A 115,635-nucleotide genomic window follows, 5' to 3' on the forward strand; every position below is an offset into this window, starting at 1 on the left:
AAATGAGTTATCCAAAATTTTCGGTAAACATCAAAGAGAATCTGAGCTATATGTAGTTCAGAGTAGAGTGAATTTGACTGGAATAGAGACAAAATTATCCAATATCTTCTTTCTCTTCTCTGTGCTGAAAATATCCCAGTGCAGCGAAAGCAGCGGCTGCTGCAAGAACTACCTTCTTCTTCGGCATCTGGCTGGGAACTGAGCAGTGAATACTGGTTCATTCCAAACTACAGGGGTGCCCAGCCCCCCCAAGGGCAATGGCGCAAGCCCCCCCCCCAATCTAAGTGTGATGCCCCCCCCAATCCAAGTGTAATGCCACCCCCCCCCAATCCAAATGTAATGCCCCCCAAAGTACCCCAATTCAAATTCTACATTATAATCTTCCAAAGGACATTATTTACCTTTGTTCTTGTGAGGAATTCTTTCTGTTTTCATAATATTGTAAAAATATATACCATTGACTCTTATCTTTTCAAAATAGAAATGGAGTATCTTTTTGGTATTATTTTTGAGACTAGCAGTGCACCCGTTCTTGTTCGGGAGGACTAAAAAGTACTACATTACATCAGGAAAAACTACATGACAAATATTTTATAGGATATTAAAAGATAAGTAAGGGAGGCTTTGCTTTTTAAATGTGAAGGTTACTTATAAAAAGTTGAATAATAATATAATTATTGATATTCTTTTATTGCAAAAGAATATTGCATAGCAATTTTGATGAACATTCATACAAATTTGGAACGATTTTATTCATACAATATATAATGTCGGCAAGTTTAGGTATTCTAAATCCTATACTATTAAACGAGCAATTTCTGTTTAAATGTTTATATGTTTGTATTTCACCGGATCTCGAAAACGGCTCTAAAAATTCTCACGAAATTCAGAACATAGTAGGTTAATAATATAAAAATTCGATTGCACTGGTTCTCTTCGCTGGGGAAACTCGCTGAAGAACATTAAAAGAATTTATTCATCCTTGGTAAAACAGCTGATAAATTTGTCGTCTGTTGATAATGGAAGTGAGTGAGCGACAAAATTATGACTCAGCTGTTGAACTTTTTCACCTAATTCAATCAGGTACTCAGTGGTAGTTGTACAAAAGCCGGTCAGGTACTCAGTGGTAGTTGTACAAAAGCCGGTTAAATTTTAATCCTGATTAATTCCAGTAGAACCAATCAGATAAGCTATCTTTTTGAGATGGTCTTCTGTGATTTGGTTCACGTGGAATTAATCAGGATTGAAATTTAACATGCTTTTGTGAGAGACATTTTTGCATTCCTCTGAGAATTAATCTCAATCCACTGTGATTAGATAGAACCTTTCTGTATGAACTATGAATATTCATTATAATTTATTCTTTCGTAATAATTTTTATATGCTTTTGTAGGTACTCCAGAGCGGAGCTCGGTGCCCCGATATTAATCATAAATTGGAACAGGTTGTCACTGATGTTGTGTTGTTGGTAGTATTTACTTTTTAACATTACAGGAGTAAATAACACAAGTCGAACAAAATGTATCTTTAAATGGTTCGGTTTTTGGAATAAAGATATCATCTGAACAAGTGCATTTTGTAAATTCTATCTATTAATACCAAATATCGGGGCACCAAGCTTTGCTCGTTATTTATTCATTGATAAACAGAACTCAATTCTTTGAAATGATTGGGGAAGGACTAACAGGCACAGCTCAAAACTTTTTCTTCCCCGAATTTTGATTTATACACTATAAAATTTATAGTTGGAATATTTAATATTCCAAAAAGTAGGTTATGTTTCATACACTTGAGTTCAAGTGAAATTTTCAGTCCAAATATTTGAAAACATAAAAGTTCTAATTTAGATTGTTTACATACCAAATTGAATAACAAAATAACACTCACTAATCACTTAAAACCGTAAAATAATAATTAACTTTGAATATTATGATATATACCATCTCATGTCAACAAATCAGATTACTGTATTTTGATCGATTCAATTAAAATATTTCTAGATTTCTCGCGAGATATGATAAGCTAATTGATTACACAGCTGATCTCCCACAATGGCACACGCATCTTCTGTTATCGACAGACGACGGAATCATCATCTGTTTTTCCAAGGATTAATTATCCTTTTCATGTCCTTCAGGGAGTTTTCTCAGGGATGAGACCTAGTGCAATCGAAGTTTGATATCATAAACCTACTATATTCCAAATTTCGTGAAAATCGTTAGAGCCGTTTCCGAGATCCGTTGATCATAAATAACCAGATAGCCAGATATAAAAATAGAAAAATATAAACAGAAATTGCTCGCTTAATATAATAGGATAACAACTTGTCCAGTAGTAGTCCAATAGTCCAGTCAAATGGTCGTTTTTCAGGAAACAGCCCCGAAAGAATTTTTTTCGATGGTTCTATCTGTATTTTGGGGCGCTAAATTCTAATCTGAAATTTGCTGACACGCCAGAGGGCGACTTCACCCCCAACATTTTTGACTTTTTTTAAGTTTACCATTTAATCTCGAGAACCTTGAATTTATCGAAAAAAAGCATTCTCTATATAATATCAAAGATAATAAAATTTCCAATGATTTGACTGGTCGCGCAGGACTACTTTTTGGATTTTTTATCTGAAGTGTTCCACAAGATACACAACTTTGAATGTGCGAGAAATTTGTGATATTTCCCCTATTTTCACAGTTCCGCATGTGCAACGTTGCGTATCTTGTGGAACACTTCAGATAAAAAATCCAAAAAGTAGTCGAGTTTGTGATGAATTTTCTCCTCTTTTCACTCCCATGAATTATACTTCTGTTTTCAATACCGTTGAAAAGTTACCGCCAATTGAATGATGCTTTCTATTTTCTCACTCTTCTTGCAATTTTACTGTTATTAAAGAGTCTCTAGAATGAGTACAATACATGATAGAAACCTGCGATTGGTCTTAAATGAGAGAAAATTTCATGCTCTATAAGCTGAGTTGACTTAATTGATCTTGCATCACTGTTTATATCGAAAAACTGTCGAGACTGTGAAAATGGAAAAAAATATCGCAAATTTCTTAGTTTTTTGAATCAAACGTATCTTACTTCACGATTATATTTTTACAAAAATCATTCACCTCACATAAAAGAGGAGATAATTTTCTTTAAATCAAGACCAAGTATCATTCTGAGTTACCGAGACACACAGTTTTGAATATAGAAATCGGTCATTTTTCTATGCATTGAAATATGGGCTAAAATACACTAAAGGAGGAATTTCCTATGTTTTAAACAAATTTTAGTGAAATGATACATGATTTTCAACCGCCTTGACGAGCTGATATGAACGAGCTGTAGTACGAGGAGATGTGATCATTCAGTCAAAAGTTATAAGTGTTTGAAGTTTCGATCCTGGACGTATCCTTATGTGTGCCCCCCACTAGGAAATACTGAAATCTAACTAGTGATTCTCATAGAACATAACCCTCGTAAGGTGATTTCAACCGAAATATGTTTCTTTTTTGTTAGGAAGGCCATGAAAAGGTATTATAATGAAAATTTGAATTTTGGCTGTAGGACAAGATTTTCTATTTTTTTGGGTGTATTCCCCCTCCCACCACTACTAAAATTAAAAAATAGGTACCTAAGGAATTCTGTTCAGAATTAATATTGTTAATTCACTTGATGTGTGGCTTTCTATCATTACTAGAAAAAGATCCTAGTTGTATAGGGTAGAAGTTGTAGGTTTGCATAATTTTGAAAACCCCTTAAAAAATACCCCTTTTTTGAAAACTCTTAGCTCCAGAATCAAAAATCGTAGTCCTGCACGACCACTCAATTTATTGGAAATTCTATTATCTTTAATATTTTATTCATTTATTTATCTATGAAAAACATGCTTTTTATGAATGCCTTTTCTCGAAAAGTTAAAGGTTCCCAAGATTAAATGGAAAACTTGAAAAAAGTCCGAAATTTTTGGTTTTTTTGAGAGTTTTGGGGTTGAAGCCGCCCTCTGGCGTGTCAGCAAATTTCAGATTAGCATTCAGCGCCCCAAAATACATATAGAACCGTCGCGAAAAATTCTTTCGGCCTGTTTCCTGAAAAACGACCGGACTATACGAATTTGACTGGACTATACGAAACAGAAAAAAGTAATGAAGCATTACAATAATTACTTGGTCACTGTGTGCTAAATAGGGTGTAAATTTGAAAGATTGAAATTGGCTTCATTTGATATTTTTTTTAGTTATTTCATCTTAAGTTTTTTCTTCTGTCAAATTCACTAGAGTTTGCGATGTTGATTCATTCCCATTTCAGAGACATTAATATCATCATGAAACGCCTTCGAAATTAAAATAATTATTAGAATAAAATGTACATTACAATTTAACTTATCAGTGTGCTTTTAAGAAAATTAGGTTGCAACAGCAAGGAAACTCCATTAAAAATGGACCATTAAAAATTAAAATTAAGCAAAGGAAATCAGAATAATAGTGGATGTTGAAGTTATAATTTATTTTTGTCAAAGATTTACCTTCAAACTCATAGGCTTAAAATTACTAAAATTCCTGCATACAACATATTATCAATTGCATTTTTTATGCTTCATATTGAGTTAAACTTTGCAAAATATAACATTGTAAAGGTGGGAAAAAGTATTAAAATTATCTACATTGGGATATCTCTATTTAATACCTTGATTTTTCAGCCATGATTCAAAATTTTGACATAAAATATAAAAAAATCATGCCCCCCCCCAAAAATGTTGATGGCGCAAATTGCGCCATGCCCCCCCCTTGTGGGCACCCCTGCCAAACTATATAATTATGTAGCTCTACTACAAGTAATGGCAACACAGAGAAGACAAATAGGATATTGGATAATATTTGTCTATATTCCAGTCAAATTCACTCTCCATCATTGAACAATAATATAAATCAAAAATTAATGCTCGCAATGCGCAGTAACCTACTAGCACTCAAACAGACAACAAATGAGTACAGTATATCGTGTAAACCCAGCAGGCACTAAACAGCTGCAGCAGCCTTCCTCCAAGGACAGAGCAGCTACATCTAGCTCTGTTATAAACAAAAATCTGGTGTGGTACACTTGCACAACTTTCCTTGCTCATTGATCTCCGAGCCTCATTCTTAAACGAGGATAATTTAGGTGAATAACATAATGCCGATTGGCGGCTAAATAATTAAAACTAAGATTATACTATTGTTATTGTTTTCAGAGTACATTTTCCTTTGTTTGAATTATGAAATTTGAGGATTTTTTAAAAGTTGTCAAAACAGCTGTTCTATAAATAAAATATCGACATGTTCTTTTGAAGAAACTGCTCTACCTACCTACCTCACGCACGAGAAGGACGTTACAAAGTGAATTTCTCAAGGATGGGGTAGACCCCCTGTTAGTTTCTCAGGAAGGAGACTCATGCCAGTTAATAGAGCTGATATATAACTATACAGGGTATGAATTTGAAAAAAATCGGTCAAGTCATTTTTGAGAAAATCGTGATAGAAATTTAACAAAATTCATTCTCAGGAATATTACGGAGCTCCTGGAATTTTCCCAGAAATGAGACTCATGTCAGTTGATAGGGCTTATAAATAGCTATCCATGATATAAATTTGAAGAAAATCGTTAGAGCCGTTTTCGAGAAAACCGTGAAAAACATGGTTTTCAGCTATTATCCGCCATTTTGAATTGAATTTTATTGAATTTCTTATTGTCGGATCCTCATGGTATAAGGACCTTAAAATGTCGAAGTCAATCGGTTAGTTAGGAATGGAGTTATCGTGTTCACAGACACACTCACACACACTGACCAACACCCAAAGTCTGGTGTGACGCACTCACACAACTTTCCTTGCCGTTATGAAAATTGATCACCTGACGCTAGTGTTCTCGCGCATCTCATGTCTACTTATAAACAAAGATCTTAGCCAGCTGGTGACAGGACAATAACGCTGGAGACATACGAGGTCTGCTATCTCTTCATAGTGAATCATTTGATAGAATCATCAACAGTTGCCAACAGTTTGCAATTGGATGATCACATTTTCTCGAATTTCGAGTTTATTTTCAATTTTAGGTGAAAATGTTACTAAACATTAATTGTAGAGATTTTCATGCTCAATCCTTTCCACTCAATTTTTTTTTGTTTAAATTGTGTCTGAAGCCTGATAATTGAGAATCTAAAATCAAACTTTGCATAGATGGGAATCAAACTTTGCCTGATAATTGAGAATCTAAAATCAAACTTTGCATAGATGGGGCGGAGCTCCTGAAATTTTTACAGATATGAGACTTGTGGCAGTTGATAGAGCTCATTAATGACTATTTCAGGTATGAATTTAATCAAAATCGTTGGAGCCATTTTCGAGAAAATCGCGAAAAACCCTGTTTTTGACAACATTTTTACCATTTTAGCCGCCATCTTGAATCGCATTTAATCGAAATTGTTCGTGTCGGATCCTTATAGTGTAAGGACCTTAAGTTCCAAATTTCAAGTCATTCCGTTAATTGGGAGATGAGATCTGATATCGTGTACACATACGCACATACACTCATACACACACATACAGACCAATACCCAAAAACCACTTTTTTGGACTCAGGGGACCTTGAAACGTATCGTAATTTAGAAATTGGGGTACATTAATTTTTTTCGGAAAGCAATACTTTCCTTTCCTATGGTAATAGGACAAGGAAAGTAATGATACGTACAGAAAACATGAAATTAGGGTACCTTACATTTTTTTGGAAAGCAATACTTTCCTTTCCTTACCTATGGTAATAGGACAAGGAAAGTAAAAATCATGTTTTCGGACTCAGGGGACCTTGAAACCTATGGGAATTTTGAAATTGGGGTACCTTAATTTTTTTCGGAAAGCAATACTTTCCTTGCCTGTGGTAATAGGGCAAGGAAAGTAAAAATTGCCATGTAGCAAAGCTACATATAGCTCTGCTACATAAAATAGCGTTAAACCTAGTTATAGCAGAGCTATATGTAGCTGACAGAGATAAATGTAGCTCAAATTTTATATTTTATGTAGCTCACCAGCTACATAGTGTAAACGTAGCTTAATAATGCTTGAAACAGTTTCATTTTTAAAGAGTAAAGCTTTCCAAGATGCTTATAAAATATCTAAAAGACGTTTCCTGAGAACTAAGTCAGCTTTGTTGATTATGCAACCAATCTGAACAACAGTATGTATTCTAGTACTGTACTATTCTAGTTCTGTACTGTATTCTAGTACTATTAACAGTACTGTATTCTAGTAGATGGCTGCTATAGAGAGATTCACTTTCAACAGGCAGCATTGGGTGAATGGGAGTATTTATGTTATTCATCAGGTATATGCTGACAGTAAATCTCACTGTAGTCAATTACAACTCATAGTTTAGCTTATTCTAAAAAAGAAGAGAAAAGATTGATGAAAAATCTTGTATAATTGAAAATTTGTATTATTACATATTTTACAATAAATGAAAATGTATTCCAACACACTTTTAATTTGAAAAATAAAAATACAAAATTGTAAGTTGGATGGTTAGTAGTACATCATTTAATTACACACCTCAAACCAAATAATTTGCTAAATAAATCATCAATGACTGAGATCCAACAATTTAGTAGTTAAATTCTTAGAGATTGTTTCATAACACAAAATAAAATTACTATAATTTGAGGGCCAGTAGAAAAGAAATAATTTATTGAAGATAAATTGTCAGTAATGAATGTTTTTGAGAATTAAAATTTTAGAATATCAAGCGTTTTACATCAAATGGGTTTCTCATCAAAGTAGAATACTAGTAAGTACGTTAATATAATTAATCACAGGCTATTAACTTAGATATAAATGATTTATTGCTTCAGTATTAGAACATTTATTTATCAAGCAGCACAGCACACTATTTTGAACTTTCTTCATCATAGCATTTGAATCAATCATTGTCTAGATAATTAATTTATTTCAAAAAGATGCATGATTATAGTAGAGTTTTCATCACATAAATATGAAAATCAGGTAATCATACTGAGGATATAAAACCGTCATTATCAAAATTGATAATTAGATTGCAAGCAAATCATCAAAGCTTTATATTGATTTCATAACTAGTAGCACAGAATACAATGTGCACTGAATACAATACCTACAATATTATAGGAGTTTTCTCTGCTAGTAGTTTCAGTTTCAATGGATGAAAATTTCCAGCTACAAAATTCGAAACTTGAATGTGAAACTCGCACCACCCATAAATCAATTTGAGTAAATCCTACGAACGCTACATTGTAAATCTTTTTGTAATTTTCTGATAATACAATAATTAACAATGTTGAGGATAAATGTCCCGTCAAAATTTATTTCGAATGTCTCGTTTTTTGGGCCGTAGCTTTTGTTTACCCCATAGATCAGATATCATGCAATGAGATAATTTAAATGTTGTTATAATAATTTACAGAATAATGCATAATTTAGTAAGATTCTCGTAGTACTGCTAGCACATCCTATAGATGGAATAATGTTGACAGTTCAAAGTTAATTAATCTCAGTACAGCATCAAATTATAAGGGCACTGAGGTACAAGTACAGTAAAATTCGGTTACAATAAATTAGAATCATTGAAGAAATGCAATGTGCTTATCACTAAACATATAATGATGTCACTTTCCTCTAATATATCAACAGACAATTGCATACACTCAGTAAAATGATTAAGGCAAGTCCTAATAGTAAACACATTAGAGGAGAGAATCTATAAATTGTTCAAGGCAAGATCCTTACACGTAGTTGACACACATCTTTTACCTTCAAACTATCAATTTCAAGATTCACTAATTATTGTAATTATTGCTTAAAAATCACTGGAAATGATATTCTGTCAATAGTTTAATATTGTGAGATCCACTTTCAAGATATTAGCATAACATCTACGGTTTCATTAAACTAATGCAGACAGTTTTAAAGTGAATCACATCTATTTGGAGTAATGATGGTTGACAGGTGGATTACCGTATACTTATTTTATTTTCCAATCAATACCTATCTGTAACTGGTCCCCTACTATCTCCTAACTTACATCCAACTTTCATGACGTATTTGAAAGTAATTATACTACTCATAACACAAACATATTCATGATAAGAAAACAAAGATATTGTCGAATTTCACTAGAAATTTATTAAAAACTCTAAAACAGAACCATGGTTTCACGTAGTTAACCCATGACGATTTACTACGTGAAACCATGGTTCTGTTTTAAAGTTTTTAATAAATTTCTAGTGAAATTCGACAATATCTTTGTTTTCTTATTATGGAGAGATTTCACAACATCACCATCGCTTCTACTAATTTTATATTCATGATATTTTAGTATCCATCACACAAACATATTTTTTGGCTTTACATTGTAAAATATATTGTAAACTAACACGCTCCAGCGAAAATTATTCAATCTACTGGCCCAAAATAGACAATTAAGGAACAACTATTGCTATGTGTACCAGTACTTAAGTTAATATCAAGTAGGATTTAGAGAATAAATAACAATTTTCGCAAGGTTTTAGTTTTCAAGGAGTATCATCACGGAAAAGTAATCAATCATCACTCTGCTAATCAGATCCTGGAGATTATTTTAATAAGTGAAACTCTTATTGATAAACTAAACATAGGTCTTACAAATAACATTTACAGGCTAAATAAATCAAGAAACTTTGTTGAAACTGACTCAAGTTATTTCTACATTTACAGACTAAATAAATGAAGAAACTTTGTTGAACTGTCTCAAGTAGTTTCGAAACTTTATTGACTGATCACCAAGTTTTGAGGTTAAGACAAGACATCATTGTTCACTCAAAAAAGATATGAGGTAAATTTATTTTATAAATCACAATATTATCACTAGATATGATGTTCCAACTCATCTTAAAAAGTTTAGATAAAACCGACCTTAATTTAATCATTCATTATGGGTTCAGCTTCAAGATCAAATTTATTTGGACGATTTTAGTCATCTCATCTTAAAATCTTAGATAAAAAAGAACCTTAATTTAATCATTCATTATGGGTTCAGCTTCAAGATCGAATTTATTTGGACGATTTTAGTATTCTGAAAAAATACCAATCAATTTGAAACGATCGTTTTGACAATGGCTAGTCTACTTTTCATTACTTTATTCATCAAATTTAATATTCTACTAAGGGAGAGAAAGAGAGAGATAGATTTTATTTTTCAATTGTTACTAGAGAGAGAGAGAGAGAGAGAGAGAGAGAGAGAGAGAAAACAGAACAAAAATCTTCATTTTTCTTGAATGCAATCAGTTTTGTCGAAACTAATATTTTACGATCAAACTAGTTTTTATATCGACAGCTTCACTTTCACTTTCAACGAGTTAATTGAATAGACATGGTATTGAAACATATCAACTAGATTAGACTTTTGAGATGTTAACTTCATTATTGATAGTTTTTAATCATAATTATAATGAAATGCGATTAGTAGTCTTCAATCTTTACTCAAACTCTAAATAAAACAAGTTGAGACTTTTCAAATATACGCGTTGCAAATGATGCAGAGTTGATTCATTATTTTATCAAAATTACGTGGATACATTTATTTGAAGTTGCAATTTCTCAGTAAAAAAGGAACCTAAAACTTTTCATTCACAAGTCACACTCACTAACCCAAGACCAAAAGATCCAGTCTGTAATGAAACTATTTGATTGGGCTTTCGTTGTTACGTAAACTTTAAATCACAAATTGAATAAATAATCCATTGAATTGAAATTGATTAATAAGAATAGAAAGAGGGTTATAACCATCCTTGATAAACTCAGAATATCTATGTAAAATTCTAAGTTGATCAATTCAGTAGTTTAGGAGTGATGATGCAACAAACTTGTACTTACAGTACACTTTCCGTAGCTTTGTCTCCGTGACTTTGAAACGGCATATAGGCAGGGTATGGTTCGCGGGGTATATTTAGGCAGGGTATGGTTCGCGGGGTATATTTACGGCTTTGCAAAAACATCAGGCTTCAGAGACCCTAGATCCCTAGATGGAGGAAGCTCCCTACACCATACACACAGATATTCTTCATGGATGAGAGAATTGCAACGTATCACTAACAATGGAAAGAGCATGTTGAACAAAAATGTCAGCTGATAGACTCTGTTGCGCTAAAAGGACGTAACTTCAAAAAGCTCCTTGTGTATCTTTTCGGATGCAACACGTTGCTTTTGTCAGCTGATATACTCTGTTGCGCTAAAGGGACGTAACTTCAAAAAGCTCCTTGTGTATCTTTTCGGATGCAACACGTTGCTTTTGAGAAGATACAAAAGAGCATCTGTTGCTTATGGAAAGATATTTTCAAAAATGTTGGATGTTTTTGAACGGATAGTATTGTAGTCTAGTGGCCATCCGCCGATAGGCAAAGCTACACGACCCGGACTGTACACTATGAACAGACATATTGTGGTATTTTTCCATATTAAGGTAAAATTTAAGAGATGTTCAGTCGCACATAGCTCATCGCACAAGCCAAACTATAGTTTCAATGCACTCAAGACTTCATCATCAGTGGTATTTTTGGTTAGACTGATGATGATTTATCAACCACTCGAGTGCATTGGATTGCTTGAGTTTGGCTTAAGGTGCGTACAGATTTACGAACAAGAGAAATTCACTTTTCATCAGCTAATTATATCTGTATTTGTACAGAAACGGTAAGATACAGATATAAAAAGCTTGGCATCAGCTGATTAAAACTGAATTGCTCGTGTTCGCGCACTACCTCTGTTTACGGAGGTAGTGGTTCGCGGCGCGTAAATCTGTACGCATCTTTGTATGAATTATGTAGAGCTGACAACATATCTTTTATTGCACCTCAAACATGTATTTCCTATCCCCTACATGATAGTTTCAATCCTTTATTTCATTACTAGTATAGAAGATGGATATAGATATTCAGTCATATGACTTGTATGAAGAGTTCGTAATTTCGTACAATTTGACAACGCGGATATTTTACCCAAGTCTAGAATTGTTTGTTTAGAGTACTGTAAGTTGCATTTTTGCATGCCACTAACTACTTGAATAAGTAAGTAAGTAGTTAGTTGCATTTTTATTTCAGTTGCAGATCGATAATGTAAATGAAGATACAAGCCTACTTATGGTTGAATGAGGATAGAATTAACTTACGAAACAGAATCTTTAGTTTTCAGATATTGAGTAATTTATTAAACGGAATCTTTAGTCTTCAGATGGAGATTACAAAATTGCAGATCGATAAATGTAAAGTAAATGAGCTAACAAGCCTACTTATCGTTGGATAAGGATTGCATTGAGTAACTTACGAAATTGAATCTTTAGTCTTTAGATGGAAATGCAAAGTTGCGTTCGATGAGTTAACTTTTCCGTGATGTGTTGGTGACTCGTTGGCCCCAGCCAGGGGGCCAACTGCGATTGGAGGGCCTGCCCTTCTACAGCGCGTATTCCCCTGGGGACATTCACTTCTTTGCCCCAGGGGGGAGCAGTGGTTTCCCCATGTCCTTTCCTCTTAGCTTAATACCTGCGGCACAGCAACAGATACATTACAAAATTGGTTGAAGCCCAGATTCTCTCAAATTGATTACTCAACTCAAAAATGTGTCTAGAAATAGTATATTTCGCACCTAGAGCAGAAAATGAGATTTTTCCAGCTCGAAATCGGTTTTCAAGTCCGAGGCCAAGGACTAGAAAAGATTGAGAGCTGGAAAAACATTTTTGCCCGTGGTGCGAACGATATTTTTCGCCACACTACAGGTATTGCTGACAAAATAAATAAAGAATACTCGTTAAGCTATCGTACCTATCTCTTGATTTTAGTGGTAGAAGATTTGCAGTCAGGATTTCAGATTCTTTTAAAATTTCACTTGGAATACCACAGTCATCTTCAAGCATTTTTGAAAATTCGGAATGCACTAATCAACAATAAATAATTGAATAAAACTGGTTGCGAAGCGAATTAGTTGATTTGAAACTGGAACTGAAATCATGGCGACTTCAGCTGATGATGAAAGTGGACACTCGCCCGATCTAGCGGATGACTTATTAACTACTTCCATGAGCGGCTGGAAAGAGACAACTTTCTGGCCTAGACCGGAAAAGAAACCCTTTTCTGACGTCGTCTGCAAACAAGGTCTTTCAGATCTACGTAGAGACTGGAAAACAGCTGCTTTCTGTGCAGTGTGGCGAAAAATGATTTATTCCTAAGTGTCCCACGCCATATAGATGTGAATCTTGAGCCCCGCACACATACATCGATTTTTGTTCGAACGATATTTTGCCGTCCTTATAAATTCTATTAGATTAAACAGATGATTTCAAACAGATGATGTTTGTCAAGTTCCGTTTGATCTAATAGAAATCATAAGGACGGCAAAATATCGTACGATCAAAATTCTATGTGTGTGTGCGGGGCTTAAGGGTCTCTTCTACACTTTCCTACACTATGCTGAAATAATTCTACGGAAGACGTAGCAATCTTAAGTTGCGTACAGATATAGGCGCCGCGAACATGAGCAATTCACTTTCAATTAGCTGATTATATCTGTATTTTTACAGAAACGGTAAGATACAGATATAAAAAGCTTGGCATCAGCTGATTAAAAGTGAATTGCTCATGTTCGCGGCGCGTATATCAGTACGCACCTTTACAGCCCAATATTGTAAGCTAAGCTGAGCTGATGCGAACGGGACAGATTCCTAGTTTGGATTCAACATTGAAAGATACGATTTATTTCAGCGTAGCGTATCTAAGTGTGAAGATATATACCCTCATGTTTACATGAGTGTAAACTCGAGTGAATTTAGTTTTGTTTTTGGTTTCTAAATTTCTAAATAATTCAATGTTTTCAAGTTTTGAAAACTTTACAGTTTACAGTTTGTTTTTTACAAACATGAAACTTTACAGTTTGTTTTTTGTTTTTTTTACAGTTTGTTTTTGGTTTCTAAATAATTCAATGTTTTCAAGTTTTGAAAACTTTACAGTTTACAGTTTGGTGCAATATTTCAATTCTTTTCTGTTTTCAATCTAATTAAATTATAAATTTTGGTTTGTATATTTCTGGACTCAGAATTTGATTCAAAGTGAAACAACATAACCTACCTTTTAGACATTGACTTATTACTATCAAAATTCGGAAAGGGAACAGTTTCGGGCTAGGCCTGTTGGTCCTTTTCTAATCATGTATTTGATTTGTGCATTGGTTAATGTAAATGAATATAGATGTCTATAAATGTTTAAATGTAAGTAGTAGAGATTTTAATGTGATACAAATTTAAAAGTTGAGGGATTCAGCTCATAGAATTTTGTATGATTTGTAATTTAATCTCAATATTTCACAACGTGTAAGCGCATACATGTTTATCTGATGTTGCTTTTTATATGAATCCCTCATACTTCTATAAGTCTAATGCTCGCCGCACAGTAGACCCACGCTAATCCACGAAAAGCAACCCACGCCATGGGATGTTTTGTAAACCATTAAATTATTATAATCAATCAATTATTATTAATATCGGGGCACCGAGCTTTGCTCGTTATTTATTTATTGACTTTTGATAAACCGAACACAATTCTTTAAAATCATTGGGGAAGTCATTTACAAACAGGCACAGCCCAAACGGTTTCTTTTCCGAATTTTGATTTATACACTATAAATAATCGAGAAAGTAGGTTATGTTCCATACACTTTAATTCAGGTTCAATTTTCTGTTCAAACATTTGAAAGCAAAAAATTATAATTTTATACAAACCAAATTGAATAACAAAATAACACTCACTAATCACTTGAAATTGTCAAATAATGATCAACTTTGAAAATTATGATATACTCTAGTTTAGGAGGATTATCATGTCGTGTCAACAAATCAGATTATGTTGATCAAATCGATTAAATTATTTAGCTAGATAAAATTTCTCGCTGATTGATTATGATTACACAGCTAGAAATAATTCTGTCTCTCTCCCACACAGGCACACGCATCTTCTGCTATCGAGAGACGACGAAATTATCATCTGTTTTCCAAAGAATGAGACATAGTGCAATCGAATCTTCATATCATAAACCTACTTTGTTCCAAATTTCGTGAAAATCGTTTACGATTTTACGACTTAATCGTTTACGACATAAACGTCTCGAGCCGTTTACGAGATCCGTAAAACATAAATAACCAGATATATAAATACAGAAATTGCTCGCTTAATATAATAGGATAATCAATTATTATAATTATTCATAATCAATCAGCTTACAAGTGGATTATTCATTGCATGTATTAGTATCTTTACACAGATGTCTGAAGAAGCCTAGCAATAGTTTACAAAACATCCCACGGCGTGGGTTGCTTTTTGTGGATTAGCGTGAGTCTACTTTGCGGCGGGCCTAAAGACTACTTCTTACTTGGGCCGGCCAATGTATGCCGAACATATGTTCAAGTTGTGCCATCAACGGAAGAATTCGAACAAAATTTATGATGTTAGGATTTTGTATCATCGATTCTCTGTTGTTTATTTTTGTTGCTGCTTTATTTGAGGTTACACTATTTTTGTATCATTATAATTGGTAATTTTCAGTGGTTTTATTGTGATTAATTGTTTATTTCATGCTATAAACTGCTGTTTTTTGTTTGAAGTCATACTTATGTGTATTCGTTTCATGAATTTCTCCGGCCGGCTACTAACGACAGGACAAGTGTCCCGAGCATGTCATGTAAATGTCCGTTCAAATTTGCTCGTTGGTGGCTGGCATTATAAGAGAAATGCATGTAACGAGGGTATTCAATTGCTAAAGGAAAATTTGTGAAAATCCAAATCCACTCACCAAGCGCCCTCTCGATTTTTCCGAGAACTATCTGGTTTGGAATCGCTCGGCATGCTTCATAATCGTTGATAACTTGTTGCTTTTCATTCACTTTCTGGAAAAAAACGGTAAAATAGGAATTCACAACAGAAACAAAATACAGAGACAGCTCAAATAGAAGGATACTTCAACAAATCATAAGTACTTAGTCATACATACAAATCATAAGAGTTGTAAATTAAGTACTTAATTTTTCAATGTATAGTTGGAGAAAATAATGATAATTTAAGTCACTTTTTGCTATTAAAAGAACGACTAGCAGTCAGATTTGTTCCAATAAATGAATTAATCACTCACTGTGACAACGAATCAAGATGGCGAACCTGCCGAAAGATCTCGTCACAGTGAGTGATTAATTCATTTATTGTACAACGTCTGACTGCTAGTCGTTCTTTTTAATAGTAAAATGTGATTTAATAATAAGCAGTTCGTGATGGAAAATAGCACTGAAGGATAATTTAAGGTCTATTTCTCTCTAGTACTTTTAGGAGATTTAGGACGAGACCACATTAGGCTGGCCACTAAATGAAATGAATGAATGTTTTCATTGATAATGTTATGTTGGAATTAGTAAACAGTACACGATTCCTGGGATTAGAAATCGACAGTAATAATTTATCCTGGAATAGTCATGTTTGTCAGGTAGTGAAAAAATCTCCCCTGGGCTGTATGTTTCAAGACAAATGTCGAATAAATGCAGTCTTATAACTATGAAAACTCTTTATCACTCATTAATACACTCCCATCTGGCCTATGGTCTACGCATTTACGGAGCCACGACCAAGAGCAATCTTGATAGAATTCTCATTCAACAGAAAAAAGCACTAAGAATAATGATGAATCTAAAAAGACTGGACTCTGTAGAACTGTTTTTTTCGCAGCTTGGCATTCTTACAGTTTACGGGCAATATGTATTTGATGTTATTACGTATGTTAGGAATTACCCTGTAGAAGAACTACGAAATGAGAAGAAAAATGAGACAACATGGCTACTATACTAGATTTGGAAGGATAACGGAAAGGCACAGGTTAGAATTTTTCAAGAAAAAGACGCACTACATGGGAAGGAAATTGATCACAAAGCTACCCTTAGAATTACAGGCAATAGAGAACATAAAAAAATTAAGTACTGTATAAAACTCAAGGAGTATTTAATATCATTGTGTCTGTACTCCCTACAGGAGTTTACAGATCACACTGTAGTTTTATGATTGTTGTTTATCACTGTTACTGTATTTCTGTAGGAGGTTAAGTCTGTTTTATACTACTTTTTATGTGGTGTTTGTTTGTTATGTTCATGTTATGTTTTATTGATGCTGTTCCTAATGTACCTGTACATGATTATGAATTACTTTTCAAATCAAATCAAAACTAACGGTAGGAATAGTTATTTGTGCAACTAGTGCGCAAAGTGACAGTTTGCTGCACCGAAAGAAACGTTTACGCCCGAGCCGTAGGCGAGGGCGGAATGGTTTCTTGAGTGCAGCAGAGGAACTTTTCGCACGTATTTCACATTAAGTTTTTCCTACAGTTACCATTGAATATGAAAAGTGGGTAATTATGGGTAAAATTGCCTGAAATGCATCAAATGTTTTTCTGTGTAATTTTATTATTGATAAAAACCTTAATCCTAAAATCCTAAAGTCCTCGTTGTCGTTGGTTATAATATATAATAGTAATAATTAGCGCGTTGTGCTTGGTTGCACCTCTGCTCACTATAGCAGCCACAGCAGTCACTGTTACCAACTTCATTTTGATTTTGCTGCACTGTTGCTCCATATAACCTACTAAGTATTTTGCGTTGCCATGTTGCAAATCTGGAGTGCAGAAAAATTTTTCCCGCACTAGAGCGGAAAAGTGATTCTTTGCATTCTGTAATCAGTGCAGCAATGGACACTTTTCAACGTAACTGTAGGAAAATGCATGTTTGTCATGCACACACACACACATGTTCATCATGCAAATTTTGTCATGTCATCAGCAAGAGGCTGATTACAATTTATGACGAAATTCGAGTATCATGCAAGTTCTACCGATAGTGGCCAGACTAGGCGTTTTCTCAGCCGAGTCGGCAGGGCAGGAAGCTCTCAGCATCAGCTGATCATCAGCTGATTGCTGAACGCCAACCTAATCAACCAATAAAGAGAGCTTTCTGCCTGCCGACTCGTATGAAACGCTTCATTTGATCTCGCCCTTATAACGGTTGAACAACTGAAACCAATTTTTAGAGACTTTCTGTCTTTCTATGATGGTGTGATATAGTGATATTTAAATTCATATTTTAATCTATAAAAAGTGAAAAATGGTACTGTTTTTTTTTTCATTCACTCACTCATTCATAATCAACAGAACTAAAAATCTACTGAATACGTTCAAATTTGGCATGTATGTTCAGTTGCCCTTCTACACCTTTCCCAACTGTATTTGAGAAAGTATCAATTGTAATTGAGAATAGTCATTTGTATTTGAGAAAACGTCAGATGTAAATGAGAATAGTCAATTGGATTTGAGAAGTCATCACTTGTAATTGAGAATAGTGAATTTTATTTGAGAAAGTATCATTTCAATTTGAGAACATACGATTTGAAATCGAGAAGTTGTCAGTTGTAATTGGGAAATAGTTTTAGAAAACCTGTACTTATATCAGTTCCAGTACTTATATTTTTCATAACTGTACTCATATGATCATATATTTACTACTCCAATAAAACGTTTAGTTTTTGAATAAAACATTATTTTCAAGCCCCAAAATCCATTGAAGAATTGCCAAATTGTTTGATCAAGAGATTCAATTGATTGATGATAAAGTTCAATTGCGCCATAAACATAGAGAATTTGATCTTCATCAAGTGCAATGTTTCACAAAATGTTTGGAGACAAAAGTCGCGTTGCCAATACATACATAGAAATAATTCTCATTAATCATTCGTGAACAGTACAGGGGAAATACTTTCACCATTGAAAATATTAATTTCCCCCATGCAAAGCCTATGATAGTAATTGGAATACTGTGTAAGTAGTAGGTATAGTATCCTTTCCTACTCAAATCAAACCTGTACTGTAGGCTACAGAAGAGTTACGACATGTCAATTGGAAAATTTCTCATTTTCTATTGATATCTTCTAATTTTCATTTGACGATTTCTCAAATACAATTCACTACTCTCAATTACATGTGATGACTTCGCAAATACAATTCACTCTTCTCATCTACATCTGACATTCTCTCAATTACAAGTGACTATTTTCAAATACAATTGATACTTTCTCAAATAAAATTGGAAAAGGTGTAGAGGCGCAGTAAGAACGGGGTTGAGAAAATTTCCAAAGATACACCCAAGATCTGCGTTTTTTCAGCAAAAAATGTTCAAATTTGGTACAAAAATTCAACTAGGGTCTAGAAATTGTGTCTCGAGACTCCAGAATCATACCAAAGCTAGGCGGTTTTACTGCGGTTTCCTGACGTTCCCTAGCGTTTTTTCAAGAACTTAAGTAGAGAAAATGTTCAAATTTGGTACAGAAGTTCAGCTACGATCAAGAAATTTCATCTCAAGAGGACTTCAAAATAACACCAAAGATACACCCGATATAGGCGGTTTTACAGAGCTTTTTCTGCGTTTTCTCAGGTTTTTCAAGAATTAATTGTGGGAAAATGTTCAAATTTGGAACGTAGGTTCAGCTAAGGTGTACACAGTTGAATAAGATGTTGTTAAAGGACTTGAAAATTATGCCAAAGATACGCCCAAAATCGGCGTTTTCTCTCAGCTTTATCAAGAGCAAATGACCAGAAAGTGTTCAAATTCTGTACATGCTTTCAGCTAAGTTCTAGAAATTTTATGCTAGAGGGGCTTCAAGATTTTTCAGGAGATACGACCAAAATCGACGTTTTGCATCGTTTTCCTGCGTGATCTCTGTCAACTGGTGATTGAAATGATCCTAAAAAATTTTATGCTAGAGGGGCTTCAAAATTTTTTAGAAGATACGACCAAAATCGAAGTTTTGCATGGTTTTCCTGCGTGATCTCTATCAACTGGTGATTGCAAGCTCAGATGAGTAATGCAGACGAGCGAAGTGAGTCTGCTGTTCTCATCGCTGGATGATTCAGCCGGGGGTCCAGGTGGCGGAGCCCCCTTGCTAGACGGATAAGGCGAGCCTGCCAGAATTATTAAGTTTTAGTAAGTACCGACAGTAAGTTGTTTAATAATAAATTCAATAATTTATTGCGAATTCAATGAATAATTAGTTGTGATAACATGTTATTTATACAAGAAATATCTGTTACACTAGAATGTTATTTGAATAATGCATAGGTTATTTTATTTCATTTCATTTATTCATAGACAATAGATGCAATGCAGGTAAAAACAACAGGCATTCGCCCAAAACTGCTTTAAACCTTAATTTGGAATACACAGTCTAGAGGTTATGTAAATATGATAACTTAACACACTATTTTGAGTCCAAAAAATGTATTTACTACAAGAATTTTGAATTTTTAGATCAATTAATTTCGAAATAGAAATTCAAACAAAAATCGTCCTTCACAATCACGAAAAATATTAAGAATTTCACTTAAACCCACAAATTATACTAATATTAAAATTCGAAACGTGAAAATGTTCAAATTTGGTACAGAAGTTCAGCTAGGATCAAGAAATTTCATCTCAAGAGGACTTCAAAATAACACCAAAGATACACCCGATATAAGCGGTTTAGAGTGTTTTCTTCTGAGTTTTTCAGGTTTTTCGAGAATTAATTGTGAGAAAATGTTCAAATTGGAATGTAGGTTCAGCTAAGGTGTACACAGTTGAATAAAGTGTTGTTAAAAGACTTGAAAATTATGCCAAATATAGGCCAGAAAGGTTACTGTGGCTAGACCCTTTCAGGTCCATCCTTTGCCTTATAAAATGTGACAGCCATCTGATGCTTCTCCGTTCCTACCTGGAGGGACGTGAGCAGATGGTGCTGGCGAATGGTGTAAGGTCTCAAGTTAGATCAGTGAGCTGTGGGGTACCCCAGGGCTCTGTACTGGGGCCTCTCCTGTTTCTCATTATGATAAATGATGTTGCCCTTTTCAGAGACAGGACTGTGTCTTTTGTACTCTTTATTTATTTTGTATTTTTGTGTATTTAAACTATGTAAAATGTGCAAAGAATGAATAAATTGAATTGAATTGAATTGTGGTGTGACACCTCAATGCTGGATATCAGTGGTGAAATAACTGACCTGGGCAGGATGATGTGTGCTTCTGAGAGGGCTGTTGCGGACTGATTTCGGGCAAATCTTTCACTTCTCAATAGCGAGAAGACCCAAAAATTGTGTTTGGCCTCAGGAATGGAGTGCTTTATGATTTCCCTCCAGTGAAGCTCCTTTGCTTCACTTTGGACCGTAAGCTTTCCTGAGGCGGGCACATTCAGGTGGTCTGCGGCAGGTTCAACAGGGTGCTGTTTTTGCTCAGGAGCCTGAGAAGATGTGTAACAGAGGCCCATCTCTCGTGTTACTTTGCCTTCTTTCAAAGTGTGATGGCATAGGGTATCACCATAGAAAAACAATAGCGTAAGTAGATATCCCATGGTATAGGGCGTTTTTGTCGCAACTTTTACTGTTATCTCAAGCCGATTACTGTTGATTGTCAATTTTTACTGTTTTGACCGGGTAAGAGTGTATGAACGGCACAATATAAGAGACTACCAGCGTCATTAAGCTTCACAGGAAACAACTACGTGGACTATCAGCTTGAGATAACAGTAAAAGTTGCGACATAAACGCCCTATACCATGGGATATCTACTTATGCTATTGTTTCTCTATGGTATCACCTTGTGGGGTGGTGCCTCTGAGGTAAAATATATACTGCTGGTGCAGAAGAAGGCAATCCGGATTCTTTGTTTGGCCGAATTTTTAGCACATTGTACAGGCCTCTCTTTGTGAGTGAGAAGATTCTCACTGTTTTAAATCTTTTCATTTACAGGTCAGCTATAAAGGCCTTCCACAGTGTTCATACTTTGCCTACCAGGGGTGATGTGCATGGCCATGGCACCAGAAGCAGACTGAGGCTGGACCTGCCATATTATAGATTGGGAGGACCCAGAGCAGCCTTATCTACCAGCCAGTTCGAATTTTGGACAAGCTGCCAGTTTCAGCCAGGACTCTGCCAGAGACGGTTTTAAAGAGGAGACTGTGGGCTTTCCTTCAGGAGAACCCCTTTTATTCTCTGAGGGAGTTCTATGATTGTGATCAATAGGTACATACCGTGGCAAGATCCTTTTGTGTCCATCCTTTGCCTTGTCTTCCTTGCATAATTAGTTTTCCAACGTCGGGTGAGATTTTGTCGTGTTTCAGTTCTTCTGTTTCTCTATCTAGTTTGGCGGTATTTTTTGTCGTGACATGCTGTTTGTTCTGACCTCCTCCCCCTGGAAATTATTATTTGTTTATATTACATCATTAAGTTAATCTAAAAAAATAAAAATAAAGTTTATAACGATTAAAATGAAACAAAACATTAAATGATAGTAAAAATAATATTATGATACTTACATTTTTGCTGAGTTTCAATGGGAGCACCTTCTCTTCTTGCTTTATTCACTGCCTGTTGAAAAACAAATTAGCTTTAATTAGTTATTCTACACATCATTGTCATAAATATGAAAGAGTTGATGACATTTTTACAGAAGCAGTATCATTAAATGATTAATAATTACAGTAAAACTTTTAAATCCAAAAGTTATTGAATTTAGAACAAGGTATTTTTAACGCAACTCTTTCAACGCTACTCAAGGTCGAATCAGTAGCTACTAAATTTTTAGTTGAAGAATTTAATTAGAAAGCAACACATTTGTTGGTCCAATATGTTTTGTTAGTTAATCATAACAAGCCTTATTGTTTTTTGAAAATACATGAGTTCATAACGATGCAACGATAAACATGGCTGCATGGTTGAAAGACTTAGAAATAGATAACAAAAATGACTGAAACAAGAAACATACAAGCAATATTTTACAAGAACGATTACACCCAAGCAAATTAAAATTATATATTACCTGCTCCGTTTTCATTGCCGAAGCTTTTTGAGGTTTCTTCTTGAGTATCGTCGTTTCCCAAGCAGCAGCAGACATTTTGAGATAGTGTCTACTATTCAGTTATCAATGAATAAAGAAGATCTAAAGCGTTAACTCAAAAATTGATAATACAGTAATGCAATTTAAGTGACAATTTATGTTTAAAATGTTTACAGAAAATAGGTTTTTATCAAAACTTTACGAAATGCAGTGGCCGTCTTGCAGGTTGCAGGTGAGTTGGTGGATCGTGTTTCGTGTTTCTCTTTCAGAATTTCAGGTTATCAGCTGGTAAATTTCTAATTTTCAATCAGCTGACTGAGAAGAAAACTGTATAATTTATATCAATATAATTACTGTGATTACTAGTACACACAAATCCATAAACTATTTTGTTGTAATTAATTATATCTTTTAAAAAATATTTGTTTGAGAAAATTTCAATTTTCACAGAACATTTTTGAAGGGAAAAAATATCAAGTCAGCGTTGCAAACAACAGACAGACGAATCTTTATTTTGAGGTTAGAGAGCAGATAATTTGTTTATTTTCAACATAGAAAAAATACTGATCATTTTCTCATTCATTTTCAAGTTAACCCGTTGATAACATAGTACATAGTTGAAATCCAATAGCTAGTGTTTATTTCTGATTTTATCGAGAGTCTAAAGTTTATTCAAGTATGGAAGGTGAAGCAGGCTCAGGAAATGTTCACGGACAAATGTTAGCCGATGGTAGTCAACTTTATTTTGAAGAACTTTTGCGTCGGCGACTCATGGAATGTGGATGGTGTGATCAAATGAGGATGATTTGTAAGGAGGTGATTAATGAGAAGGGCAAGAAGATATCGGTTGACGAGTTATTGGCTGAAGTATCACTGCGTGCAAGAACTTTGGTACCCATGTCTGTAAAAAAGGAACTCCTTCAAAAAGTAAAGAATCATCTTCTTAATCAAGCTGGCTATTACAATCGCACATCAAATAAAACTCAGGATGTTGATTAAGCTTATAAATTTTTGAATTCATGTAATATTCTTGTGACAAGTATCCGGGTGATGATTGAACTTGAACTAAATCTAATAACTTCACAAACATTTTTGTTCTTATCTTGTAAAATTCAATAAATGAATTGTATAATTACTTTTCCATCTTCTTAGATTATTTTACGCCTATGAACATTTGGATGATTTCCATTTCATAGCCCAATAAGGTACATCAAGCAAAGCCATCAATTCTGTGTTATTGGTTCGTTTACAGTCCCCGTATACAGTCTTTCCCTATCTTATGCACAGTGCGACTTATGCACTATCGCGACTAAATGGCACCTGAAGACTGAACCATTGCTCGCTTGATACTACAACTCAGTGGAGTGATGGGGGGAAAGTTTTGGAATGCATAGGTGACTCATTCACTGACACCACCCCATTCAGTAGTTTTGTGCAGCAAAAAACTGACACTGTTGTATTTTTCACAACAGCGCGACTGCCGGAAGGTTAAATTTAATATAAATCTAATATAATTTGTTAGAGTCAAATTGGTCAAAATCGGCCAAATTAGCCAAGATGACTAATGCCTAGTCCAGTTTCTGGCCAAGCAGGTTGGTTTTGCAATCTACATTACAACGTGAACAGTGCCTCATCAAGGCCAGCGTTATCAAGCGAGACAATCAATGATAGAAACTAAAAGTATTAACTAGAAGTCACATTATAAAAAAGAAAAAACGTAATAACAATTAGACGTATAGCAGTTTAATCACATAGAAAAACCAGCAGAGCAGATGCCAAAACAGAGAACAGCACCTATACAGGTTGACAAGTGATGTGCATGGATAGTTTGCCATCGCTTACCTTCATTGGTCTTTCTTCTTCTTCTTTGGCTGTGCCTTATCCCATTTAAATGGGGTCGGTATTCCTTTCTCTTAGTCTGCCTCTCCACAAAGCCCTATCCAATGCTTCCTCTCTCCTCCAACCACTCTCCCGCAAGTCAGCCGCTATTTTATCTCCTCATCTCATCCTAGGTCTACCTCGTCCTCTCACACCATCCAAAACCAAATCCTGCACTCTTCGTCCAACATAATCCTTCTCCCGTCGCTGTACATGCCCAAACCACCTCATCCTTGTCTCCTGCATTTTCTTTCCCAGTAATCCAACTTTTACAGTACCTCTGATTGGCCTTTGCTCGACAAAAATCGGAGCGAAGGCCAATGAAAACAAGCGCTGGCAAACCACCTATCCACACTTTGACGCTCGTCAAAATTGGCCCATAGTGTGGATGCGGCATGAAGATTGGTTTTGGTTTGTGCGTAAACTGCTGACGACGTCAACGATAGAGGCATTGCTGTTGGGTGACATATTGTCCAAATCTCAACAGCTGATCAACAGTTATTTGTTTATCCTTCCCCTGTCGTGGTCGACGATATTTATGCACGAACCAAAACCCACCTTAATGTCTAGTGCACACTATTGCCCAGTGGCTTGCCATGTCGCTGGAAAGCTTGGTTTCGTTGGTCTTGTCAGCCACACTGCAATGTGAACAGTGCCATAGGGTATCCCTGATAGAGTTCACGGAAACTCTTCATTTTTATGAAACTGATATTAACAAAATAAAAACCATGCATCATTCCTGGACCGAAAATCAAGTGACGAAGCAGTGTGTGATTACATTAAACCTTGACTTTTGGACAACATAAACATTTAATCAAAATTTTGGAGAGAAATAGAACAGGCTCAGCCTAGTTTTTCCTCCAATGTCATAATTGTATTATGATTATAGTGGTTTTATACAATAAATAAATGTATGAATGAATGACAAAGTAACGCAATGACAATTCACATTACTGTATTACCGCAAAAAAATCTGATGTAGCGCACTCACACAACTTTCCTTGCCGTTATGAAAATTGATCACCTGACGCTAGTGTTCCCGCGCATCTCAAGTCTACTATTCAAAGATTTGAGCCAGCTGGTGACAGGGCAATAACGCTGGAGACACACGAGGTCTGCTATCTCTTCATAGTGAATCATTTAATAGAATCAACAGTTTGCAATTGGATAATCACATTTTCTCGAATTTCGAGCTTATTTTTAATTTTAGGTGAAAATGTTACTGAACATTAATTGTAGAGATTCTCATTCTCAATCTTCTCCACTAGAATTTGTTTGTTTAAATTGTATCTGAAGCCTGATAATTGAGAATCTGATATCAAACTTTGTATAGATGGGGCGGAGCTCCTTAAATTTTTACAGATATGGGACTTGTGGCACTTGATAGAGCTTATCAATTACTTTTTTAGGCATAAATTTGATCAAAATCGTTGGAGCCGTTTTCGAGAAAATCGCGAAAACCCCTGTTTCTGACATTTTCGCCATTTTATCCGCCATCTTGAATCGCATTTGATCGAAATTGTTCGTGTCGGATCCTTATATTGTAAGGACCTAACGTTCCAAATTTCAAGTCATTCCGTTAATTGGGAGATGAGATATCGTGTACACAGACGCACATACACTCATACACACACACACACACACACATACAGACCAGTACCCAAAAACCACTTTTTTGGACTCAGGGGACCTTGAAACGTTTAGAAATTGGGGTAGCTTAATTTTTTTCGGAAAGCAATACTTTCCTTACCTATGGTAATAGGGCAAGGAAAATAAAAACAGACATGTCCACAAAACAAAAACTAAAATACAGAACAAATTAAAAATGTGAAAAAGTACCTTTCACAAAATTAATTATCTACCAACCATTTATGTTGAATGAAAAAGACTAAGAAATTGTCAAAAAACCACTGATTTATTGATAATATTAGAAAGACCATTGACAATGATATTACACCTTTGACGATGGTGTAATAACCGAAACCGGTCTTTCTAACTATCAATAAATCAGTGTTTTTTTGACAATTTCTTAGTCTTTTTCATTCAATATGAATAATTACCACAATATCAACTTCTCAACTACAAAAAAAGTGAAACCATTTCTGTCATATTTTCAAAGAATAAATGTGCTTAACAAGAAAAATATTTTTTTGTCTCTCCTGAAAAGTGAGAGACATGTTTGGTTTCTGCAGTGGACCATTCAATTAGGCCTATAGTAACTCAATTAAACAGCATAGCAGACAGCATAACTGGAAACAGCACGCATTAGTTGACAAGAGTGTGGAAGGGCGGTTCGTCAGCGCTCGCCTTGACTGGCCTCCGCTCTGAGTTTTGTCGAGCGAAGACCAATGAAGGTGATCGCTGGCTAAGCAGCCACCCACAATCTAGCGCTCGTCATTTGTAAAAATTGGTCCATAGTGTGGATGCGGCATAAGACGTGCACCCTTCCGTCTGCTAGCACTATCTGGGTTCGAATCCCCCCGGCGGGAATGGACGTTTAGTCATCAAATCACCCTCGCACTTTCCATTACCCAAGCAAAGCTCATGTGGGCATTATTCGCAATACAAAAATAAAGGAATTCAAAGTGATTTCGGTGTTAAGCGCATTACATCCAGGATCCAGGAATCCCTGGGTATTCATCGAGAAGTTGCTCTCGATTTAACTAGACATCAAGAATCAGGAGATTAATGAATAAATTCATCTATCTAAACAATCTGAAAGTCAAATTTAGTTCACATTCAGAGTACATGGCAATTTCAATCAAAGCACATGGCAAAGTCACATTTCGATGTTTTAATTGACATGAATTCAGAAGATTTTGAGCTTATTTGTGATTTTATTGACCAAGCAAAGTGAGTTCTATAGCTGCGTACACATATTCGCGCTTCCAACCAGCACCGAGCACGCTCTTCCCTCGTACCACCATCGAACCACAGTCGCACCGCCCACGCACCCATCATGAACGTTATGGAAGATGTTAGATCTTCTCGCGTTCCCCGGTCGAACCATTGTTGCTCCCCGGTCGATCATCAATCGCTCTGCCGGAGTGACGTTCGGTTGCGGAGCAGAGCGAAAGTCTGTACGCACCTTATGATTAAAGTCGACGGTTTGGCATTTCTCTTAATGTTTAAATGTTTATATGTTGCGCATTTACGGCGAAACGCGGTAATAAATCTTCATAAAATTTGACAGGTATGTTCCTTTTTTAATTGCGCCTCGACGTATATACAAGGTTTTTGTAAATTTGCATTTCAAGGATAATATAAAAGGAAAAAGGAGCCTCCTTCATACGCCAATATTAGAGTAACAATCAGACTATAGAATTATTTGAGAGCAAATGAGAGCAGTTCACTCAGAGACATGCTACTATCACATAATTTAAGTTTATGCATTCATAGCTTTACTAGAGAAACAATACACTCTGAAACAATTATTGATAATATTGCAACCGATTTGAATGAAGATTTTTATAGGGCTGAAGTTGTAAAAACATATATATCTGATCATCACTCCCAAATAATAGAAATATTTAGAGAGGAAGTTGATAGGTCTCAGGGTAAACCCCAAACACCCTTCACGTATTTCAGAGATTATAATGAACATAATGTAAATGCTTTTCATGAACTACTGAAAAAAGAATCTGGGATGATGTATATCGGTCTTGTAATGTTGATGAAATGTATGAATCATTCTTAAAAATATTACCTCTCACAAAATCAGGCTTTCCCGCTAAAAAGAAAGAAAGTATCACAGCTTAAACAGAATAAATGGATGAATAATGATGTGAAAAGAGCTAGGGAGAATATAGAGATGCTGCTCTTTTCTATAGGCAATACAAAACTAATACTCTCAAAAACTTATTAAAGCAAAAAAAACAACAATACAAGAACATTTTAAACACATGCAAAACACAATTCATCACTAGGCAAATATCACATTCAGACAACTTAAGTAGGACTACATGGAATATTATAAATAATGAGGTGGGTAATAGAACTAATAATAGAAGAAGTAAATCTATAATCAAAATCAAAACAGAGGATTCAGAAGTTGAAGACCCAGTGAAAATAGCCAACGTCTTCAATGATCATTATGTATCTGTGGCTGAAAAAATACGGAAAGGCAGGGGAAAGCAGAGGTTTGAATATTGTAGGAACACATCAACTAATTCATTAAATTCAATATACTTGACATCAGTATCCGCAGATGAGATTCTGCAGGTTATAAGAACACTCAAAAACAAAAAGTCAGAAGGTCATGATGGATTCTCTAACTGGTTGGTAAAGAATGTGACACTTTTATTTGTACACCTCTTGCCTTTATCATAAACAAATCTTTCGAGGTGGGTGTATTCCCAAGAAACTTGAAGATTGTGAAAGTTATTCCACTGTTTAAAAGTAAGGAGAGGGATAACATAGAGAACTATAGACCTGTGTCAATTATATCCACATTCTCAAAATATTTGAAAAAGTATTAGAAAATAGAATAGTGTCTTTCTTTAATAAGTACAAACTTCTTTGTGTTGACCAGCATGGTTCATAAAAGGAAAATCCACAGAAACAGCAGTTGTTACCTTTGTGAATAGAATTATTGATAATTTAGATAAGAAGAAACATTCAGCAGCCACTTTTGTTGACCTCAGCAAGGCATTTGATACAGTTGAACTTACAATTCTACTAAATAAATTAGAAAATATTGGCGTTAGAGGGCTTGCACTGAAATTACTTGCGTCATACTTACTTAACAGAGTACAATATGTTGAAATAAAAAACAGCAATGGCAATTTTAAATCTAAGTTAAGAGAAGTCAAATTTGGAGTCCCCCAAGGATCGGTGCTAGGTCCGCTTCTTTTTAACATCTACATAAATGATATAAAGGGCAGTGGATTAGGAGCTGATATTACTTTATATGCGGATGACACTAGCATCCTAAATGCTGAGAATGACTGTGAGCGGCTGGAGTTGAATGCTTATGTATCAGTCAATAACATTTGTCAGTGGTTCAACAGCATCAATCTGCATCTTAATGTTAGTAAAACTGTTAGAATGACCTTTTCAAATAGTGTATGTTGTATTGGTTTATTGCTGGATGATGAGTTCGTTTCAGAGGTTGAAGTGTGTAAATTTTTAGGTATTCATCTGGATTCTAGTCTTAACTGGCAATCTCATGTGGATCATACTTGTTCTAAACTAAGTTCAGTGATTTTTATTTTAAGAACACTATCCCGCTATTGTACTTTCAATATACTTAAATGCATATATTTTGCTTTATTTGAATGTCATCTGAGATATGGAGTAACAGTTTGGGGCAATTCTTCTGAAAGAAATGTAAGAAAAATATTCACTTTACAAAAAAAGCCATTAGATGTATGTGTAAACTGACGAGATATCAGTCCTGCCGAGATTATTTTAAAATTGAGAGTATTCTCACATTTCCATCTTTGTTCATATATAAGACTATCCTTAGCACCGTTGATAATAATTTTCTACCCACTAATAGCAATATCCACAGTCATAGAACAAGAACAGCTAATAACTATCATTTACCTAATGTTAATTTAGCAATAGCAAAGAAAATCCATTTTATCAAGGAATATTTTTTACAATAGGCTCCCAAATGAAATAAAATCTGTTAAAACAAATAAAAATGTATTTAAAGCCCACTTGAAGAAATATTTATTGAATGGTGGCTTCTATTCCATAAAGGAATACATGGATAACTAGTGGATACATTTCAATAATAGTGTGTACTTATCAATTAATAGCTGTGATAACTTATTGTACTTTTGTGTTTTGTACTTTGTGACATTGATCATTTTCATGTATTTTATTTGTTATTTTAATAATTTGACGTTTGCCATATCTGTAATGTACAGTTTTTATGCAATAAAAATATTTATTATTATTATTATTTATTCATCATAAATCAGCTGACAAGTGATTACACAGATGTGTGGAGAAGCCAGTCTATTGCTGTATTTACATAAGGTCTTTAGTTTCAATCAGGTACTTGTGGATGAGAATACTGCGTGAGGTCTACTGTTCACAGAACTACTAGTACTCAATTACTTACAATATTATTTTTGTCATAGTCATTAAATCTCAGCTGTTTTACATGCATGAAATCAAGCCGGTAAACAGCTGTTTGGAGAACAAATGAACATATGATTCTCATTACAGCATACTCTACTGTAATGAAACCATATGTATTCTTTACAGTCGAGTATGTTTCCTAGTTCCGAAATAGGAACAGCAAAACTGCTACAAAAAGCCCACCTTCAGCGCTTCAGGTCGAAGTTTTGTCAGCTTCCACAAAACTCCTGATTTGGAATTTGTAAACTAGGTTATGTTTATAGAATGCATGTAGTAACTTCAGCACAAGCAGGTAATTTTTTCTATTTCTCAATTATTCTTCTTTAGATTATTATGACAAAAAATAGTGTACGTTACTTGGACGTGAATGTCTTTTGCAGTGCTCGAATGAAATTCTAGTCTCGGCTAATGCCTCGACTAGAAACATCATTCTCGCATGCAAAAGGCCCCTTCCCCGTCCTTGTGACGTAAGATACTATATTGTTAAGGTGATGGTCAATAATCATTGTAAAATTTAAAACTTATACAGAAAAACATTTATTACAACAAATTGTAGAAATATACAACTATCACAACAAAACAGAATTTGAAATATTTTGCAATTTTCCAACTGGGAATTAAAACCAGCAACCATTAAAAATTAATTATCCACCACACTAAATAATCTCCATCAATACTGATAAAATATGTCAACTTGATTGACTGATAAGCTCTATTTAAATAATATAAGACTATAAATATATATTGATAAGCATCAATTGAATAAACCAACATTATTTATGCACATAATTATAAAATATTGAATAAATTACTAAAGCTCTTCTTTAGAAGATAGTGTGGTCACTGCTTGAAAATTGAAGGAGAATAAGAATGTTTTCATAAAACATCTCTAGTTCATCCCTGTTTTTTTAAACTAGGAGTTATAAATTATGTATCATCATTGGAGGATATTCAGACTATTGGTTGAAAGTTTCTGATTAGTAAATCTGCAATTGAAAAATAATAGTAACATTAATTACAGAGCAATAATTGTGATCTAATTATAATAGGTCTCACAGAAGAGTCGAAAGGTTCTTATGACCTTCAGACAAAGTTCTTGTCTCATAAACATAATTCTTCCAAAGCAAGAGATTCTCAAATATCTATGGGTTATCTCCTCCAAGATGCAAAAAAATTGACATTTTCAAGGAGTATAATTTCTATGTTGGTACATTGCAACTAATTGAAAACCATAATATTGAATGATGTAATAATAATTATTGTTATTCACTAGCAAATATTAATAGTTTCTCACCATCAGATGGTTATTTTTATAGAATAATGGAATCAACCCATTTTTTCATATTATTTATTCACTTAATAATTTGTCTATAATTCTAATGTCCTATCCAATTTCAGCCAGGTTTGGTGTTTTTCTCTTATTAACCGAATATTCTAGTTGATTAACTTATTTTCTAAATCTAATATATTCCAATTTTGTCACTGAGAATAACTGCAAGGTGCTATTCAACTGTTAGGAAATTTATGACGACCAGTGATAAGAAAAATTGTTCCATAAATGAGAAATTTTTCTTCAAATAAGGAAATATTACTTGAAATGAAGAATCATTATCGTTGAATATTTTTTCAAATGAAGAAGCATTTTCTCAACTGTGGAACAATTTCCTAAATGACATTTTTTCATCAAATGAGGAAACTTTTCCTCAAATGAGGAATCACAATAATTGAGGGATTTGGAATGAGCTTTCGGGCAATTGTGTGCAGTGGGTTGAGTTGAAGTCTTTCATGTACTCATTGGCCTGAAACAGACAAAATAGATTAAAATCCCCACAAGAAAATGATTATAACAAGGAGATTTTCAAATTCTTCAGATGCAGATACAGTGACACATTGGGCCCGTTCTGTGTACATAGAATGTGGTAAATTGTCCGATTCACAATTTACCAGGTAAAAAGTTCCGCGTCCCATGGGAAGAATTTTGACAGATTCTGTACCAGAAACCAGTTCCAGTTCCAAGTTCCTGCCCCACAGTCGAAGCGTGGTAAATTGTTACAGATCCAACTATCCGAGCTCTCATTGGTCAATTGAATTGTAGTCTGCTTGCTAATCTGCGCATGCGCTGATAGCTTGTTTACCATAGCATAGCCATAGAATATACATAACAAACAAAACTATGTTTGATAACCATTCGTTAAATTAATTTTTCTCCATAGAAAATTTGAGAGTAATGGAATGAAATAAATACACACTTTTCTAAACGGTAAGTTTGTAAAACAGCCTTTCTTCATTCACGCAGCTAGTAAACGACACATTTTGGTGTGAATCAACTTTATAAGTGTGCGTCAAAAGCTTGAACCAACGATTTTGAAATGGCGTTCCGTGGGAACATTTTGCACTAATCACAATAATTCAAGTAACTTGTTACATGTAATTCAAGTAACTAATGTTACTTCAGTAATTCAATTCAATTTTCAATTTATTTGCCATATATACAAGATTTTTACAATAATTACAAATTCACATAATAATTGGGTACATCCTACAGAAATTCAGACTCTATTCTCTATTCTATACTACTCTAGAAATAATAAAAATAAATTAGATATAACATAACTGAAATCCCAGTTGTACTCATTTTACCGGCAGTAATTGCTAGCAGAGACACGTGTCTGATCGCTAGCAATGAGTTCAGTTCAAATCATTGAAAGATTTTTTCTTATTTTTTCTTCTTGATTGAAACACAAAAAAAGAACTTTGATGAAATTCACAAAATCACAATTTTATTTTAGGTATTCACCAAACCAATCTATTATGTGTAATTTTATGATTAAAAGTCGATTTTAAAAAATATTCTAGCTTTTACCCATTCATCAATATCTTTTGTAAGTTTTTTGTTTATTTTATGGGTGAATAAGTTTAAGGGAATCATATTAATCAGCATATTGCAGTTGTGTTCATACTGTCTTCTACTTACTGAAAGTCTGGAGAATCTGACCATGAATTTCATTGTAATCGATGGACGAGTGTTGTAATTGAGAGCACGGATTGTTGGTAAATGTTTAGTTTTATTAATAGAAAGGATCAAGTTTTTTATATATTGCTGTCTTATGGTGAGAACATTCATTTCTTGGAAAACGTCCCTACTAGGATAGATCCTTGGTTTGCCCAAGGCTGCTTTCACTAAAAATTTCTGCAAAATGAAAACTTTCTTTAAATGAGTATCATATGCGCCACCCCACACCTCCAAACAATTACAGAAGTAAAGTCAGTAATTCAATTACAAAAGTAATTACAGCTGAAGTGTAATTCATTTACGTTGAATTACTTGTTACTTGTCTGAACTGTAACAAGTTACTAGTCACAGTAGTTCAAACTAATCTGTTTTACTATCCATGACGAAATGCTAGTAATAATCCGTTTTTGAACTATTTTTAACTACTGTATTTTTAACGACGTTTTTGAAATTAGACTGTAATGACTAGAAAATCAACTTATAAAGTTGATTTACACCAAAATGTGTCGTTTACTAGCTGCGTGAATGAAGAAAGGCTGTTTTACAAACTTACCGTCTAGAAAAATAGTTCAAAAACGAATTCAAACTTGTTAAATTTGAAATTCTTGCCAATTCTAATATTTGTCAATGTAATGCTTTACATGTACGATACAACTGTACAGACGAAAAACTGAATGGTAGTGGCAGTCACTTCCGACACAAGTAAGCTCGTTTGTATGCAAGTAAGTAGGTAAGTTAGTTTGTGAGCTCTTGCAGGCATTCATATAGAACACTACACCTGTTGGTCGACAATTTCCGATGATACGTTACGTAAAGCCCCGCACACACACATCGATTTTTGTTCGTACGGTATTTTGCCGTCCTTATAAATTCTATTAGATTAAACAAATGATTTCAAACAGATGATGCTTGTCAAGTTCAGTTTAATCTAATAGAATTCATAAGTACGGCAAAATATAGTACGAACAAATATCGATGTGTGTGTGTGTGTGTGTGTGTGCGGGGCTTAAGGCTGGCTACTATAGTGAGGTCCACGTTATAATGGCAGTGGAGAAAGATAAAAGAACAACGTTGCCGATCCTCTGTCTTGTCAATGACTTCTATAGACGGTAGCTGATACAGGTTTATTTATGTAATATTAACTGTTCATTCTCGTTTAAAATAATTAGTTATATTTCATTAAGCAAGAAATTTTATTCTTCAATAATTTGATAATGATTTTTCATAATTAAGATGAAATATTTTTCAATTAATTATAAATTCTACATTGTGTTATAAAAAAACTACAACCTGAATTAAATTTAATAAATCATACAACTGAAAAAGACTGCACTATAATTATTATTAATTACTAAAATTTGTAGGCTAATCTCCACTCAATTTGGTAAACAAAACTTGTGGTTTCGGAATCTAGTTGGATTTTCTAGGTTAGGTTTTACATGTTAACCTTAGACCATTTATAGAGTAGACACGGCCAATTGTATATTCATACTAAAAGTCGTTGAAGCCAACATCTCTACTGCCAAATTCGCCCACGTTGACGTCACAACAGTTTGTTGTGTAAGTGTTTGTGGTGTTTAACTTACATTGTTGTTGAACAATGCATTGTTCTTAGCTTGGTTGTGACGTCAATATGGGTGGATTTGGTAGTAGATGTTGGCTTCAGAGGCTAGACTTCCCAGCGTGTCTACTCTATAAATGGTCTAAGATGCTAACAATGTGAAACAAGTGTCATGGCGGCGCACTGCCACCCTGATCCACTCTAATCTGTCGTTTCGTAACGTAACATTAGTTATCGTTGGTGAAATCAAATTTCTTAATCTTCCGTTAAAGTCATCAGTCAGTGTTAATTGGAGATTACTAAGCGAAGCGTTAACGTGAATTTGGTGAAACTCGCCCACTTAACTACTTGATAAGACAGTAATTTATGGAAATTCTCTTCATCATAATAGACAGTTGTGAGGAATTCGTCAATTTATAAAAAATATTCTAATAACTCACCAGAAATAGAAGCATTTTGGTCTTTCTAGTAGAGTCGTAGTCACCTCCCAATGAGGAGGGGAACGTTCTATTGTCATGAGATCCATGGTAAGCAGCTAGGTCAACTCTACACCTCGGCTCATCAACAGTGTGAATACTCATTATTTGTCCTGAAACAATGCATTACTCAATAAAAATTACCCATTAATTAGAAAAAATACAATTAGGTAAAATAGGTAAAAAAATATTAATCTGAGTACCCTTATACATTATTTTGGCACTACATGTTTCGGCTACTAATGCCATTTTCATTTTCCGTGATAACCTTTCCATCTGATAAAAATAATTCTCAAATATTTGAATAGTTATTTGTGCAACTAGTGCGCAAAGTGACAGTTTGCTGCACCGAAAGAAACGTTTACGCACGAGCCGTAGGCGAGGGCGGAATGGTTTCTTGAGTGCAGCAGAGGAAATTGCTCACGTATTTCACATTAAATTCTTCCTACAGTTACCATTGAACATGAGAAGTGGTTGATTATGGGTAAAATGATGGCTGAAATCCATCAAATGTTTGTCTGTATAATTTTGTTATTAATAACAACTTTAATTTATTTTAAACTTGATAATCCATTGAAAATTAATAATTGATAATTTATTCAAATAAAAAATTAATTAAACCATTAATTTGAAAATTTGAATAATTTTGAGTAAATCTTAATTTCTAATCATTTTTCATCCAATCGATTTATGAATGAGAAAAATATTATTTGAAATAATGAATAATTAATAATATTCAAAATGTATAATTCAATGAGTTCTCATTTTTATTTATTTGAAAATCATAAAAAATATAGATAGAACAAATTCGAATTCAAAATACACGCCACAATGTCAACAGCTGATAATATATACTTTGCGCACTTGAGTGGAAAAGTGATTCTTTGCGTTTTGTAATCAGTGCAGGAATGGTCACTTTTCAAGATAACTGTAGGAAAAATTAACTTTTCCTACAGTTACGTTGAAAAGTGGCCATTGCTGCACTGATTACAGAACGCAAAGAATCACTTTTCCGCTCTAGTGCGAGAAAAATTTTTCTGCACTCCAGATTTGCAACATGGCAACGCAAAATACTTAGTAGGTTATATGGAGCAACAGTGCAGCAAAATCAAAATGAAGTTGGTAACAGTGACTGCTGTGGCTGCTATAGTGAGCAGAGGTGCAACGAAGCACAACGCGCTAATTATTATTCATTATATTATTACCAAGGACAACGAGGACTTTAGGATTTTAGGATTAAGGTTTTATCAATAATAAAATTACACAGAGAAACATTTGATGGATTTCAGGCATTTTACCCATAATTACCCACTTTTCATATTCAATGGTAACTGTAGAAAAACTTAATGTGAAATACGTGCGCAAAGTTCCTCTGCTGCACTCAAGAAACCATTCCGCCCTCGCCTACGGCTCGGGCGTAAACGTTTCTTTCGGTGCAGCAAACTGTCACTTTGCGCACTAGTTGCACAATAACTATTTTCATTCAAAAATATCAAATATCTCATTCTTTCAGCATTATTTAGTTCATTTAATTATTTCTTATTATATTTTTAATGGCATTAGTAGCCGAAACATGTAGTGACAAAATAATTTATAAGGGTACGTACTCAGATTAATATTTTTATTTATATTAAAAGTAGCCCTAAAGAAAAACGACATAACATAGGCATATATACTTCATACAATGTTGTAGTATAAAGAGTGTTCTGAAAAAAATGCCCATAAGTCAGGGCGTGATTCCTCTCATCAAAAGAAGGAAAAACGTACAAATTAACATAGTCTGAAAATGCTTAGTTCCCAAGTTATACAGAGTGGAAGATTTCGTCTGAATTTCAGTTCCCCTGCCGAAAAGAAGCCCTACGGGTATTTGTTGGCTGTTAATCAACATGTAGAGCTGAGCGTAGTTTATTTAAAATGATGTGAAAAATTGAATAAAGCCGTTTCCAGACCGTTAGCTACAGTAATTTCTAAGATATGTGACGAAATACGCGAAACTTGGTCCCGAAAAATAAGTTCCTTCAAGGTTTGAAGCAGATTTACTATGTTAAATGTACAATACACGCAAAATATTTTCTACAGAACTTATAGAAAATTTAATTTCAAAGGGAAAGATGTAGAATAAGGCTATAATAGACAAATGCAACCGTAAAAAAATAATCCTTAATTACATACAAAACGCATGAAAAATGAGAGTTTAACAGATTTTGTCTAAACGAAAAAAACTGGAAACGGTTTAATTAAATTTCTCAGTTCGTTTCAAATAAAGTACGATAAATTGTACATCTTAATCAACAGCAAACAAATACCCGTAAGGCTTCATTACAGCCGGGGCACAGAAATTCAGACGAAATCTTCCACTCTGTATAACTTGGTAACTAAGCATTTTCGGACCTATGTTAATTAGAACTTTTTTCTTCTTTTGATGTGAGGAATCACGCAATTATTTGTCCTGAACCAATATATTATTCAATAAAAAATTACCCATTAATTGGAGAAAATACAATTATTTGTCCTAAAACAGTATATTATTCAATAAAAATTACCCATTAATTGGAACAAAATGACAATTATTTGTCCTAAAGCAGTATATAATTCAATAAAAATTACCCATTAATCAGAGAAAATTACAATTATTTGTCCTGATTCAGTATATTATTCAATAAAAATTACCCATTCATTAGAAAAAATTACAATTATTGTCCTGAAACGTACATTATTCAATCAAAATTACTCATTAATTGGAAAAAATACATTATTTGTCCTATTATTCAATAAAAATTACCCATTAATAAGAAAAAAATTACAATTATTTGTTCTGAACAGTATATTATTCAATAAAAAATTACCCATTAACTAGAAAAAATTACAATTATTTGTCCTGATACAATATAATTTATTATTCAATAAAAAATTACACATTGATTAAAAGAAAAAATTATAGTGATCCACTTCCTTCAGTGAATATCTTGACAGCATTTTTTGACCGAGAAGCACTGAATTAACGTGAATCACCTTCTTGAATGAAAAAGACTAAGAAATTGTCAAAAAACCACTGATTTATTGATAATAGAAAGACCGGTTTCGGTTATTACACCATTGTCAATCTCTGATAAACAATCTGTTTATCTAAACTACACAGTTGAATGAAAAAGACTAAGAAATTGACAAAAAACCACTGATTTATTGATAATTAGAAAGACCGGTTTCGGTTATTACACCATTGTCAATCCCTGATAAACAGAGTTTAACCGGTCTTTCTAATTATCAATAAATCAGTGGTTTTTGACAATTTCTTAGTCTTTTTCATTCAATATGAATAATTACCACAATATCAACTTCTCAACTACACAACAAATGAATCACCTTCCTCTTCACCAATACCAGCAAGGCTGGATGGGTTGCGTCAAAAGTTTATAATAATTATTATTTTTCACATTTCAACTATTGAGAATGTTATTAATAAGGAATTCTGACAATTAGAGTGAGTGTTACTATACATAATAATAGAGAATAACCGAAAACATGAAATTTACATACTTGAAAAGTGCTGAAGACATAAATACATAGAAGTTCTAAAACTGATATTAAAATGATATATTTATCTCAAAGTCCTAGCCTATTCTAGGGACAGGTTTCTGAGACACTTATTAAATGTAATTGACTATTAAATAAGGTTCAATGGTACATTATATTTGATAAGTGACCTAGAATCCAGGCCTAAGACTAAGTAGATACTAAGGTTTGAATTACGTTGCATCAACATTTGAACAATGGATTGAAAAATGAATTATTCACTTTTTACTTTCCTTGCCCTAATACCATAGGTAAGGAAAGTATTGCTTTCCAAAAAAAATTAAGGTACCCCAATTTCATGTTTTCTATACGTTTCAAGGTCCCCTGAGTCCAAAAACATGATTTTTGGGTGTTGGTCTGTGCGTGTGTATGTGTGTGTGTGTATGTATGTGTGTGTGTATGTGTGTGTGTGTGTATGTCTGTGAACACGATAGCTCCATTCCTAATTAACCGATTGACTTGACATTTTAAACTTAAGGTCCTTATACCATGAGGATCCGACAATAAGAAATTCAATAAAATTCAATTCAAGATGGCGGAAAAAATGGCGGATAATTACTAAAAAACCATGTTTTTCACGTTTTTCTCGAAAACGGCTCTAACGATTTTCTTCAAATTTATACCATGGATAGCTATTTATAGCCCTATCAATTGGCATGAGTCTCATTTCTGGAAAAATTTCAGGAGCTCCGTAATATTCTTGAGAAAAATAGTGGATAATGACTAAAAATCCATGTTTTTCACGGTTTTCTCGAAAACGGCTCTAACGATTTTCTTCAAATTCATACCATGGATAGATATTTATCAGCTCTATCAACTGGCATGAGTCTCCTTTCTGGGAAACCAATGGGGTCCACCCCATCCTTGGGAAATGGACTTAGTAACCTCCTTCTCGTGCATGAGGTAGGTAGGTAGCGCAGTTCATAAAAAGAACACATAGTCGAGATATTTCATCTGTAGAACAGCTGTTTTGACGACTTTAAAAAAATGACGACTAAAAAAATCATCGAATTTCACAATTCACACAAAGAAAAAGTACTCTAAAAACAATTATATATACACATATACAGAAGTCTGATCGTAGTTTCAAATATAAGCAAGGAAAGTTGTGTGAGTGTACCACACCAGATTTTTCACATTATTGAGGGTAACATTGTGATAAAAATTCATGAATATTGAATAAAAAATACTTGAACATGTCACCACTGCACTGATTTGATGAAACCACCGATTTTCTCCTCATTTTATTAAATTAGTGTTTGTACCAATTTCAAATATTTTCATTTCAATTATTTATAGTGTATACTGTAAAGCCGTGCACACACACATCGGTTTTTGTTCGTACAATATTTTGCCGCCCTTATGAATTCTACCAGATTAAACGGAACTTGACAAACATCATCTGTTTGAAATCATCCGTTTAATCTAATAGAATTTATAAGGACGGCAAAATATCGTACCAACAAAAATCGATGTGTGTGTGGGGGGCTTGACTGTGTCAAGAATATTTTTCATTGATAAACTTGTCTTGAAAACAATGCATTCAGATAATTGCACCAACTATAATCAACACAGCATATTCCTATACTGAGATTCACTTTAAACTGTCAGCATTTCTAACTAATAACATCAACGCCTCCCATTCAACCAATACTGACAATTTAAGTTATGATAGTTGAGTGGTAGAGTGGACATTACTGTCCAAACTTCTCCACGTCAACAAATAGAAAAGTCATACAAATAAATTAATTATATTTTAACTATAAATAAATAGATGCCTCCCATAAAACCAATGTATAACTACTGTATAAATAAAGATATATATATATATATATATATATATATATATATATATATATATAAAACACTTCACTTGAATGGGCTACTTTTTTAAATTAATAAAAACAATATGAAAACTTGTAGTACCGTAACCTAAGTTATGGTCGAAACTAGTCGTTGTAATATTTTTAAATAAAAAAGGGTACTTCAAGTATTGTTCATATTGACCGAGCGAAGTGAGGCCTAAGATTCAAGTCGACGGTTTGGAATTTCTCTTAATGTTTAAATGTTTTTATGTTGCGCATTCACGGCGAAACGCGGTAATAGATTTTCATGAAATTAGACAGGTATGTTCTTTTTTAAATTGCGCGTCGACGTATATACAAGGTTTTTGGAAATTTCGCATTTCAAGGATAATATGAAAGGAAAAAGGAGCCTCCTTCATACGCCAATATTACCGTAAAAATCTGGTGTGGCGCACTCACACAACTTTCCTTGCCGTTATGAAAATTGATCAACTGAAGTTAGTGTTCCCGCGCATATCAAATCTACTATTCTAAGATCTGAGACAGCTGGTGACAGAACAATAGCGCTGCAGACACCCGAAGTCTGCTATCTCTCCATAGTGAACAACAATTTGCAATTGAATAATCTTTTTTTCTCGCATTTCGAGCTTATTTTCTATTTTAGGTGAAGATGTTACTGAACATAAATTGTAGAGATTTTTATGCTGAATCTTTTCCACTTGATTTTTTTTTTGTTTAAATTGTATCTGAAGCCTGATAATTGGGAATCTAAAATCAAACTTTGCATAGATGGGGTGGAGCTCCTGGAATTTTTACAGATATGAGACGTGTGGCAGTTGATAGAGCTCATCAATTATTATTTTAGGTATAAATTCGATCAAAACCGTTGGAGCTGTTTTCGAGAAAATTGCAAAAAACCCTGTTTTTGACAACATTTTCGCCATTTTAGCCGCCATCTTGAATTGCATTTGATCGAAATTGTTCGTGTCGGATCCTTACAGTGTAAGGACCTTAAGTTCCAAATTTCGCTGATAACAGCGCTCACACTCACATCCCGGGAGGACACGTCACGGTACGATATAGGACAGAAAGCTCTATGTTTATTTAGGATTTTTCTAGACATTTCTAATTGATAAATTATTTATTAATTTTTGAGAAAACATAACAACAGGTCAATGTAACTCACTGAGCGCGAGGTCTACTGTTCACAGAACTACTAGTAAATAAAGATATATATTGAGCAACATGCCAGTTATACTGTCACTCACTCTATTAAGAAAGAAACAAAACATAGTTGTAAGCTATGATTACTTTCTAAAGCACTTGACATACTAGTAAGGATTGTATGCATATTGAGGTAAGAAGAGGCCTGAAGTGGTGAGTGGGCTATGATCAAGCGTTTTTCGAGATTATTCGCTTCAGATGCAACAGTTTAGTTGTGAAGGAAGGAATGTTAGTTGAGAAGAATGCCAGTGCTACTTCGGCCAAAACTGATTCCACTTCTCGTCATTCTATTTCTGCTTTCAAGCTCTGTGTTGACGATGCCGCATTCACGGGAATATACGGGTAAATATATCTTATAGGATATGTATTTTGTACACATTTAGGTATATTATATTGTACACAATAACTCCGGTTGACCTGTGGGGTTCTTTGAACCTTTGGATCCTTGAATCCGTCCCTTCAAACATAACATAACATAGGTAACAAAATATTAAACTGAGTACCTTTATAAATTATTTTGTCACTACATGTTTCGGCTACTAATGTCATTTTCATTTTCCGTGATAATCTTTCCATCTGATAGAAATAATTCTCAAATATTTGAAAATTAATTTTTTTCAATAAAAATTTCATAATTCTTTCAGCATTATTCAGTTAATTTAATTATTTTTTATTCTATTCTTAATGGCATTAATAGCCGGAACATGAAGAGACAAAATAATTTATAAGGGTAATAATAATAATATCGAGTGACCTGGCTGGCTCAGGTCTGGTGTCAGAGTTTTCAGGTCGCAACTGATCAATTTCAGGGCCTCTGACATGACCTAACGACTGATTTTTAGGCAGCCGGGACAGACGGCTTAACGTGTCCATCCGAAACACGGGAGTGGCCCGAGATAAATATGTTGCCCGGGCCGGGATTTGAACCCGGGCCTCTGAAGTCTGAATCATAAAGCCAGCATCTGATCCACTCGACTACGGCCACTCCATTTATTTATAAGGGTACTCAGATTAATATTTTAATTTATATTAAAAGTAGCCCTAAAAAAGACATAACATAGGTATATATTTCATACATTGTTGTAGTATATATCCACCAACATTTATTAAATGTATAAACACAGTAGGGCTTTAAACTAAAAAAATTGAATAGGTAAGTTAATGTAATATTGATAAACTGGAGCTATAAGTACTAAGTACCAACAAAAGGTATCTGGAATATGTCAATTATACAATTGTTTTTATTTATTATGAATTGGAAAAAGTTATTTGCTTAAAATATTATCTTGAGATTCACGTTGAACTGCCATTATTTTATTCAAATAAAATCAATGAATTATTCACAATTCAAAAATTAATTTACTTCGCAAAAATAATAAATTATTACAAAACATTGTACCTAGAGCTCAAAATACAAAAAATAGTAATGAAATACCACTTCTAAATATAACATATTTTAACATTATTTGTTTGCTTTAAAATAGCTTTTTTGAGGTTGAGTGTTAGAGAGGACTTGAAAGTCCTAACTCCGCCTAATAAAGATTTTCAATTTCAAAAGACATAAACGAGAAGTAAAGATGGGTACACCTAGGCATGAGCCCTATTGGAGTGTGTTTAAATATCTTAATAAATTCACTTCTCTTCATAAAAGTTGAAAGCGGACCTCACTATTATAGAGTTGATGAATAATTTTGGAATCTTAGTTGGATTGAATTGCTAAAGGAAATGTCAATTCACTGTATTACGCCAGTGAAAAATGAAGCTAAACAATTGTACAAATGACAAATACAAATTTTGACAGGGATAAAAATAATATTGTTTCAACATTTTATTCAAGTGATGTTAAGCTTTTAATGTCGAAGTACTTTTGTAATATAACATAAATCACCTTTTATCTTTAGGGCTACTTTTAATATATCTTTAGGCTACTTTTTGTGACAAAATAATTATATAAATTACCAAAATTTTACATAAATTACCTATATGATGTGCGTGAAATACGAGATAACAGGATAAGACCTTTGCTTAATTTTGAAGAGAAAACTGCACGTACCAAATCGATATGACTCTTAATTTCAGATAGACATAATGATTTATTTATTTATTATTATTTCATCCACCGACCACCAGTAAAAGGGTATAAGAATATGCCAAATTGTTAATCAAACAGCACATGTTATCTATCTTCTCAAACCTCCATCTTGAGGTTTGTAATAGTATATTTAGCACCTAGGGCCGAAAATGAGACTTTTCTGGCTCGAAATCGGTTTTCAAGTCCGAGGCCGTAGGCCGAGGACTAGAAAAGATTGAGAGCCAGAAACACATTTTTGCCCATGGTGAGAACGTTATTTTTCGCCACACAGAAAATAAACAATATAAATATGAGAATAATTTATTGTTTATTAGGCACTTCCAAAAGCAAAGGAAGGTCATAGCTCCTGCAAATCTGAGGTAATCTGAATATCAGGAAATTGTCCAAGTATTTTTATTTTTTATTCTGATTTGTCTAAATAACCTAAAAGATTATGTTCAATTATGTAAGAGGTTGAGTTTATATTTTTATTCTTCCAGTTGACAATAAGATGATTTTATTATAAATGTTTTGATTCTTGAATAATAAACACAAATAATGAAAAAATTTTGATCAGCTGTTTTAGCACTGAAATTTGGCCAATCTGAATGTCAACGTCAACAATGCTTGTTGTCGTTGACTTCGGAAGTTTAGGTTAGAAGTTCTATCCTACTCTGAAAATCGATTTGAATAATTTATAATATATAAATCATTCATCCAAATAAAATGATATTATCTTATTGCAGAATACTTATTCAACTCTAGAAGCATAAACTGATTCCGTTTCATAAACATTTTGTAAACACGTTCACATCAAATCAGAATCAGCTGACTTCAAGGTTATTTTACAGCCCTAGGGCCGTAAACTTTTACCGGCTTGGTCAGAAAACAGTCATTTTCGGCCTCCATATGACGCACGAAAACCAGCTCATTACATCCAAGTGGGGCGAAAAAATCTTTATATTCCTCCACTGAGTAGGCACACATGGATAGCTCTTTTTTCAATAAAAATCTGAAATCTTTACCTCACTTTATTATTTGAAATGATGTTTTCTATTAAATGGATGTGACCTACCATATTGTTCTTGTTTGAAGTAAATACAGTATGAATGAATTATCTATACATTGAGACGCGAAATTAATCTCTCAGGAAACTTGAACATCGAATCGTAAACAGCATATTGATGGCTTGTAAAAGTCATTGGTATCCTAGTCTTCAAATTATTATTTAATGATAAGCATTTCTTAATATATTTACAGACTCATGTTCTCAAACTGAGTTTTGCCACTACCTCCGTAAACAAAGTCATAGTGCATGACAGGTGATTGATGGTAACGTCAGCACAGGTAGGGCACCATTAAAAACACTAGCTGATATAGATCAGCTGAAATCAACAAATTGTTATTGGTGTAGTTGCCCTACCAGTGATGACGTCACCAGAATTCACTATGGCTTTGTTTACGGAGGTAGTGGTAAAACTCAGTTTGAGAACATAAGTCTGTAAATATATTGAGAAATGCTTATCATTAGTTAATAATTTGAAGAACGGAGGTAGTGGTTTTGCTCCCTATTGTTTCAATTATTATTTCGATGAAATCTTTACTATTAGCATAGATAGCATAATATATATCCTACGGTATGGTGCGTTCATGTTCCAAATTTCACTGTTATCTCAAGCCGATAGTCCAAGGCCCGGTTGCACAACAGCCGGTTAAATTTTAACCGTGATTAATTTCACGAGAACCAATCACGGTTAAAATTTGACCGGCTTTTGTGCAACCGGCACCTAGTATTTGTATTTCGTGAAGGTATGTGACGCTGGTAGATGAGAGACTGTGATGTTCTTACACTCTCACCCGGTCAAAACAGTAATAATAGACAGTGATCGACAATAATCGGCTTGTGTTAACAAAACATCAGCAAGAAATTTGGAAAATAAACGACCTATACCATAGGATATCTTCTTATTATATATTTTCTCTACTAAAAGTATTAAAACAAGAAGCCTATAGCCTATGCTACTGCCGACATTTCATCACAAATTTTAACTAATATAATTTCAATATAAATCGTTATATTTTGTAAACGATATTGTATTTTTAATATTTCAGAATATCGGAGAGGAAAACTGTTCACTCTAACACCTGTGATGGCGTCAATCACGTTTGTTCCACTTATCTCGATTCTCGCTTCAGCAGGCCATGAACTCACAAACAAATTCAACAATGCCACTCAATCTTTATTAGGCTAAAAATATTTTTACTCGTCATTCTTACTGTTAATGAAACATTTACGGAATAAAATGTTGGAAAACACAGAGCACTTCTATCTTTGTTTACCAGTAACTTCATTCGTAGCTACCTACCAAACTTCTAAATTTAAAATTCTGACATCTGAATTTTCTAAAGAGAGAATAGTTGTTCAACACATACGCCTGGTTTTCACTAAAGTGCGAGATAAATTACTTTTAACACGGCTCTTTCTCGAAGACGGAGAGGTCCGATGCTCTATCCTCCACTAATCACTCCCACTACATAGCAGCATTCTCTTTCTTTTGTGTCTGAGTGAGAGAGCTTTGTAACGAGACGCGGCAACACTCCCCTCCATCTATTGCTGGCAATGTTCCAAGTAGTGTACTGGTCAGCAGGTATATTGGTTTGTGTATGTTACAGAGATGTTTTCATCACAAGAACATGAAGCAAAATGACACGGCGCATCCAATTGTGCGCAGGATGTCCATCTGTGTCTATGCTGCAAACTGTGGAGGGAGAAATGGGTTTCTCCTCTTCATGTTAAAAGTAATTTATCTCGGACTTTAGTAGAGTTAGTATGCCAGTTACTCAACCACTAACTCTACTAGTGAAAACCAGGCGTATGTGTTGAACAACTATTCTCTCTTTAGAAAATTTAGAAGTCAGAATTTTAAAGTTAGAAGTTAACTCTACTCTAACTCTACTTTACTTACTTGGTCGAGTAGCTGTTTTCACTACAATTGAGAATTGTAGAGTGTGTTGTCTAGTGAACATAACTAACCTTAAATGTCGATACTTTTTAATAGATAACAATACTTCTTAAACTCCACTAAAAACTAGTACTCGACACACAGAATTGTCCTCCGATTGGCTAATTCTCACAAATAGATGATTCTCTGCCAATCAGAGGACAAAATTCTTAGTGTTGGCCGACAATTTGTACATGTGGAAACGATCATTCGCTTCGAACAGTATTCCTTAAGGAGGGCACTAACGACGGGACAAGTGTGTTGAACATGTATGTGCACACATGCTGGTCATGCTTGTTGTGTCATCAGCGAGAGGCTTCGAACAATAAACAGCTGTTTGACATAAAATAAACAACCTATAACAATAAATAAACCACTGGGAAATTACAATTTTTTCGAATAGCTGGTTTGAGAGAGCAGTCTAGTCAATATTTTAGTTGAATTATGTTATGTTCCGTTGCTCTATTCACCTGCGTGCCGCCCACAATAATTTCATTCTTTCTGATCTCTCCTTTCTCAGCTGTTCGATGTTGTGGGGTTCATGTCTCCTTCTTTTCTCCTCCTCCCCGAATATCAAACTCTACACTTTTTTCAAAGATATTTTGGATGATCTCCTCAGTGATACCAGCCTTCTCACATTACATTACAAATTATAATTGATCGAGCGAAGTGAGGTCTAAGATTCAAGTCGACGGTTTGGCATTTCTCTTAATGTTTAAATGTTTGAATGTTTATATGTTTTTATGTTGCGCATTTACGGCGAAACACGGTAATAGATTTTCATGAAATTTGACAGGTATATTCCTTTTTTAATTGCGCGTCGACGTATATACAAGGTTTTTGGAATTCTCTGCCAATCAGAGGACAAAATTCTTAGTGTTGGCCGACAATTTGTACGTGTGGAAACGATCATTCGCTTCGAACAGTATTCCTTAAGGTGGCCACTAACGACGGGACAAGTGTGTTGAACATGTATGTGCACACATGCTGGTCATGCTTGTTGTGTCATCAGCGAGAGGCTTCGAACAATAAACAGCTTTTGACATAAAATAAACAACCTATAACAATAAATAAACCACTGGGAAATTACAATTTTTTCGAATAGCTGGTTTGAGAGAGCAGTGTAGTCAATATTTTAGTTGAATTATGTTATGTTCCGTTGCTCTATTCACCTGCGTGCCGCCCACAATAATTTCATTCTTTCTGATCTCTCCTTTCTCAGCTGTTCGATGTTGTGGGGTTCACGTCTCTTCTTTTCTCCTCCTCCCCTCCTCCCCGAATATCAAACTGCACTTTTTTTCAAAGATTTCTCTATTTTAGATGATCTCCTCAGTGATACCAGCCTTCTCACATTACATTACAAATTATAATTAATCGAGCGAAGTGAGGTCTAAAGCTGCGTACACATATTCGCGCTTCCAACCCGCACCGAGCACGCTCCTCCCTCGTACCGCCCTCGTACCACCATCGAACCACAGTCGCTCCTCCCACGCACCCATCATGAACGTTACGGAAGATGTTAGATCTTCTCGCGTTCCCCGGTCGAACCACTGTTGCTCCCCGGTCGATCATCAATCGCTCTGCTGGAGTGACGTTCGGTTGCGGAGCAGAGCGAAAGTCTGTACGCACCTTAAGATTCAAGTCGACAGTTTGGCATTTCTCTTAATGTTTAAATGTTTGAATGTTTATATGTTTTTATGTTGCGCATTTACGGCGAAACACGGTAATAGATTTTCATGAAATTTGACAGGTATATTCCTTTTTTAATTGCGCGTCGACGTATATACAAGGTTTTTGGAAATTTTGCATTTCAAGGATAATATAAAAGGAAAAAGAGCCTCCTTCATACGCCAATATTGGAGTAAAAATCAGACTATAGAATTATTCATCATAAATCAACTGACAAGTGATTACACAGATGTGTGGAGAAGCCAGTCTATTGCTGTATTTCCATAAGGTCTATAGTTTCAATCAGGTACTTGTAGATGAGAATACTGCGTGAGGTCTACTGTTCACAGAACTACTAGTGATAGAAAAGTAATTTAACCTTAAATAGAGAAGCGAAGAAAAAATAAACAGCAAAATATCGAAGATACAAAACCCAACCCCAAAATATTTTGTTCGAAGCCTTCCGCTGTGATGACACAACAATGTATGATGACATGTGTGTACACACATGTTCAACACACTTGTCCTGTCGTTAGTGGCCAGCCTGATGAATAACGCCAATGCTTTCCATTCATTCAATCAATGGAACACAATCAACTACAGTGTATAAAGTATAGACAAAATCTGAGTATACACCTACAACATAAATTGAATAGCCTAATTGAAAAATTACCACTGACGTAAAACTAATAATTCATTAATAAGCAATTAAAAACTTTTGGTAATATCAGCTGTTCTCAATTTAATTGATACCTCCCTCGCGTTCGCTACCTTTCAGCCTGCGCTCTGCTCTGCTCCCCCGCCCGCATCAACCAAATGAGTGGTTGACCCACCCGCCACCAGGGTGCGCCTCAGTCGCGCCACCCGTTCCTGCGTTCTATTGGCCGAGCACCGCCGGCCAATAGCAGCGCAGGTGAACTCGGGGACTGTGAATAAAAGGGGGCTACTCAGCTACCCTCGATAGCACTTGCTCACTAGCAGCCTTCCACTGAAGAGCCAGAAGAGACCACTACCAGAGACCACTACCAGCCGAGACCACTACCGAGACCAAGAGCAGAGCAGCGAGCAGGCCATGAGGGAACCACGGCGAGACTAACCGCAACCTGAGGTGTCTTCCTTGTCTACTACCCAGCCGATGCCTAGGAGGAACCGAGCCGGCCGCCGAATCCAGAAGAGAGGGGCCCTACGTCGCTTCGCCAGGTGGAGGAGAGGCTGAGGCTGTACACCGCCGCGCCAGCTGCGCCCCAAGACTTGCGCCCCAGCCTAACAACTGGCGCGCGGTTCTGGATGCGCGGGTTGGGTGCCGAACCGACATCGGAGTGTGTTGCAGCGGAAGCCTACGACCCTGCCTGCCCGGGTTTGACCGAAGGCCCCTTCTAAACGAGGAAGTGGTCGAGGAGGTCCTCCCGGCGGAGATTCGGCACGACCTCTGACTAGTAGATCACCCGGTCAGCCCTCTCCGTAGCCCGGGTAAACCAGAGTGGAGACTGCGAACCATTGACTTGAGCCCTGCCGGCCTGCTCTCGCACCAGACGGACCTGCCCGGGACCCTCGCGCGCGTGGTATCGCGCCAGTCGACGCTACTAACATCTAGCCTATCTTGGTCCCTTTTCAGGCCACCAGCAACAAACTTGGTCCCTTTTCAGGGCCACCAGCAACAAACTTGGTCCCTTTTCAGGGCCACACAATTTGAGTGTATTCGAACGAAAGGTGCTTAGAAAAGTTTACGGTCCTGTTAAAGAAGGAGAAGAGTGGAGAAGGAGAACCAATGCTGAACTTGATTTATTGATAAAAGGCCGTAGTAAAGTACGCTTCATAAAGGCACAGAGACTAAGATGGTTCGGACATATTTATAGGATAGATGAAACCAGAATGCCAGAAATAGTGTTTAAAGAGAAGCTTCACTCGAGAAGAAAACAAGGAAGACCAAGAATACGATGGGAAGATGAGATAAGGGATGATTTGATAAGGATGGGTTATAGAGGATGGAGAGGATTTGTAATAAATAGAAATGTTTGGAGGAATGTTGTGGAGGAGGACAAAGCCCACAATGGGCTGTAGTGCTATAGAAAAAAAGTTGAATAATAATGTCTTAGAATAGTACCATAGAGAAACAATAGCATAAGTAGATATTCCATGGTATAGGACGTTTATGTCGCAACTCTTACTGTTATGTAAAGCCCATAGCTTATGTTATTCTTTCCCGTGAAGCTGTGTGACACTGGTAGTCTCTCATATTGTGCCATTCATACACTCTCACCCCAACAAAACAGTAAAATTCGACAATAATCAACAATAATCGGCTTGAGATAACAGTAAAAGTTGCGACATAAACGCCCTATACCATGGGATATCTACTTACGCTATTGTTTCTCTATGATAGTACCTACTGAAAAGCCTACGGATTTAGCAGGATCCAACATTGTACTTTTGTTTTCAATGAATTAATTGATTGATGACTGATTGATAATTAATTGACTCACTCTGTTTATTGCCGGAAGCGGCTAGCCACTGTTCAAGAACGTCTTCGCTCTCCTCAGTGAACAAATTCGGATACCTGTGACGTAGTATCTGCGACAGTAACGGATTGGCACGGTTGCTTGAGACGTCACCAGGCCTAGAACAAAAAATAAATATTGAAAAATGTATAAATAATTATCAGGTGTTAGCCGTGCTCCATAAGGGTCTGTTAAAAGCACAATAATTATTAGAAAGCAAAGAGATTTTATAATCTACAGATGGAAATAAATTAGAAGTTGCATTTGTTCAAATGCTAATTAATGAATGATTATTATTGAACGAAAATCCCAATTAAATGCTGTACATCACCCCGAAGACTTCTGCTACTTCAAATATTGACAACAGGGTAAACAGCTAGATGGAAATTCGATGAGCGCTACTATAACTTACAAACATTATTTGTCAGCCCGGGAATCGAACCCAGTACCTGCTAATTGCCGGTCAGGAATGCTTATCCTTACACCAAACTGACAATCTCTGGATAGCAGCGCTCATTTCATACAAAGCCATAGCGGCCAGCAAGTCTACAGATGGAAGATAAGGAAGTTCGAAGCATAAATATTGAATTTAGTTTTATAATTCCATGCTGATATAAAAAGTATCAAGAACTGTAGGCCTAATAATTTACATATAAAAATATAAGATGTATTTTTTCTTTAGTATAAATATATAATATATTTATACTATAAATATATTATATATTATAATACATATTTATATTATAAATAAAAATTAGAAATCTGAGTACCTTTTCAAAATTGTTTCAAAATATAAGACTGTTTCAATAGCACACTGAATACTCACACAAGACAGATGATCTCATCAGCAGACCGCCGGATGAGGAGAACGGGTCCCGGGTATTGGCACATCTGATTGGCCACGTCCAGATTGCAGTGTTGCCGCACTGTCTCCCTCACGATTGGCTCCATAGACTGCGGCATTCTGGGAATGGCCAATGGCAGCAGGTCGTCGAAGGTCGCGTCCAGAATCTACAACCAAACATTCAAACATTGATACAAAAATTTTTTGATAAAAAATTGATACAAATACCTATTTTTGGACAATTTCTATTTAAATTTGGGAAAGGAACAGTTGTGGGCTTCAAGCCTGTTGTTCCTTCCCCAATCATTCATAGTTGAGAATTATATTGTATGTATATATATATATATATATATATAATATATATATATATATATATATAATATATATATATATATATAAGCGAAATGGCACACACTGACTGACTGACTGACTGACTCACTCACTCACTCGCAGTACTAAAAATCTACCGGACCAAAAAAGTTCAAATTTGGTAGGTAAGTTCAGTTGGCCCTTTAGAGGCGCACTAAGAAATCTTTTGGCAATATTTTAACTCTAAGGGTTGTTTTTAAGGTTTTAAAGTTCGTCTTTTAGCATGTATATTCTTCTTCTCCCAATCTCTTAATTATAATTGAAATTTCCATATCATATGTTACTATAGAACTATAGTCTAGAGTACCTCTTCGAAACAGTTGTTAACTGGCAACTAAATTAATAATTTTGTCAGGTTGGCATTAAGTTGAGTTGACTTTGTTAGGTTGGCACCAAGTTGAAGATTAAAATGCATTTATTGCGGAAAAATTGATTGGGCACTGCTACTTTAATCCTGGGAGTATTATATTACTAGCCGTCAGGCTCGCTTCGCTCGCCATATCCGTTTAGCCAGACGTTTAGTCTGGCCCCCGACTGGATTGTCCTAACATATGATAAAAATGCCCAAATGAAAAATGCAGGCGTGCGAAGCGATCCTGCTGATTTTATTCTTGGTCGATTCAGTCGGGGGTCCAGGGGGCGGAGCCCCCTGGCTAGACGGATATGGCGAGCGAAGCGAGCCTGCTGATTTTATTCTTGGTCGATCCAGTCGGGGGTCCAGGGGGCGGAGCCCCCTGGCTAGACGGATATGGCGAGCGAAGCGAGCCTGACGGCTAGTCAATGTATAAATGAATGAATGAATGTATAAAAAGGGTTTGGTATCGAGAGCACACTGTAAGGGTGACATTTGCAACCAATCATTTTTAGAATAGAATAGAATGACTTGTTCATCTTTGTTTACGTGGCGACGTTTGCCCAATAATGTCCACTCTACCACTTAACCACGTCGTTAGCAAACAATACAAAACAAAATATGCAGAGATAACAAAAAAATGGAAGCAAGAAATGACAATAAAATGTAATAAAAATATGAGAGATCAATATTGAATAATAAAAGTCTTTGAAAAATAAGTGTTTTTCAATAAACTCTCTGCTTCAATATCACTTTATAAACTCAATATCACTTCACTGCTGAAAGAAAAAGCAAAAAATAAATTGAAACAAAACAATAGACAAGCTACTGAAGAAAATTTTACGGAAGGAGTTTGAAACGTTCAAGTGCCAATAGCCACCAGCTCCGTAAACAAAGCCATAGTGCATTCTGGTGACGTCAGCACAGGTAGGATTCCTACACCAATAAAACTAGTTGATTTCAGTTGAGCAGCTAATGTTTTTATTTGTGTAGGAGCCCTATAGTGAGGTCCACGTTATAATGACAGTGGATGAAGATAGGAGAACATCGGTGCCGATTCTCTGCCTTAATTAATTGTATTTCTACATTGTCAAAAACAGATTTGGCATCTTTGCGGAGTTAGAAAAGGATAGTACTACCTGCTTTGTTGAATGATAGACAAGGATAGCAACATCAAAGTTTATCAAATACTGTCATTATAACGTGGACCTCACTATACCTGTGTTGACGTCACCAGAATGCACTATGGCCTTGTTTACGGAGGTAGTGCAGTAGCACACTAGGGGGGTTTTACACCGAAGCCGGGCCAAGCCGAGCGGAATCCGCTTGCGCGCTAACTATGCAGGATTTAGTGGGGAGCATTCAAATCAACGCCGGGCGAAGCCGAGCGGATTTGTGCAGTCGTCTTGACGGCCGACTCGAGCGTTTTCGACCAAGCGGATTCTGCCTTCTTTCAGTTTAGTTCGATGTTCCCACGTAGTGAGTTGCGCAGTTTTTTTTTTGTATTTTCAACTAAAAATGCCTTGAAAAGCGAATCGGCATTTGGTTTCAGTGTGAACGCATGCAGATTCCGCTCGGCTCGGTTCGGCCCGGCCCGGTCCAGCTTTGGTGTGAAACCCCACTTATAGTGTGTTCTTGGCACTTGAACTTTTCAAACTCCTTCCGTAAAAATGATTGCTATAGATTTCACCACTAATGGTTAAGGGTGACCACTAATTACAGGACAATAGTATTGAGTACTTGTGTCATCAGCGAAGGCTTAGAGCAAATTCATTTTTGAGGTTAGGTTTCCATTTGTTGTTGTGTATTACTTCGCTACTCTCATGTTAAATTATTCTTGTATCACTATCATTTATTATTTCCAGTAGTTTATATTTATTGTATTGGTTAGAAGTCTCTCGCTTATGACAAAATATGGGTGCATGTTCATCATGCATGTCCTACCGTTAGTGGCCAGCCTTAGACGCTGCTATCAAACAACAGTTTTGTTTGAAGCTTTTCGATGATGACAGAACATGCATGACGAGCATGTGTGTACACACTTGTCCTATCGTTAGTGGCTACCCTAATGCCACATCCACATGTTGGGCCAATGAAGGCCAATGACGACCAGCGCCAGTGTGTGGATGGGTGGTTTGCCACGCTGGCTAACGCTGTCCTTCATTGGGCACTGTTAAAATTGCAGGCTGGGCCAGCTTACTGGGCCAACTTGTGTGCTAGGCATTACGGCTTGTTCATATTCATATAAGAGATTATATTCATAATTTATAAAATAGAATTATAGTACCCTAGTGAGTAGCCCTGAATTCATACATTTAAAGAAATGGATCATAGTCGTATATTAGATCATATTCATATACAGTATTAGGTCAAAACATTTCAATATTGTATAGAGGGAACAGGCACTAGCCCAAAACTCTTCTCTTCCTAAATTTAGTTCATTTACATTGATACATACAATATAATTCTCAACTATGGATGATGGGAAAGGAACAACAGGCTTGAAGCCCAAAACTGTTCCTTTCCCAAATAAGAAACAAGCGAAAAATGCAAGGAAAAAAATTATAAAATGTTTTTATCACCTTAATATTCTTGGGAATAGGAATTTATAGTATAGCACTTAATCTGATCATTATTTAGTTTTTTTCAAGACTAAATAACTGATAACAATTTATTTATTTATTCGTGGATACAATTACATATCATATGGATATGATTGGGATAGAGCAACAGGCTTGGCCCAAAGCTCTATTCTACCAATCACTTTTTGTGTAGTTGAAAAGTTGATATTGTGGTAATTATTCATATTAAATAAAAGTACTAAGAAATTGTCAAAAACCACAGATTTATTGATACTTAGAAAGACCGGTTTCGGTTTCACCATTGTAAATCTCTGATAAACTAAAAACTCTAAGGGCCGGTTTCCGAGCTCGGGATTCAGCTAAGTCCTAGACTTTAAACAGCTGGAGTCAGAAAATTGGCTTTCCGAAACGGGGCGTAGTCGCAGCTTTTATAACAGTAGTCGTAGTTTTTATTTTCTCATTTCTATAATTGCAAACGTTTTTTTTTTACGAAATTAGACATTCCTAAATAATTCAAAATAGCTGAAACTTTACACTATTTTCTCTTTATTTTATTTTGTGTTCAATTTTCTAGTTTTTCGAAATTTAATTCAAACATGACGATGACAATCGCTGCAACTACGTTTTGGAAAACAAATTTTCTGACTCCAACTGTTCAAAGTCTAGGACTAAGCTAAATCCCGAGCTCGGAAACCGGCCCTAAACATTGTAAACGGAGTTTATAGTTTATCAGAAATTGACAATGGTGTAACAACCAAAACCGGTTTTTCCAAGTATCAATAAATACTGTGGTTTTTGACAATGTCTTAGTACTTTTATTCAATATTCTACTAATATTCAGAGTTATAGCTTTCAATTTTGATAGACTGATCAATTTCTAAAACTATAATAACGAATGTAGACTACTGACCACACACTTGACTTCAGGATAAGTCATAGCAGCCCAAGATGTGGCATAGCCTCCTATACTCCATCCGAATAGAACAATGTTTTCAACCGGGAAGCCGAGGCGATGTATTGCGAACTGCATCACTGTATCAATTGCATTCTGCTCTTGGTCGGGGAAAGGCATGCCCTAGAATAACACAGAAATCGTTGAATTCAGACATTATTAAAAATGAAATGAAAATTAAATTTATTCTCCTTTTGAATAACAAGATTTTTTTACAAAGAATCTCTATATTAGAATTAAAATGGCAGCAATTGTGTATCTAGGCGCTGCCAGTTTCATGAATCTTAGTTACATATTAAATACTATATAGTTGCTATTTTAAAAACTTAAGCAAAGTATTATCATAGAGAGAAACAATAGGGTAAGTAGATATCGCATGGCATAGGGCGTTTATGTCGCAACTTTTACTGTTATCTCAAGCCGATTACTGTCGATTATTGTCAATTTTTACTGTTGTGTTGGGGTGAAAGTGTGTGAACGGCACGATTTGAGAGACTACCAGCGTCACACAGCTGCATGGGAAAGAACTACGTGAACTATCGGCTTGATATAACAGTAAAAGTTGCGACATAAACGCTATCGTTTCTCTATGGTATTATACGGCCATTGCGGTACAAGTGTATCTTCATGTGTGAACAATGATAAAACATAATTTAGAAAAACAAAACAAAATCGCATTGATATTAAGTTTGATAATAATGAGATAATACTATATTGATTAAGTATGAACTAAGGTGAAAAATGTAAATAACTAATTGGAAAATTTAGAAATTGACCGAAACATACATAAATTTTATTGTAGCCGAGTTATGTGATAAGTTCTCAGGAAATAATTTTAAAAAGTTATCTAGTTAAAAAGAAATTAAAAGAAGTTAAAAGTTAAAAAGTTTTTTCTGGCTCTAAATTTTGTAAAATTACTCAAAAATTTTCCAATTAATGGTGATTTGAGTGTGATATTTTTGTTTTTCATTCTGTCTTCAACCGTCAAAATTTAAAAATCTTAGTTTTCGTTGTTTTTGGGTGAAAATGGACTAAATATTAGTAAAGTGAAATCATAACACTATTTTGGACTTTTAAAATGTTTAAATTTGGGAGAGAAATAGTACAAGGAGTATTCTTAGTTTTTCTCTCCCAATCAGTGTTTCTTTGTAAAAGATATAAATAAATAAATATTTCTTGGTTCTGGAATAGCCAGTCATTTACTATGGATAAAAATTCTTTCAAAGTTCTACTTCTTCAACCAGCATGTGGGATGGTGTTGAAAAGTTTTAAACCTAGGTATAAGAAAGGTTTTGAAAAAAAAATGAAATTTATTCTAGGTAGTCTTGATACTAGCTCCAATCTTCTTCTTTCGGAAAGGCTGGGCCTGAAAAACCCATCGTTTCCACTTCACAAAAAAAAAAATTCTCAAGACTATGAACACAAAAAGGTGGCGAAGTGAGAGAATACGTAGTCTCTTGTACAAAGGAAACGAAGGCTCTCTTCGACTTTTAAATAATATTAGTCTGATAAAAAGTTTTTGTAGTTTGTGCAGTGGACTGAAATGCACTTTTGCAGCTCCTCCCCAACATACAATACCGTATTCTAGTTTTGAATTTATTGAACCATAGTATACTGTCATAGCCACCTCTAATACAAGGCCCCGGCCTACGATATGCAACGTCGCAGTGTAGGCCTAGAATCTAATACATGATTGGTGAAAAAGATTTTAAAAAATACCAGCTGATCTTTTTCACCAATCATGTATTAGATTCTAGGCCTACACTGCGACGTTGCAACACCGTAGGCCGGGGCCTTGTATTAGAGGTGGCTATGATACTGTACGTAGTGTATTAGTATCATACAAATCCCTCAAGTGATATAATTTACAAATATATTTATTGATATCTTTCTTTATGCGTTTTCCAGTTTAGGGTTGAATTAATGATTAATGATTAATGATCTTTATTGCCTTTAAGCCATCAAATACAGCAATTGGTTAGTCAAAGTTTACAAGGTACTAAAATTGGTTTTTAATAAATATAGAGTTCAGTCTATCAAAATACAGAAATATCACAGAAAGATTCAGGTACTTTTGTAAAACACATTGATAGTCCTTTCAGGAACACTGAAAAACTCATTCATTTCATACATAGGAGTTTGTATCAGAAAATTATAAGTGCCCCGGAGAAACTCCTTGGTTGGTAGAGACCTAGCTACTGCCGGAAGCCTGTTGAAAAGTCTGGCATTTAGGTTGCTAGGGCTATTCCTCACTCTGCTCAGCCTTGTGAATGGAATGTCGACCTGGTACCTGCCCCTGGTGTCAAAGTTGTGGATGTCACTACGCAGTCGCATACTCTCCACAGAAATCTTAAATTTTTTCAGTGATACGAAGATGTAGAGGCATATCACTGTCATGATGGATTCGGCACAGAAGAGAGGACGACAGTGGTCAATAATTCCTGAGCCAGTAATAATTCGTATGGCCTTTTTTTGAAGCAGGAGAATTCTATTAACTCCACTAGCTGCACCCCAATGTTCAAGGCCATACAACATGATTCCTTGGAAGAATGAGAAATAGGCTGTCTTGACATAGTTCTTTGGCACTGTGCCGGGCACTGTCTTTAATTCAGGCCTTTTCCCACGTTATAATAGTAAATTTAATACGCAATAGACTAGAGCCATTATTGTAAGTGAGTTAGCGAAATAAATTATTTTCTCTCTCTATTATGAACGGCCATGACTTCGAGTTTCCCATGATAGATATTTAAAAATTGTGGCTCCGAGTCGTCGAGGAATGTAGATTATGGAATTATCTCTAAAACTTAGCCTTCTTGTCGCGACATAAAATGCGATAAGTTGGAAAACAGCAAGCATTGAAATTATAACAAACTACCGATTTTGCAGTTACTATTTCGTCCAAAGGCTGTAGAAGCCACGCGACGATTGGTCAAATTGATTCCATTCGCCCAATAGGAGACCTGTTTCTAAATACAGTAGTGGGGATTCCCTAGTCGAGAGACCAGATTACGTTCCGGAGGACACTTTGCTAGGAGCACTACGAGAGTAAAGATGTAGTCACTATGTTTCCCCCTTTTTGGGCAGGTTTATAAGTTTATTTCAGTAGTTAATGTAGGAGCTAGTTTTATTGTTTATTAATGTCTAAATTTTACTAGTAGTGCCATGTCCTGAAAGGTTTAATTGTGTTTCTTCACCATGTACGAATAATTGTTTCTTCAAATAACCGCTAAGCGGTTCATGTGTGTCCCCAAACCAACTTCTTGTACTACCACCCCTTTGGTTCCGCAACTTTATGTAAAACCGCTTCAAGACACCCGTTCAGACGACAGGTCTAGGGACGTAAGAGGACGTCGCCGTCAAGCCAAATTCAACCGGTAAAAGCTCACCGCCAAAAACAAGGTACTGTAACTCCGACGATAAAGCAACGTACAAACCAACGAAAGTGCAGTGTAGTGAAACAAAGGTTCATTCGAGAATGTCAATAAAAAGTGGGGATTCAAAATTATTATGAAATGGGTTATATGGGTTACTATCGACGAAATTTGGGTTCAACGGTTTTTTTCTTTCTTGAGTAATTTCATGTTGAAATTGATTGGTTATTTTATGACTGATCTTGTTTGGTTTTGTGACGTATTGCTATCTAAACGGGGATAGTAATGCGCCCCCGAATCAGATGAAGAATGTCAACAAAGTAACATGATATTGTTGTTTCTGTTGTTCGATTTTAGCTGCCAATGTTTATTGAAACTGTTTGTATTTTTCTATTATTTCAAATTGTGGTGTTATTCTATAGTATAAACCTATTAAATCAGGTATGGCAAGATTAATTGAAGTTTTCTTGACTCTAGCCCGTTCACCTGCATGAATTAGGTATAGACTCAGGTATTTTCTAGATGTGCCGGCCTATTTCTAAATTCTAAATTTTATTCAAAATTATCTTCTTAGGCACACAACTGCGCCGACTCTGCTGTCTAGAGATATTTAAATCTCTGGAATTCAAATTTTCTAAAAAATTAAATTTTTCATAACTTACTCTAATAATACTAGATCAATTTTTCTGAGTCTATACTTAATAATTCATTCTGTGAACGTGTTAACTGTCAATATTTTGGGTTTGGAGTTGAATGAATAATTTATTGTTGCTACTCCAATTTTTCTGAAGTTTAAATAATTGTAGATGAAACAGGAAAGTTATTCAGTTATGTTAAACCATTAAAATGATAATCTTTTGAAGTGCTTAAAGATAAAGTTAGGTATCATTGAAGCTTAAGTTGAAAGTATTCTGAAACTTCATATTGAAATTGATCATTGATATTGAAAGGTTTAACGTTAGAATAAAAATGAGTAGAAGAAACTAGGACATGTGAGAAAAAACTGATTCTAAGTGCTGAATAAATTTTTTGTATTCTGTAATTCCGTGAATGGTGATAGAAATTATTGTGATGTCAACGTACGTATTCTGGTCTCACGCATCGGGTACTTGAGTATCATCATAGTATAGTAGAAAGGAAAGTGAATATTGAGAGATTTTAGTTTAAAACCTGAATAATAATTTATTAGTTGGAGAAATTAGAAAACGTGAAACTGATTCCAAATTAATGCTAAATTTGTGATAAGGTTAATCTTTTGTAAGTTTGTGCGAAGGGATTGAAATCGTAACACTATGGCTTCCAGCCCGCGTTCCCCGGCCATCAGCCCGGTTAAGGTTAATTTTTGGGATGTCAAAGAGGACATAGAGAAAAATTTCGATCTTGGTCTTTTGTATTCGCGTAGTATCAATCCAAACTATCTGCTAAAAGGGGAATTACTTTTCGAACTCAATTCATTCGGTTGGTCTAGTAATGTTGATTGTGATGTCGCTAATTTGAGACAACAATACCGTCAAATACGCGGTGAGGGTAGTGGTAGAATCCATCGCGCGGTGTATGATGAAGACAGGTCCCGACTCGAATTAAAGAGTATCAATGAAATTACTGCTAAAATTGATGAGTGGTTACCTCAACTGAAAACTGGTTCCGATGCTGAAAAGAAAGAATCGTTCAATCGAATAGTGAACCAATTCTTACACGTATTGAATAGAATTATTCACCTGTCTCATTATGCTCAGGAGAGGTCTGATTCCGAACTGATTAACGAAATCCAGAAACGCCTTGCAACCCTGGAGGCGGCTTACCCCGTTATGTTGCAAGTACAAAAGGAGGTCAAAAGTCGCGCCCCGTCCCCAGCTCCGGTAGTATTCACCACCCCTGTCTTAAGTCCATCGCTTTTTGATTTCCCGGGGACAAGTGGTGTAGATAAAGTAGATGTAGGAAAAGTAGAGGTCCCCGCCCCACCACCAGTTTCTAATGAACACGGCGACACAGAGCACATTCCACCTGCATTGGTTATCGCACCGAAAGAAACTCAAACTTTTGATTCATGCTTGGGACTGAACCCTAACAGTATACGCATTGAATGCCCCCGTCAATTTGTTCCGATTAGGCAATCAGTCAGTAATATCACGTCTACTAGGGCGCTACCTCAAAGTGTACCTCAATCAGGTTATACACCGGTGTTCAATACGATTTATAATCGTCTCCCTAACCCGATCGAACATTTATTGCGTGATTTGCCACACACTGATGGTTTAGTCGTGGACAAATTGTTGAAATTCATCGCTCTGTCATTAAAAATTTCAACTCAGTTCGATTTGCCGGATGTACAATTGTTCCAGATCCTTCAACCTTTCTCTCTAGGACCTCTAGCCGATCGCATAAATTTTGCTATTAATTCTAATTATACATTTGATCAGTTTCATGCTGAGGTTCTAAAATATTTTGTGCCGCAAAGATTATTGGCCGTCATTGAAAGGGAGGAATTCTACCGACTCCAGAGAACAGGCGAACCGTTGTCCGCCTACATAGTATCAATTAAAGAGGCCGCGAAATTATTACGTTTAAATTTAATCGAATGTGAAATTGTGAATACCATTTGTTCGGGACTTAATCCTGCCGAAAGATCCAGACTTATCTTCCATAGTCGTCCTCAGACATATAAAGAATTGATTGATATGAGCGTACAAGCTCAAAACTTGAGTTTCGCCGATGAAGAAAGAAACCGAGTTGAACGGCCTAGGAACGATAATTATAGGTCAGGTCCTAACCCGCCTAGTAGGAGTAATGAACAACTTGAACAAAGGTGTTTCTATTGTAAGAAAGTTGGTCATATTGCTCGATTCTGTCATTCTAATCCCAACAACTCACGTTTTCGAAATAACAATAATGCCCAAGGTCAAACACAAGTTTCCTTTACTAAGCGTGACAATGAGGTGAAATGTTATACTTGTAATAAGATCGGTCATTATTCGCGCGATTGTAGAAACCGGAAAATATGACTAGGACAAACAAAAGAAAAACGTACCGCTTCCATGATAGTTAACCAGTCTGACAAAAATTCCACCTATTCGCCTCAGTGTTATATCCAACGGGCTAGACGACATGGTGTTAAGAAAAGCACTAAGAAAAGGGTTAGTAGGTCAAGAAAAAAAAGACACCCTTCCCACGGAAAGATTAGAGGTTTGTGCAATAATGTAATTCCTTTTATTTCCTGTTATTTAGGGTCTCCTAAAATACGGTCTGTTGCTTTAATTGATTCTGGAGCCATACGCTCGATTATTTCAAGAAAGGTTTATGATAGCCTAGTGTCGAAAATTCCGAATCTCATTACTCAGAAAGAAAACATTAGTTGTACAACTGCCAACAACACGCAGCTATTGCTTCATGAGTCGGTAATACTAAAAATCAAGGTAGAAAATTTCAGCTGGTATTTCAAATTCTTCATTACCAATGATGTACCTTTTCCAATGATTTTAGGTTGTGATTTCATAAGTTATTCCAAATTAATACTTGACTTGTTTAATAGAAGATATTTCTTTGGTTTCAAACCCAATTACAAATTCAAATTCGAAGAAGATTGGAAAGCAAAGTGTTCTGAACCTGTAAGCTCTATCGCCGTGACAGAAGTTGCTGATAACTTATCGCATCTTGAACAATCCCAGTTGGAAGGAGTTCTTAATGAATTTAAAGATGTGTTATCCAAAAAATTAGGCAAAACTAATCTTACAGAATACAAGATTCGGTTAACTTCCACCGAACCCGTAAGAAGACCCCCATATCAATTAAATCCAATGAAGATGGAAATTGTTGAAGAAAAAATTAAGAAGATGTTAGCTGAGGGTGTTATTGAGCCAGGGATCTCAAATTATTCATCCCCCTGTTTCCTAGTAAGTAAATCCAGTAAAGACAATTTGAATAGTGATTCATGGCGACTTGTCGTTGATTATCGTTTCTTAAACAAAAAGGTGTCGTTAGATTCAGTCCCATTACCAAACATCGAAAATTGCTTCCACTTTTTCAATGGTGCTAAATACTTCTCAGTACTGGATTTGAATCAAGCGTATTATCAAATCCCCCTTGCTAAAGAAAGTAGACACTTAACTACGTTTTGTACTATGCGAAATACTTATCAATTCAAGCGTATTCCGTTCGGGCTGGCTACCGGTGCACAAGCACTCTCTTCGGTATTAGACCGACTGTTTGGAGACGTGAAATATAAGTTTGTTTTTCATTATTTGGACGATATAGTTATCTACTCTAAAGATTTTGATTCACACCTGGCACATATTGAGGCCGTACTGCTCCGCTTACGTGAAGCTGGTTTCACCGTCAATCCGGAAAAGGCTCTATTTGCAAAAAAACAGATTTCGTTTTTGGGTCACCTGATCAACCAAGATGGTATTTCCATTGATCCTTCTCGCACCAAGAATATTCGTGAATTTCCTACTCCCAAAAATCAAAAAGCTATCGCTCGTTTCATCGGGATGGTGGGCTACTTTCATAAATTTATCCCTAGATACGCTGAGATCGCCGCACCGCTCAATGATCTTCGAAAAAAAATTGTAAATTTATTTGGGATGAAACTCATGAGCAAGCCTTTCAAGGGTTGAAAAAGGCCATATCTTGTCCTCCTATTTTGAAGACGGCCGATTTCTCTAAGCAATTTGTTCTCCAAACGGATGCCTCTTCAACGGCCATATCTGCTGTACTTTCTCAGGAATTTGACGGTATTTTTCACCCTATTGCTTATGCCTCAAAGAAACTGAGTCAACAGGAGTGCAAATATTCAACCTACGAGCTTGAATGTCTAGCGGCGATTTACGGCATGGAAAAATTTAGATTGTACCTTCAACATTCCAAATTTAAATTATTGACTGATAATTCTGCTCTAACTTGGATGCTCAATAACCCCAAAAATACGGGAAGAATTGGCAGATGGATTTTGAAATTGTTAACCTACCAATTCGAAGTCACCCACATACCCGGGCGATTAAATGTAGTGGCCGATTGCCTTTCAAGAATGTATCAGGATGAAATTAGTACCGAAGAAACTCCAGAAAGTTCAAAATTTGAAATCGAACCTCTGTTTAGTATGGTGAATTCGTTGAAGTTGTCTGATTTCCCTCTAGTCTTCACCGATATTAGAGTTCATCAAGACAATGACCCCTTTTGTAAAGATATTCTCGAAAAGATTGATAGGAATGAAGAACAATTCCCGTACAGTTTACGGAAAGGTGTTCTAGTTACTGAAGTTAGGACTAGCGATCAGCTGAAGATAGTAGTTCCTAGAATTCTCATCCCCCTTGTATTCAAGTATTATCATGAGACCTCCATTGGTGGACACTTGGGCCTTGCAAAGACCACACATAAGATTCTAGAACATTTTTATTGGCCCGGACTTAGAAAGGATATTGCCCAACTTGTAAAGTCATGTGATATTTGTGGACGTAGCAAACCTTCCACTAAACAAAATTATGGTTTTCTTGCTTCTAGAGTTGACAATGAACCATTAGCTCGTTTCTATTGTGATTTAGTAGGCCCGTTAGTCAAAACTACTGAGGGATATACTCAGATTCTATCTTGCGTTGATTCGTTTACTAAGTTTTGTTGGTTAATACCACTTAGAAAAGGAAATACTGCAGCCGTAATTAGAGCACTGAAATCAATCTTTGTTAATTTTTCTGTGCCTAGAAGACTGGTGACAGATAATGCGACCATCTTCACTTCGACGTTGTTTAGAAATTTTTGTTTCCAATTAGGAATCCAACATATCACAACGCCCCCTTATTACCCCTGCCCCAATGTAGCTGAACGCGTGAACCGAAACTTGAAAAGCGCTCTGATTGCTTTTCACGCAGAATCGCAAACCAGATGGCATGACTGCCTAAGCTGGCTGCCATTGGCCTTCAACCTGGCTTCACATGATAGCACAGGGTGTACCCCTTTTTCACTTATGTTTAGGTATAGTCCCAATCACCCATTGCTTAATGCATGGAAGTTTGATGAGATTTTCCCCGAACGACTAAATTCGGGAACAGTTCAGATTTGGAGGAAGGCTCGAAATAATCTACTTCGAGCACATACGAGAGTGAAGGAGAGATATGATCGGCGTCGTGTCGATGTACCTTTCAAAACGGGTGATTTGGTATTATTACAAGCACATGTACAATCCAGCGCCGTTAATAAGATTTCTAGCAAACTCAGTTACAGGTGGAAGGGACCGTTCGTTATTAAGGACTGGTTTTCCCCGGTTACCGTATCGTTACACGACCCCGCCACCCAAAATTTTGTACAAAAAGCTCATGTCTCTCAAATAAAAATGTTCAACGGTTGAAACCACCATAAACAGCAATTTGAAAGATGACTACTTGAGTTATGTTGAAAAAAGATCCGACCAGGATACAGATCAGTCTATTGAAGGCAAGATTTTTTGTCGTGAGTTATAATTGGATAGGTTTTTGTGAGTATGGCGCCACTCTATAGCCTTGTCTCTATACACTCAACGAGATGATTCCTAATGAATGAGAAGGAGAAAAGAGAAAAACGAGTTATGATAAAAGGATATTTACCGTATTTGTTAGAAGGATTCATTACGGGTTCATGAAGGGTTTAGTCAAAGATTTTGTTACGTGACAATATAATGTATATAGAAGAAATTCCGGAATGTAAATAACTTGCGCAACTAGATTAGTCATTAAATTATGTTATTAACTTCGTAATATTAAATATATTTAGGTAGGTGAATTAGGTTTAATTTTATTTCATTGATCGGCTGCATACTCGTGGTAAATGATTGTACAGTTTTCCCACGGTAGTAGATAATTGATTGTTTGGTAAATCGGGTGATGATCAATTTTTGAAGTCATCAACAGTCATAATACTATGTATGTAAATGATGTCTCTAATAATAATAATAATAAGTTATTTAGCATAAGACGATTTATCATAATATTCTATACTATACCCATTTTCAATAGCTTAATACTCATCCATTCATAGTTAAGAATTATACATTCACATAGTTAGGAGTTAGTACATATAGATAATATATATTCCAATTCATAAAATAATAAGAATAATGTCTAAGGCCTCATATTTTATATTCTATTCGCTTTATATTTCATCTTATTTTGTTGATATCCCTATTCTTTATTAGTTTACCTTCCGTGATTAATACAATTATAATCTTATCTTAGGTTTATTCAGTTCAACTGAATCCATTTTAGTTCACTAATATAATTCAGTGGTAGAGATTTCCGGCTGGAATACAATAATGGATAGAAAAGTTTCATAGCTACGGAATGTACATCAAGCGTGTGTCATTGCTCTCCGATGACTCGCTAGCGTTGCAGTTTCAACCATTATTATCTTTGAATCGTAGTCTATGTAGAATAGTATTGCCTACTGAATTGCTTTATATTGTTAAAAATATATTGCACTCTCAACTCTATAGTAATGATAGTTAGATTTCAATACATTCAGCTGAGTGAAAAAGTTTCATCCTTTACTATTATGATCAAACGTACTTCATATTTTACAACAGCAGAGTAACATAGAACCAAGTAAAACTATGATGTCTTTTAAACGTTTTCCCTTGTTAGAGTTTGCCAAGAAAATAACCAGGGACTCAATAAAGTGATTGAAGTATTCAAGATTATTATACTCGGTCCGTCTTTAGTGTCTACTTACAAGGTGGACACGCCCATATTGTTTTGTCCTGACTCTTGCCACAGTTTTAAAGACTCTTGCCACAAATCTCAATTAGTTATCCATTTTGCTGAATTTCGGAATGATTAAAGAGATTTCTTTTGAAGAGGGCCCGCTTCAAATTGGATCCTACTATCAATCCAGAAATTCGACTCTCCAAATCATACAGAATGCCTCTATGGTAACATATCCTGATTAGATTTCTTTTTGCGTGTTTCACACCGGAAGGAAGGGGAGTGTGCCGGGCACTGTCTTTAATTCAGGCCTTTTCCCACGTTATAATAGTAAATTTAATACGCAATAGACTAGAGCCATTATTGTAAGTGAGTTAGCGAAATAAATTATTTTCTCTCTCTATTATGAACGGCCATGACTTCGAGTTTCCCATGATAGATATTTAAAAATTGTGGCTCCGAGTCGTCGAGGAATGTAGATTATGGAATTATCTCTAAAACTTAGCCTTCTTGTCGCGACATAAAATGCGATAAGTTGGAAAACAGCAAGCATTGAAATTATAACAAACTACCGATTTTGCAGTTACTATTTGGTCCAAAGGCTGTAGAAGCCACGCGACGATTGGTCAAATTGATTCCATTCGCCCAATAGGAGACCTGTTTCTAAATACAGTAGTGGGGATTCCCTAGTCGAGAGACCAGATTACGTTCCGGAGGACACTTTGCTAGGAGCACTACGAGAGTAAAGATGTAGTCACTATGTTTCCCCCTTTTTGGGCAGGTTTATAAGTTTATTTCAGTAGTTAATGTAGGAGCTAGTTTTATTGTTTATTAATGTCTAAATTTTACTAGTAGTGCCATGTCCTGAAAGGTTTAATTGTGTTTCTTCATCATGTACGAATAATTGTTTCTTCAAATAACCGCTAAGCGGTTCATGTGTGTCCCCAAACCAACTTCTTGTACTACCACCCCTTTGGTTCCGCAACTTTATGTAAAACCGCTTCAAGACACCCGTTCAGACGACAGGTCTAGGGACGTAAGAGGACGTCGCCGTCAAGCCAAATTCAACCGGTAAAAGCTCACCGCCAAAAACAAGGTACTGTAACTCCGACGATAAAGCAACGTACAAACCAACGAAAGTGCAGTGTAGTGAAACAAAGGTTCATTCGAGAATGTCAATAAAAAGTGGGGATTCAAAATTATTATGAAACGGGTTATATGGGTTACTATCGACGAAATTTGGGTTCAACGGTTTTTTTCTTTCTTGAGTAATTTCATGTTGAAATTGATTGGTTATTTTATGACTGATCTTGTTTGGTTTTGTGACGTATTGCTATCTAAACGGGGATAGTAATGCGCCCCCGAATCAGATGAAGAATGTCAACAAAGTAACATGATATTGTTGTTTCTGTTGTTCGATTTTAGCTGCCAATGTTTATTGAAACTGTTTGTATTTTTCTATTATTTCAAATTGTGGTGTTATTCTATAGTATAAACCTATTAAATCAGGTATGGCAAGATTAATTGAAGTTTTCTTGACTCTAGCCCGTTCACCTGCATGAATTAGGTATAGACTCAGGTATTTTCTAGATGTGCCGGCCTATTTCTAAATTCTAAATTTTATTCAAAATTATCTTCTTAGGCACAGCACACTGAGCATAAGCTGCCTTAATAAGAAAATCACCCGTGATAGTTTCTTGCAGATGACTTCAATGTGGGGGTTCCAGGTTAATTTTGGATCAAGGTGAAAACCAAGAAGTTGTACCCTTGTGGGACCCCATGTGGAATAGCCTTCATTGCAGAAACCCTACCATTCACCTGGACCACCTGGCGACGATCTGATAGGTAAGATTTCAGGAGTCCTAATGAGACATCAGTGACCCCATAAAACTCCAACTTGGACAGCAGAATCTGGTGGTCCACTGTGTCAAAAGCACGGCTCAAATCACACAATGTCAAGCCTGTGAAACCCCTGCTCTCAAAGCTCTCAAGCACGACCTTCAAAAGACTTTCCACTGCCTGGGTTGTTGTTCTTCCAGCCCTAAACCCGTACTGAGCATCCACCAACAGTCCAGCACTCTCAAAATACAAGCATAACTGTTTCTTGATTATGCTCTCAAAGATTTTGGAGAACACAGGTAAGATTGCAATAGGCCTGAAGTTACCCGGTAGATCAGTTGAACCCTTCTTGTAAATGGGTACAGTCTTAGCAATCTTTAGTAGAGCAGGAAAAACACCCTCCACAATGCATGAGTTCAAGCAGATAGTTAGAGGTACATGGATTGGAATGATGACTCTTTTTATGAGATTCACCGACAAATCGAAGAAGTCCTTACTTTCAGAATTTTTCAGCTTACTCACAACATCCAAAACTTCTTCACAAGATACTGGGCAGAGCACAAATTTTGTTTCTGGCCTGGGCATAGCATTTAGGAACTGCATGGCCGAAATATCAGGGGTGTTAATAGAAGCACGAACTGTAGCAACTGAATCCACAAAGAAGGAATTGAAGATATCAGGCTCTATACGTGTGGTCCTCGGCTGAGAACTCATTTCTCTCTTGATCACCTTCCATGCTGCAGAGCACTTATTTTGCGAGGAGTTTATCTGCTGGGCATTCATTTCTTTTTTGGCTCTCAAGAGTTTCTCCTTGAAGTCCTTTTTCAGTGACATATATAACTGTTTAGAATCAGCTGTCCTTAGATTCTTGTGGTGCTCATAAGCAAGAATGACCCAATTCTTGAGGACAGTTAATTCTTGACTCATCCAATGCGGCCTTGTCCTGTTCTTGGTCCACTTTTTTGCAGTATGTAGCCTTTCTGGAAATATACTGTCAAAACAGGTACTTGAAATGGCTGAAGAATTTATTAAAGCTATCTTCTGGAAGACCAGGTGTCATAATTTCATTCCAATCCACCAGATACAGCAGATGTTTGAAATAGTTTATCTGACTTTCAGTAACTGGACGCACAAGTACATTCTTAGGGGAATTACTGGAGATGTCAGAATAGGAGTCAGACAGTGTCAGACATATAGCTTCATGGTCACTCAAAGCATAATTTTTTATAGAAACACTGTACAAACTCTCTGGTAAGTTGGTCACCACATTGTCCAGACATGCATCCATCCTAGTAGGCTCACTCACAGTGCAGTACAGGTTCAATGACCTCATTAGATTGACAAAGCTGATTGTATTAGTAGGTGAAGCATCAAGGAAATTGAAATTCCTTGCCCAAAACAATGTGGTGGTTGGGCATTCTATTGAAGATGTAGAGAATGACAGATTCCAGATGTTCCAGGAAGTAATTTGGGTCACCATTGTGTGAACGGTATACACTTATAATTATTAGCTTGGGCTCCAGCAAAGTGACACAAGCCAATTCAAAATGAAGCTCCTTACAGTGGTGATAAATATCCAGGTTCAAGTGTTTTGCTTTGTTATGGTCCAGTAAATCCTTTGACACAAAGATTGCAACTCCTCCATGTTTATGTGTGGTTCGACTAAAAGAGCTAACTAGTAGATAATCTTCGAAGTTTACCATCTTCAGCTGGTCCTCACATAGCCAGTGCTCAACAAGGCATAATACTTTATAACTCTCCTTACAAATTGCCAATTCAATATCTAGTCTTTTAGCTAAATTAAGACACTGAACATTGCTAAACAGGACATTGAAACCAGGGTCAGAAACTTTAACACCGTTAGGCCCAGATTCAGAACTACACTGAGTCTCAAGAAAATTATTGGATCCAGAAGCTAAGTATTTTCCCCTTTTTGTAAAGCCTTCAAGTTTAAATTGCTGTTATTGCTACTTTGCTTTCTTGTAAAGTATTTTGCTACATAAGTATTTTTTGGCCAGAAATCTGCCTTATACACAATATCAAACTCACTATCCAGAACACCCACCTTGAATGAAGCATAAGAATCTGGGTGATTCGAGACAAGTTTCTCAACAGTAGAATTACTAATTCTTTGATTCTTAAGAAATTCTGAAAGGCTCTCACAAGTTGTACCTGGTATGAATCTTGAGACAAAAAGAAATTTTTTGTGGTCCCTAATCGATAGATTCTCTACACCAATCAAACTACCAGTAATAAAGTTCTTGTTTTTCCTGGTATTAGCATTACCAGTTGATTTCGGAGTAACAGAAATTTTAGTGTTCAATGCAGTTTCTTTCTGCAGTTGCAGATTTTCTTTTCTAAGTTTGCGTCCTTTCTTCCTAACCACTGTAGACCAGTTGTTGTCAATGGGATCTCCAGCATTATTTTTTACTGGATTGTCAGACGAATATAAGGGTGGGGTGGATAAGGAATAACTTTTATCAAGGTTCTCAGAAACACTCGTCGATTGTTTTGTATGATGAGAGTTTGGATTCAAAACACTCCCGCCAACGTCAGAGTTCGATTGTTTGTGTAAATCGATGTCAAGTCTACTAGTACCCGTCATCGATAATTCATTGTCAACAATATCGATCTTGACCATCGATCTTCTACGATTTGATGTTGATGACATAACCTGCAATAATTTAGGTTGTTGTTGTTGCTGCTGGTGCTGGCTGTTTTACTGTTCGACAGGCCCGTTCATGCATCTTTCAACACGTTGCGAATGCACAGGCATATTATTAAGTTTTTTGTCCAAAAAATTTTCTACTTTCGTAAGGAGAGAATCCGTCAAAGAATCAATTTTTACATTCAATTGACATACCTCAATTGATTGCGCCAGAATATGGTCGGCACCAATTCTACGAAGCTCGCCTAACCTTGTTTCGCAGGTTTTACAATGCCACTGTACAGTTTTGCCGAGAGATTGTATTTTTAGATAATCATCCGATGAAATTGAAACACATGAAGCGTGGAACCATATATCACAAAATGCTTCACACATCAATGCCGGTTCATTATCATTAACCACTAATCCGCACACACCGCACTTGTATTCAACACCATCATCCGCCAGGTTTTGTCAACCAATGAAAATACCAAGGTATTTTATTTCCTGAACTTGCTCTATAGGAGGGCATTGACAAAATAAATCATATGTACAGCTATTTACATGAAAAATAATTGATTGTTCATAAATTTTTGGTTCATTATTTTGGTTCATAAATTTTTATTATTAGAAGTACTCAGTATTAAGCTTTCAAGTTTGATATTCATGATATTACTCAATTAAAGCACAGTGTTTTCATAGTATTCAGTGTATTCAGAGAAGTTTTAATTTTTTGTTTAATCTCAAAGCGTTGTAAATAATTTCTTAGTTCTTTTTTCTGGATAAATTATTATTATGTTAGAAATTCGATAAGCAAATTAATGTTTCAACTATAAGATAGTTTCTCAGGTCTGCAGCGACTCCTCCATACGTACAGGGAAGCTTCCCTTGCATGAGAGTTTCTACTGTTAAAATAATAAATAAATAAAGTAAGGGCATAACGAATAGAGCAGCATGTAAACAATCAACATGAAATGAAACAGTTAGAATCAAATCTTTAGTGAATTGTGCATGTGACTTGATTAATTTTTTCTGTTTGCTTACGTAAAAAAAGTAGTGAAATCTAAACTTTATCAGAAACTCAAGTATTTACTTATTTAAACCCGGTTTAAACATAATGTACCATTAAATCTATAGATTTATTTATTAAGTCATGTACAATTATTACACTTATAATGAGAAGGCTCAACAAAACTGTCCCTTTTCAAATTTATACTACAGTTGAATTTATACTATAATTTGATAAGAATAAGAATCTTTATTGACCAATAAGTACATAGTATTATACAATAGGCTTTGTCACTTTGATAGTCTATTGGATTTAATAATGAATAAAACGATTTGGAACACTGTCAAAGCCACTAATAAATGAAAGAATTTGAAATATTAAAAAACGACAAGTGGTATTTTAACATTATCATCAGTAGCTTAATGTTTTGGTCGAAATCATCGAATTTTATTAGTTTGTCTCATCAATCATTCACTTTGAATGTTTACACCATAAGGTGCGTACAGACTTTCGCTCTGCTCCGCAATCGAACGTCACTCGAGCAGATCGATTGATGATCGCAGGTGGAACAAGAGTGGAACGCGAACAGAGCGTCTAAAGGTGCGTACAGATATACGCGCCTTGAACATGAGCAATTCACTTTTAATCAGCTGACTATATCTGTATTTTTACAGAAACGGTAAGATACAGATATAAAAAGCTTGGCATCAGCTGATTAAAAGTGAATTGCTCATGTTCGCGGCGCGTAAATCTGTACGCACCTTAACAGAGCTCGAGCTTGGCAAGTTCCTCGGTCGAACTAACCAATAGTTGCGCATGCGCGGTCAACGTTTTTGTTTGTAAAGTTTGTTAATTGTGTGTTACGATCTCTGTGTTAGCAAATAAAATTATCAAAATTAATAATTAATTATTAAATAAAATAATATAAAGTTTTAAAAGCATTTATAATAATAGGTAACGAGATATTAGCATTTAGAAGCAAGAAGCCGAACTCTCAATCAAGCCTTCCACCTTTTGAAACACTGACAGACATTACCTTTTATAATAAAACATTTAAATAAATGCAATAATCATAATATTTATTAAAAATTTATTATAAAAACATAAAGTATTATTAGGACACCCAGCAATCCTCTGGTCACAATATTTTATTTAGTTTTGTCACCCGATCAGCTGGATTGAACGTTTCACATTTGTGAGGTTAGGTTATAGCGAAGTCAACAATAAGAAAAGAGCGGAGCGATCATCCTTCGAGCATATTTCGAACCTCAATCGAACCCTTGCGTAACATCTCGTGTAACTTTCATGATCGGAGCAAGTGCGGAGCGTGTTCGAGGCGCGCATATCTGTACACACCTTTAGACTGGCAGCATTACTCACGAATAAGATCAATGCTTCATTTTAAAACTTCCGTTCAAAGTGAATATCACTAATACCACAGCCTATCACAGGAACCCTGATGTAAACTAGCTCATCAACAATGAAAAAAACAATATTATCAACACTAATGCTGGATTCCCACATTCCAGTATCAGTGTCTGAGTTCGGTTCAGTAAAAATATTCCTCCCATGACTTCTCATGAGACTATTCCCACTCAGCATAGACGACCGAGTGAGAATTCTCTCATAATAACTTAATATCGGGTCACCGAGCTTCGCTCGTTATATTTATTTATTGATAAACAGAACACAATATTCTCTAAAATGATCGTGTTTATATTTTACAGCTGGCTATACATCAGCTTATGAATTTCGGGGATGCGATATTTTGATTTTCCACTGAATCACTCGCTCACTTTTTACTATCCACACACGACGAAAGTCTCAGTTGTTTCAGCCAAGGATGAATTATCCTTACTTTTAATGTTGTTCAGCGAGTTTTCCCAAGGATGGGACCTAGTGCAACCGAATTTTTATATCATAAACCTCTTCTTCAAAATATACTATGTTCCAAATTTCATGAAAATCGTTAGAGCCGTTTTCGAGATCCGTTGAACATAAATAACCAGATATAAAAATACAAACAGAAATACAGAAATTATTGCTCGCTTAATATAATAGGATGGAAAGGATATTTTCACTGAACCGAACACGGTACCTGATACTGATATGTGTGAATCCAGCTTGATTATTGACCAACTCACCGTACTGCCACCAAAACCGGGATGGTTCCAACCCAGAACAGAATAGTTTGCTTCTATTGGAGTTCCCATAATTCCAATTTCATAGAAACCAGCGTTACCTTCCGAGCAGATAACAAGTGTTGACCCGTTGGTACTAAAAAAAAACAGATCATTAATAGAATAGAATGGAAAAACGGTTATTGAACCAAATAAGCTACCTTAAGCAAACATTAAAGATTAATAAAAACAATATGGAAACTTGAAGTACCCTTTATTATTTAAAATTTTAAATAAGACTTTAAAGCAGACTTTAAATTTAAAAGCTGACTTTTTAAACATTAAAAAGTCTGCTTGGCAAGTTACCTTTTAAAAAACATGTAAATTCAAAATAATTAAACGTAATTTTCAAGAATTCACCTTACAACTAAAATCATGATATTAACAGTTAATTGCTCTATTATACTGTTAATTGAAGGCTCAGCTCTTCAAAAAAACTGGAAAGTACTTATCATCCTGGTCTTTTTACATGGAGAAAAAGTAAAACAAAATCTCTAGTAATTCTTTTTACTAGTTTATTATGTATATCTAACTCATCACCTTCATAACAACACAGAAACTAGTAGCCTATAAAGCTTTTGAAGTGACTTGATGGCTTAGTGGTCACGCGGATAAGCTATTGATAAGATGAGTTAAGATCCATCCGCCCGTAGTAAAAATAATTATGGACGACCAATAAGTGAACGACCACTTGGATTGAGTGCTTGTCCAAAGTTATCAATATGTTGAAGATAATACGAGTAGAATTGAAAATTGAATTTGAGAATAACTACATGTAACCATACCTGTACTGAGTACTTCATTCTAATTTTTTCATTCGATGAATGAGATATAAAAGACATTGTGCGGTCGATAAAAGCTGGCAGAATAAGATGGATGGGGCACATGTTGAGAATGGGAGATGGAAGAGTGGTGAAATGTATATGGAAGAAGAAAATATATAACAGAAGAAGAAAAGGTCGACCAAGAAATAGGTGGACGGATGATGTGGAACGCGATCTAAGGACGCTTGGATTGAGACAGATGGAGAGGCTACGTGAGGGAGGCCAAGGGTTGTAAAGACCTGGAGAGCTGAGGAGTAAGTAAATAAGAATGAGAATCTCATTAATAAAATTAATTCAATTTTTAGAGAAAAAACAGACAGCGGCTTAAATCCTGGCCACACAGAGAGCGATTTGCTATCCTATAGTTTTCTATATCTATATCCAAGATATGCGATCTTAGATAAGTGTAACCGAGCCCTCCAACCTTGTATACAAATATTCTGAACTTCTCTCAAATATATTTATTCATTTTCCTATTTATTTACAAAGGCGACTCTTCACAAGTATTTTAGACCCAGGTGATGAATGATAATACAGTAAAAACGTTTCTATTTGTAATGAATTTCATAAATGGAACAATAAACAAATGATGAATAGCTGAAATGAAACTTGAGAATAAGTATCTGATATAAAATGAGAGAGAAATGAAGCCTGAATTACCTGTCAAGTCTATACTAAGAACCTACTTTATTACTATACTGTTTAGCTTCTATTTTATCAAAAATAGTACAAATATTTTTAAATGGTATGTCTAAAATTTTATGTTTTTTGCGATGTTCAACATCTTATATTTTCTATTAACTTGTAGGCTATCATATTCTATTTCAAGAGCTTCAACAATCAATTTATTTTTGCAATCTGTCCAACGGTCGCTTGAGAATAAAGATTCAATAGGAATGGAATTGAGTATACTTTTGAAGGCATAAATTGGAAATATTGATTATAACTGATGGCAGGTTTAAGAATGACTAGCAGGTAACCCGTGCTCCGCAAGGGTCTATTCTGAAACTTGATAAACTGAAAACTTGACGTAATGAAGTCTTGAAGAGTTGAAAATAGGCCTATAAACATCAACATAAGAATCTATAAGCAAAATTTCAAGTTAATCATTCCAGTAGTTAACCTAACCTAACCTAACCTAACCTAACCTAACCTAACCTAACCTAACCTAGTTCAGACCTGATAATGCGTCAAACATAATCTTCCTATCCTGTACGTGTATAAGACTGTTCTTTCCTTTATTATACAAAGTGAGTCATATGTAAGGGAACCCTTCAATAAATTGGAGACTATTGTAGATATAATACTGTAACTCACAGGATAAGTTATCGGTTAAATACCTTAAAAACTAAAACTTCAATCAGTCGCCATTTTGGATACAAGTATAATAAGAACATTTTTATCGATGCCATCTTTCTTGTTTCAAAAAGGCCTTTAAAAGTGATGTACCACACAATGGGTGTTTACATTTAAAATAGATGAGTTACAAACCCTAAGTCACTCCCTTATGAGGGGTTGAAATTCAGTTGTACGTCAAAAGGTATAGTATTCGACCAATAACTTATCCTGAAAGTTACAGTATTATATTTACAACAGTTTCCAATTTATTGAAGTGTTCCCATACATATGACTCACTCTGTAGTATGGAAAAGTCATCCAAAATTTACATCTCGGGTGATATGAATTATTCTATTAAATGCTAATCTAATATTTGGTGTATAGTGTATTGATAGAAAGATACCTGAAACAAGTTGAATTATTAAACATAACCCTAAAATTGATCCCAAGTTTCATCAGTAAGAAATATTACTGGAAAACACTAGTAAATAATGAGCATTCATTGAGTAAATAGTAAAATAAAATACAGTAAACATTTTGTTTTTTTTGACTAAAATTCAGCATGCCAATGCAAAAAATTCATATCACCGTTTAACCAATCTCAATGATCATGAGCCATAAAAACAAATATCCAAGAAGGATGTGATGATAGGAATAGGATTCAAGCATTTTAATTGGTTATAGGTTGTTATAAATTATATAAAATTGACTGAGGTCAAAAATTACTTGATAGTTATCACACCTAGTAGGATAACGGGTGTTTGTTAGGTAGTCAACTACTTCTTGGCCGAATGTTACAAATGAATTGTTTTTACTACTGGCTTTCATCCTGTAACAATACAAAATAATAGGGACTGATTTAAAAATACCATAAATTGAAGACAACTTCAACATTAACTCTGTGGGTAGATGACACAAGCTGATAAGTCATGTTTAGTAAACTTTTCAGGAGAGCAATTTGAAAGTTTGGCATAGCTGCAAAAATCAGCTATCAAATTTTTTCTTACACATTTAACACTAATATAATCAGCTGATCTTTGCCTATTTAAATATAAAATATCAAGGAATGAAACATTCATTTAAATGGCATAAGACCTGCCATATTTCAAAGTCTATATCAATCACACATTTTGATACTCGTAAGTCTTGTGTTTCTAATAAAAAATAATCGGGTAAAAGAAAGGAGACGGGACCGCGCTACCTGTGCACTAGGCTATTGTTCCAAAAAGGTGCATCCTCTAACTCTCCACTAGCATACTTTATTGTCCTCTGATTCCGCTTCATTACTCTCATTAGTGGCCCCGTGTGCTTTCTTGAAGGCAATTCTAGCTGGTAACACCAATTCATCTATTACTTTGCACCTTACATCTGTTACTTGTATTTTATGCAATTATTAAATTTAAATCAGTGATCAAGTACTTGTAGTTATTGTATTGATGTAGGCTAGCCCCAAAGTTAGTAGACAGAAGGTTGGTCACTCATCTACAGTATTTTAGTTGAAATGCAATTGGAGTGGGGGAGCTGCAGCCGTGACGTAGGCTGTAGTACAGAGTAGGCAGTATATCGCATTCTTGAAAATCATATACGGTGACGTAAGTCAAATTATATAAAACACTTATTGAAATGGGCTGCTTTTAAATTAATAAAACAAATATAACTTGTAGCATCCTTGTTTATTATAAAACTTTTGAGTGTTCAAATATTTTAAGTTTTTATAAAAAACAAGGGTGCTACAAGTTATATTTGTTTTATTTATTCAAATTATATAATACAAACATTTTCAAACATGCAAGATTTCTGCTTTACAATAATTATCAAAACATTTGAAGCATTTTGCCATATAAAAGCAAAGACCCTACCTTCTAACCTTCACTTTCAAACCGGAAGGTTAGAATCCTTGGGGCTAATTGTTAGGTCAAAATCGGTTTAAGGTTTGAAAGATATTCGTCTTTGAACGACGAATATAAAATTAGACTTTTGTTTAGACTTGATGCTAAAAAGTCTAAATCTAAAATTTATTTAAATAAATAAAATTTATTTATTTAAATAAATCTAAAATTTTGTAAAAGTCTAAATCTAAATCTAAAAAGTCTAAAGTCTAAATCTAAAATTAGACTTGTGTTTAGACTTTAAACGTCTTTGAAAACGTTTAAACCTTATCGGTTTAAGGTTATCCTTTGAATAACCTTTCAAACCGGAAGGTTTATTCATCTTCAAGGTCGTGTTTATATTTTGTAGTTTGGCTATACATCAGCTTGTGAATTTCGGGGATGGGATATTTTGATTCTCGTAGAACATGTGCTCGATACCAGCATGTGTTCAGTGCATTTATATGAACCATGAAATTCATTGAATTTATTGGGATCTGTTTATTGTTTTATTGCAATGCATTGGTTTATCAAGATTTTTCATGGGTTAATCAGAATTATAATAGTATTTAACGTTGTCCACTAACGCTTTTCCAGCTTATTAACTTCTTCGTGTCACGTGTTTAGATTCTTGAAAAACTTTCAAATTCATTTTATTCATACAAGCTGAATGAACTTGGAATATTAAACAACAAATTTAGAATCGGTGATTAATTCGCTATAAGTATGGAGAATTTTTAAGTTCTAGGTCAATCTTGAGGGGATTAAACGACGATGTATTTGAAGATACAGTGAATAAACTGTATGCTCAGTGTGGTTACTCTTATCACATTTTTACTACACGTGACGTCACGCTGGCGTTCCCCCCACCACTTTGAATCTTACACCTGTGAGTGATCAACCTTCTGTCTAGTAACGTTGGGCTAGCCCTACGTGGATATCATGTGAGCACGGTTGTCAAGGCGACTGTTTTAGTAACGAACGTTTACAAGTAAGATTTTCAAGTTGAAGTTAAAGTTTTATGAGAGATGTTCAAAGATGATGTTTCATTCTATTTTTATCTTGTTCGATGTAAACTTCTAATGAATTAAAGTGATAATACAAAAGCACATTTACAAAAGTATTATTCCCAATGGTTCATTTCAAGAAACTCAACTTGCTCACAAGCTGTATACAGAATAACTAGAGTTACATACAACTCGATACTTATTGAACATACAATTTGTTGGCCTCCTTTCAAATTCTATTAGATCGAACACAACTTGGCAAACATATATGATGTGTTTGTCAAGTCCCACACATCGATAGTAATGTGTGTGTTTATCCAATCACTGTATGCTACCACTGGTTTACAGCTGAATGAAAGTGCCTTTAAATAACCACACTGGTCCACCAATATATTGCTCGGAGTGGATACCTTAACAATAGACCACTAAAATGTCGAAATTCAATAACAATAGGTGACCACTGAAGGGTCTCTGAAGGTAGAATTTCTACCTGTCCATCCATTGTTTACGGCGGCCCCGTCTCATTTGTTTAACCCACAATAATCAATTATCCAGAGACTTCCTTGAGTGAAATATTTCAAGAAACTAAGAAACACTATTTGAATTTTTACTATAGTTGGCCAAACGAAAATGGGTCCCTCAAGGTCAAAGCTTGCTCTTGACATCACCACCCGTCTCTACCAACACTGTTGCCACTTTGTACTAAGGGTGGCTAGTAAGAGAGAAAGTGAATGTGTGTGTGAGAGAGGGTGTGATAGTAAAGTATTGTTATTGTGGGGAGTATTGTTTGTCTTCTCTGTTCAAAGTCTGGATGAAGTGTGATGGGAATCAAATGAGAATTCATGCGAATTGAAAAATGCAGAGTGAAGTGGGCATTACAAGAATATTGACTAAAATTAATAAAATTACATCACTCCACTTCCAATTGATTATTATAAGTCTTCAAGTAACCTTTATGAAGTAATAGCTTAGTTTATAAATAGTTGCATTTATAAAGAAAAATCTAATCATCATTATAAAATTGGATTTCTTGATGTCATGACTCAAGAAAGAGTTATACATTATACATAACAATATTCTTTCCTTTATTTCTTTTTATTATTCTTTATTGATTGATATAATAAGTATACATCATAAAAATGATAGGGAGAGGAAAAATAAGGTAACCTTGTGCTATTCCTCTCCCCAATTTAGATATGGTTACACATTGTCCGAAATAGGTTAAGTCTTGTAGCTCTTCACTTCACAAAATTTTCAGACCACTAATATGTTCACAAAGTAAATTTTCAAATTTAGATGCTTCAAAACAAAAAATAGAACAGATATTTTACATTATTATCACTTGAATAGAGAAGATTAATATATTAAAGAGATAATTTTGAAAAAGAACAGAAAAACAAACTTAATTCTGATTTCATGATGTTGAAGAATATAGCGGATGATGGGAAGAGGTGACGGGGGGATGTTATTGTTCTAACTTCAAAGAATGACACAATAGAACTTTTGAACCTGACGTGCTCAAAAGAATTTGTGACAGGTAGTGTCGGAAAAGAGGAAGAGGGATGGTATGAGAAGGAAAGCGCGATGTTCAGGGTGTAGAAATATAGTCAATGTATATAGACTGGTCGAGTGAGGGGTGGCCACCAGTGGCAACATTGCAGTGGCCTTGAGAGACCCATTTTCGCTTGGTCAACTATAGCAAATCATCTTGAGTTCATTTGAATTCATCATATTTATTATTGGGTATTCATTCATTACTATAATATTACAAGGCAAAGTGCCGGTTGCACAAAAGCCGGTTGAATTTTAATCGTGATTAATTCCACGAGAACCAATCAGAGAAGCCATCTTATCAAAAAGGCCTTCTCTGATTTGTTCTCGTGAAATTAATCACGGTTAGAATTTAACCGGCTTTTGTGCTGCCGGGCCATATAGTTATGGCTGGGAGATAGCAACAGGTTCATCCCAAAACTGCAAATAATCTAAGTCGACAATTAATATGATAAAATAAATAGATAAAATGTTAATCATTTAAGTTTAAAAGGCACACCAGTGTTTAATGCTAAGTCGGGCCAAGATCACAAACTCAAGTTCCGTCGTAAATTTGTCAAACTCTTTAAATAAGGATGATAATTGAAAAAAAAACATTGATAATGTATATATAGTAAAACTGATAGAATAGATACATACTTCTTGTTTCTTCTGTCGATAAAAATAGTATCGATTTCGTTGGCATCAGTGGTTCTCAATTTGAATCGTTCAGCAGAGTTATGCTTGATAAGCTTTGAACGACCACTTATCAGACTGCTGGCTGCGAAATCAGAGAAAAATAATCAGTTTAATTGAATCTAATCTAATTTAATTAAATCTATTATATTTTAATATAACTTTGAAGTGAAAAAACACTCACATTCTTTGGTGTGGCGACGATAATCTATCTTATCTTATCTCAAGCCTCAAGGGGCTTGAGAATGTGCAACACCAGCACGAAACGGTCGTCGCCACACCAAAGAATGTGAGTGTTTTTCACTTTAAAGTTATATGGAAATACAATAGGAATAATAGCGAAAACAATATGGATAGCCAACAAGTAATTAAATCTAGTTGAAGTTGTACCTTAAATCTAGTAGAATGATTGATTAAGTTTCAAGCTTGATCACTTTAACACAAAAACACTCTCAAGAAACATTGTGTACGTTCTGTGTACCTATAGTGAGGTCCACGTTATAATAACAGTATTTGATCAACTTTGGTTTTGCTATCCTTGTCTATCATTCGACAAAGCCGGTGGTAGTATCCTTTTCTAGGTCCACAACGGTGCCAATTATGTTTTTGACAGTGTGGAAATATGATCAATTAATGCAGAGAATCGGCGTCGCTATTCTTCTATCTTTATCCACTGCCATTATAACGTGGACCGCACTATATTGCAAAATGTTCCCATGGAACGCCATTTCAAAATCGTTGGTTCAAGCTTTTGGCGCGCACATATAAAGTTGATTTACACTAAAATGTGTCGTTTACTAGCTGCGTGAATGAAGAAAGGCTGTTTTACAAACCTACCGTCTAGAAAAGTGTAAATTCATTTTATTCCATTACTCTCAAATTTTCTAACGAGAAAAATTCATTTAATGAATGGTTATCAAACATCATCACATTGTTGGTTATGTATTCTATGCTATGCTATGGTGAACAAACTATCAGCGCATGCGCAGAGAAGCAAGCAGACTACAATAATCGACCAATGAGAGCTCAGATAGTTGGAACTGTACCAGGTCGGACAATTTACCACACTTCGACTGTGGGGCAGGATTTTGGAACTGGAACAGTTTTCTGGAACAGAATCTGTCAAAATTCCTCCCAACGAACGCGGAACTTTTTACTTGGTCAATTGTGAATCGGACAATTTACCACATTCCATGTACACAGAACGGGCCCATTATTCTACAATTCCTTCTAAGTTGCTTGAATTGATAGTAGTTATTCAGCGTTGTATGCTGTAGTAAAGATGAGGGTGGATCTACATTCATGTGACGCGATTCGACGATCGCGGAAGAATAAGACAACTCACACTTACGCGACTCAAGTCGAGAAGAGACTGCGATTCTAGTCTCTAGGCGGAGCATGTGTTTCCAAATGTTGACATGCAGACCAGTCGATTCTAGTGTCCGCGACGTCACCATTTGAAAAGACATGCTGCGTCGAGAAGAGACTAGAGTTGCAGTCTCTTCTCGACCTGAGTCGCGTAAGTGTGAGTTGAACCTAACTCTGTTTCTTATAAGAGTGTGTAGTCTGCTAATCTATGAACACTCCCATAAAACCAAACGTATTCTTCATTCTTCAGTGGTCGTCGAATCATGTCGCTTAAACGAAAACCTAATTTTGTCTTACCTATTGAGAAACTAGAAAATTTAGGAACGCAGGGTTATTATACCGTAAATCTCTGGTGAAAATGTTATTCATTATAAAAGATTACGTTGAGACTATGTAAGCATAAGTGAGTTTACTCCAGTATAGACTAAGTATCATAAGTTTACTTGAAAATTATACAATCGAAGCATATTCTATATTTTTCAATAAATGAGTAACTTGGTGAGTCATTTCAAGCACATTTTAAACCTTTCCATTCAATATTTATAGATACAATTAATATAGTTATTACAAGACACAAACATATTTATTATTATTCATAGACAATAGATACAATGCAGGTAAAAACAACAGGCATTCGCCCAAAACTGCTTTAATTTGAACCTTAATTTGGAATACACAGTCTAGAGGTTATGTAAATGATAACTTAATTCACACACTATTTTGAGTCCAAAAAATGTATGTACTACAATAATTTTAAATTTATCACATTAATTAATTCCAAAATACAAATCCAAACAAAAATCTTCCTTCACAATCACAAAAAATAGTATTAAAAACTAAGTAATAGTAAACATTAAGTAACTAGTAATACTAATAGTATTTAACTAAGAGTTACCAACAATACTAATTCAATAAATTGCAATGGAAATACTCAACTTTATTTCATAAAGGGAAGCATAGAAAAAAATCAAATTACAAGTAGCCTACTAGAGTAGAGGGTACCTACTAGAGGTACCTACTAGAGTAGAGGGAACCACATAACCAATCATAAGTTATTTATTCACTTGAAGAATAATTATTATTAATACGAATAAATAAATAAAAAAATGATGAATCAATAAATCAGCATTTTTAGCAATACGATTGCGTAAAACCTTATTGAATAATATTCTTAGCAATCTTCTCAAGTTTATGAGAATAAAAAGAGATCAAATGAAGAAAGGAAGAAAGAGAGAATCAATCTTCTTAACAGAATGAAAAGAGAAGATCAGATACAAAATGAGAAACTATTTTGACATACGAGATGAATACCGCAAAAGTCGGGAAAAATATAACAGTTAAACGAAAATACCGAAATAAAATTGATTTCGCCGTGAGAACTATTACAACTACAGAGCTCCATTGTCTCGAAGCGATTAGAATTTTAAATCAGAAAGGGAAACCGGAATGAATTAGCATTCGCACTGAAAATTGCAACACCGATTAATAAAATAGCCCAACACCGGCCGGCTATTGATTGTAATCAATTATTCAAGCGGCAACAGTTTTGCTCATAACAGAAAAAGTAAGTTTGTGCTTCCAGAAATTGTTTTATAAACAAACGTCATGGAAGAAATTAGCAAGCTTACAAAAATGTTTTGACGAAATTCTACTTGTAGCTTGAATTAAACAGAATTGTACTTGCCAAAAACTTCATGAATCAGTTTATTAAAAGTCGTATCTTTTATGAAAATATTACAAGGGTTCTATAATCAAGTTTACGACAAAACGTTTACGACAGACTTGTACTTGACAAAAACCTCATTAACAAGTTTATCAATAGTCATGTCTTATATAAAAATATTACAAGGGTACTTTTAATTTTCTATAATTAAGTTGACGACAATTTTTACTGTTTAATTGAGGTAGTTTCAAAAAAAAACTGATTACAACGAAAAATGTAAGCTTCCAACGGAAGTATGTTATCTTATAAGTTTCGAAAATATTTCTTTATCAACGCGATAAAGGCAAATAGTTGACATTTATTTGTTTATTAGCCTCTTAATTGGAAGATAATTTATAATGAACATTGGCTAAAGTGCATAAACTGAACATGACTTATCGATTCTTATTAAGAACTGTAACTTACTGTATGAATCACTTGATAATTATTATTAGTGAAAGAATTATTTTATTGATACTTAAATATCATTGAAATAGTGTTGACGAGTAATTCATTCCAGTTGAAGTGAATTGGGAATTAATAATTCCCAATTATTCATATTTTCAATCATAAAAAACGTTTATTGTTTTGAAAACTTTTGATAATGTTTGAGAAAGGGACAGTTTTAGGCTAAGCCTGTTTCCCAATCATTTTATATTATTTGTGCTTGTATTATAAATGAAATAAATGTTTATTTTTCATCTGAATGTTCTAACTCCGCATTATTATAAAAGATTGATTGAACTGAAACTAACTTTCGAATCAATTTTGAAGTAGGTACTATATTCTTATTAACAATCTAAAATAGATCTTAAAAGGGTTGTTTTCTATGAAGTCATTCAGTTTTCCAACTAAAGACTTAGTTTCAAATTTTAGAGGGCGTATCAAGTCTTAATTTTTTCTGACATTGTATGTATCACATTTCAATGAATTATGGAAATAAATGCATTTCATTTCACTATTAGAATGGAAACATTCCATTGAAAAGCAAACGGGTTTACTATCAAAATATCACGAGATGAATGAAAATTAATATATCATTAGATATGATTCATTATAAATGAATCAGTAGAGCTTCGTTAGGAAGGAATATCATTCAATAATTCAATAATTCCTCAATAATTGACCGAGCGAAGTGAGGTCTAAGATTCAAGTCGACGGTTTGGCATTTCTCTTAATGTTTATATGTTGCGCATTTACGGCGAAACGCGGTAATAGATTTTCATGAAATTTGACAGGTATTTTCCTTTTTAAATTGCGCGTCGACGTATATACAAGGTTTATGGAAATTTTGCATTTCAAGGATAATATAAAAGGAAAAAGGAGCCTCCTTCATACGCCAATATTGGAGTAAAAATCAGACTAGAATTATTCATCATAAGTCAGCTGTCTAGTGAACTATAATAGTGGACTATTTTGAACTACCCGTTCAAAAACATCGAACATCTTGAAAATGTATCTTTCCATCAACGTTGTAGACAGTTGCAGCCAGACCTGATAACAGCACTCACTCTCACATTCCGGGACGACACGTCACGATAGGACAGAAAGCTCTATGTTTATTTAGGATTTTTTATAGACATTTTAAATTGATAAATTATTTATTAATTCTTGAGAAAACATAACAACAGGTCAGTGTAACTTACTGAGCGCGAGGTCTACTGTTCACAGAACTACTAGTAATCTTAATTTATTGTTATTATTTTCACGAGAAGAGAAGTTGTTCTATTCATTTCATTTCAGTTAAATTTCTAAATATTATCAATACTGGTAGAGAGTTAGTGGGGAGGATATTTTTAATATTCTTCCCAAAGAATGGACATTGATATGTCCAAAGCTCCGCCAATTTATGTAGATGCATAACAATATGATTATTATCCATAGTTATTATATTACAAATTGCTTTTTCATATCATATACAGTTCAATAGTTATTTTCTTAGTCTATATTATGTAAATTCATCTATAACTTTGCTGTATTGTAAGCTATTGTATATAAGTGTATAAGCCAGTATATATTGTAATCTACATAAATAAAGTACTCAATCAATCAATCAATACTCACAAATCATATAGCTGACCAGAGAGACTGAGCCCGGGTAGATAAGGCGAATTCCAAAGGTGTGAGCCACTATAAAAGTGATGGCCGAAAAAGGGGCTGTGAACAAAGTCCCAAGGAACGATTTTCTTGAAGTTTGCACCTTCCTTCCTTTAGCTCTGTGAAACCATACAAATCTTTAATTAAGCTCAGAAGATTCACTTTAAAAAATCTGTTTTACCTTTGAAAAATGTAACGTCTACCGTTTGAAATGATAATACAGCACAAAATAAAACATTACATTGTAACGTTGCAAGATGAAAATAATTTTGTGTCATGATTTTTGTTTCCAGTTCCACAAGAAGTGAAACCATTCAAGTGGAACTGACAACATCTCTTTCTTCTCACCTTAATATGAAGAAAATCCACAACGTCTCTATTTCTAGAGTACATTTTAATTTGATTTCCGCTAGTTTTTTTCATATTGAGATAATTGAAGTGCTCTGTTCAATTGAGAAAATAATTTATTTATCTACTCAACATTTAGTTCATTCCAACTTGGAACATATTATCAACTACCTATCAAATTTCGGGAGAGAATAAGTTTTGCGTTTATCCTGTTTGATCCATATAATTATTTATTCGTTTAAATAATTGATTAATCTAATTTATCTACTCAACATTTATTTTCTTACAACTTTGAGCATATTATCAACTATAGGATGCTTACGAGTGTGAATGTTGAATGTCTGCTGTGTGCTTGTCCTTTAAATTTCTATTTTTTTCGCTTTGCAGTTTTCTTTTTCTTATCTATAAAACATTTCTTCTGCAAAACGTATTGGATTGCAATTCTGTATCTATTTCAATTCTCAAAAATATGTATTGATTAAGTAACTACATTTTATCCTCTTTCTTTTCAAAATTTTTCCTATTTGAAATCTTCTTATTTGCTAACTGATTTTTCCCACTTTTCTTTATTCTCTTTTCCACGTATTGAATACTGTTAGGCCCACACAGGTTCTTTTTACTCATATCCATATCCACTATACATGAAATCAACAAATTCATCTTTGATTCCAATTCTTACTGTATTAATTTTCTTCAGTAGCTTGTCTATTATTTTGTTTTAATTTATTTTTTGCTTTTTCTTCCAGCAGTGAAGTGATTAATTTCATTGAAAAATACCTATTTTTTAAATACTTTTATTATTCAATATTGATCTCTCATATTATTACATTTTATTGTTATTTCTTGCTTCAATTTTTTTGTTCTCTGCATATTTTGTATTGTATTATTGTTTGCTAACGACGTGGTTAAGTGGTAGAGTGGACATTATTGTCCAAACTTCGCCACGTCAACAAAAATAAACAAGTCATTCTATTCTATTCTACCTATCAAATTTCGGGAGAGAATCAGTTTTGGGTCAATCCTGTTGAATCTCTCCCACAATCATAGATTTTATTTTGTGTTTCTGTAAATAAATTGAATAAATATTTGCAGTAACTTTAGTGTCATCAGTTCATTTGAGAAAATTACTGTACATTTCAAATATTTACCCCTCAACATCAGCGATAGAGAACTCCACCGGCCAGGCAGAGAAATCGAAATCGTATCTTGAGAGCGCCCTCTGTGAAAAAATCATGAAAATAAATTGAGACACTGATGTAAATTTATGAATTACCGTATAAAACATGTTTGTGAGAAATGCATCGATAATTTCAATGAAGACTTTAACTTCAGTCTACAATCATCTGTAAAGATCTGTGAATTCTGCTATTCACTTCACTTCACTTCAGACTGTCTTCATTGTTTCAATGGGGAGCATTAGTGTTATGCATGAAGAATGCGGACAGTATAAACATAGAAAATATCACTTTGATGTTGCAGTAATTTATAAAAAATTATAATGGGACTCACTTCAAAATGTCAGCATTGGATGAATGGGAGGCATTGATGTTATGAATGAAAAATTCTGATATAGTACGTTAGTTTGAAGTTTGAATGAATAATTTGCTTTCATTTTTCTATCTCTATTCATACAGAAAATACAGATTTACATGATGGTAGTTTAAAGTGAATAACATTTTTGAAAAAAAAATTATTACTTCTAATATTTAATATTTTATTAATTTTTATTTTATTCAACAATGATAAAACCAACTTTATCACTATTTGAAGTAGTTAGTTAGATGATTGGTTTATTTTATTAATTTGTATTTTATTCAACAATGATAAAACAAACTTTATCACTATTTGAAACAGTCAGTTAGATGATTGGTTTATACCATCAAGTAGTTCGACCGCTATAATTTAATTTAGGTACCTATTTCATATTTTAAGCAACAGATTGTGATATTTTCATTAATTTAATCATAGACAAATACAATCCAGGTAAAAACAACAGGCATTCGCTCAAAACTGCTTTAAACCTTAATTTGGAATACACAGTCTAGAGGTTATGTAATAATGATAACTCAATTCACTAATTTATTATATATATCTTATATTTTTGGCATAAATGAAGCGCTGAAAGCGATTTTCAATGGAAATGTACCTCAGCTTAGTATAGTTATTGAACTGTCTGGTACCAAGATCCAGAGTTTTCTGGATCTCAAGGTAGCCTGAGATTGTGATTTCTCTTGGATTTGATATTTCAAGCATCAGATTGTGATACCTCTTAGGCTCAACTCACACTTACACGACTCAGGTCGAGAAGAAACTCGACTCTAGTCGAGAGCATGTGTTTCCAAATGGTGACACTCAGACCAGTCAATTCTAGTCTCCGCGACGTCACCATTTGAAAACACATGCTCTCGACTAGAGTTGAGTCTCTTCTTGACCTGAGTCGCATAAGTGTGAGTTGAGACTTAGATTTTTGAGAGAAATGAACCACTAAAAGTGATTTTCAATGAAAATGTACCTCACCTTAGTATAGTTATTGAACTGTCTGGTACCAAGATCCAGAGATTTTTGGAACAAAAGGTAAACTGAGATTGAGATATCTTTTAGATTTGATATTTCAAGTATCAGATTGTGATATTAATTTCTTGATTTTTTTGCAGACTTCTTCTCTGTCTTCTTTGAAAGTTATTTTTGATAAAAATCCAGTTCACCTTGGTATTAGATTATAATATCTCTCAAATTTTTGGCAGAGAAGAATTATTGAAAGTGATTTTAATAAAAATTCAACCATAGAGAAACAATAGATATCCCATGGTATAGGGCGTTTATGTCGCAACTTTTACTATTATCTCAAGTCGATTATTGTCGATTTTTACTATATTGGCTGGGTGAGTTTATGAACGGCACAGTATGAGAGACTACCAGCGTCACAGGGCTTCACGGCAAAGAACTACCGTGAATCCTGTTCCTGGTCCTGGTTCTTCCTGTTTGCCTCCACAATTGTATTGTAATAAATAAATAAATAAATAAATAAATAAATAAATGAATGAATAAATAAATAAATAAACTACGTGGACTATCGGCTTGAGTTAACATTGAAAATTGCGACATAAACGACCTATACCATGGGATATCTACTTATGCTATTGTTTCTCTATGATTCATCTTACCTTAGTATCGTTGTTGAACTGCCTGGTAGCAAGATCCAAAGTTTTCTGGAACTCGAGGTAAACTGAGTTCGAAACTCGTCCATAGCTTCGCAGACAGTAGGAGAAGGCAAGCACACAGCTGACACTCAATGCGAATTTAGCCGAGAGCAGTACACCATCGTACATGAAGTAGCCTTTCCGGTACAAAAGACATACTATCACGGGCGATGTGTACAGACCTAGGTTCCACATCAGATAGATCTGTAAAAAACAGTAATTGTATGAGAATGATAGGTGATTAGTAATGTCAGAGGCCCTGAAATTTATCAGTTGCGAACTAAAAACTCTGACACCCAGACCTGAGCCAGCCAGGTCACTCGATATTATTATTGACCGAGCGAAGTGAGGTCTAAGATTCAAGTAGACGGTTTGGCATTTCTCTTAATGTTTAAATCTTTATATGTTTATATGTTGCGCATTTACGGCGAAACGCGGTAATAGATTTCTATGAAATTTGACAGGTATATTCCTTTTTAAATTGCGCGTCGACGTATATACAAGGTTTTTGGAAATTTTACATTTCAAGCATAATATAAAAGGAAAAAGGAGCCTCCTTCATACGTCAATATTACAGTGAAAATCAGACTATAGAATTATTCATCATAAATCAGCTGTCGAGTTGACTATAAATTGCATGCCATGACTCATGCAATTCAATATCTCAATGTAACTTGGTAAATAATCAGTAACTTAGCTGTGTAGACTATAAATTGCATGCCTCATTGAATGCAATTTTTATGCACTATTAAATAGGATGCAAAGAACTTATAACAGCTCATCTGGGCGCCTAGATGTCTTCTGGTTTTCTCGCGCTAAATTCCGGAAAGCGTTATATGATAATTAAATCTTGTGTAAGCATGATCTGATCAAATAAATAGTTAGTGTATCATTGTGGATGTGCTTATGGTTTCGGACGTCGTTATAACTGCGCGAGGTCTACTGTTCACAGAACTAATAGTTATTTTAGTAATGCTTAGCCACATTTTGGCCCAGTCTCTGTCCATTGGCCAAGTATGATAATGCCTAGTCCATATCTAGGCCAGCGCTGGCAAATCACACACTGGTTGTCATTGGGCCAACATGTGGATGAAGTAGGCCTATTAGATTTCAATACTTAGGCACGGTTACACTAGACTGCAAAACTTGACTGGCGATTAAATGACGGATAATATCATGAGAACCAATCAGATAAACGGAAGAAGTACGGTGTTCAATTAGCACTTAATCCGTTATTTTTTCGTATTATTGAAGTTGATTCATAATGTATGATGATGGCTACTTGTAGAAGTGGTAGAAAGCATCAAGTCGACGGACATCAAATACTATTTAATCTTAATTATTGATAGGTCATGTCAGAGGTCCTGAAATAGATTAGTTGCGTCCTGAAAAGTCTGACACTAGACCTGGGCAAGCCAGGTCACTTACTTGATATTACTATTACAGTTAAAGTTCAACAGACTTTTGTGCAACCGGGTCAGACTACTAGATGGACGACCGAGTAAAAATTTAACAGAATTAGTGCCGGTTTTACAAAAGCCGGTTAAATTTTAATCGTGCTTTATTTTATGGAAAGCCAATCAAATAAGCCTTCTTTATATAATAACCTTGTCTGATTGGTTCTTTTGAAATTAAATACTATTAAAATTTAGCCGGCTCTTTTTCAACTGGGCAATAGGGTTTTATATTATGTTATTTGGAACTATAAACTATTATAGTTGATACCGCACTAAGAGATGGCTCCTTGTTTTTTTATCTGATAAAATGCGGGCTATCTTGTCGTAGGTACGGTATTTTACAAATAGTGTGAAAATAGATTTTTTCTTCATATAGCGCTCAAAAAGTTTTCTTTAATATAGAAATGGCTACATTTTTCAGTTACCAGATTTTTCAATTAAAGAGTACATTGGGGAAGACCTAACGTGCATAATAGGCGTACAGTACATTAGTCCTACCGTACTGTCAAGTTGAATGATTTATCAATATAAGTAACAGAGTAATGAATTGATTAAGAACTGCAAATAAATGTTGCATATTCTCTTTTTCTACAGAAATGAACTGCATGTAATTTTATGATGGCTTGTAATTTAATCTTTTAAGGAAGTAGGAAGCTGAATGTGTGTAATCAATTTTGGGCAGTTCAGTTAAAAAAAAAGACAAAAAACGTTCTTAATCAACGTGGATTGTTTGTAATGCTGTAGCAGGGATATCATGTGTCAAAATCACACGCTATTCAAGGAAGACGAGATACCAGTTGTACTTGATTACTGCATTGTCATTGAATAAAAAAATCAAAGTAGCTAACAGAAGTATTTATATTATTGTATAGAAAACAATTTGAAATTGGACATTAATTAATTTACTCACCGATGAAATGATTTGGTCTCCCCATCTTTCCAAGTTATTTTCAACATATTTGCCCTGAAAAAGTAAGGTTAGAAATTAGGTTTTGAATTTTTGAAGGAAAAACAACAGATTACTAATGAAGAACTCAATGTTCTACTTACCGCTGCATTTCTATCAATATAAACTTTGTGTAGTTTGGGTGAAAAAAGACATTTCCAGAAAACTTTTAAAGGAAACATCATCATCGTATCATAACACCACACAACCCAAACCTGGTCGAAATTGGACGAGTTGTGAACAAGACATGCAAATTTCAGCTGATTGACGTACAGCTGGAACTTTTATTATTTTCCACTAGGAGCGCCACCAATTGGAATACAATGAATAAGATCGCATGCGCAGAATTTGGCGCTATCTGAAATCCAATTTGAATTTTGAATATGAAAAGATCTTTCATACTGTACTCGTCTATAATATACTCTATTCAAAAAAATTGTTAATCAATCAAATGTAATATAAATAGGAAATTGTATGTACTATGAATATTCTCTTATATTCAATCAACATTGAGGTTGTGGTATAGTAATATAAACTAATTTTACCTACATAAAATATTCAACAATAATTCATTCCTGTTATAAGGATCCACATTCTTCAGCAAGATAAGTTTTATAACGCTTAAATACCTTTAATACCTTCTGCTCCATCCATTACACATAAAAAAATGGTTTGCAATGAGACTGACCATAGGAACACCTGCAATAATTCTAACGCCTCGCTTTTGCGAAACAAACAGTTTTGTAACATTTGTATCATTTCCCCAGCCATTAATACCATAAGCTAAATGACTATGTACATGAGCAAATGTAAACTGATTTTAACACATAAGAGTTTACAATAAATGTCAAACGATTAAGTAGAAATATACGGTACCTCTAGACAGCCTGCTGTGCAATAACAGATTTATGTGTTACTCCTACTAAAATTATTTTGAATAACTATGCTTAAAAATTTTTAACTAGCCTATTTGTATTAGAATCGAAACCAAACACCAACATTTGAGTTTTTCTTTGTTGAGAACAAGTGAGTTTCCTGCTGTACAGTCGTCAATTAATACATTTACAAAACTATGAAAATCACTGAACACATTGATAGGCCTACTTTTAATCTGAACTGTCAGATCATCCGCAAACATAAATAAGGCTTTACAAAATTGGTAGCCTACTTATAGTAGGTTATAAGTAGCATATAGATATAGCCTAATTATTGGTAGCCTATTATGGCAGCAGCGAGATCATTGACATAAATAATTAACAGAAGTGACCCCAAAGTATATCCTTGGGGTACACCTGATTTTACTTCAAAAAATCAGAATAGCAATTTTTGTAAAAGCAGACCATTTACCTTGATATCTTTTCACTCGAGTAAGATGACAGAAGACTAGCAGCATTGTAGAAACCATAAAAAGTAAGTTTCTTAATTACGGTAATATTTCATGAGATTCTGCAGACAAAATTGTATCAAATGCCTTAGACATTATGATAAAAACTACCTTTTGCCCTATGACCATCATCAACAGAATAAATGCATCATCAACAGCTCTCCATAAATTCAGAGACAGCCAGTCTCTCTGTTAGGTCTAAACCCATATTTACTGTCACCTAACAAATGATTGACCTCAAAATATTCAATAATTTGATTGTACAAGATGATCTCAAATATTTTTGAAAAGATAGGGGCTATTGAAATAGGTCTGTATTATTACAATCTGAAACTCAGTCCTTCTTGAACACAGGAATCACCTTAGAATATTCAAGGCATTCAGGAAATATTCCAACATCAATACAATGATTAAACAGATAACAAAGCAATTCACAAGTACAAGGAGAGGCAAGTTTTACAATAAAAGAGTTTAAATTATAAAAATCAAGGCAGACTACTCTTTAATTTAAAGATACATAATGGTTTTATGAACTTGTTCAACACTTGTATGGCTAAAATTAAAAGAAGTAAGTTCCGGTATGGAATTCAGGTACCGTACAGAGTTTCTCAATTTATCAAGATGGTATAGTAAGATACAGAATGACTAGCTGCTAACTACTTTGCAAAATTTGGTTTATCTTACTCAAGAAGGAATAATTAAATTTATAAGATGAGAGGCCAAAACAGTTCCTGTTCTTAAATACATCATTTCTGTTCATGTTATCATTGTAGTCTATATCTTTGGTTTGTTGTTTGCATTGAGGATACGATTATTGTTATATTTGAGTTTAGCCTATCTAACCATTTTTGAAAAGCTTTCTCAGAATCATATTTTTATCTCTATTAAAGTTTGAGCCAGTGGTTTTATAAATGGTTCGTACATAATTGGATGCAGTTCTTTCACATGCCTAATTTCACTATTGTACCAGTTCATATTAGGGGAAGTGTAGTTTCTATTCGGTACACACTTGAAAGGAAAAACCATGTTCACAAAATACTCAAGAATTTATCGTTAAAATGAGCAAATTTGTCTTCTGAATAAATGATTTAAAAGAATAAATGACTCAACAATTAACTGCTGACAACAAAATAACAAAATTGAAAACACAAGAATTGTAAAGTGTTCTGATAATCCTGGAACCAGGGTCATCAGTAGCATTAGTAACTTTGAGAACACAAATCCAAAGATCACTTGAAAACAATGGCAATATGGTCAGAAACTAACATTGGTTCAACCGCAGCAGAAAGTAGGCCTATTCTCTCTCTGTGGATAGAAGTTGCCTATGTCTATGCATGACCCCATGCAAGGAGGAGGCTGGTCTGCTAACTTTTATCTCGAACTCGAGATTAAAACTAATTGAAATATTTTGAAAAACCATCTTAAAACTAGAATTTCTCATCATATCAATTATTAAGTCACCACAAAGTATCACAGATGCATTGGATTTGTTTCTATTATTAAGCCTATTTAAGCGTTGTATCTAATGTTTTATTACTAGATTGAACAACACACTAGTTACAAATAACAGTTGGCAATATATAAGTAAGAAGGAATACAATGTGTTTTGTTAAATGATGCAGAAACAGTGGAAAGTCGAAAAATAGGCATCTTTATTTTCAAAATAATCTCCATCAAACATGATATACAACAGAAAATGAAAAACTTATAATAATTAACAAAAGCAAAGCTTCCATACATGGAATATAATAATAGATGAAATAATAATGACAATGATTTCAGTCACTCCTCTTTGAAAATTACTAATATCCATCCAATTTTGATTCCTAGTTTCATAGCTTGACATGTAATATCCGAAAAAAATAATATCATGATATTTAAGAATCCTCTAGGGACATTTGACAGGTTTTTGCCTTATATAAAATATCTTGTTTGATAAAAAGTCAAATCAAATTAAATCCATTCAATCAGGAGCTAGTTTTTACATCTTTGTTTAATTTACACAATTGGTACCGATTCAGTAAATTTACACAATTGGTATTCAGTCACTAGTCGACAAAGTTATGGTGTACAAAAGAAAAAGCAAACACAAAAATCAAACACTTTCTTTGGATGAAGAGTGAAATTATGACAGAGTTTCCAATCTGGAAATGTTTATACAGATTGTTACAGGGTATGAGATCCAGAAACATCACTTTAGAATACTTTGGAAATGAATAGAGGGGAACATGTTTTTGCAAATAGGACTGTGGAGTCTAGTTTAGGAAACGACAGTTCAAAGAAAATTGGTTGAAACAAATTTCTCTTCATTTGTCTCAACACTCACTTGTTCAATATAAAGGGCCGGTTTCAGAGCTAGGGATTTATCTAAGTTCTAGACTTTGATTGAACAGCTGGAGTCAGAAAATTGGCTTTCCAAAACGGGGCGTAGTCGTAGTCATAATCACATAGAAAATAGTGTGAGGTTTCAGCTATTTTGAATTATTTGAATTTTTAATTTCGTTAAAGAGAAACGTTTCGAATTATAGAAATGAGAGAATAAAGATTGTTATAAAAACTGCGACTACGCCCCGTTTCAGAAAGCCAATTTTCTGACTCCAGCTGTTTAAAGTCTAGAACTTAGCTACATCCCGAGCTCGGAAAACGACCCTAAGATTTTAAAGTAATGTACTCGGACATTGGATATCCGTAATACTGTACACGCTTGTAACTACTTTAATGCGAAATATTCAGTTTCAAATATAGTACAAGAGTGGTTGAAAAGAGCAAGTACCTTGTAGGGAGTTACTCGTCTTTAAATTTGTTTCCCAACTAAATAACTAAGCTTAAGAAGTTTGCATCAATTCGACAGTTAATTAAAAATTGAAACTGGAAATTCCGTCAGAAGGTATTCTGTTATACTTTGAATGGAAATTTATTTATTTATTTATTCGTTGATATAATTACAAATCATATGAATATGATCGGGATAGAACAACAGGCATAGCCCAAAACTATTCTGTTCCCAAATTTTGATAAAAAAATAATGAAGTGTCCAAAAAAATAGGTTGATATGTTCTTACTGAGGAAATTTAAAGTTCAAAGTTCTGTCCAAGAATATTATATTAGCTAGAAATTTTGAATTTAGAATGATTAAAATACCAAATTATAGTCAAATTTTGCACTTAATATCACCGCACTTTGAATAAATTGAGTTATTTCAGAAAATTTTGAAGCAAAAAATATACACACAACTTTCAACTAGGCACAGCTGTTACAAACTCAATTATGCGGTATTGTATTCTGAAGACCCACAATGATACACATACTGCCTGAAAAATCAGAACTTCTTTTAAAATCGTAGACTAATAGTACAAATCTTTTAAAATATTATCCACTTTAAAATGTATTTATTCCTCTGAAATGTTATATTTGAAATTGGTTTATAGGATTGTTTTGACTTAATGATGTCAGTACATTATAATATAACAACTTTCCCTCTTCTCTGTGATATTGATATAAATAATAATAATATATAACTAATAATGGTTACAATAATCTTCAGGTTTATAAAATAATATCAAATGAGTGAAGTAAGAACAATATTTAAACTGTCAGCATTGACTGAATGGGAAGCACTAATGTTTTTATTAAAGGAATGCTGACAGTTTAAACAAGTTTCAGATACAAAGTTGAATTTTACCATAGAGAAACAATAGCTTGAGTAGATAACCCATGGTATAGGGCGTTTATGTCACAACTTTTACTGTTATCTCAAGCCGATTACTGTCGATTATTGACGATTTTTACTGTTTTGACCGGGTAAGAGTGAATGAACGGCACAGTATAAGAGACTACGAGCGTCACACAGCTTCACGGGAAAGAACTACGTGGACTATCGGCTTGAGATAACAGTAAAAGTTGCGACATAAACGTCCTATACCATGGGTTATCTACTCAAGCTATTGTTTCTCTATGATTTTACTATGATAATGCATTAAAGGTACTTTTAAAGTTCATGATAATTATCTAGACGGTTTAAACAAGTCACTGATACAAAGTTTACAATTTTTTATAATGATAATGCTTTAGAACCTACTGTTCAACACCAATAATCTCATCAATATTTCTCTAGGCCAATTACTAGGGAACATAATTATACCATTGATATATAAACCTTATTCAATAATTAATTTCTATTGTCTACATCAGTTCACTAGATTCTAGATATCGGAACACAGTTGAATCAGTCACTGACACCTGGATAGCATCTGAATGGAATGTCTTTACGTATCTTATCCGTTAAAAAAAAGACTTTTCTATGAACAGATCTACTTCAAACTGTCAGTATTTCAATATAGCACTGTCACTGCAGATTTTTCAAAATTTCCAACATTCACAGAGAATGGAGTTTTAGAGTTTGTAATGTTTTGGAGATAACATTTAAAGGGAAGCATTATACCAGTTATAATGGAATGGAATTTATAATGGAAGCATTATACCAGTTATTTATTATTTTATTTTTATTTCTATGAATTTCTTGAATAATTTATTGTAAATTGTATTAATGCAAATAAAAAGAATTGAAATTGAATTGAGTTATAATGGAATGAAATTTATAATGGAAGTATAATTCAAGTTTATTTCAATATTATTGAAACTTTCGGATTGTTTAGTGTTATTTCCGGCTCTTATCAACCCTTCGAAATTCAAAATTCATCAGTCATATCTCGAATACGTATTCTCTGAGTGTTAATCTTTGGTGAAAACAGAAATTTTAAACTTAACCTCACTTTGGACTATTTATGTGCCAAAATCAAGGAATTGAAGAAGTTTTGGGCAATTGCCTGTTTCTCTTTCCAAATATCGTGTTTGTGGCTGTTCTAATAAATAAATAAATTATACCAGTTATAATGGAAAGGAATTTATAATGGAAGCATTATACCAGTTATTTATATAGATTGCTAACAGTTTTAAGTAAAATACACCATAAAAGTGTTAATATACTAGCTGCTGCGTTGATTCAGTGTCTCAGAATCAAGCACAACAAAAAATAGAAATAACTCGGAGAAAAAATTGATTGAAGAACATTTTAAAAAAGTTTCAAACTTACAAAATTTGATAAACATTTCACAATAATTGATGAAGACATTTAAAATGGAACCATCCTGGACATTATATCATAATTTTAATTGCTAACAAGTTTTCAACTATTGTAAAGCATATATTGCACCGAATTAACTTCAAACTCACAATAACTCCAATACAACAATATGATCATCAATAATTTTGAAACGTGACAGATTCTTATTGCATTACTGTATGCAGAGTTATGTTAATTGCACCTTCAATTTTTTACAATTACTGAGCGAATGTAATTCCTTACATGAATTTTCTTCATATTCACGTTAACACCGGGGTGGTTACAAAATATTTTGATAAACAGATTACCAGAAATGTTTTTTACAATTAGGTACTGGAAGAATTTAATTAATTATAGGAATGTCCTTCATAACCAAAATAACACCGGTATGATTACAACATATTTTGATTAACAGATTACCAGAACTGAACATATTGTGATTTCAACAGCTGACAACTCTCAATTATTTAAAAAAAAACTATATATGCCTACAATAACAAAAAAGTAAACAATAACACCTCATGGTTATCAATTATTGTAAACCATAAAACTTCTGTATAGGCCTCTAAGATTATACAATATTATATTGAATCTTCGCAATGAAGACCAAATCAAACTTTCAACCAATTGTTCACAGATTTAAATTATTTCCAAATGTGTGTATTGCTTAGGAATGTTCTTCAAGTTAACAATAACACCACATTAAAACTCAACCATTTTAAATGTGGATTTCCACATATCAGTATCAGTGAACGTATTTTTAAATGCGGATATCAACATATGCACTGTATGTGTGCGGTACAGTGAAAATATAATTCCCATATGTTCGAATAGGACTATTCACACTCAGCTGGGCTGAGCGAGTATGAATAGTCCCATAAGAACTTATGAGAATAATATTCTCACTGTACCGGATACGTTCACTGATACTGATATGTGTGGGAGTCCGCCTTTATAGTACATTTCATCAAGAAATGAACACACAATATTATGTTATCTATTCTACTAAACCAGTTGTTATGAATAAGTAGACAGTTTATAGCAAAGTTAGACTGTCTACTAACGTTGAGTTAATAGTACATGAACATTTTATGGAACATAAACTCACAAATTCTATACGAACATAAACTCACAAATTCTATACGAACATAAACTCACAAATTCTATACGAACATAAACTCACAAATTCTTCACGAACATAAACTCACAAATTCTATACGAACATAAACTCACAAATTCTATACGAACATAAACTGACAAATTCTATACAGAACATAAACATTCATAGAGAACATATTATTGAGTTTTCATTTCATTATGGAAAAATTCAACAACAATCTGATAACAGTATTCAATATACTTACAATAATTGGAGGTATATCAATTATTTATAAGTTTTCCAATCATTGCCAAAAGACTATCTCCAAGTCAACACCTCAATGGCTATCAATGATAACTTAAAATAGTGAAAGTATTGAATGATATATACCTTCAATTGTTGACAGTTTTTCAATTGTTGACAGTTTTTCAATTATGCCACAATAAAGGCCATCACAAAGCGTAGCGTAGCTGGAAAGACTTACTGTCAATTGCACAACAGTCGGTTAAATTTTAACCGTGATTAATTTCACGAGAACCAATCAGAGAAGGCGTTTTTGAAGAGACAGCTTCTCTGATTGGGTCTCGTGGAATTAATCACGGTTAAAATTTAACCGGCTGTTGTGCAACCGGCAGTTAGTCTTTCTATCTCCCAATGTTAAATCTACACTACGGCGATGAGAAATGGACAGATTGATTAACATTAGGAGATACTCTCGGCCACGTCTTCCTAAGGCTGGTTACACACCGATTAGTCAAGACAAGACTAGTCACGTTTAGTCACAATACTTCACATGGCTGCTTATGAGGCAACACACACTGATTAGTCATTGCAATTAGACATGACTCCATAAGGAACTATGTGAAGTATTGTGACTAAACGTGACTAGTCTTCTCTTGACCCCTCTTGACTAATCGGTGTGTGACCAGCCTAAGACGTATTTCTAGTTACGCTACGCTTGATGTGTGATGACCATGAGTTCTTCATGTTAACAAAGTATTGAATCATATAATAGAGAACTGATAGCATAAGTAGATATAACAGGGTTTAGGTTGTTTGTATCCCAAATTTCAAGCCGATTTTTGTTAACTCAAGCTGATTACTGTCGACTACTGTCTATTATTACTGTTTTGGCCGGGTGAGAGTGTCACTAGGCACACACCAGTTAGTCAAGACAAGACAAGACATGATCAGACACGTTCAGTTACAATACTTCACATAGTTGCTTATGGAGTCATGTCTAATTGCAATGACTAATTAGTGTGTGTTGCGTCATAAGCAACTAAGTGAAGTATTGTGTCTGATCATGTCTTATCTTGTTTTGACTAATCGGTGTGTGCCTAGCTTAAGGCTGGTCACCGATTAGTCAAGACAAGACAAGACATTTATTGCCAATTTAGAATATTCAAGACATATTAAAAACTCTTTATATGACAGATCATTAAAAATATAAATAAATAAACATAATTATTCATTCACATACTTAAATAAAATAAAATTTAAAATCTAGGCATCACCAGCAAAAAGAAACTCTTTGAAAGACATGATCAGACATGTTTAGTCACAATACTTCACATAGTTGCTTATGAAGACATGTCTAATTGCAATGACTAATCAGGGTAAGATGCTTCATAAGCAACTATGTGAAGTATTGTGTCTGATCATGTCTTGTCTTGTCTTCACTAACTGGTGTGTGCCTAGTCTAAGAACGGCACAGTATGAGATACTACTAGGGTCACATAACTTCATAAAAAATAACTATTGGGACTATCAGCTTGATTCAACAGTGAAATTTGTAACATAAACTTCCTACACCATGAGATATCTTCTTATGCTATGTTTTCTCTATGATTATAAATACATTCAATAGTCCATTATTGCTACAAGAAGAGAAGATTTTACATGATGACTCTTCCAGTTCACAATGACACTATCACAAAATTGAATTATATTATATTACTGCACTTTCAATTATCCATATCTTCAATTACTGCCACAAGATAATAGGATTACATGGTGACTCATGTTCATCCTCTTGTAACTCATTTTCATTCATTTATTTATTGTATAAAACACTATAATCATAATATAATAATGACATTGGAGGAAAAACTAGGCTGAAAATACATTCCATGAGAGGAGAGAACATTGGGACTCCTGAAGTTCACAATTACTTTCGCAACAACTGTATCACATATTTTAAACAGACTCATGTGAGCAAAACATCGTGACCTTCAAGTTCACAATGACATAATTACTTTCGAAACAAATGTAAAACCTATTTTAAACAGTCAACATGTCAGGAGAACATTGTGACTCCACATGTTTACAATGACACATTTTGTGGCTTGGTGCAAGAACTACCTATGTCAAAATATCAACTTTCTCACAAATCAGCTTGAAAGTTCACCTTGCATTTTCGAACTACGGCATTTCGATACGGAAATACGAATGCTAGAAGTGCAGAAGTCGACGACATTGGTAGTTCTGGCACGGAGTATAAATGCCAATCTAAAAAAAAATGTCTTCATTGGTAATTTTCACACTCTGAGAGTGGAATTACTAAATACTACAACTAACTTACTAAATCATGACATTATTTATTTATTATTTATTTATTCGTTGATATAATTACAAATCATATTAATATGATCGGGATAGAACAACAGGCATAGCCCAAAACTATTCTGTTCCCAAATTTTGATAAATAATGAAATGTCCGAAAAAATAGGTTATGTTCTTACTGAGGAAATTTAAAGTTCAAGAATATATATTAGCTAGAAATTTTGAATTTAGAATTATTAAAATACCAAATTATAGTCAAAATTTGCACTTAATATCACCGCACTTTGAATAAATTAAGTTATTTCAGAAAATTTTGAAGTATAAACATTGGTAGTATAAATTTTATAACTTTTTATTGCTTTGAGATAGGACATGGGCACTTCTGGAACTGAAAATAATCTATATTAATGATGTATTAGTGTAATAAAATTAGTAGAATTGATGGTGATGTTGTGAAATCTCTCCATAATAAGAAAACAAAGATATTGTCAAATTTCACTAATGTTTTTAGTGGAATTTGACAATGGACAGCTGTTTTAAAGTTTTTAATAAATTTTTAGTGGAATTTGACAATATCTTTGTTTTATTATTATGTATTAGTGTATTAAACTCATTTTTGAAAAAAATGACATTGGTAGTTTTTGCACCAAGCTACAGAATTATTTTCGAAATAAATGTATGACCTATTTTAAACAGTCAACATGTTGGGTGAACATTATGGCTCCTCTTGCTCATAATAACACAATTCCTTTGGAAACAGATGTATCACCGACTCCTCAAGTTCTCAATGACAAAATTACTTTCAAAACAGTGACTTTTGTATCACCTATTTAGACAGTCACAGTTCTGTACAATTCGGAAACTAGAACATCTGCCACCAACTCTTAACCATGTCAAAGTAGGACTTTAGAAACAGTTGTTATCACCTATTTAGACAGTCACAGTTCTGTACATTTCGGAAACTAGAACATCTGCCACCAACTCTTAACCATGACAAAGTAGGACTTTGGAAACAGTTGTTATCACCTATTTAGACAGTCACAGTTCTGTACATTTCGGAAACTTTGATGTAGACCATTTGCCACCAGCTCCTCACCATATCAAAGTAGGACTGAACGGTTTCGTCAGAGTTGAGCCAAACCTGGAAGTCTTGCACCTGTTCGAAGCCACGTATCGCCATCTCAACGCCTTGTTTCGACAACTTTGTGCCGTACCTCAAGGTCATCAGGTAGTAGCGGTTCAACTTTTTCGACCATGGTTTCGGAAAGTAGCCGGCGACCTTTCGATAGCGTTTGGTCAGCTCTTTGATGACAATGCTGTACGTCTCCTCGTCGAGCAGGTGCAGTATGAACAACAGGAAGAACATTATGCAGGCAAAAATCACGATTGAGGTGAACAGGAATTTGATGGATGAGCAAGCTGCAACAGGAATGAAAAAACATTGATTACAATAGAGATAACTCAACAGTAATAAGAAAGTTATTACAATAAAAAAGAACTAAGTGGATTGAAAAATGGAGTGAGGAATAAAAAATCGATCCCAATAAAAATAGCTTGGTGAAATGATAGATTGTTTACTATAAAAAGGACTAAGTAATTATTATTAAACGAAAATCCAAATTAAATGCTGTAATTCACCCCGAAGACTTCTGCTACTGCAAATATTGACAACAGGGTAAACAACTAGATGGAAATTCGATGAGCGCTACTATTCAAAAATTATTTGTCAGCCCGGGAATTTCCATCTGTAGAACTAAGTTAAGAAATTGATTGAAGAGTAAAACATCGATTAAACTAAAACTCAGTGATATGAGCAATCGTGTGCAATAAAAAGAACTGAGTTTCTTTTCTATAGTGAAGTCCACGTTATAACGTAGTCTACGTTATAACGTAGTCCACGTGGTGATGTATTTTATAAACATTGGTGTTGCTATTCTTGTCTATCATTCAACATAGCAGATGATGTTATCCTTTTCAAGCTCCCCATATCGTTTTTCAACAATGTAGAAATATAATTAATTAACTTAATATTAAGTTAATATTATATATCGTTTTTCAACAATGTAGAAATATAATTAATTAACTTAATATTCAATCTCATTTACGAAAATTTATTATTTAATCATTGAAAATTATATTTTTCGACGAATAAAATATAATTTTCAACTTTAAACGAATGAATTGATAATTTTAAAGTATGAACAGTTAATATTACATAAGATCTATTCTTTTCAACTCCGCTCAGTTGCCAAATCGTTGTTTGTAGACTATATAGAAATATGATAAACTACCGGAATACTCCATCTTAATCATGAATATGAATTTTCTTCATCAATACAATATATTTAAAATATAAACAATAATGAATCAAGAATCAATAGTTTTTATTTGCTACCAAAACTTTACAAACAGCAATAAGCATCGTCAATCAAATACAATGATTGTTTATCAGAAACAATCAACAATGAATATTAGATGAGTTATAGCGGGATAACTAGAGAGTTACACCTGTCTACTATAGAGAACGATGTAAAAGAAGAAGTGGCAACAATGTCTTCCAATCATTTCTACTGCTTCTATAACGTGACTCTCACTATAATTTGGCTTCAGAAGACAATATGACATTCATTGTGAATCATTGTTCGAACTTATTTTTTACACACAATTGACAATAGAGCTTGAAATACAAAGTTCATAAAATTGGGAACGAATAATAAGATGCGTTGATTAGTCTATTCAATTGCAAGAAAACTCATAACAATAATTCAATTATTGAAAACAGTGTTATTCCCAGTTGTTTCAAATTTGTTTGGTAGCAGTGACAAGCGAAATAAGTTTTTTCCAACAGTATTTTTACTTTCCTTGCCCTATTACCATAGGTAAGGAAAGTATTGTTTTCCGAAAAAAATAAGGTACCCAAATTTCTAAATTCCTATACGTTTCAAGGTATCCTGTCCAAAAAAGTGGTTTCTGGGTATTGGTCAGTATATATGTATGTATATATATATATATATATATATATATATATATATATATATATATATATATATATATATATATATATATATATATGTGTGTGTGTGTGTGTGTGTGTGTGTGTGTGTGTGTGTGTGTGTGTGTGTGTACACGGTATCTCATCTCCCAATTAACGGAATGACTTGAAATTTGGAACTTAAGATCCTTACAATATAAGGATCCAACACGAACAATTTCGATCAAATGCGACTCAAAATGGCGGCTGAAATGTCAAAAAAATTGTAAAAAATAGAGGTTTTCTCAAAAACGGCTCCAACGATTATGATCAAATTTATACCTAAAATAGTCATTGATAAGCTCTATCAACTGCCACAAGTCCCATATCTGTAGAAATTTCAGGAGCTCCGCCCCATCTATGCAAAGTTTGACTTTAGATTCTCAATTATCAGGCTTCAGATACAATTTAAACAAAAAAATTCAAGTGGGAAAGACTGAGCATGAAAATCTCTACAAGTAATGTTCAGTAACATTTTCACCTAAAATTGAAAATAAGCTCGAAATTCGAGAAAATGCGATTATTCAATTGCAAACTGTTGGCAACTGTTGATTCTATTAAATCATTTCATTCACTAAGAAGAGATAGCAGACCTCGCGTGTCTCCAGCGTTATTGTCCTGTCACCAACTGGCTCAGATCTTTGATTAATAGACTTGAGATGCGCGTGAACACTAGCGTCAGGTGATCAATTTTCATAACGGCAAGGGAAGTTGTGTGAGTGCGCCACACCAGATTTTTCAATCAGTGGAAGGATCTTGAATATTCACTAGTGCAGAACTGTTAAATAATAAATATTATTATCTCTTAAGTTTGATTTAATTTTATTTTCAGTTTTTGTAAATGTTACCATAGGCAACAGCCTAGTAGCAATTATCAATAAATATATCTATCTATTTAATAAAATATTCTTATCCATAAAATTTAAGATACTGTAATGATGTTCATCCAATAAATTGCTACCAAAACTTAAAAAATTCATCATTCTATCACTTCGAACTGTCAGCATTACAATCATATAAATAACACCAATGAATACCATACAACCAATAATGACAGTATCAAGTGAATCACACTGTAGATATAAAAATAATGATATTGAGTGACCTGGCTGGCTCAGTTCTGGTGTCAGAGTTTTCATGTCGCATCTGATCAATTTCAGGGCCTCTGATATGACCTATAGACATCATATGAAATTGCTCTTTATTAGACTTCTTTCAAAAGTCCTCTAACCACTCAATCTTGAATTTTTAATCAAGATTCTAGTTTAGGTGTTGCAAGTATCATTTTCAGCATTGACATTTTTGTAAAATCATTCAATTTGAGATGATTAAGTTACGACGACATTTGTCGAGTGATTCAATTTGAGGTGGTTAATTCCTACCTACGCACGGACAGATCATCCACGCAGGGGGTATAATTCATTATATTATTTGTTAAGTAATGTTCAGACCAAAATCTGCAGCTCTACAGAGTCTGTTGATGAATGGATTTGAAAAGATCTGTCGCGGGATTAAACAATGCGGGTAATCACACCGACATCTGGAACGTTCCAAGAAAACTCTGCTCGCATGGAGATGTTTTCGAATCGCTCTGGGAGCGATTTTCTCTAGGCATCCTAGCGGAAATTTTCGATAAAGATCTCTCATCAAAAACCTAAATCACATAATAATGGAGATAGGAGAATTCTAATTTCAGATTCGGATTCAGCGTCTTGAAATAAATAATTTGGCCTGTGTTTTCTCAAAAAAATGAGAAATGAATGTGATAATTACAAATTTTGGAATCAGAGTGCAACTGAGAACAGAGCGAAATTAGCTCTGTCAGACCACAGGTGTTTTTGGTGTGAACATAAACTCTGTTGTGTTGCTCTGCAGAGTATAATAGCTTGGTCTGAGCTAGGCTTTACATTATTATATTGTAAATATGCTTTTTTATGAATGAATACATTTTATTTGAATCCACTTACTTGTACTGAACGAATTTCGAGTCGGTTTTGAGTCTTTGGAATCATCAGCAGACACATTTTCACTATTGATTATTGACCGAGCGAAGTGAGGTCTAAGTATCAAGTCGACGGTTTGGCATTTCTCTTAATGTTCAAATATGTTGCGCATTTACGGCGAAACGCGGTAATAGATTTTCATGAAATTTGACAGGTATGTTCCTTTTTTAATTGCGCGTCGACGTATATACAAGGTTTTTGGAAATTTTGCATTTCAAGGATAATATAAAAAGAAAAAGGAGACTCCTTCATACGCCAATATTAGAGTAAAAGTCAGACTATAGAATTATTCATCATAAATCAGCTGACAAGTGATTACACAGATGTGTGGAGAAGCCAGTCTATTGCTGTATTTCCATAAGGCCTATAGTTTCAATCAGGTACTTGTGGATGAGAATACTGTGTGAGGTCTACTGTTCACAGAACTACTAGTAAATATGTTTTTATGAATGAATAAATTTGATTTTAATTCACTTAATTCTACTGGACGATTTTCGAGTCGGTTCTGAATCTTTGGAATTATCAGCAAGCATATAATATCTTCAATAATATTATATATATTTAATATTATATTGTAAATATGATTTTTATTAATGAACAAATTTTATTTTAATTCACTTACTTCTACTGGACGATTTTCGAGTCTGTTTTGAATCTTTGGAATTATCAGCAAGCATATAATATCTTCAATAATATTATATATATTTAATATTATATTGTAAATATATGCTTTTAAAGCCATGTCCACACTGAACAAATGTTCGATATACATGCTCGGCAAACATGTTTGTTGAGGAGCTCAGGGACAAACATTACAAAAAGTTTGGACAATCATTGTTTGTCAAACAAAAAATTACTGGTTTTCCAAACATTTTCAGTGTTTGCTGTAAAACATGAAACCTGTTCTCCGCACTTACGAATATTCTGTTTGGTGACGCGTCCACACTGGTCACGGACAAACATTGTTTGTCAAACATAATAAAATTTTGAATGAAAAAAGACTAAGAAATTGTCAAAAAACCACTGATTTATTGATAATTAGAAAGACCGGTTCCGGTTTTTTGACCGAAACCGGTCTTTCTAATTATCAATAAATCAGTGGTTTTTTGACAATTTCTTAGTCTTTTTTCATTCAATATGAATAATTACCACAATATCAACTTCTCAACTACACAAAAAAAAAAAAAAAAAATAAAATTTGTCCAAACTTTTTCAACGAACATGTTTGTCGAACATTTGTTCAGTGTAGACATGACTTTATGAATGAATAAATTTGATTTGAATTCACTCACTTCTACTGGACGATTTTTGAGTGAGTTTTGAGTCTTTGGAATCATCAGCAGGTACATCTTCCTGCTCATCCCCCTCTAATAGGCACTTGTCGGAATCTTCTGTCACGGCAGAACCGTTCTCGTATTCTATAATTCTGTCCTGTTTCTTCTTCTTCTTGTTCCGCTTCTTTGCCTGACTCTGTTCTTGTTGCTCCTTGGCCGCCAATGCCTTCTTTTCTTCTTCCTCTGTGTAAAAAAAAACAAAACTAATCAAAAATTGAAGTAACCAGCAAGAAATTTCACCTAGTGATAAAAAGAACCTCTATTGCACAGTACACTTTACAAATCGAACTTGAAATCAACTCAATTATTTGCAGTCCTAATTTACAACCCTTTATCACTTACGTAATTCTATAATTATGTATTTTATCATCGATGAATAAACAAATTAATAATTTCCACTTAATAATTTTCGAAATAATAAACACAGAAAAAGAACCATAGAGGCATGGCTAAACTTGAATTATTTCCAATCGTTGACTTTTATACAATAATCAACTTCATATTATAAATTATATTTTCGAACACTTCATACGCTAGATTCAAGTTTATATTACATCCTGATTAAGCTGGTTTACGACTCACACTGGCGCACAAGGAATCTTCCTTTTGCCGGTGTTTTTGCCTCACCTACTGTACTTATGCATGTGATCATAAATTGAATCTTCATTTTAAAACTATTGTTTGTAATGTAAAGGATATTATTTCGTTATTATATCTAATTAAATAAATGTATGTATCTTGGTTCAAGTGCAGTAGCATATACTTATATTTATTTTTGTAAAGCTTTTTTGTATTTTGTTTTTGGCAAATAAAATTCATTCATTCATTCAAATTCAAAATATTGTTTTCCAGTGAATGCGGTAGATGTGGAGGAGATGGAACCGCTAGAGAAATAGGAATACTTTGACAGTGTTTTCAGAGAATAGACAAATAGACAGAGAGGTGCTTAGCAGAGTGAGAAAGAGTGTTGGTACCTATTTTACAATGACTGAATATTTGGAAAAGAGAACTTGTTAATAAAAAGATGAATAACCAAGTTTATGGGACAGTAATTGAACCTATCATGCTGTATGATATTGAAAGCTTCATGTTTTCAGCATTTCTAAGGCTGGCTATTCAAGATAGTCATGTCATGATTGTATGCATTTACAATCAAACATTCTTCAAGTATATTCTTCAACCTGAAAGAGCACATTAACACAACGATGTTTACATGAGTCGAAACAACTTGTACAATTTACAAACAGATAATAAACCACTAATAACAACAAATAACACCACTGGAAAATTACAAATTATTATCATCATCATCATCCACGGCTCTACACTCCAAAACGGATCTTGGCTTCCTCCAGAAATCGCCTCCATTCTACTCTGTCCATGGCAGCTCGTCTCCAATTTCTTACACCAAGCCTCCTTGCATCTTCTCCAATTTCTTACACCAAGCCTCCTTGCATCTTCAGTGACTGAGTCCATCCATCTGAGTCTTGGTCGACCAGGGCGTCTTCTTCCTTCCATGTTGCAATTCATGATTAGACTTAGTCATCAGCTCTCTCAACATGGCCTGCCCACCTGAGTCTCTCTACTCTGATAATAGCCAGTGCATTGGTGTGGCCGTACATATCATACAGATCCCTATTCTTTCTTCTGTGCCACACTCCATCAATTTGCACACCACCAAAAATTCGGCGTAGAATCTTTCGTTCGAAAATAATGATCATATTCTCATCCAGTTTTGTTAGGGTCCATACCTCACTGGCATAGGTCAGCACAGGCAGAATCAGTGAGCGGTAGATTCTTGAACTAATAGATTCTTAATAATTCAATAACAAATTATTATAATGATTCTTGAACCAATAGATTCTTAATAATTCAATAACAAATTATTATAATGGTACAATAATAATTTAATCTCAAATACAGGAGCGAATAGACAACGAAGAATTGTTAACACCAATACAAACAGCTGTTTTTCGCCTGCACCCTTAAACACAACGACGACACTAAAACTTCGTTCCGGTCTTGGACGGTGCCCCTCATGCCTATCATATGGTAGAGTGGATAGCTTTATCTTCTTAGGGTGCCTGTCCGTTTCGAGCGTTGGCGATCATATTGGCAATGATGACTTTGTTGCTCTCTGGAACAATTGAATGGAGGTTTTTCCAGGCTCTCAGGTTGGCCAGCCAGGACATTCTTCTTCAACCTGGAGCTCTCCTGTCTTCTATTTTGTCCTGCAGTATGTTTTGCAACAGCTCATATCTGCCCTTATTGCGCATTATGTAGCCCAACTATTGCAACTTCCTGAATTTTATGATGTTGACCAATTCTGGGGCCATATTCATCCTCCTAAACACCTCCTGATTGGTAACCCTATCAGTCCATGGTATTCTCAGGATTCTCCTATACAGCCATACTCAAATGCTTAGAGCTTAGCAACTGAGTTTTGCTTTAGAGTCCATGATTCAACACCATACAACAGTACTGAGTACACATAGCACTTGAGTAATCGAATCCTCGTATGCAAGGTGAGGTCATGGCTCTTGAAAACAGACCCCATTGTTTTTTTTTTTTGTGTAGTTGAGAAGTTGATAAGAAGTAGTTTCTAAGTATCAATAAAGCTGTGGTTTTTAACAATTTCTTAGTCTTTTTCATTCAAAACCCCATTGTTATGAAAGCACTTATGGCTTTTGCAATACGACATCGGATATCCTGAGAATTATCCTATACTCATTAATCATAGTTCAAAGTTAGGTATATTGTGCGACCCTCTCAATTCTCGTCTGATCGATGTACAGCTCTCCTCCTCCTCCTCGGATGTCATCTTTACTAATGATCATGATAACTTTATGAATAACACCAATTCCATATCCCATTCAATCAGTTCTTCCAGTTTAAAGTGGCTTCAAACTTCATCTGCTCCCGTCTCTTGTTCTTCTGCACTTGGAGGGTGTTTAAGACCCAAGCTACATGAAACGTTTTTTGATGCGTTTTTGCACTGGCGGCGGATGAGTCGGGAGGGGGTAGGAAGCTCTCCGATTAGCTGGTTATCAGCTGATAGGGTTAGCGCTCGGGAATCAACTGATAATCAGCCAATCGGAGATCTTCCTATCATCGTATAAAAACGTTTTTTTGCGGCGGACTAGTCGAGAGGATAGGAAGCTCTTAGATTGACTGATTGTCAGTTGATTCCCGAGCGCCACCCAATCAGCTGATAACCAGCCAATCGGAGATCTTTTACCCTGTAGTCTCGTCCGCCACTAGTGCAAAAACGCCTGGAAAACGCTTTATGTTGTAACGAGCTGAATTCGTTACAAATGATAATGCTAAAAATCACAGGTGGTTATCGCTAAACTGCCTGGAGGATCTAGCTGCTACACGCAACCTATAGTGAGGTCCACGTTATAATGGCAGTGTTTGAATAGCAATGGTACAGCTAACCTTGTCTATCACCAAACAAAGTGGATAGCGCTATCTCTTTCTCGCTTTGCTCTCTTGCCAGATTGTCTTTTAATGATGTAGAATAATAATTGATTAACAAAATACTTCATCTTGATTATAAAAAATCATTATGAAATTATTGAAAAATATAATTTATCATTTTAAACGAGAATGAACAGTTAATAAATATTACATCAATAAACCTGTATCAACTACCGTCTATAGAAGCATTGACAAGACAGAGGGTCGGCAACTTTTTTCTCCTTTCTTTCTCCACTGCCATTATGACGTGGACCTCACTATATCCCTCTCCATTCACCCAATATTAAGTGTAATATTTAACTATAATTTGGTGTTTTAATTTTTCTAAATTTAAAATTTGCATCTCATATTTATTTTTGGACGAAAGTTGAGCTTGAACTTCTTACAGAAGAATCATAACCTATTTTTTGGACATGTAATCAAAATTTGGGAACGGAATAGTTTTGGGCCAAGCCTGTTGTTCCTTCCCAATCATATTTATATGATTTCTTATTGTATCCACGTATAAATACGAAATACGAAATACTGTTAGTTTGCAGTGGCACTCACCCAACTTCATCTCCTCCAGTCGCCTCTTCTTCTCCACCTCGACCTGATCCTGCATCAGGGCCAACATCTGCACCACACTCTTGGCAGCAGCGCTGCACTGCGCACTATCATTGCAAGGTCCGGCCAGTTCTGCCAGTTTGGGCAGCAACGGGTTGTTCTTCAAATCGAGCCAACGCAGGTGCTTCAGCTTGCCGAAGGAGAGAGGAAGCGCCGTGATTCGGTTGTTCTCCAGGTCGAGGTGTTTCAGGTTACACAGCAGGCCGAAATTGTCAGGCAACGCGGTCAGCTGATTCTTCGACAGATCCAACTTGACCAGGTGGGTCAGGGAAGGCGCAAAGTTTTTCTGTAAACAATCTCGAAATTAATATACATAATAAGTTACAGATGAGAAGAATCAAGTAATTCAGTAATCTGCATTCATGACCAGCACTTACTGGACTACTAGATTGCGTCAAGGTGTAAAACTTGATAACAAAAACTAAGATCAAGATGGGAGGACGGTTAGTCATAAGTTATGGTTCTTACTCTAAGGTATGGTTCAATGCCAACTTACTTAAGGTAAATGAGAGCAAAACAGAACAAATAATATTTTCTCTCAACAATGTAAGTACTGGTAGCCTGAATCTGAATGATGATGTTTTCAAGCCTGTAAAGTTACTAGGAATGTACTTAGATAATAAACTCAGCTGGGAGTATATCCTAGTGAATTTATGTAAAAAGCTTTCTAGAGTAACATTTCTCTTACGAAGACTGAAATATTGTGTAAACCTTGATGTAATTAAAATGATTTACTTTGGTCTTTCCATTCACACTTGATTTATGGAGTAAAACTGTGGGGCAACTCATCTTCTTCAAAAAAAAAAACATTATATGGCAAAAGAAAGCACTTAGAGTTATATTTGGTATGAAATACAATGAATCTTGTAGAGGATTTTTGTAGAACACAAAATTATGACCTTGCCAAAGAATGGGTTTTGTTGTATAACAACCTGAAGTCAGGTGCGGCGCCGGCAAGTAGGAGGGAGTTGAGTGGCGGTGCTAGTAGGAATACTGCTGCTTTTAACAATAGCA

The 115,635-nt window shown here is 34.7% G+C and overlaps 4 protein-coding genes and 1 long non-coding RNA gene across 6 annotated transcripts in view; 1 reads left to right on the forward strand and 4 right to left on the reverse strand.

Annotated features, from left to right (window-relative positions):
* Positions 1-9,669: 9,669 nt before the first annotated feature.
* On the reverse strand, positions 9,670-23,223 carry LOC111057426 (endothelial differentiation-related factor 1). The gene is made up of 5 exons (XM_022344849.2): positions 22,928-23,223; positions 22,425-22,476; positions 22,140-22,300; positions 15,851-15,944; positions 9,670-12,555 (listed from the first exon to the last, which is right to left on the reverse strand). The coding sequence occupies exons 1-5, from the start codon at positions 23,000-23,002 to the stop codon at positions 12,494-12,496; spliced, it is 444 nt and encodes a 147-aa protein (XP_022200541.2). The 5' UTR covers positions 23,003-23,223; the 3' UTR covers positions 9,670-12,493.
* Positions 23,224-23,247: 24 nt separating this feature from the next.
* Positions 23,248-24,070, forward strand: LOC120352079 (transcription and mRNA export factor ENY2-like). The gene has a single exon (XM_039431655.1). The coding sequence runs from the start codon at positions 23,624-23,626 to the stop codon at positions 23,942-23,944; it is 321 nt and encodes a 106-aa protein (XP_039287589.1). The 5' UTR covers positions 23,248-23,623; the 3' UTR covers positions 23,945-24,070.
* Positions 24,071-31,437: 7,367 nt separating this feature from the next.
* Positions 31,438-94,260, reverse strand: LOC111054968 (phosphatidylserine lipase ABHD16A). 2 transcript variants are annotated; one of them, XM_039431635.1, is made up of 13 exons: positions 94,102-94,260; positions 93,962-94,015; positions 91,559-91,798; positions 89,543-89,613; positions 88,014-88,165; positions 82,844-82,964; positions 78,521-78,607; positions 75,581-75,713; positions 56,865-57,029; positions 52,634-52,818; positions 51,793-51,926; positions 35,931-36,079; positions 31,438-32,715 (listed from the first exon to the last, which is right to left on the reverse strand). In XM_039431635.1, exons 1-13 carry the CDS (start codon positions 94,183-94,185, stop codon positions 32,632-32,634), a joined length of 1,659 nt encoding a protein of 552 aa, XP_039287569.1. In that variant the 5' UTR covers positions 94,186-94,260; the 3' UTR covers positions 31,438-32,631. The 2 variants fall into 2 exon arrangements, with proteins under 2 accessions (XP_039287569.1, XP_039287570.1); XM_039431636.1 differs by lacking the exon at positions 78,521-78,607.
* On the reverse strand, positions 59,396-69,697 carry LOC120352081. The gene is made up of 3 exons (XR_005571688.1): positions 69,595-69,697; positions 68,892-68,894; positions 59,396-59,491 (listed from the first exon to the last, which is right to left on the reverse strand). It is a non-coding gene; the product is annotated as an uncharacterized LOC120352081 (long non-coding RNA).
* A 10,237-nt stretch (positions 94,261-104,497) lies between the features above and the next one.
* Positions 104,498-115,635, reverse strand: part of LOC120352050 (leucine-rich repeat-containing protein 59-like) — an 11,947-nt gene continuing 809 nt past the window's right edge. The window contains exons 2-4 of the mRNA XM_039431502.1: positions 114,565-114,907; positions 110,494-110,718; positions 104,498-105,586 (exon numbers count right to left, since the gene is read on the reverse strand). Coding sequence (XP_039287436.1) covers positions 105,198-105,586; positions 110,494-110,718; positions 114,565-114,907 — 957 coding nt within the window. The 3' untranslated portion in view covers positions 104,498-105,197. The remainder of the gene's footprint in view (positions 105,587-110,493; positions 110,719-114,564; positions 114,908-115,635) is intronic.

The sequence above is a fragment of the Nilaparvata lugens genome, chromosome 6 (genome assembly GCF_014356525.2).
Source record: "Nilaparvata lugens isolate BPH chromosome 6, ASM1435652v1, whole genome shotgun sequence".
NCBI lineage: Eukaryota > Metazoa > Arthropoda > Insecta > Hemiptera > Delphacidae > Nilaparvata > Nilaparvata lugens.

Bases quoted from the DNA above. Each gene is read 5' to 3' on its own strand.
- LOC111057426 (XM_022344849.2), bottom strand. From the start codon at position 23,002: ATGTCTGCTGCTGCTTGGGAAACGACGATACTCAAGAAGAAACCTCAA. The intron at 22,301-22,424 runs GTAAGTATCATA...AATAATTTCCAG, and splicing joins CATTGAAACTCAGCAAAAAT to GGGGAGGAGGTCAGAACAAA. The intron at 12,556-15,850 runs GTGAGTGGATTT...GCTGTGCCGCAG, and splicing joins AAAAATCGAGAGGGCGCTTG to GTATTAAGCTAAGAGGAAAG.
- LOC120352079 (XM_039431655.1), top strand. From the start codon at position 23,624: ATGGAAGGTGAAGCAGGCTCAGGAAATGTTCACGGACAAATGTTAGCC.
- LOC111054968 (XM_039431635.1), bottom strand. From the start codon at position 94,185: ATGATGATGTTTCCTTTAAAAGTTTTCTGGAAATGTCTTTTTTCACCC. The intron at 82,965-88,013 runs GTGAGTATTGAT...CTGATTTCGCAG, and splicing joins TCTGGTCAGCTATATGATTT to CCAGCAGTCTGATAAGTGGT. The intron at 52,819-56,864 runs GTCAGTAGTCTA...GTTTGGTTGTAG, and splicing joins ATCCTGAAGTCAAGTGTGTG to ATTCTGGACGCGACCTTCGA.